Consider the following 126,551-nt stretch of genomic DNA (forward strand, 5'->3'; position numbering starts at 1 on the left):
CACCCTGAATAAGCCCCCAGATCCTTTAAAAAACATTTAGCCCCGCTCTTCCTGATCAGCTCAATAGAATCCTTGAAAAAAACAAAAAACAAACTAGAAATTGCACAGATGTTTGCTGTTTTTTCTTCTTGCGTTTTATCAAACAGATTCAGATTTTTTTTTTGTTTTCAGACATTTGCTTTAATTGCATTATCTTCCGAAATGTTATAACATCCAGTCAGCAAATACATATTTTTTAATTCAGTTACAATTATTAACCTTTTCACCCTGAGATGTTTTTTTTTTTATTTTTATTTTTTTATTGAGAATACCTGGGAAAACACGGCATTGCCTTTTATATAAACATCCGTTAGGGAGTGAAAATATGTAGAAATGACGTTTATTGATGTCTAAACACGGGAGAAAGATGAAAAAAGCTACAAAGACTGTTTTTCTTCTTTTGCACATAAAATCAAATAAGCTGCAAAACATAAATGTGATCTGCCGCCTTTGCGTATCCGGCGATATATTACAGAACAGACAAATAAACGGGTATTATCTTCTGAATGTGTCGCTGAAAAGAAAGCTTGAAAAATCGTCGACTAAATATTGTGGGGTTAATCAAATAGGCCGAAAAATCCTTACTTTCATAGTCTTTGTTTTGTTTTTTGTTTTTTTGTTTTTTTAAAGAAAAAAAGTAAATAGGACAAATGGGGTAAAATGCAAAATTCGCATCATACATTTTGCAGCCTAAATATTAAAAATCACCGACCTACTTTAAATAGTCAGAACATAAGAAAGATGTGCATGAATGGTCTGTTTGGAGAGTTGTCCTTGAAATGGGTTCAAAATGTAAACAAGCAAAAGTAGCTATTGATTTCCAGATCGGATTCCTTGGCTTCGCAATTTATCACAATTATGAAACAATTAGCAGACAGTAAAACAGAGACTGGATGACACACATTTTACGTTTAAAACATATTTTCTTTTAATGTCACGAAATCACAGTCGTACTTATATCACCTGGAAAGGATGAACAAAACCACATCATAGAACATTCTTTATTGCAACATTAACATGGAATGAACGGAAAAGGAATGCTTAATTCCACAGTTTTAAAAAAACGTAATTATTCTTATTTAGGTATTTTTATTAATTAAAATGAATTGCATTCCACACATATAACATTGTTAATAATTATTTTTGCGTCTCATAACCTATTAAAATGTTCATTTTTTTGTCCAAATATGTTCCATAATAATTTTGAGAAGCTGCAATTGCGTAAAAAAAACAAGCCCCATCAGGCCTAAGTTCAAAATTAAAGGTCCCTAAATGAGTTAGTGGCATCTAGTCGTTCTCTGCTCCACGTCTTGTGTTTGTACACGTTCGTCCTAAAAAGGACTATTAGTTCATTAGTTTCAATGCATAATGCGGATAATATGGAGTCCTATAAACGTCATGCACGGTCAAATGTATTTTATCATCAAAATATCAGTTCATGATTCATGAATTTGACATTTTCTGTAGTTTTGCTTTTGCAGAATCGTTTGCACCAAAGATGACTTGCGTTGTTTAAAGGAAGAAACAAACAAACAAACAAACAAACAAACAAACAAACAGACAAAAGTATTTTGTTCAACTTTTTAGAAACATTCAGCGCGTCCAATCAAAACTACCAGCTGTGGAAAGACGTCAGTCACTCTAATGGCTAATTGTTGCTGCAATAACCAAGCTGTGAAAACGTCATAACGCCATGCATACCGCGGAAAAACGATTATGCTACTAATGCCAGCCCAAGTCACAATGTTTCTTTAAAGACGTGAGTTGTGCATGCTTCTATGGCATTTCATGAATTTTTTTCTTGCCCATGCAGACTGAAGACCTTGTGAGAGCCATACTCAATCTGTCACCATCATCTCAAAGCACTTCTCTGATAATCTAAATTTACTGTATACTGTCAACTTGATATATATGGCCTGACTCGACCTTCACTTCGCAGTGTGTATGCGCCCGGAAAGCCAACACCCTCGAACCCATTCGCTGTGAAAGCTGAAATTTCAACTCGAGCCTGTTGCGGTTTCAGGCGTGATTTTCAGTTTTAAATCTTGTGGAAAATTGCGCGGATAACGAGCGTGTTATCACACGCTCTCGTCGGATTTCATTGGGACTGGAAGCAGATTGGTTTTCTTTTCTTGCATTTTGGCACAAACGTCTCCAGGAGCCATTGCGCGGCAGGCCTGAAGTAGATAGCAGGAGTAATCTGAAACTGTTCATTCCAACGCTTTTTCTAATAATGACGTTTTAATAAAGGTGTCCGAGGTATATAACAGCAACAAGTAGAATCATCTGTAAAACTCGCAGTCGCTCCTATAGCCTTGTCGGCTTAATTTACTGTAAGTGGATAACGGCTTAGCTGACCAGCTCTATATTTATGCTGGACCCGTGTTAGAATAGAAAGCCAGCAGAGTGTGAATTTAGATATCATGTGTAGCCTTCTTACCCGCCGACATTATGTTGACACATTGCCTCTCAGGTGGTCTCTGCGGCCGTGTAGGACGCAGTGAATCTCCAGCATGCCATTTGCAATGAGTTAGGATGGATACTTAACCAGCTCTGGATCAGTGCGCACAGGCCTGGGTGTTCTCAGCGCGCTCTTTTCCAAAAATCTGCAACTTTTGTGAAGATAAGGACTCTGGAAAACATCAGCAAACCCTTCATTCACATGCAATTCATATCCTCACGTCTGAACGTATAAAGTATTTTTTGCAAACGTGTTACCAAGAAATCCCTTGAGGAACCTCCTTGTGTGTTGAAGCGCGCCCCCTGAAGAGCTATAAGAGAGCCTTGCAAAACTGAAGTCCAAGTCCGGGGTGAACCCCAGGTCACCGCGTCTAACAGATATGAAAATGTCGCCTCTTTGGGGAAAAAAGAGGGGGCAACGCCTTGTTGTTTAACAAAGACTGTCAATGGGCAAGATTAATCAGAAACAAAATGGAAACGGTGTCACCTCGGGGTCAGGCAGAAGTTATCTCTGTGTAGGAGAGCGTCAGAAAAAAAAAAGAATAGGAGAGAGGCTGAGCAGCAGCAGCAGAACAGAAAAAAAAATAGGGAGAGAAAAGGAGAAAAAAGAAAAGAAAGCTTTCAGTATTTCCGTAAGTTTTGTGGGCCCCTTCTGGTTCTCTCTTGCAGAGGCCTTGTCGAGGTGGACCAGATCCGAGAGGAGCTGCTGCTATGGTTGCATCCTCGAGGAACACGGATACAGAGGGTCATCTCGGATAAGGAGCGGAAACTGGACGTGAACATGATGGCTGATGGCGAACAGCACGGTCAGACATACTTTTCATTACGTCCTTGTAAACATGCAACATGTCTTTTATCTTCTGTTTTAATTTTATAAAATCAGATTTTTTTTATTATTATTTTTTGTATCGCAATGAAACATAAACGATTTAGAATTTCAAAGTAGATTTCTGTAAATTCTTCTTCTCATTATTATTATTATTATTATTATTATTATTATTATTATTATTATTATTATTATTATTATTATTATTATTATTATTATTATTATTATTATTGCCATTGTTGTTAACAGCAACAACCGCAACAATACTAAACTAACTAAATAAAAAAAAAATAAAAAAAAATATTGCAGTACTTTATGAAACTAAGAACAGAGAAAACTATTTGAGTTTTTGTAGTAGAAATTTTGAAGGCTGTGTTTGCACTTCTTAAATGACTTTCCATGATGTATAAGTTTATTCAGGGGCATTATTGCAAGTAAAATATGTGGTCGTCCTCACTGCACGGACACTTTCAGCTCTGACGTGCAGCTCTCCGTAAATGCTTCTGCAGGATATTTGCTTTGGCGTCCGGCTGTATTACACATGCAAATCAAATGTTTTAAGTGTTAGACAAATTTATTTGCCTTTTAATAGAACTCGACACACGGCATTGCACGCTTTCAGCACAAGCCAAGCTTACTCTGTAAAAATATGGCTATGCAGACTCTCCATCATGTTGTCAAACAAATAATACAAAACAGAACAAAAAGCCGTTTTCTTGTTTTTTTAAGCAAACTATTGAGGTGAAACATTGGGGTCGGCAGATTAGAGGTTTTTTATTTTTTTATTTGAAGATCTTTTAAAGTAGAGTTTTGCAGGTTGTTTGCACGTGTTGTGCGTGAATCAGAAGACATGTGCCAGTTTTTTTTTTTTTTTTTTTTTGAAGGATGCGCAAACCCGTGAAGACTTTCGAGGCTTTTGACATCTTTTGTTTTCTTTTTCAACCATGATGATTTTTGATGTGCTCACATTTAAAATCTGTGTTGCATCTTTGGGATGCAACAGATTCCAGTTTCAAGCTTTGATGTTCACCAGGTTGCAGGACTAGACTCATTCTGCTTTAGCTGAGATGCTGAACCTCACCCACCAAAGTTCGGACTCACGCAGTAAACAACTTAGCAGATTACTTTCTTTTGCTTTATATGCTGTGATTTAATAAGGAAAACACCAACGTAAGTCAGTCCGAGCGCTGCTGCTGGTACCAGTGCCATGCTTTTCCATTGGTTCCTGTTTACATGATGCCCACAGGACAGGCGGTGATTGGTGGCCTCCTCGCACGTGACCAGACAACTTTGTACATTTGACAGGGGGGAGTAGGAGGGTTTTGTGGAGATCAGAAAAACGACAGCGCGATAAAAATTAGTATTGTTGCACTTCACAAATTAATGACCATGAGTTCCTACTTGATAAACTCCAACTACATCGAGCCTTCCTTCCCACCATGCGACGAGTACCAGCAGAGCGGATATATCCCCAGCCACGGCGACTACTACGAGCGGCCAAAGGATACGGGCTTCCCCCATCACGACGAGCAATCCTATCCGAGGTCAGGCTACGCGGAGACGGGCTATGACTACGGAACCGTCCCCTCAGCTGCCGCCGCTGCAGGACTCGACGATTTCGGCGACGGGCACCACGCACAGCCGCAGCCGGTCCCACAGAGCCACGGCGCTCGCCTCTCCGCGGCGCCAGACGGTGGCGCAGGGGCAAACGGGAGCAAAGACTGCAGCCTCGCCGGTGAAGTGTACCCCGGCGTGGCGAAGGGCAAGGAGCCGGTTGTCTACCCGTGGATGAAAAAGGTCCACGTTAGCAGCGGTGAGTTCCCAGCCACGGGAAACACAAGCATGAGCCCACTGAGGCAGCACTAGTAGCAGCCCTTACAGCAGCAATTTACGACTATCGAGCAGCAGGGTCGGTAATTAAGGACCCTCGTAAATTTTATTGCCTGTGTTCGTCTGTCTGGGGCCGTGCGCCTTTGTTGCTTTTTAACCCAAACTACCTTCTAGCACTGGAGGCGAGCCAAAGTGTTATATTCCGCCCTGCTGTTTTTGTTAATCATTCCTAAGCTTTGATGTGTCCCTGGATGCGAGTGCTTGTACACATTCTCTTCCGTTAAGGAGAAGAGAGTTTAGAAACCGGCTGCAGAAAACGTGGTGCACGAATTATGCAATATGGGCACACATAAAAAAATAAATAAAAAAAAAGCAAATAATGCCTTCTTAAACCTGCATGTAACACCTGCCTCCCACTCCCCCCCCCACCCCCCAACTCCCTTTCCCGTCTCCCAGTCAATGCCAGTTACAATGGAGGGGTGCCCAAGAGGTCCCGCACTGCCTACACCCGCCAGCAGGCTCTAGAGCTGGAGAAGGAGTTCCACTTCAACCGCTACCTGACCCGGCGCAGGCGGGTGGAAATCGCGCACACCATGTGCCTGTCCGAGCGCCAGGTCAAGATCTGGTTCCAGAACCGTAGGATGAAGTGGAAGAAGGAGCACAAGCTTCCCAACACAAAGATCCGCTCATCATCCGGGTCGGCCTCTTCCTCAGCCTCCGGGGCCCAGCAGCAGCAGCAGCACCAACAGCAGCAGATCAAAACAGGCCAGCAGCTTGTCCCAACGCCGTGCACAGTTGGTCTATAGTGCCCAGAGTAACAGACCCCACATAATCCAGACTGAGATGGCGAACAACACATGTGGAATTCGATGGACCGATTTTCAGTATTTTACACTCATGGTGTTATATATCTGTAAGCTTGCACATTGGGCCTGTGCCACGTCCTTTGTACACCATTTCGTCCTCACTTCCCCCCACCCCCCTCTTCATATAAGCTTGAAAAATCACCTTTAATTGCCACGGTGGCAACTGAAGTGTTTGGTTTCTGATGGAAAAGACGGAAGGAAGGAAGGAAAAAAAATAAACAAACAGGAAAAAAAAAATCCAATGCACATTCAGACGTGTAGGACTTGGATCACAAAGTGTGTATCATTGCAGTTAAAACTGAGTCAGGTGAAAAGTAAGTTTGTGGTCATTTTTTTCTATATGTTCTCTACGATTACTATTGTTTTTATGACCATTGCTCATGGAAAGTTCTAATATACTTGAAAGATATTTAGGAGACTCTGTAGATGCCTGTTTATTTAGGGTGGTGAGGTGTGTGTGTGTGGGGGGGGGGCTGTGTTAGGTAGGGTGGGGGGTGGGGAGGGGGGTTGGCATCAGTCAGAGGAGCAGCAGTGTAGTTCGTGTGTTTGACTGGGTTGGTTCTTACTGTTGAATGTATAGTCCAGGTGACGTTCACATCAAATGTACATAGACAAATCCTACCTAATGAAGGCACAATGAGGGAAAAGGGCGATTTTTTTTTGTTCGTGTCAAGTTCTGTCGGTGTTGTACACAGAGTCCGTATAGATTCATTTGTGCTCCCGTGCGTCCTTATGCTGTGTTGTGTTCTAAACTGTGAATATTTGTATGTGCTGTCTCAGTAATGACCAATGTAATGTAGGCTATATAGTGTAGGTTAAACCTGTCCTTGTGAAATAAAATATGTGCTCCACTTACGAGGCTTGACGCGGTTGTGGATGTTTTTGTCATCGCCAGTATTGATTTCACTTGAGCGCAACAGCCTGTTTTCAAAGCCGTTCTTTGGTTTACGCGCGGTTTTACGCAAACTCGTAAAGATCCTTTTTTTTTTGTTTTAAGTAATCGTTATTAATTATTAAAGATAGACATTAGGAGACGGAATTTAGATATTAATTTTTTCCTCATTCTACGCTCAAATATTGCGATCTATCCAGGAACTGGACGTCCGTGTGAATATTTTAATATTAATATTAAGATATGCCGTGGGCATCTGTTATGCCCCAAAAATGTTAAAAATTTGACTTTTGTTCGTCTTGCATGTCCGGTCCAAATAGAGCCTAAACAGAAACGCAGAACGTCAGGTTTTGTCAGCCAATTTAAAAAAAACTACACACACCTTGGAACAACAGTTTGACATCAACAGACTTTTATTATTACTATTATTTATTTATTTTACATTTCATCTATAGTTTCACGATATTAACACACAATTTGATGTTGTCATTTCTACATTTATTCAACAAAAATATGAACTTTACTGATTAGATTATTTGCCAATCGTCGCTTTTGAAAACCTTGCTGTGTGTGTTAAGACGCTATTCCTGCACGATCCTATTTATATAATTGTTTTCTTTTCAAACAGTTCATGGCATTTGCATTGAGGTTTAATTTGGAGATAAATGCGCAATGCTGTTTGCTTTTTGTTTTTGTTTTTGTTTTTGTTTTTCCTTTCAGAGTGCAACCGCTGGTGTTGTGAACGCTAATGTCCGTCTTGTTACTTTCGTCCAGACATGTGTTTGCATCTTCTTGTTGTGTTTTTCATCGCTCGCTTGTCTCAGATTCAAATCCGTGCACGTGCATGGCATGTTATGCGGATATTCTTGGATTAGGAAGATATGTGGCAGAAACACATGATCCGAGTCCACGCAGTATTAGCTGACAGCAAGTTTTCTTTTTCTTTTTTTTTCTTCATCAAATAGAAACAAAAAATGCCAGAATTGTCTTCCATCTAAAAGTTGATGTTGAAAAGTTCAAGCTGAAACGTGAGAGCAAATGTGTTTATAGACGTTTAAATGTGGTTTAAATGTGGTCGGGGTAGTTCAAGAAAGCTATCCATGCGTTATTTTTGAACGTTTTCATTTTTGGCTAAATATGGGGCAAAAACATTTTTCCAAGGTTAAAACAAAGACTAGAAAAGATATCATGGACTTACAATGTTTGGTAAAAACACCAAACCTGAACTGTTACGCATATCCTGCCACACATATTGTTCCAACTTTGCCACTCCAATGATAACTCAGCCGACGTTACAACACCAAGAGTGTGAGTGGTGGTCACTACCTGCCCCGTCCAAACAATAGAGAGTTCAGCCAGGGGACAGCGGCAGCCACTGGCCAATCACGGGCTCCGAGCACTTCTTCTGACCCCTGACCTTTCGACACACACAATGTTCAGACCATACATCAGCGCTGAGACCTCCGTCAGCCCATTTGAGATTTATCCAAAGACGGCGTGCCAAACAATAACCGTATTTAAGTGTGAAACTGAGCCATGAATTTTCCCAAAATTATTCCAAGAGACAGCACTTGTGCATGTGCAGATTATCACAGAGGGAGCGCTGGCAGGGCCCGGAGAAGAGGGCGCACATGAGGAGAAACATGCTGAGATTCTTCATGTTGGGGTGCATCAATTTGAGAATGTGTTGGCATGTGTTGGTTTAAAGCCCATAAATACGTCGGCACGTTTATTGGTTATGGGTTTACAGAGCATAAATTGTAAATTGCCGTTTAATTTAAACGTACAACGGACACAAACAAACTGCTTATTTTTTTCTCCTAACCACATTTATTGAGAGAGAGAAAGACAAAGAGAGAGACAGAGAGAGAGAGTGTGAGAGAGAGAGAGAGAGGGAGAGAGAGAGAGAGAGAGAGAGAGAGAGAGAGAGAGAGAAAACAAATCTGGAAAATATTAATACTTTTTTGCTGCAGAAGTTCTCTCCTAGACTGTGTGCTTGCAGAATGACGCTCGGCATGACTGGCACGTACTTTACGCACACGTCCAAATATATAGTTCAATTACGCATTTCAAGTCTTTGATTCTCGAATAGAGGTCACTTTCAGAGTGCTGAAATTTTAATCTGCTCTTGTTCACGTGACTTGCTGAATAATGGATGCCCCGGGGGGTCAGAAATAGATCTGAAAATCTGACTTAATTTCATTTGAAGTGATGCTCTGTAAGGTGCAAGTCAGATCTCTTCTCCTCTGACAGAACTTCAGGAGGCAGAATCATCATGACTTGTAAGTAGAATTGGTGTAGTTTTATTCTAGCGTTTTTTTTTTTTGTTTTGTTTTGTTTTTTTGAGGAGTTTTTTAATGCATAAAATATCCCAAAAACTGTAGATCGTTTTGGGAGTTTTATTGCTCTTATGTGTTAATGTACCAGTGTAGGTTAAAACGTGGCTAATTTTCAAACACTTGCATGTCGAGCCTATCAACAAATCTACATTCTGAGTAAGTTGCGGAGGTGATCAAGTAGATCCAGGTGTGGATCTCATTTCAATCTGACTGTTGCTCAAAGTTCTTAAATTATACTCAATAAAATGTTTACGTTTTGTAATATTACACTATTATTATTATTCCTCATAGTATGTGTTTTTTTGTGGTGAATGCTGACAAGCATGCAGCCATGTATCCACTGTTTGCATACATGCAAATCGCGAAGGAATATTAATCTGAAGGGATGATAGCGCTGGAAAACATTCTTGCTACGTGACCTTTTGTTGTTATTCATTCATGCAGGTATTTATTCATCTATTTCACAGTTTGGGTGAACACAAGCTGTGAAAATGTGGGTTTTGTTTTATGGTGGTATAGAGAATTAAAAATGTATATATATATTGTCTTTAACTGAGACTAAACCCAAAACTCATGCCACAGTTTCTATGTTGTTTTAAAAAAAAAAAAAAATAATAATAATAATGATTTTGGTTCTAATCATCTCATCTTATTCTCTCTGACTGTGATGGTGTATAACAATGCAATTAGGAAATTGCAAAGCAACTGCAAAGATAACAACTAAACTGAGTCAATTAAGCTGAGTCAATTATTATTATTATTATTATTATTATTATTATTATTATTATTATTATTATTATTATTATTATTATAACTTAAATCTGAGTGCTTCTGCTCAAAAGAACGGTGACTAACACATTTTTCTGGGATAATAAAGAGCCACTTCTTACAAGAAAATCCAACTTGCTTTATTACAACCACATCCAAGCAAACACTTCTTCTGTCTTCGTTGGTCGCACTGTTTGTCTGGGGTTAATTAGAGATGGCTCCACTCAGCTCGAGGCGTTGAATTTCGCATTAGTCTTGATGTTGGCCGATGTAAACCTCTGTGCAGCAGTTATCTTCGGCTGAGAGGCTCGGTAACCCAAGCCTGGCTGTTAAGAGCTCCGAGTGTCAACATTGTGGGAAGATATGGCCAGTCGTCTGGCCGACATCCAGGGGGTCTCTGCGCCTGCAGCTCCTCTCCGTGCTGACAGAGATAAGGAGGCTTGATTTGTGAAAATACATCTGGGAACATTTGTGTTATTTTGATTTTTTTTAAAAAGTGATCAATTAAAGAGTTTCAGGAAATGGCAATGAGCTAGAATGTTTGTTGAATTAAGAAATTAAAGAGGAGTTTTTAAATGCTACCAAAGTCGGTGCTTGGATGTCTGACTTGCCACTCAACTCTGCACGGGTCAGGGGAAAGTTCAGGTGTGGTGGCGACAGGTAGGGTGGGATTATCCTGCAGGGCACGGTCATTCAGTTTCACAAGCCTTTACATCAGTCTGGGTCTGTAAAAAGACACACGTGAAAATTTTGGTCCTAAATCACATCATGAAACTTTTCGTCGCTCTCACAAACACGCGTCTACGTTCGCTGAGAATAGATTTTTTTTTTAACTAAAAGTGAAGAAACCGCATCTGACTCTGCTCTTGACTTGAAAGTTTGCCATTAGAGTTGGAGTCGGAGAGGACAAAAGCCTCAATGCAGGGAGTGGGACGGAGCCTCTGTCCGACTCGAGTGATTAATAGTTGTGGTGGGGATTTTTCCACGCCCGCTGCTCGGTGTTGACGGAAAACAAGCGCCAAACGGCGCCGAGAGGAGAGAATCTCTTCCGGGCTACGAGCTTTTGGCTACATACGCTCTGTGTATGTGAACCTCCCTCTTTAAAAAAAACAACAAAAAAAACTTTCTTTGATTTATTTATTAATCTCTAAAACTTTTTTACGCACAAGCTCGAGTGAATTGATCCATGTTAGTTTAATGGGGATCCATGTACTGACCAGCAGGGTCGAGCAGCCTCTCTTTGGTCACCTCACCTTTCCTTTCCGCCCACCGCTGACTGACAGGCGCCCCTCACGACCACCGGGACGCACATCCTCTCCGTGTGTGACAGGTAAATGTGGCAACGTTTGGTTTCTATTTACCCCTGCAGCGTGTGCGCCGCGCTGATTGAGGGGGGCTCAGAGGCTGACAAAGTGGTATATACTAATGTACAAGTGTCGCGATGAGAACAGGGGGGGCGGTGTTGAGTTGAGCGCCGTGGAATACACCCATGCAAAGCGAGGCGGTGGTAGAATGAAGAGGAAGCTAAAAGCGCGTTTTGTTTTGTTGCGCTCGGACAGCTTTACGCCGTGCAAAATGTGCTCGAATCTCTGCTGCTCTTTCGGCCGCTAACAGGCACGAAATATATGGCGCTCTAAAAGTGTCAGAAAAAAGCCCCATTTCTCCCCTCTGAATGGGGCGACACGTGGAAAAGCTGCTTCTCAGTGAGAGGCTCGCTCCTCAGCCAGATACATTGCACTATCACACAGCCCCTCTCTTTTTTTTCTTCTACCTCTTCTTCTTTCTCCCCCCTCTCTCTACAAGCCCGATCCGTTTCTCCTCAGGGGCAATGACTGCCTCCATTAATGATTCACGGGCTCAAATAAAAGGGGATTTAAGTTGACGTTGCGTCACGTGAGCAGGGCGCATAATACCGCGCGGTGTTATGGCACTGGGAAGAGAACCGGAGCCCCGGTCTGGCCATATGATGCAGATTATATGCTGGTTACCCCCACTTTTCGGGAGGGGAGTCCTGGCTTTGTAGTTTTTTTTTCTTTCTTTCTTTCTTTCTTTTTTTTTTTTTTTTTTTTTGAATATCCGGAAAAGAAAAAAAGCCGATTTGAGCAAACGAGAAGAGGAGAGAAGGATCTCTGGCTTTTGTGGATGTATTCTGTTGTACACGGACGGATATGTGTTTTTTTCCACGCGGACGGAGTCAGAGCCCCAGCTTTGGGAGGATGGATTTTATTTTGAGGTATTTCCGCCGATTGTTCATTACTGTCGTGAGTTATTGCTACGCCAGACAGAGGTCAGTCAGTGAAGGGGGTGTGGGGAGGGGGCTCCTTGTTATTTATTTTTATTTTTTGCAGCGCAAGAAATTTTAAGAAGTTGTCAGTATGCATAACATAAGTTAACCTAAATAAATGTCATATTTTTTGTCCAAATAACCTATTTTTTGTGTTCTTTATAATATAAAAAATGCACAACTAATTCCAGTGGAACAATTACACCGTAATAGCACAATAAATAACAGAAGAAGTCTTTTTTTGTTGGACAAATAAGCCACTGTGAGTAAATAAAGCCTCCATTTATCCCGACTTCTAGCAAACACCCAGACAGAAGAGCGCGCCGGCGGTTCAGGGTGTCAACCTGTCCCATAAAACTTAAACAGCCCCATCTCTTTAAGCTGGTTTATGTTCCGCGCCCGTGCGTAAACGATGCATCAAGACGATCTCCATAAAAAAAGAGAGAGAGAGAGAGAGGAAAGACGAAGAAGATTTAAGAAAAAAAAAAGAAGTAGCTGGTGGGGATCAGTTGGGGTAGTTGTTGTGTCGCTCCGCCGTGGGGAAATGAGGATATAATGGAAGACGGAGTGCCATCGAGGACCGCCGCGGCCGCGCTGAGGTCACGGCGCTCCGGCTTTGATTTATGGGCGCAGGGACTTTGGGAAGGTGGTGAGCGCCAGCTAATGACTGTTCGATCTGTTTGCGAGAGGAGATGCAACAAACACGTTATTTGCATACATGACGATTACTATTATTATTATTATTATTATTATTATTATTATTATTATTATTATTATTATTATTATTATTATTATTATTATTATTATTATTTTCCTATATGTGTTTTCGTAGCTATGCGCAGAATTGATCAGAGTTTTATAAAGAAGAATTTCTGGCTTTCATACATCCGTTATCTGAAGGAGTTCGTGTGTGTGTGTATATTTCATGAGAATTATAGGCTTCTGATTTTTGCAACCTTTTCTAATAGAGTTACTCAAAAAATAAATCAAAATATTTTTTTTCTTTTTGCATAATATTATAATAATATTCATCCAAGCATATGTTAAATCGTTTCCCCCCCAAACCTAAGATTGTAGGCCTAATTTGGGATCCATCAGTTCCTCTTTATATTTAAACCTTTTTTGTTGTTGTTTATTTAACATTTTATGGAATTTCTCAAACAGAATCCGACGTTAACCTATTTTAAGAAAAAAAGTTTGAATTTTGCTCCCGACTAATAGACAAAACATGACTACCCATTTCGCTGTTCTAACGAAAGAGTTACGCTGAATTATGCGCCCAAACATAAACGAATAATAAAACATAAACCCCGTCTTTCACATCTGTGCTTTAAATATAAATAAATAACATCAAAATCCACATTAATGTATTTTAAATGTGAGAACATTTCTGAATTAGTCTAAAAAAAAGAGAGAAGAAAATAAAACTCACAGAAGCCCGTTGAAGAAAATGTAAAGTTATGCCTTAAGTTACTAAAGAAAAGGGGGGGGAAATCCTTTTTGTCGTTGCAGAAATCCGGCCGAGTAACTTCAGGCCCGGTCTCGGAAACACCCTGAGCTGCCTTCGGTAAGTCCATACATCTTTATTGATTTATGTTATGAATGCTTGATGGTGATATCCTTATTCAATTTCTAATAAGTACCACACACGCGCGCGCGCGCCTTCCCAGTGCGCTCACAAGGCCAGAGAAGCAGAAGCAGTCTATGTATGGCTTGTTGTATATTTCCGTGTAGCAGCAATATGACCAACGCGAGAGCAATATTTCCTTCTCTTCCACTTGTCTTTGTGGTGTAATTTGTCACCATAAAAGTGACGGAGGGGAATCGCGGCTCTTGGAGAGCTGCCTTACTCGTTTTTTTTTTTTTGTGTTGTTTTTTTTAACTACTTTCTGCGAAAGCCATCTGCTTGGAGCGACTACAGCCTGATGCTAAGAGGTTTTTACGTTTTATTTTATTACAATTTTACGTTTTTGGGGTTTTTTTCCCCCCCGACCTTTCCCATGTAGCTTTTTGGTCTTATAACGCTCGACCTTTTAACCCTCTCCTCGGGCCAAATGGCGAAGGAAAAAAAAAGGACCAAATCAGCGTTTTAGCGTAGAACAAAGAAGTAAATAATTACACAAAGTGGCAGCAGTTGCTTTGTGAAAGAAAAAGGCGAAGTTAGCTTAAAAAAATCCTAATGTGTGATTTTTTTTTTCGCCCACTCAAGACTCCCACGCCGTCCTTGCGTGCGCTCTCTCTACCTTTCTAATGGTGTCACCGAAATGCTTCTGTCCCACAGCCTGAAAACCAGCGGAGAAGCTTTAGCTGCTGGCCGTGTTTACAGCTGAGAGGGGAGTCATAAATCTAATTCTATCAAGTCTTTCATTCTGGCTGCAAACATTACCATGCAGAGGGATTCCCCGGCTCCCTTCTTCTCCTCTGCTCCACGCTGCGTGTCCTCCCGCTTTGGCCTTTTTGGTGTTGAAACCTCTGCCCATTTTTCATCCCCGTGCGCGAGCTGCTGTGGGTTTCTTTTTTTTTTCCCTTTAATATTTAGGAGCTTTGGTCAGAACGTGCACTGACTGCCCTGCAGCTTTCCTTCATATTTAGCGGGTTCACGTTGAAATGAAAAAGAACTGTACGTCCTTGCGCTAAAACAGCAAATTCTGAGGGAGAAAAAAAAGAGAAGAAAAAGTAGGTTAATGATTAAGCCGCCTATAGAAGCGCTTTTATCTCCCATGGAAATGGAAAGGCAGCTCTCGGTATCCCTTTGTTATTCCGAAAATCTCCTTGTATTCATAACTTCTATCTAGGACCCGGGATAAATGATAAGAAAATGGCCTAGAACACCTTTTGGGACGGCGCATTAGTAACGAGGCATTATTAACGTTATTATTTTCTAGACGGACTACCTCATTTGGGATGTTGGGGGAGGAGGAGAGGCAACTACTTGATTTGGACTGGCTTTCCAAGGCGCTTGCTTCATTTGCATAATTTTTCTTGTCTACGGTGACGCTCTGGTTCGGGGCAGTTCACTGGTGTCTGCATGGTAACTGCTGAAGGATCTCATAGTCAAGCATAGCCTTGGCTGACGTTAATATTGCCATGAAGCCCTGTCCATTACCCTGCAAGCATGGGAGCAGATAACTCTTCTTATCGCGCTGACCCGACTGCTCACGCCTGCTTTCGCAATCTCGGCGAGTAAGGAGAGAAAAGGAAAGGGGGTCTTCTCTTGGCTCTTCCCTTTTTTTTTTTTTTTTTTTTTTTTTGCTCCTGTGTGTTGTGCCTGCTAATGCCTGCCTGCATGGCAGGGCGCAGTCTGCCGCTGCTCCTTCAACCCAGTCAGCCCCGCTGCCTTTAAAAACTTTTTTTTTTCTGCCCCCTCTTCCTCTGGATTACTGCCTTTGATCGATTTCGTCGCTGAATGAGAAAATATTGCCCGGCGCTCTGCATTCATCGTGAGAGGACAAGGTAAGCAGGGGCCAGAAATAGGCTCCCCTTTCGGTTGTAAATGGTGGAGTTTGTGTGTCGCGGCGGTGATTTATCACCGTACGACTTAAGATCTCGGTTCAGGAAGAGTTCACACGCACACACATAGTCAGGCGGACGGATTTTTTCCTGCAGCAGCACAGCTCAAGTCTGCCTTTTGTCTCTCTTTTCTCTGCCATTTATGACTGTCGCAATGGTTCGCAGGGAGATCCAGAGAGGAGAAGACTCCTTATGCCTTTTACCGGTCATTAGAGAGCGTCTTTCAATCCGCAGTTAGGCTGCGTTGAAAGCAAACATGGGGTCTCACTTTGGACTTATTTGTACTTTGGTATGCCAGGCTGCACGGGTCTTGCTTTTATTTTCATTTGTACTTTTTTGTTCAAGTTTTAACAAATGCATCCCAGACTAAGGACTGCTTTAGATAAAATAAAATAAAATAAAATACTGAGAAAATTAGTAGTTTATGGAACCCTGTCGTGATTTTGATAGTTACAGATTTACTGTTATTCATAAAAAAAGATAAATAGAATAAAATATAACTGGATATTTATGGGTAAAACTGAGCTGCATAAATTTAAATTTGATATTTAGATGTAAAAAAAAATCCCTAAAGGAGACGGGAGCGTGTCAATGTATGAATCAGACTAAACAGAAGCAAATCTATTTTAACATTATTATTATTATTATTATTATTATTATTATTATTATTATTATTATTATTATTATTATTATTATTATTATTATTATTATTATTATTATCTCAGTCTATAAAACAATACCAATGGAAAACTAGTAGCTCTATTATGGATAAACAGTCTATTATTCCTGTGTTATTACTGGATCCGCTCTTACAGCAGCAGGCTGTAGATGTGTCTTCCCTGGGTTTCTTCTCCGCTTTACAATCGGGCTTCTCCTTTGACCGGGCCCGGCGCTCCCGGCCACTCGTATATCAAAAAGACGGAGCCGGCAGGAAATTATTATGGGCCCTAAGAGGGAAGAAAAAAAAAAAGTTCCCACCTTGGTGTCACAAGAGCGCAGAGATGCCCGTCTGGTTTTTCAGGTTTTCCTCGGGCCCCCTTTTTCATTTATCTTGCAACAAGCAATACAAAAAAACAATAAAAAAAAATAGAAATATATATATCCGAATTTTCTCTCACTGTTCCAGAATGATTTTTTTTCTAGCTGGGAAAAAGAATTTTATAAAAAAAAGAGAAGAAAAAAAGTGAATGTCTTTTACCTGCTTACACAGGAAATTAGATATGCTGTTGACAGCCCGGTTGGTAGAATAATATTGTAACAGAAACATTATTTTCCTGTGTGGCAGCCCGCTAACAAGCCGTTTCCACAGCAGGCACTTTCCCCCCATAAACTCTACTGTAACTATATTCCCTTTATCCCTCTCGGCTCAGAGTTTTAAACTGTCGCCCTGATTCTTGTTAGGCTTTTTTAAAATGATTTGAATGCTTTGGAAAACGTGTTATGCTGTTTGGCACAGATGGTAATGCAAGGTTAGTGTGTGCTTTTGTGTAAGCCATAAGGTAAACGGTAATAGTCCACAGAACTGTTGGCCCTATCTTGCCTCCACAGTCTCCAGTGTCAGGTCTGTATTGAAAAGTAAGATGGATCGCCACCATTTCTCCTCCTCACAGTGCTTCTTGTAACCCTAGGTTCACCCGAGGAGGCCATTGGCGGAGAGGCGTCACGTGACCACGGGGTGCCAATGTTATTCTACGAGGGTGTCAAGACCCTGTCAGTTTCTGAAATAAATATTGGGAAACGGCGAGATGCAAAAGGCGACCTACTACGACAGCTCCGCAATTTACAGTGGCTACCCGTATCAAAGCGCAAATGGCTTCGGTTATGATGCCAATCAGGTCCAATATCCCAGGGCCTCTCATGTGGAAAGCGAGTACCATCGACCCGCCTGCTCCCTACAGTCTCCCGGCGGCGGCTCCGTTGCTCTGCAGAAGCCAGGGGAGATGGTGGCGGAGGGCTGCGACAGGGCCATTCAGGCGGCGCAGGCCAAGGTTCTCCCCGAAAGCAATCATCAAGCGCCGGTGCCGGTGTCAGGCCCACCGCCTCCCCCCTCGCTGTCCCCCGGCGGAGTCAGCCAAGACGCGAGCAATGGCTCCGGCCAGCCCGGCGCAGCCAAGAGCGGCTCCCCGACCTCCGGTACCCGCAACAAACAGATCTTCCCCTGGATGAAGGAGTCCCGTCAGAACACCAAGCAGAAACCCTCCAGTAGCTCCAGTTCAGGTACAAGCTGCCGCGGACACACAAACCCTGATACTTACGTTCAATACACGGGGGTGGTAGAGAGGGGTGGGCAGGTATAAAGGTTTGCAGGGAGGTGGGCAAACCGCAACAGAGCATTAGTTTGCTTCCTGTGAAGGTCACGTTGTTTAATTTTCTGAGCTGTGGCATTTTAGGTGAACCATTTGTTGTAACAAATCATTTGATGAAGCCGCATCCTGCGACGATTGGCCCACTTTTTTTTTTATTGATGTCGTTAATATCCCAACATCTTTCAGCATAAATGCAGGCGGCGGATGGCGGAGGGGAAAGCAGCAGATCCCTCCTTTTGTTTGTCCCCATGCCCTCCAGCTGACCTGTCCCTACTGTAAACACACATCTCCACTGATCACATAATGTTCCCGGAGAGACAGCAAACAAACACACACAACAGTTGTTTCAGTTTGTCCTGCTGTTTTGATTAGAGGGGAAACTCAGTGGGTCAGTGTTTGGGGGGTAAAGGGGCAGGCCTGAGGAGGGGTGGGGTATTTACTCAGAGCCAACCTAAAAACGTTAAAGATGCTCCTCTTCCCATGACCTGCTGTGCATATTGTGGCTGGTATGTTAAACATGTTTGCAGTTATTTGTTTTATTTTATTTTATTTTATTTTTTTTTTTCACAAAATGAAACGATTATAGTTATAGGTTTTATTTTTAGGCTTAATTAATGAAGCTTTTCCATGCACAGAGCGATGATCTTGATGAGATCTGTTCAGACTAAGGATGTGGTCTCTCAGGTTTAGTTAAAAACAAAGTCATATCTCAGCTTATTTGCCTATAGAAAACTGGTAATCTACTACATTTCAAACACATTTGATGCATTATTGACATTACTGAGCAAACAGAACACAGTGATTCACATCAGGCAATTCCTTATGTTCATATAACCTGTTTATGCATCCCAAGCCTCTGTGCTTAAATCTCTCTTTGGCTGATTTAAATCCTAAAAACTAAAAAAGTAATTTTTCTTTTTGAATTTAACAAATTATGAGCCGTGGAAGAAATTAATTAGACGTTCATGCCAGTTAATAAAGTGCAAACCAACATCGTACTTTCTTATGTTTTTTTCTAATAAATTTTAGAAGAATTTTACATAAATCTTAAGACAAATTTCCACTGATTTTGTAAAAGATGGGCTATGCACTTATGTGCTTTCAGTTTGAGTTTAAACATTTTGCACAAAACACAAAGGAGTTAGTTGTTTATGGATGTATGGATGTGTTGTCACATTATGTTGACAATACAATATGCATTGAGGCAACCTGAAAATTCTGGTGTAAGAATAAGTTAGCGATGGTCTTCAGAAACAGTTGAAACTCAAAATCCTATGTGGTTCCAGTGTGAGTTTGAAAATTGCACATCAAGAAAGTTGTCCTTTCAGCATATTGTAGGTAAAAGCATCAAAACTACAATGATCTGAGTGGCATTCAGAAATGGTAATGAGCCAAACTAAGCATTCAAGTGAACACCTTGCGTGACAATCTATACAAAATGGTTGAAATTCAAGCATTATGGTTTCACAGTCAGTTCGACATGTCTGGATATGGCATTAATGCATATTTTCTACAAGAACAATGAAGATACGATCTGAAGTCTCAAACGCTTGCAAATGTTTTCTTTTCACTGAGCAAAATTATATTTTCAGTTGTACAAATTTTGACTAAAATGGTCTTTAAAAGCACCTAAAGATCCAAAAGTAATTGTGGCTTCAAAGTGAGTTTGAAAAGTAACAAGACGAGGCGAACATCTATTAAGCACATATTACGCCCTCTATTCCAACGTCTAATGCTTGGGTATTAGACATTTGGGCTCCATATTTTTTTAAACAAATGTATATTTTGTAAATATTGTATTTTACAGTACTAGAGAAATTGTATGAACTAATATTTAAGTGACAATTTAATTTCTTGAATATCTGTTGAAAACGATGACGTCATAGCCCAAGCACAAACTTCATGGGGCTTTTTGATTGGTCTCAAAAGTTGATTCTGGTAAAGTTGACCAGAGTTGTGCATGTTCCAGATGTACATTTAATATTAATTGGGATTATTTTTAGCAAGTCAATGCTTATTAATATTAGCAACACAAGCAAAAACAGTAATGTATTTGTATGCACAGAAAATAAAAGGACGAGTCTCACAATCTAGATGTTGGACAGTGCTACATGATCTATATGAGTTACTGTAAAAAGTGCTAAAAATAGCTAAGCAACTTTGCTATGATTTTTTGAAAAAAAAAAAAAAAAAACTAAAGAAAAAACATAACATATTGGATAATAAATAACTAAGTGTTCCAGTCTAAGAACTAACTTCAGGGTTGTTCTCAGGGTTTGTTTTATATTCTTATTAGAATTCCAAAGTGCCCATTTCCAGGTATGACAAGAGCACACACCTTAACCGTCAACCACAAACACCTGAGGCTCAACAACACCAAGCCTTAAAGGCATATTCCAAGCCCCCCTTTTTGTTTTGGTAACTGCATTTTACTCCGCCACATACTAGGCACTGACTGTTACTATAACATTTGGGGTAAATATTTATGTGCAGATGAGGGAAGAAATTACGGGAAAGAATACTGTGTCTATATGAAACATTTTAGAAAGAATCCAAAACAAATCATTAAATAGTTCCAGAGAAACTAAGAACCTTGAAGTTAACAAGTACCTTGAATCGTTTTATTGTACTTTGCATCAAAGGAATCTGTGTGGTCAGGGCACCAAAACCATCTCTAGCCCAGGGACCAACTTCCTCCTAATGCCGGCCCTGCTTCCATTTTGTTTTACAGTGCTATTCTTTGTATAGATGAACAAATGATTATCATTATTAAACGTAACATATTAGAAATTAATTCATAAATATTTATAACTAATCAGCATTTTGTCTTCCATTCCACAGCCAACATTTACATATTGGTTCATATGGGTAGCAAATGGGCTGAAATATGGGATCCATAATTAATTGTTTTTAGTTTGGATAGTGACCTCACGTTTACTGCTTATATGACTTGGACAGAGGAAAAACTCTGGGATCTGCATGGATCATGTGCTGCTCAGTTTGTACTGATTTGCATCACATCTATTTTAGAACCAGCTGAGATATGATGTCTGAACTGTTTTGTACTTGTTTTTATATTGTATTCAAACCATATGGATCTCATATAATTTTTTTTTTCTTTTTTCGGAGCGCCCAGCCATTTAGAACCCATCCAAACTAAGCCAGATCCTAACAGGGCCTGCATGCACATATTGGCTGAGCCTAAGCTAACAGCCAATTTCTTCTTCTCATGTGTGCAGACTTCTCTTTCATCTGTGCAATATCATTACGCCTCAGGTTATGTCATGTTGCATTCCTCCTACCTCAGGTTTAGGAGACAGGTAGTGAAATTTATTAAGTGTTGGTCGGCTGCCACTGCAAGTGGATATGACCTTAGGATTCTGCAGGCAAGTGCTTGCCTCTTAAAGCTTATCAGCGAGGGCAAGATGAGCAGTTTTATACACCCTGAAGAATCTATAAATGCTTGTGCTTGCATTATGCGCGTGTTATGCGGTGTGACTTTCGGGGCAGCATGAGGGTCAAAATGTTTTTGTGTAGGAAACCAGGGTTACATATCAGATAGTGACCCAGTTTTCTGCCATTGCATTTCTGGTTAGTGATTGGACATGTAGGCACATTGATTGTTAATTGTCTTATGGTCCCCTGATGATAACCCCTGCGTTGGGGGTGGATTTATCAAAATGTTGAGATGTTTGCTCCACATTGGCTGCAGATCTTAGGAGATGAAAAACTGTACTTTAATGGGCATATTTATCTAGTAAAGAGCTCTATCACCACCACCACCGCCCCCCTCCTGATTGCAGGGTTTCACTATCAGTGTATGTGTTGTCACCCAGTTTCTGCTCCCACTCTCACTCTCCTGTGTCTTGCGTCTGTGTTTCTCTCTGTGTGCCTATAATGGATCACTGATTGACGCCCTCCTTCTCCTTCTCCCTGACAGTGGAGAGTTGCCCAGGAGACAAGAGTCCTCCGGGGTCAGCGGCGTCAAAGAGGGCCCGGACAGCTTACACCAGCGCGCAGCTCGTGGAGCTGGAGAAGGAGTTCCACTTCAACCGGTACCTGTGCAGGCCCAGGAGGGTGGAGATGGCCAACCTGCTTAACCTCACGGAGAGACAGATCAAAATCTGGTTCCAAAACCGACGGATGAAGTACAAAAAGGATCAGAAGGGCGTCGGGATGATGCCGTCTCCGGGCGGACAGTCTCCCCGGAGCCCAGTAGGCCCACCGTCCGGTGGGGGCGGCGGTGGAGGGAGCGGATACCTCAACTCTATGCATTCTCTCGTTAACAGTGTACCGTACGAGTCCCAGTCTGCAACCCCTTACAATAAGAATCATCAAACAGCGTACGGTATGGCTACGTCATATCCCCCTCCTCTGAGCAACTCCCTCAACAGCTGCCCACCCCCCCAGAAGAGGTACCCTGGGACGGACTCGGCCACGCCCGAGTATGACGCGCACCACCCCCTGCACGGCAACGGCAACTATGGCACACATATGCAGGGCAGCCCCGTCTACGTCGGCGGAGGCTACATCGACTCTGTGCCCAGCTCCGGGGCCTCAGTTTTCGGTCTCACCCACCTCCCTCACCCGCCTCCTCCGTCCGCGAGCATGGAGTACAACGGGGCGATTACGATGGGCAACAGCGGCGGTCAACATCACGGCGTGTGTGATGCGACGCCGACGTACACGGACCTAACGCCGCACTACTCTCAGGGAAGAATCCAGGAAGCACCCAAACTGACGCATCTGTAGCATGCGGCGCGAGACTGGATCACTCCGCCCCATTGTCTCATCCAAGCTCCAGACATACCCCCCCGCCCCCCTCCTGCTTTGTTTCTGCGCCTCCTCATGGCTCCCACCTTCTCCTTCTGCCTTTTATTGTTTGTTTGTTTGTGTTCTCTATAGTTTCATGTGTGAAGTAGCGTAGGACAAATAATCACGACTTGCTTGAATTTTCCTCTATTTGCTTGTCTCATTGTCTCACCAAGACCTTTATGTACCATAGAGTGTCTATAGAGCCGAACGGAGGGAAGGAAGAAGGGCATAGTATATCCATAGGATTATTTAATCTTTTCCTTTTTTAAAAAACGTCTTTTTAAAATCTCAAACAGGGTATTATGAACACATGTTATTCATTTTCAATGTGAAACTGTCCGTCTTTATTTATCCGCAATTGAAGAATGATGTTTTTTTTTTTTTTTTTTTTTTTTTTTTTTGCATTCTGTTGCACTTGTGTACAAAATGAACCTTAAGAGCCAGGAGCTGGGAATGTGAGGAGATTACATTTAAAACAAAGGGTCATGAACTTGCACAGACTCCCCTTTTGCTTCTGTTTTGTTCCATTGGTCTTTTAAAATGTTATTTATTCAGACTCCAATAGTATTATTTGACGCCCCTCCATCTCTGTCTGCAAGGGGAGAAGGTTGGTGGAGAAACTAGCGCCATGTTCGGCCCATATATGCAGCCATGTCACTTAGATTGCAGGTTTTCCAATTTGTTTCTTTCTTAGTATTATTGTTATTATTATTATTAATATTATTATTATTCGAGGAGGTGTTTCTATTTTGTCAGCGAATGAAAAAGAAACCAATCAGTCATGCAATAAGGGTGGAAAGAAGGACACACGTTTGCAGTTTCTTTATTGAATAAAAGACAAAACACATCATCATTTTTTTTCTTCTTCTCGATGTCAAACATTCCATGCTGCTCCAGTTCGAAGAAACAAATAAAGGCATTGAAGTGAAAAAAAAACAACAAAAAATAAAAAAATTAAAACAAAAACAGATCCACCCGTTTTAATTTTAAAATTCGCAAGCAGTTTCACATTTACATTATCACATAACGCTGTTTTATACATCTAAAAATAAAAGTGGGTTATCGGCGATGGTATGGAATCATCGGTAAAGCAGCATCAAATTAATGCTCTTTTAAAGCTACACATATCATATTCAAGAAGTAAATTTCATAAATTAAAGTCCTACCAGAAATTTTAAAAATAATTTAGAGTCAAAACTGCTCTGCATTAAATCTCATTAAAAAAAATAATAAAAAAAACCAAAACAAGAACAACTCGCAGATTAAAAAAAAAGAAAAAGAAAAAAAAAACATTTGATCTATTTACTCTCTCCTCCTTGAGGGTGGGCCCCCTTCTCTTTCCCGGCGCGTCTCTCTCATCTGCGTGGGCACATCCATAATAATAAAAATGTCACCCAGGTCTTCGTGGAAGGTTCTGCGGAGACAACAAGCCAAATGAGAAATCGTTTAAAAATAATCCCGCCTATGTGTAAAGCCAGTCAAACGCCGCTCACAGAGGACGCACTCTAAAGTACAATAATCAAGGACCTTATTTGTTCAATCAGACCCTGAAAATGTGCAGATTTTGATGCGTAAAAACCGGCCACACCACGACTGGAGGGAGCACGAGTGCTAAACATAGATGGCTGCAAATATTTTTATCTTCAAAATTAAATGCCAAACTAAAATATTACAAATAATTCTTTTTTTAATTGCTTGTAATAATTCTATTATATATATTTTTAATTACAATACAAAACGCAAGCCAGGAGCAAATGTGTTGAATGCAGTAGGCCATCGAAATAAATCTGTGTGCCAAGGTACTTATCCACAACAAACCTCTGACGGATTTTGTTTATTTCTCGCAATATTTGCTCACGTTAATGTATTTTTTCATCTGTCCCCTCCTCCCCCACAACTCTCATTTTCAACCTAGCATGATTGATATCAGAGGGCACGAACATTACCAGCCCTGACATATGGTTAGCAGGGAAACCTAGAACAATTGAAGCATGGTGTGTCACCGAGGGGGGAAAAAAGGGCCAATACTATGAGTATTTCTGTATCCAAGACAGAAACACACATGCACACGCGTTACGCAGCAGGACAGCGATTTGACCCACATGCGCCAAACGCAGGTAGCGCACAAATAAATTGTGTCTAAATTCAAAATTGAGCGCATACGGCGTTTTCTCTTTGCATTCGTAGGAAACTGCGCCCTAAATCACTCCTGCTCTAAAGATAAGTGTGTGGGACGCAACGGGCTCCCCTAAATGCCGCCACCCACTCCTGTCCGTGCACACAAAGCCTGCGCGCAATTCCAAAATAGCCATCAGTCTCTTCTCTTAGCAACTCGCTACTGGTCCATTCGCAGACATGCAAGTCTTAGGAAAGAAAAAAAAAGAAAAGAAAAACGATAACAACAAAGCAACAACAACAACAAAAATAGAAATTAAAGATAAAAGCCAGGTGGGGAAGCCAGCTTCACCACACACTCACCGATGGCTCTTAGAGAGGAAATGGTCGCATCTTGTGTGACCAGATTCCTTTTTTCCCCCTTGTTCTTTAAAAAAAATCCCTCCAGCGACAAACAGACTACCAGTGCGAGCAGAAACCGGTTCTAATCTGAGTGACCACTGTTTCTCGGCGCTTCCTGGCTGCATTTGATCCGGGGGAGAGTTAGAAGCCTTAAATGTGTTGTGAGGGCACCGAGCTGTCAGACCTTTTGGCGAGTAAGATTGATCGCGCACAGGCTTCCAGGACTCTTTGTTTGGTATATAAGCAACAAACTGAGAGAGAGGCCTTCCACTTCTTCTCCTTCTCCACTTCCCCTCTTCTCACTCAATAAACCACATACAGATATATATTTTGTGAACGAAAATACCCCACGTACTGCCGGACGAATAATAATAATAATAATAATAATAATAATAATAATAAAAAACAGGGAACAACTTCCTGAATGTGGCTTTTACAGATTCTTCTAGAAGAGCCATATGAAACTGAGCACGAGCAAGGGAAGAGAGCAGCTCAATAGCATTCCCATCAGCATAATAACGCTGGCAAATAGATTTCGTTGTAAAAAGGTCGATTGTAACAGTGTTTATGCTTGCTCCATGACCATTTCAGGTAGGAAGGATAATAGAAATACATTGAGAAGCTCATCCCCTCCTCCCCCACACAAGCAAGTGTGGCAATGTCCGTCCAATAAATCTTTGCTTTATGCAGCCTTGTGGCTTTGCGCTCCTGACATGAAAACAAACCTATTTCCAACGCTGCTTTTAAAGGAATGCAGTAATCGTGGCTGCTTTGAGTCATCAAAAGAGATTCTGTTTCATCACGGATTTATGAGCTCGACGTTTTAGTGGAATGAACGAAAAATGTGCCTTAATGCTACTGTCACATGGCTCCAAACACTACACTCCTATCAACGTCTTTTAAAGGTCTATTTAAGGTTTGTCCATTCTTGTTTTGGTTTAGCCCCTGATATACGCCGAAAACCGAAGTTATTTTTAAGGTATCGGTTCCGTCCAGATATTTTTTTACAAACAAATATTTTTGAAATTTAGGCTAAGTTAGCCCATTTGATCACCCCCACCTCCCCATCACATTTCAACCTCATTTAATTAAGCATCTTTGTCCATCTTTCACTTTTCAGAACATTGTCTTATTCTTCAGATGATTTCTTTGTCTATTCAAAAAAAAAAAAAAAAAAAGGTAATCAAAACCATTTTAACTGTAACAGGCGTCTTTTCACGTCTGACGTTTCAGCTGCATATTTATGCTGTTTAGATGGTAAACCATGGCATCTGTTATGTATTTGTCCACGAGTTTGACCATTTATAACCCAGAACCTTTCACTTCTCGACCACATTTCCACGTTGTTTAGATACAAGGTGACACATTCTTTATTTTAGCCATTTAACCATGTTTCCAATATAGTTTTGATTCTAAGTGTCATTGTGTAGGACTATCTAGAAGTGGAAGGCAGATATGTATTTTATTTTTCTGTGCAATGGTAATGTGCTCGGCGTAAAGGGTTGACTGTGTTAACAGAAGTGTACAACATAGTTTCGTCTTTTTTAAACACCACCGGGTCATTGTCCAAGAAAATAATCCGAAGTTAACAGAGCCCAGCAAGACGTCTTGGAGTGGGCGGTCTTTTCGTATTTCGTCTTGTTTAGACTGGAAGGCAACACGACCTGATGTCTAATAAACGAAGCTTTGCTCCGGAAAAAAAAAAGAAAAGAAAAAGTTGACTATTTGAACTAAATTTGGGTTATAGATTTGTCTTTGTATCAAACGACGGTGACAGATTGAGAAAAGTGAACGTCTTGTATCAGTGAGCATTCTTTGCCCCTCACCTGAACCAGTTTAAATCAACCACATTCTCATTTCGCTCAATTACAATTCAACGAAACTTTGCTTCGTGGAATAATTGGGACATTTCCTCATTTGCCAAAAAAAAAGAAAAGAAAAAGAAAGAAAGAACAAAAAGTTGACAAAGTTTAGATGTTCTCATAATAAATGGCCATATTTGTCATTTTTGTCAAATCATATGGATTATGATATGGTTAGTTTTACAGCTTTAATTAATGGTTAGCAACTTACATGCGTTCTAATTACAACACTCTTAAGTTTTGAAGTTTATTTTTCACCCCCAGAGCTTAAATATGAAGAGCTACTAGGGTGAAATGTGTGTGTGTGTGTGTGTGTGTGTGTGTGTGTGTGTGTGTGTGTGTGTGTGTGTGTGTGTGTGTGTGTGTGTGTGTGTGCTTTGTGTTGTATGCGTGTGTGTGAGTGGTGGGGGCGTTCTCGACTGACATCCTCAAACAATACGAGAAAGAGGAGTGCACGAATCCGCGCACCCTGAGCTGGTCTCCTTCCCTGTAATAGAGAGCGTCAGGCGCTTCTTAAAAAACACATTTTGTGGCTTAGTGGACTGGACTGGAGGAGCGAGGCGAGGACGAGCTGAGCGGACAGAGATGTAAATAAAAACAGTCGTGCATGGCCCAGCTGAGCGAGGACTTTTTTTTTTTTTTTTTTTTTCCTTTTGGATCAATCAGGCAGAGAGTGGCTTCTTTTGATTAAGCCCCAAATTGTCATTGGGCAGAGGTAATCATGTGACAGGCAATTCGGTCCAATTTCAACCTTGTCTCCATGAATTCTATAGTTTAATGGTAGCTCGGTCCCCATACGGCCGTAATCACTGAAATAGAAAAAAAAAACACATCAGGGGATTTTTCTTTTAAATATATATTTCTTTTTTTCTTCCTTCTTCATCGTCCTCACTGAGCCGCAACGTTTATAAAAATACGGCGCTGCAAACTTTCCTCGGCTCTCAGGGAGCGGAGATGAATTACGAATTCGAGCGAGAGAGCGGTTTTATCAATAGTCAGCCGTCGCTTGCTGAGTGCCTGACATCTTTCCCCCCTGTCGCTGATTCATTTCAAAGTTCATCAATCAAGAGCTCGACGCTTTCACGCCCGACACTGATTCCTCCTCCCTTCGAACAGACCATCCCCAGCCTGAACCCGGGCAGCCATCCGCGGCACGGTCGGCCCAGACACAGCCCCGATGGCTGCAGCCCGCTGCCTACCGCCTCCTTACCCCCGGAGTACCCGTGGATGCGGGAGAAGAAAGCCTCCAAGAGGAACCACCAGCTGCCGAACTCCACCACCGCCGCTACCACCGCCACCGCCATCTCCAACGGACCCGTGTGCTTCTCCCCGAAAGGTGGGTGAATCCTAAAACGACAATGCCTTCACTATCTGTTGCTGCATTTGGAGCCACCGGGCCCCCTTCTATGGAAGACATTAAATGCGGATAAAAAAATAAATAAATAAAAAAACAACATATGCCTGAGTATAGCTTTATTCTGGTGGATGAATATGAGTGTGAAGCGTGGGGGGTAAAGTTTGGGTAAAGTTTGGTGATGTAAGATGATTTATTCCCCTCGGCGAGGCAGAGTTTTGATGTGTGACAGTAATGAAGAGTGATGGAGTGCCTTTGCCGAGGAGGGCAGCTGGAGCATTCATTAGACTCCCACACCAGGATGGACCGCACTGTTTTAGAGAGCTTTACGCACATGAAGGCACCTATTTTATTCCCTAAAAGAATCAAGTGAGGAGTTTATATCAGTACAGACATTATGTTTGGGTAAAATGGGCAAGTTAACAACTCCAGCGGCCATTTTGCTTTATGTAAAACTCAAGAACGTTATATTTACTGGCAGCGGGGTTATGCAATTGTTGTGTCCTACTTCTTTTTTTCTTTTTGTTTTTTTTTTAAAGAATCCCCTTGCTGTTTATTTTTCAGGTTCGCCTGAGATCGTGGAGGGAGCGGGTGGAGGAGGGGGCTCCCGCAGGCTGAGGACCGCATACACCAACACACAGCTGCTGGAGCTGGAGAAGGAGTTCCACTTCAACAAGTATCTGTGTCGACCGAGGCGGGTGGAGATCGCGGCCCTGCTGGATCTAACCGAGAGACAGGTCAAGGTGTGGTTCCAGAACCGGCGCATGAAGCACAAGCGCCAGACTCAGACCAAGGAGAACCACGGAGGGGGAGACGCGAAGGGCCCTGGAGCCGACGACGGCATCCACAGCGAGGAGGACGAGGAAGGGAGCGGCCTGCTGTACGAGCAGAGTGGGCCCCTCCTGGAGAGAGATACCTGCTCCTTTCAGAACAACACACAGCAGCAGCCGCAGCAGCAGCAGCTTCACAATAATGGAGAGGCGGCAAGCTATGACAAAAATCTGAAACATTTTCCCAACCCGTCACCCACTGTTCCGGGCTGTATGTCAACAATGGGCCCCGGATCGGCATCTGGGCCGGACAATGGCGACAGCCCCTCAGCCCTGGATGTTTCTTTGCACGACTTTCAGCCTTTCTCCTCGGATTCCTGCCTGCAGCTCTCGGACACAGCCTCGCCGAGCTTGTCGGAGTCTCTGGATAGCCCCGTGGACATTTCCGCGGACACTTTCTATTTTTTCTCGGAGTCTCTGACCACAATCGACTTGCAGCATCTGAATTATTAACTCAGAAACAAACAAACAAAAAAAAAATCTTTCACATTTCCCCTGTATGTGTTTGTGTGTGTGTATGAGAAAGAGAGAGAGAGAGAGAGAGAGAGAGAGAGAATGTGTGTATGAAATCAGGCTACGAAGGCATTAATTCATATTGTTTGTGTGTGCGGCACATTTATTTTCTTGATATTTGACTTGACGATTAATACAAGGTAAGGACGGAACTAAATCACTGAAATAGCTCTGCTTATAGCTTAATTACCATAACAACTTGATCACTTGGAATAGAAATTACAAGTGTGTGGGTGTAAGAGGGAAAGTGTGTGTGCGTGTGTGTGTTTGTGTGTGTGTAAGAGAGAAAGTAATCTAACAGTGTTAGGCCAATACGGAACCGGGTCGTTTTTTATTTTTGTATAGTTTTCTTGGATATTTTTGTTAGAATACAAACTAACTTGCTACAATCCTTCTGCTTGTGTTTGACTCTTTTCTTTTTAACATTTATAGAGTGAACTTTATTTTATTTTTTTCGTTTCCTTTTTTCCTGTAAGAAACATTTAATCAGAAGCGAGAGTAAGAGGCCATGCAAATCAACAACAGGTTGGTAATGAATATAAATTATCGATTTGCATTCATTTCTCAACGGAACACTTGTTTGAAAACAAAGAATTTAGAAAAAAGTTTTTAGTCATCAATGGATAAATAAATCAATTCCACCCTCTAATCATTTATAGTAAAATGCAGTTATTTAAATAATTTTCAAACCAGACCTAGAATACAGATAACATATAAAACAAAATGAAGAATAAAACAACTACTAAAAATTGGTGCAAAACAGGTTTATTTATTTATTTCAAAATACCTAAATTGAAAGACATTTGAGAACTATAAGATCAATATTTACATTTCTAACTTCCAAACTAATTTCTTTTAAAGGGGAGGGGGGTGGACATCAAAATAACATTTCCTGCGGAGATCTTAGCTGTTAACACTGAGTGCAAGTTGCAGGCAAATAACCGGAGCCATGTTTGCCTTCAGGAGCTCATAAATCACCCCCGTGGCATGAAAGAGACGGACGTTAAGGAGAGCAATTGTCGCGTAATGTGAACAAATAATAAAAAACACCCACTTACGTTTTCATACGGGACTCCCCGACTCCTAAAACTAAAAAGGGGGCCGAGTCACTGCATGCGTTTGGCAATAATTCATTTTTATAGCTTGTTTGAACACGGCTCATGGCTCAGAGACAGCAGTAGCAGCAGCGGCAGTAGCAGCCGGTTCAGGATTAAGAGGCTGCGCTCAAACTTAAGCCAGACTCCTTTCGGAATATTGAACATTTATCAAATTCACTCCGAAGAAAAGCTTTCTCAAGTAGAGATTATTGTCTAAGCTTGTTTAACAGGAAATTAGGCGTGTTTGGGGGGATTTTACCACATTACTGGATGTTCGCATGTTTCAGCTGCGCCTTAAAGCCTCCTATTCAATGAAGGATTATTTCTAATCTTATTCAATGTGACTCCTCGTCAGGAATGGGGTTTTACTAGATATATAAAGTCAATACAACACATTTGAGCCAGATGTTAAAAGCCACGAGTTGCAATTGATCGATTTATAAAAACTTTGGCACATCAGCTGGAACTTTTCACTGAAAAATCTGAAAGCTAACCAACTCCTTCTGGTTATTTATTATTGGGCGAACAGTTGGGAAGAGTTATATGTATCTGCGTGTGTGCAGATGGGGTGTAGGATGAGGTCTGGGAGGGGGCACGAAGTGGGGCTAAAAAGTAAATTCAACTTTTTTCCTCCCCTCCCCTGTTTTTCCGACTAACCCTGGTGGAGGCCGTTTTAACCAAATCATTCCGAGACAGCGCGCCTTTTCTGTGCTCCTGCAGCTCACACAAAGAGCCGTGAAAAGCCTTCCGAGGTTCCTGCATGTGGCGACGCTGCTTCTTTCCATGAGCATAGTGAGGCAGGAGCCTTCGCCCACTCACTGCAGAGGCAGCTGGAGGAGCCAGAGAAAAGAGAGAGGGGGGCATGGTGGGAGTGGAGGGGAACTGAACCCAGTGCGCTTTTTCCACCCCTCCCCGCTGATGGGAAGTTTCAAACAAATTTCACTTTATTTTCACTTTTATTTTATGGTGATGTCACATTTCCCCTATCGGAATCTAAACTCTTAAAAACTTAAAAAGGTAACATTCAACAGAGAGTAGCTGAAGCAATAATACTAATAATAAAAAACCGCAAAGGAAAATAAGAGATTTAAAATGTTGGTCTCATTACAAATAACTTGATGCACTTTGCGCATACTGAATCAAAACCCACAACAGATGTTTATTGACACCTTGATGTGTTCAAGCAGTTCAAGCCTGACTCTTTTACATAAGACTATATTTGAAGCGACGGCCTAAAAAAGATCATTTGAACATATTTTCCACGATGACGTAATAGGTTAGCCAAGCTCGACTTCTTTTGATAGGGCTCAATTTGAAGCTGAGGCCTTTAAAAAAAGGCACTTTTTAAACATATTTTCCAAACTGAATAAAGAAGGCGACCTACAGTCATGAAAATACGTCAACGTGCTGTTCAGTGGTCCGAGGGGAACTCTATCTGCATCATTGTGGGTGTTTAGCTTCTCTTGGCCTCTGGGGGCGCTCGCTTCTCCACGAGATCCTGTACTTCTCCCTCCCCTTTCTTTTCCTTCCTCGGTGAGAGGTTATGCATCTGCCGCAAGTCTCCCACGCATACTTCCCTCTTGCCCCTCCCCCCCCCCTCTCTCTCTCTCCCTCTTTCTTTCTGCTCTCCAGGCTCTCTCTCACTCCTCTTCTTTTCTGCGGCCATTCATTTCTCCGGCAGCTTTATTTGATGATCTTAACAGTATAATCAGCCCACACTCACACCTCAGGCTACATAGGCGCATTTAAGACCTCCTCTCATTATTATATCATTTGATCACCGTACATGCGTAATGAATACATGTGGGAGTGAAACCACAGTAGATGGCAGACCCTCTGACCTGGTAGAGATGAAAAAATTAATACCCCATCATCCTAATGGTAAATGTGTTGTCTTGCCTCTTCATCACCTGTGACAACCCAAACACGAGGCGGAATTTACGTCGTTCTAATTCAGTTGCGGTTTGTATGTTTTTTGTTTGTTTGTTTGTTTGTGCGTTATTTTATGAATGAAATGAGATCAAAACCCAACCACCAGTTTAGTGCAAAGAGTTTGTTTTGTGTGTGTGTGTGTGTGTGTGTGTGTGTGTGTGTGTGTGTGTGTAGGTGTGTGTGTGTGCGTGTGCGCGCGCGCGCGTGTGTGTCATGTGGCGTGAAACTACATGTACAGGACAGGAGATTTAAGAAAACGCCATGACAGGGGCGTCTTTAAAAGGTTTTGTACGGGGGCAGGGGCCACTATTAACTTCGAACCAAGACAAAAGCCTTAGAAGAATTGCCAGAGTTTGTATTTTGGTATTTTTGTTACAATTAAATTTGAAGTTAAGTTAAAATAATAATAATAAATCAATATTCTTGTGTACAATATAGAAATCATAAAATTGAATCTGTTGTTTTTGTTAAGTGCCAGCTTACACTTTAAATGGATTTAAATGTTCCAAAGGAGTATATTTTTTTTTTTTGAAAAAGTAAGTTGTTTAAGTTTAAAATTTGAATCTAATCAGTATACTAAAAATGGACACGTATGTAAAATATTTGTCATTTGTAGTCATAGTTCAGTGTTGCTAATTTAACCATATCTGCTTCCTCTGTCTGTCCTTGGAGCGACAATTTATATGAAACGTAAACAAGCAAGATTTGTTGGCGCTTCTTCCCTGACATTTGAACACCCAATTTAATAAGTCAGAGAAAAAAGATGGTCTCCACAATATATTCATTATTATTTATTGATTATTACCCAGATGTGATGTGAAATGCACTTTGTGTGCATGCTCTTCTTTATAGGTTAGTGTTGAGAAGCTTGCCTAACTCTGAAGCATACAGATTGTTGTCTTGCATCAATAAGTAAAACTACATGCACAGAATGGAGAATGTTATGTGATAGTGGGTGGCGTGTGGTTGGTCACTCCTGTAAATCTGCTCCCATCCCCCTCCACCAACCAGGGCTGAAAGTCTCAAATACACTCTATATTAAGAGAAAACAAGCCTCTGTGAGTTGTAACATTTTTTAAAAATTATTATTTATACATTTGGAGTTTGCACAGTGGCATGGTTGGCATTGTGACGTTGCAGTAAGAAGGTTTTGGGTTCAAATCGCAGCCTAGGCTCTTTGTGGATGAAGTTTTCATGTTCACAGTGTGGATGTGTGGGTTTTTTATGAGTGCTAAGGATTCCTCCGGAGTCCAAGCAGGTGACTCTTAGGTCAATTGGTATTTTAAGTGCATCTGTATGGCTGTTTGCCCTGTGTGTCTCTGTGTTGCCCTGTGATGGACCAGAAACCCTGTTCCTCACCCAATGACCGCTGGCACCAGTTTCCCCCTGATCCCCTCCCTGCAAAAATAAGCGGGTAGACAATAGATGTATCAATAGATGTATTTATTTATTTATTTATTTATTTGAGCCTCTTACTGAAGGTTCTCTGCCTTCCTTTCCTCACTACTTCACTAAAAATAAAGATATGGATAAAACGATAACATTGTCTTGATATGACTTCTGGTTTTTGCTTCCTCACACTAATATCCTCATTGGTTCCTATCTGGTCTGAGGAAGTTCTGGAGACGCCCCTGCTGCCACATGAGGTGGAGTGTACAACAGGCAAACACAGATTCCTTGACAGTGATGCTCCCATTTTGTACCAATGCAAGGCCATTTCATTCCAACATACTTTTGGTCTGTACCGTAAACAAACCAGGCTACATCTGTCTATTACTCAAGTGTTTTTTTTAATTATTGAGAAAAACAGATATAAAATGTTCAACTTTCCACTTTTTCATAAAATGTGCCACATAGCCTGATATTTGATGATTTCATATCCCATCCTGTTCTCTCCTCCTGCTAATAGAAGGTACTTAGGGACAAGTGCTGCGAGTTAGCTGTTGCTATTGCACCATGATGCAAACATGGGACTGCTGTTTTATTCAGTTTGTCTATGTCGATGTGTGTCTGTCCCTATCAAATAAACTTCATAACAATGGAAGTAGTTGTAAACGCATGACGTTTCAGCAGAGATGACTGAGTGATTAAAAAAATTACTAATGATTGGTTGTCAGAGATGGTACGAAGCAAGGGGTCACGAACTGATACATGGACCAGTTCCAGCTCCTTTACATACCTGCAAAGAAAAAAAAAAAAAAAAAAAAAAACTGCAAATGACGGGTAAAGGCGAAAGTAATTGCCCCTCTAAATCTTCTACTGCTACATTTAACAGTTCATAACAAAAGAAGAAAAGAAACGAAAAATAAAATAAAATAAAACATATAGAAAGGGAAATGTCGCTCATTTCAGTCTGTAATGGGAGGGCAATGTTCTTGCCTCTTCCTTACTGTCACACTGTGACAATATTTGCAGAGTAAAATCCCATAATGTTCAAGCGTGAAACATTTCGCATCGGAATGAGACATTAATAGCCCACATATACCCCGCGGCAACGTTACGCACACGCACACACACAGAGGGACACGCACACTTGGCCATCTATCCAAGAGCGACTGACGGCATGTGACAACGCCGCTGTTACACTCGAGCATGACACACGCACATCCTCACTCGCTCTAATCCAAAAATAGGCTACCTGGGGGGTCAGAGTGCAGGGCCGTCCTCACGGTGAGGTAGCAGAGGATGAAAAGTTAATCTCTCCACCGGTGCAGGAGCGCGCAGCGGGGTTGCTTGCAGCAGCCCTGCTCCCCGCATGCGACCCCGGGACTGTCCACCTCCGTCTGCCTCCTGGCTCATTGTTTGCTCGGCCAATACATTAGCGGCGTCGCGCGTCACCTTGATCGACGAGCTCTCGGAATTTAAATAGCCCCTCAAACACCAATCTGTCACCGTCCTATAGGGGATAAGGACAAGTGCCTCACTGGCTGACCTGTAGCCACGTGACGGCAGCCGTTCATTGATATCGGTCAATGCGCGCCCCCTCCTTCCAACACTGATAAGGATAGAGTATAGGTAAAGGTTGGCACGGTCACTTTGGGCAAGGGTGGGTTAGAGGGCGTTTGTTGGAGAGGACGGTCCCTCAGCCCCTCGGAGAGCGATGCCACAATGAGCAGCTTCTTAGACTACTCGGTGATGAGCGGAGAAGGTAGCTCATGCTCCATCAGGGCTTTCCACTCGGACCACGGGATTACAGCTTTCCAGTCCTGCGGGGCTGCTGTCAACAGCTGTGGGGCGGATGAGCACTTCATGGCAAACAGGACTTCTCCTGACAGCCTCCCCCATCAGCCGGCGTCTTACCAGTCCTCTGCAAACACTTTGGGTCTCTCCTACGGAGCCCACCCGGCCTGCAGCACCAGCTATGGGCCCCAAAGTTTCTGCGCAACATATAACCACTACACGCTGAACCAGGAAGTGGACTCTGGAGCTGCGTTTCCCCAGTGCGGTCCATTGATGTTTTCGGGTAACTTACCCTCCTCCATGGTTCCTCAGCACCGCCACGGTTACAGTGCCACCCCACTGGGCCAGCTGCAGTATAGCCACGCCGCCTACGGAGGCGGACACGAGCAAGCGCCCCCTTACCCTGGTGGCTCAAACCCCATGTCACCTCTGCACGCAGCTCACCTGGAGGCTTGTTGCTCACCTCTGTCGGAGGGCGCCTCCTCTGCGCAGACTTTCGACTGGATGAAGGTTAAGAGGAATCCACCGAAAACAGGTGAGTGGGCAAAAATGTACCTTAAGAACAGAAAGGATACATAACGACATTTAATCAGACCTAGAAACGATGACATCGCTTTCCCTCTAAACTTTGTCAACATATAGTTGAAAAACGAAAATGAAGACTTAAAGAGAAAGATTCATGTATTGGTATTTTACACAGTTCTGTAAAAGGGCCTGAGATGTTCAAAAGTCAAAAGATGTTCCAAATCCTGTTACAATGGCGAGCATTTTCTCACTACATAAGTGAAACGACTCTATGGATGTCTATTGATGTTTATTGATCGAATATGGTAATTAAGCTTGACATTTTTGTAATTTTGGACGGGACGCGTTGGCTAAAAATCTAAAAAAAAAATTCTTGCAGCATGTTTTTGGGCTAAATGAAGTCAAGGACTAGCTAAACTTAAACGTACATCAAAAGACGTCCATAAATATCGATGTTTGAAGGAAACTGCCAACAAGATTGCTTGGTCTAAGCTGCTTAAGCATAAGGTTGTAGGTCAACATTGACATCTACGTGTTCTTCCCAGGGCCCAGATAACTAAATGTCAAAGGAATTTTTATCACTTTCAAATTTGCAACTTTAAATCTTTAATGAGGACACAATGGCATACATTGATTAGAATACCAGAGCTCCTTTTTTCTTTTCTTTTTTTTTTTGCAAGAGAAGCCATCAATTTTCTGGTGCGTACAAGTGGTTCCAGATGCGTAAAACAAGACCGGTTTTATTGAGGGGGCATTTTAACTGTTTTATGGTACTAACAAAAAAAAAACAGGATAAAGCTTTCACTTCTGTCTGCAGGACGATCCGGGGAATACGGTTACGCAGGACAGCCGAACACAGTCCGGACCAACTTCACCACCAAGCAGCTTACAGAACTGGAAAAGGAGTTTCACTTCAACAAGTATCTGACGCGGGCGCGCCGCGTAGAGATCGCGGCCGCGCTTCAGCTGAACGAGACTCAGGTAAAAATCTGGTTCCAGAACCGGAGGATGAAGCAGAAAAAGCGTGAGAAGGAGGGGCTGCTGCCGACCAAAGCTCCCCCCGCAGAACGGGAGGAGATCATCCCGGAGAAAATGGACGATGCAGCATCTGAGAGGTCGACCTCATCATCCCCCTCGACTCCCTCCCCCTCATCCTCCACCGTGTCTTCCACGGGCACTGACACTTACGCCTCCAACTGAGGACCAACTCTTTACCTCTTTAGGCCACGTGAGGAGCCTGACCACCAAAGTTAAAGATTGCTGTGAATGATATTCGCGGGTACATTTGTAGACGTTTGGGACATTTTCCCCAATAACACGGACAATGGCTTAAAGGTTTTAGAGTTGTTGCATAATCACTAACGTGTCTGCACGAAGCACTATTGTCCAGTCATGATTTGAAATGTGTTTATTTGCTGAAAATGTGGCTTCCCATTTACAAAACTAAGTGCAAAGACTGCCACCCCTATGCCCTATACCCTGACCCAGTGCTGCTTTATATAAAAATAAAGAGACAAATCTGCACACACAAGCAAATACCTCAAAAAAGAAAAAAAGAAATAAAAGTGCGCCACCGGCCACAGGCGACGCTGTTAATGAGGCATCACGCAATCAACGAGATGACCTCGTTTATTTATCGTTAGTGAATGAATAGTTACAGTAGCTGTTTAATCGCTGTCACCTCTGTCTTTTATTTTGTCTGTGCGCGGGAGCGTGTGTGTGTGTGTGTGTGTGTGTGTGTGTGTGTGTGTGTGTGTGTGTGTGTGTGTGTGTGTGTGTGTGTGTGTGTGTGTGTGTGTGTGTGTGTATGGGATTTGCATGGTATGTAAAGCCTTCATATATCACCAGTGGGGCGCTGAGTTTTATCAGTTGCGGAGCCGGTCCTTCAGGGCTGTGAAAGGCTTTTATCTGCTATTCCATTTAATCAAGTGGGACGAATGTAAAGTGTTTTGTCCAGAGAGGCGTTTACGGGTCAATCATGTGTATTAAAGTATGTTTAAATATAAATCTTTTCCTCTGTTTCACTTTGTTTGTCTCCTGCGGGGTAGATATTGGGAATGATGTAGCGTAATATGGGTGACTTAAAGCTATCTAAGCAGTCTATCGAATCTAAATCTGACTGACATATATTTAAAAGCAATAAGTCACAAAAAAAGGATAGAAGAGAAATTACAGAAACTCCACGTGTCCATTCACCCGTCCAGTCCTGTCAATGTATGCGGCCTGGCGCGCTCCCGTCCCTGGAGTAAACGGTTATTGGCATAATAAAGGCATGTTTATCCGAGAGCGAGGATGTCAGCGTCTTCTATGATGGCAACCTTATCGAGCTTCCGGCTTACTGAGGGGACAAAAATATATTGATTGAAACATCGAGGTTACGGCTATTGACTGATGTCACAGTGTCAGTTCAGCTTCTTAAGTTCACCAAGTTACAAGGGGGTGTCATCATGCCAACCTAACGACAAGATAAACTGTGAAAACTTACACCTATACCAAAAAAAAATGAAAGAAAGAGTGCGAACTTCGTTTAACAATAGTCATTCTCTCGGGTTTACAACATAATTTTCAAGGAGATGACCTGTGAGAAAAGAAAAAAAAGTCGGCATATTCGACACCCTGTGAAAAAGAACAACTTCGCGGCTTTGTGTTGTTGTTTTAATTCCTGGTGTGCAGGATGCGCGTCCATTTTGCCTTAAAAGGACACAAAGCCCATGAAAGAAGCGTGATTAATGAGCGCAGTTCACCTTTACCTTGGATCCACCTGCAGAAGCGGCTGTATTTGAGCTGCAGAGAGTCTCTGGCACAGGCAGCCTCAGTCCAATTCAACTCCACACATGGGTAAGTCGAGTAAATTAAGCCGCTCTTTTTTTCTTTTTTTTCTTTCTTTTTTTTGCGCTTTTAATTGATCAAACGCACGCCTAGTTATGTCAGAGCGCGTTTATTATATTGGGAATAACGTGTGTCGTTTTGGACGATGGCAAGGTTATTTGATAACTACAGACGCCCTTATTTTTATTTGTTTTATATAAATAGCTTAGTGTACACACACTTGTTGCTCAAGGTGAGAGTCCGTTTTGTTTGCAAGGCCTTTTTGAATACTGCGATTAACTGAGAACGTGCAACATACAGCGGGTTTACTGTCTGTTCTGTTTCTCAAAAGAAACCAAATATGCAATTTTTAAACATAGTATTACCCTGAAAGAATTATACATGCATAGACGCAAACTATTAGACCTATGCAGCTCGTGGCTAAATCTGAGCACAATTTCAGATTTCAAAATAAATATTTTAATAAATACTATGAAGAAGAAATTAAGCAATTACTAATTGAGGTTTGGTTTAAAAAGCTATTATACTCATAACCAAATTCATCGATTCAGTCTATCTTTTTTTTTGCCGTTTAAAAATGTGACGTTTTTGAAAATTATTTAATTGAATTCGTTGTAAAGGTCCCGTAAATATACAAATTTGCTAATATTTATCGAAAATGACATATTTACAATTTTAAACAGGAATATTTAAGTAGGTCAAATTATTATTATTATTATTATTATTATTATTATTATTATTATTATTATTACTAGTAGTAGTAGTAGTACACCAATTTATCCTAAATTCAATTTAAGTTCATTTAAATGACACCATATTACACCACTTAAATGCAACAAGATGTAATTACGGGTCAGTTTCACGGCAGATGTGCAACTTTGTCTGGTATAAATGAAATGGAAAAAGACTCTACATGTGATTTTTAACAATCTCCATTCCCTCTATGGGACCTTGCGCACCCTGCTTTATGAGTTGCAGCCACTCTTATGTCCCCCCCCCCCCCCCTCTGCAGCTGGTGTGCGCTACAGGATCCCCTCAGAGTGAAACCCAGCTGATTCTCAAATGAAAAGGCCGTGCATTCAGGGTCATCCTCGGTCACGGCTTCAGTTTGTTGTCACAGCACCATCCTAACCCCCTCAAACCCAAACTAGAGTTTATACACCCCGCACAGGGCAAACAAACCTGGCTTGGACGGGCCGGTTTTAAACGAATCTCCGAAGTAAAAATAATTAGCAAACCAATACAAATGACAGAAAAAGGAAAGGCGTCGGGAGAGGACTTCCCGACGATCCTGATGGTTTCTATTAAGGCCCAGAGATAAACATATGGACGATGACAGATGCTTAACTCAAACCATTTAGACGCTGGTACAGAGCAGTAAATGTTTAAAGCATTACGATGGAATACGAAATATTAAGTTTCACACGATCTGGCAAAGTTTAGGCTCGTCGGGTTTCAGGAATTTGAGTTAGGAAACACCCCGAAATAATAATAATAATAATAATAATAATAATAATAATAATAATAATAATAATAATAATAATATTACATTTTATTTAATTTTTTGCAATGAAGTATATTTTCCGACAAAGCCGCTCATGAATATGCTTCCAGTCAGCATATTAACATCGGATTATTGTATCAATCGATAGATTAATGATAACTGCTTCTGAAAGAGATACTTATTTTTATATGCATTCATAGTTTTATTTTACAAATGTTAAAGTATATTCTTCCAATCGAATAATTCATAATCTTATTTTAAAAAATGTTAAAATATCTATCTATCTATCTATCTATCTATCTATCTATCTATCTATCTATCTATCTATCTATCTATCTATCTATCTATCTATCTATCTATCTATCTATCTATCTATCTATCTATCTATCTATCTATCTATGTAATGTGTCTATTTAGCAGTAATTAACCTGTTGTAAAAACAAAGTTTTACTTTTATTTGCATTTCCTTGTATGTTCCAGAAATATGGAAGTAATTGTATTTGCTTTAAAAGTGTCCAAGCAAAACGTTTCTCAGTTTAGCTATGGACCAAAAAAAGGGCACCTTCTTCACAAGAATGACATCAAGCTTCCTTTTAGATTGAAGTTAAATAAAAAGTCTCATTAAAAACTGGACACATTATAATAATTGGATTTGTCTCTTCCTTCAAACGTATGACATGGAAAGAGCCATTAATGAAAAAGAACCTGAGCAAACAGCTATTTAAACCAGAGCCCACACACTAAGGCAGGCAGTAACATGTGCAAAATATTTTTTCGATGAAGTAGTAGAAACAGTTGGAAGTAGAAGAGGATGATGACTTTTATGTCCACACACATACAGTGAATGTTGTAGAAAAAAAATGTCAAAGGGCTTTCTTATTTTGTGGAATCAGATGTTTCAAGCTTTGAATCCCAGGTTTGTTTGTTTTTTTCTGTAATTCTGTGTCTGTATGTGTTGTACTAATTATACAGAAGACTGACAAAGTAAGACCATGAACCGTATGTTCTGTCTTAAAAATTGGATTTGGATTGAATTTTTCACATGAATCCCATCTTACCTCTATGTCAATTACGTTTATATAATAGTTGAAGAGGAATAGTCCGATTTCTTCATTGTCAGTCTGAAATATTGCGTGGTAAATAAGCAGCAAGAAAAATTTTTGTGGTTCCGCGTACAGGTTAGAACTCGGTTTGCAAATAAGGTTTATTTTCCGCACATATACAGCTCTGTAAAAAGAGTCTAAGGGTCAAACACTTTCTTCTCTCAGAAATCCCTTTCTGAGTCTTTTACTGACTGCTCAGTTCAAACAGAGAGAGGTGGGAACCCAGCGAGGCAGTGATGTGGACAGACAGAAGCCACTCATCATGCTGGTCCAGGTATTGGCACATCTGCTCAAACTGACCACTCCCTTGGCGTGATTGGCAGACAAAATGAATTCCTCCATCGACAGATGTGCGACAGAGGCAAATGGATGGATTGACAGAGTGATGGGGGGAGGGGGAGAGAGAGGGAGATGACATCATGAAATCAGTTGCTGTGTGCTACTATGGCAGGATAAGCATGCCGGCTAAAATGGCAGACAGAGAAGAAGGGAAGAGGGATGTGGTTGAGTGGATGGAGGAAAAGCAGAAAGTCCGCATCTTGACATCAGCACTCACCTCCAGGAGTTGTCTGCGGTTTTCTTTGTGCTGCGCTCCGCTCGGCTCAGTGAGGCACTCCGACTCGGGGTGCCAAACGGAGGCACACAGAGAAATGTGAAAACAGGAGAGCACAGCCAGGGGACTTTGATGGGTTAGAGGCCCACAGGAGGAGCCAAGACTAAGAGCATGTAGGCTGGATAGTGGTCTACAGACACAAGGTCCATCCATCACACATGTCCTGACCTCCAGTTGACCCTGGTGTTGGAGCCAATGAGGTGCCCTCAAACCCTAAAGAAAGAACCCCTCCACCCCCCAACTACACGCGCACACACACTTATCTAGCCATACATACACGTCCAAACACACAAGAGATCGAGTGACACTGAAAGGAGCCTGGATGCTCTTTGTGTAGGCCTCCCCAGTTTCCAAGAATCCTTTGTTGATATTTTTTCTAACTAATGTGAGTACCAACACCTGAGAGACAGACAGATGTACACTGGCACACGCATTCAGGTAACTACTCGCATAGTGTAGTCTGAGCAGAAAGAGCCACTGAGCAACGTCCTAGCAGTAGCTAGTAAGTAAAACTTTCAGTAATAAAAGTGACCTGTGGGACAGAAAAAGAACTACAGCAAACTAAAGATTCGTCATGTAAGGTTAGTGTCACGATATATATTTTTGATCAGGAATGTGTGTTGGTAATTCCGTCTCTATCATTTCGCACCTTTTGCTCTTATGGTTGTTTTGTTCTTAAAACAGTCAGACCCATATATCATAGTCACACAGCATGCTAATTTTGGGACTGTAATGAGTCGCTAACTCAAAGAACAAACAAACAAAAAAAAAATCTGCATTTCATTCATGTACAAATTCAACAATACAACTCAGAATTCATAATAGTTTGTCTCCTATCAATAATAGCTTATCCATGTACATCTCCACTAACAGTTGGATGACTGTCTTTGGACCACTTGATGATTCTGGCTGAACATTAGATCTCTTGGTAAGGTTCATTTAAAAAGTGAGTTGTTTCCTTGCACCAACCTGACTTTTAGGCATAGTCCCCGGATATTTGTTAGTGTTGAGGTCATTTGGTGCTTTGCTCATCCCAAAACAAGTTCCGATGTACACTTGACATACGTTTGGAGCACCGTGTCCAAGTTTGACCTATTCAGCACTTGATTTGAGGTAACGATATTCGATCCACTCCATGCGATACAGCTTTCCCTCTGGATGCTGCCACCATCATGTTTAAAAATTATGTACAGCATTCTTTCAGCTCGCCTCTTGAATAGATCAGCCAACAAGCCAAAATGACTGTCTCTGATGGGAACTTTGTCTTATCTGAGCATAACACCTTTCACCAGAAGACATCTGGCTTGTCTATGTGAGCAGATGTAAATTTCAGGGTGAGAGTTTGTGTCAGATGGTAGGAAGTTAGGAACTTAGACAAGAATTTCTAAACAACAGCGATCTAACCACATATAAAATCTCAACCCTGTTGAAACTGTATGGAGTACATTTGAACGATTATGTAAATCAACTTTTGGACAATGATTCATGTAAAGATGGGTGGTAAAATATCTAACGAGAATTATGCCAGAAATATATTAACATATAAAATAATAAATAAATTAAAGAGTACTGTCAATTTGCAACTTACTATTTAAATTATGATATTCTGTAAAATCAATTCCCCACTTAAAAAAAATATATATATTTTTTTTTAATAACTCATTGAAAGTTCAAAATTATGACCACATTCATGCTCATAAAGGGTGCAGTAAACTCTGCCCAGAACCCCAACTGCATTTTTGGAAGATACTGGTTTGCCCAGTGTTTGACGTGTCACTCTTCAACCTCTGTACTAACATGTTGGTGCAGCATTCCAGAGGAAGAACAGCAGCTGCATGCACGTAAAAAGTAAAAGATCTGATGAAAATGTGGTAATTTGAGTAGCCACATTTCCTGGGAATGAAATCCTATTCCAAGAAAAATGTAGGAACTTTCAAAATTGCATCAGAAACCTTAATGTGTAAATTGTCGAACTTTGTCTTACGGACACATCCAAACGAACGTGATTTAAATTTTGTTCTGAGTTATGGAGAAAGATAAAATTTTAAGCAAAGCGGCATTATTTGACCAACCAACTTTAAGATATATGTACTAATAGTAATGACCTGGTAGCGATTTGTGTTTTGTATTTAAAGAAGTCTTGGCAACCAACAACTAAAGCAAAAGTGGTAAAACTTAAGAAAACAAAAATATTTATTTTCCCTGTACACAAGACATAAATTCTACCGAATCTACTATTTATTCGATAAATTCTAAACCACCCCAATAGTTTAACAGCTAAGGGGTAATAATCAGGTAATAAAATTTTATTACCAACGCTATGAAGCTTTCATTCATTGAACAAAAATAAAAGGGCAAACACCAATGGAATGTGAATAATTATACAATAATTAGATTATACATTACGAGGCTAATCATTTTGAGCAACGAGAAGTGAGTATTGCATTATCCGTGCTGTTAGTGTCACATCATAGGATACGATATGTAGCTATATTTAAACATGCTTTTATTTCAAGAAACTGATTAAGAACCTGGATATAGCATGAATTTTCTGTGATGAGAGGGCACCAGTGTTCCAACATAATGAATCAGACTTTCCTTTATACTCTGTATTATTATTATGAAAACAAATCGTAAAGAAACAAACTCAATAACCAATAGGACAATCTTTAGAACCATTAAAGTAACACAATTCTTGCATTTGCTCATCGACCTTTGGCATGTCTTCACTGGTATTTTAAGCATTTATCTTTAGTGATAAGCTCCAAGGATTTGAGTCTGGATGGCATTCTGGCTATCTTCCCAATTTTTAGCTGCCTTCAGATCCCCATGTTTAAGTTGGGACTGTGATTGGACTACACCAAAGCATTCACATAACTTGCAGTCAGAAGAAACGATTGGTGAAATTGAACGTTTACAACAAAGGAATGCCAGGTGTACGAATATCCATGGTATTAACTGAAAAAGTGACAAAGAATCGATTTTGGCAATTTCCTGCAAAAGCCACAACTGAAGGCTTTTACAGCCATAATTTGCCAAATTTATTGTTTTACATACTTTTTAACAAAAGTAGTAAATAATAATATGATATGATGAGTACATGCATGCTACGAATAAAAATCCTTAGATCCTTGTTCTACTGTTGTCCAATTCAGTTCATAGTAGGACTTGTCCAAAATGTTTTCTCTACACTTCTTTTTGAAAGTTTCTTACAAACCCTAGCTAAAACTGCCTGAACAGGTTATTATTTCAGCTGTTGGTGGTCCTAAGACCCACATTTCAGCTAATGTGATCAAATTCACTTTGCAAATAATACCAAAGCATTTCCTGAGTACCTCTAATAGCAGGCCAATTACCACCAGTCATTTGAGAACCATGAAAGTAATGATTCCATGGTAACTCTGTATATTTAGGGTCAGTGACCAACCGCCTCAGTCTGGTGTTTGATGGTGATGCTGCTCACTGCTTTTGCATCTTATGATATTTTATTTAGCTTTGGCTTTTGATAACCGTGCTGTAATTTTCTAACTGGACAAAACAGATGGGGTTAAGATGGAGAGTAAAAACGTAATCCGAAAGCCTAAGCCACAAAGTCACCAGTCGTTGCCAATTAGGAAATGGAGCCTGGACCAGGCTGTTGATATCAAAGACCTGAGCCCGTCAGTAGAAGGACAGGTTAAACAGTACATATTAAAACAGCCCCAAGGAGATAGTTGCTGGCACATCACAGAGAGAAAAAGCCACAGTAACCACTTTCACACACAGATATACACCTACACGGCTTGAGGGCACAAGACGGGTTTCAGCACTTTGAGTCAAACACCTTCGTGTCGGGTGGAGTTTGCAGACGATGCGAGCTGTGGATTCTGCTCGCGGGGACCAGCGACCATTGTTCTGTGGCGTTTGATCTCGCCTGACACCATTATTACCTGAGAACCACCTGCCAGTAACTCTCATAAGAAGAGAAATGACGCTCACGTGTGCTGTGACAGGAGGAGCGTTGGAAACAAAATCTGCAGGGATTAGGGAGCAATTTGTGTGTTAGCTGACAAGCCGGAGTGCTCAGGTCTGTTTGATGGTTTCTGACACGTGAAAGCAGATCGGATCCCATCGAGGGTTTAGACATCTTGAGTAACATCACCCAAAAACCCGGCACTTGCCGGATGATATTTTAAGATATAGCGTGAAGTAAAATTTGTGTTTTTTTGCGGTTTAAACATTATGAGGCAGACCGCCTTGCTGCAGTGTAAAAACAGCTGCTTGTTGTAGAGTGGAAAATGAAAGAGATGTTTTAGTGACAGATGTTTAGCATATTGTAACTCAAAGCCTCTGGTTTGTACAGAGCCTGCAGCACATTACACAGTGGGAGTCAGAGAGCTGGAGTGAAACTATGCACTGATGTGCTCTCTGTCCCCTTAGGGCAAAGAGCAGTTTAGATCCAAATCTGCAGCACTCAAAACATGGAGCTTAGCCCGACAAATTGATCTGAAGTTACAGTGTATGATTTACTGTATTTGGATGGCTGCTTGTTTATCTTGAGCTTTATGCAGAGGGATTTGTGTCGTATTAATGAGAATATATGTCAAAGGAATTGAGCTGAGATTAAATTTTTCAAGTCCTTATTATTCTCACTACTTTTGAAAACACTGAATAATTTGATGTCAACTTTGGCTTATTATTTAATGCACTTTTCACAACTTTATTTGAACATCAGTGTCTCACTGTGGGGAAAAAAGGTGAGCAATCCAAAGAACTTTAACTTTCAGAGAACACTCCCTCTTTACTGGTGGCTGTTTGTACATGAACATAATCGTGGAAGAGTGCCTCCTTCTGCAGCTGTTCTGCAAAAATCTGTAACCTTTTATAGTGTAGCTTATCAGAATATGATGCACTGAAAGAGCATTTGCTCCTCCATCCAAATCATTTAATTCAGGTCTTCCAATCACTTAAATGGTATCTAATGTTACAAATTCAGCACATAGGTGCATTGGTGGCATGAAACCATGATAGGATACCTAATCCAAATACCTAGCTGGTATGAAAATTTCTGTATTTTCTTGCAGTATTATTTGATTACTTAGGTAAAAAAAAAAATACAGGCAACTCAAAAGATTACTAAATAATTATTTCACATAACCATGGATAAAAAAGGAATGAAAGTGTTCTCTTAAATTACTCCCGTTCAGTCTTTCATTATCAAAGTAGCTTCCCGTCTGCATGTTTAACCATCTGTTCTCGTGAAGACTCATTTGGAGTTTTGATATATGATCTTTCTAAATAGTGTTCGTAAAAATCACTTCACATTAGAGTTACGTGTTGTGTACACAAAAAAAAGTCCTTTGATTCTGTTTAAGGGAGGCAGTTCTCTCAGAGACAGTTGACCCACAAAGAGGGAATGTGGTTTTATTGGGTCACCTGTTTAAGGGCTCTTACAGTGAGATGACCTCTCCAACACCACCGGCTCTCCCAGCAGACAGCTGGCAAGTCACCCTTCTTTGCATCCCCTTTTGCTCATCCTCCCCCTCCACTCGTTATCATTTGCGCTCCACAGAGGCTCCTCTAATGACAGCCCTTGTCTATATCGCCGTTGTCACAGCTCGTGTCTGTGTGTGTGTGTGTGTGTGTGTTACCCCGTGGGTGTGTTTACATTTGTGCTCTCAAACTAGTGCATGTTTGGCCTGTAATGACAGCGGCTGTCTATAATGCCTCACCCTGGCAGGGATCATTCGGTCCAACCTCTCTCTCGTCCGCTGTCCGGTGTCACCTACGCCCGGCTGGACGATGATGTGATCTTTAGTCCCCTCAGCGATCTATAGACTGGCATTTGGCTCAGAAAGCATTCCCTGGCCCTGACATGCATGCTAAAGCTCGTCGCTTTTTTGCAGATACACCCTCCCCCTCCCCACACACCCAGTGCGGCTGCCTAACCTCCCCCAAAAGGTGAGTTAACGCAAGTCAGAGCAATATTCCAGCAGACAGTTTTAGATACTGGAATGGCATTTAGCTGTTGAAGTGTATTTGTGTATGCATGACTGTGAGGTGCAGTTTCAGTGTTGCTGTTGCGCAGTCTGCTGTCAAGAAGTCAAACGGCTGAAACTATTTGGATTTCTATTGTGCCACCCGTCTCGACTGGGCAGCATTCAGAACTTTGATCTGGGAATCAACCCAAATTTACTTACGTTCAAATTCCATTGTGAAACCCAGCGGAAGTTGCTATTTGATATGAGTTATATTCCCTTTTAAAAAATAAAAAAGATTGTTAGGCTCCAGTGGTTTTTACTGAACAGTGATCAGACAGGAAGACATGCAGCAAATGGCCCAAGACTGGGAATTGAACCCAGGACATCTGTGTCGAGACTAGCCTCTGAGCATGATGCACATGCTCCACCACCTGACCCACCCAGCCAGCGCCACTAAAAGTGTTCAGTTTCACACATACTATGAACTGGGGTATTGGTGGAATGAAAGGATTATTTTAAACCTATCAATAGTTTGGGGCTTAGCGGTCACGTTATCATTGTATTAAAGCATCAAGTAAGTTTATGAGACTTAATTTGTTGTGACTTAATTTAGCTTTTTGTTAAAATGGATTCTGAAGCTTCCAGAAAATCATTAATGAGTACGAGTGAGTGTGATTCTGTCAGAAAAAAAATGATGAAAAATTCTGATTAGGACAACCCTACCTGTACTGACACCTATTGAGAGATCTGCTGAAGTGATTTTTTTTAATTTTTTTTTAGCATAAAGCAATGTCCCGTGTCTGCTAAAATAAATGAATTCTCCTCTTTAAAGTGAATTGTATTAATTTAGAATTATCCCAGGAAGCCGAGTGTGTTCTGCCAAATCTTACAATTTTCCAGCTTATGAAGCAAAAATCTTTTGCATACTGAGAGATGCTTGGAAAAAAAAAAAAGCAGCTCCGGTTTAAGACTGATTATTTTCATCCGGCAGTTTAGCTGAAGCATGAAAGAATGATGAGTGACTAAGAGTGTGGTCTCCCATCAGGAATGGCTTGTGTTACAGCATTAAGCTACTTATCTTTTATGGAAATGATAACTTTTGTGACATCTACCTCTGACAGCATACATTATAAATTCAAACCCGTCCCCAGGTGATGAAACAGTTCCCATTATGTCTTGTGTTTGTGGTATCTTCAGGATATATTCACTAGCAGACTGGAAGCAATGTATTTTGCATTTCCAGCATCATTAACAGTCTGTGGGGGTGGAAAAATTCAGCAGTTAGCGAAGACCAAGAGTTCAAACTGAACATCAAACAGCAACAGAAATAAGAAAAAAACAAAAAAAAAACACACACACCAGAGACTTAAAATTGAAACAATAGACATTACATCAGCTTTGATTTAAAAGGAATTTCAATAAGTTTTAGTCTGTCCATTTATCTTGCAGTTCAGGGTCATAAAATGTGAAGCTAGAGCCTGCAGCATAGCAGTAAGACAATGAAGATTTAATGATAGAGAAAATCATAAAGTTGGATTTTATGGGCTATGGGCCATCTTTTCATAGCAGATGGGTTTACATAAATACTCATTCCAGTTATGCTTGAGGTAGATATAAAGTATTTCCGTGTAAAAGAACGTGAAAAACTTGCAAAATCCGAAATCTAAGGTATTTTACGTTTTGAAATAAAAGGCTTGAAGGGCATTTTTCGCTTAGAAAGTTAAGCTACCATTTAAAACAGCACCTTGTATTTACTCAGGTTATCTTTGTCTTATATTAGAATTTGTTTTAATGATCTGAAACATTCAAGTGTGACAAAACGGCAAAGACGTACATCTGCACAGTGAAAAATACATTGGCAAAACTCTGCCACCCTTTTGCAACATGCTTCTTCACACAACTGGAAGCTCTTAAAGTGATTGTGTTTTGTTTTTTTTTGTTTTTTTAAATCATGTTATTGAAAAAATTTGAGAATATTAAATAGTCTCCCAGCAGCTGTCCAAGCAATCTTAGCTTGGAGGCTCGTGGAAAAGTAGTTTCGGTCGAGTTGAACTAAGAATCATTCAAAACAACTATCAGTCATGGGTAAATTTCCACCCGCTGCAAAAAAAAAAAAAAAATAATCCAAACTTTCCTAGAAATTTGAATGAACAATGTTTGGCATTTGTACACCTCATTACTTTTGAATAAGACAGCTGTTTACATTGTCACAGTTTTCTCAATGGAGCACTCTCTATGGTGCCATTGCTTGGGCCAAAGCAGTAGAGCGTTTCTTCTTAATGAGAAGAGAAAGTGCTGTTAGTCAGACAGATCTGGTAGACAAAAGTGATATTTTAGCTATCAGTTGTAGGCTCAGTGGTTGCAAACTATACAATCCGGTTGATTTGTTCAATCAAGAGTATGTTTAAAATGACCTTATCCTCCCTTGATGGCCATGTTCACTTTGTTGTCTATATTTCACTAAATCACAAGTGATGTAACTCTAGCTTACATGTCCTGCAGAGCAGGTCCATGCCTTGTCCTTTTTGTCAAACTAAAAGCCTAATGGCTAATGTACACTATGATGCAAGCGTAGAATGCACATCTGCACACACACAAACACACACACACAAACACACATGTTTGTGTTGCTATCTTTGTGGGGACTTTCCATTGACTTCCATTCATTTCTACAGTCTAAACCTTACCTTTACCCTTTTTCTAACCCTAACCCTAACCAAAACTCAATTCATACCTTAGCCCTAACTCTGACCCCTGACCCAAAAACAGGGTTTCCCTTCGTGGGGACCAGGCTCCGGTCCCCACAAGGAGCAATTGGTCCCCACAACGTAGTATATGTCAGGAAAATCGTCCCCACAAGGTATTACAAACAAACGCGCACACACACACACACACACACACACACGCACACACACCCATACACACACACACACACACGCACACACACACACACACACACACACACACGTACACTTTAGGCTTTACAGTTACGTTCTAAGGTACCGCATAATTTTACAAAGTTAGGGTTTCTAAAGGGACTTTGCATAATAATGGTGTGATGTATAACTATATGTTTTGAAAGTCCCTTTAATAAGATCCTAGAGAAAGTTTAGAAGGTAGTTGCTTTGTTTTTTTTCTGGAGCAGAGTGTTTCGGTGCTCTCCCACTGGAGAACACCCATGATGAATAACAAAACAAGAACAGGATGATGCAATTTTGTTTTTGCAACCCTGGGAGAGAGATCAAAACTCTCTGTTTATGCAGAGTATGCACAGGCCAAGAAAGTATAGCTGCAGATTAAGGTTCACCAGGTTGAACCACTGGTAACTTAAATTTTCGAATATTTTTGTTGAAAAAGAGTTACTCACCCACCAGCCTTATGCCTTTGGTTATGTGCTCAACCCAGGTACGCTCAAACCAGAATCAGCTGGGGGAGGGAGGGGGGTTTCTCCAGTGCGCTTTGTAATAGGTGCCACCTGTTTTCATGGTCCGCTTACTCCGGTTAGTGAAAATTAGACAAAATCAGGTAGTTTCTTTAAAAACCTTCTTGGCAGCTTTGATCAGCGTTAGATTAAGAAAATTAAAGCACAATGACAGGATGACAAAAAAAAAAAATAAGAACTGATGATGGTTTATTGTGTATTTGTTGGGGAAACTAATGAGAATTTGGTAGATAAAACTATCCCTATGGGCCAATTAATAAAACACTCGGAGGTTCTACAGGGACAGCTTCGAATATAATTTGTGCTCGTTTTAAAAAATGGATGACCTCCAGCATATTATGTATGTGACCACTGGAAGTCTCCATCTCTAATTTTATCTGCTCCTTCTGTTATCAGACGCTCCCTGCCGCCTTTGTTTTCTGTCTCTAATCACAGTCTGCATGCTTTATGTGTGCGCTGATGTCGTCTTGCCCTCATCTGCGTACCTGACAGCACAGAGCTTTCTTTCATCTGCGCTTCCTCCGATGCATCCTTCCTTTGTCGTTTTGTACTTCCGTTTTCCTTCCTCTGATCTCTCTTTGTTCACCTTTCTTTGCGGCCCACGCAAACATTTTCTTTTGTATTGTCACCGTCTTGCTGCTCTTGCCCCCTCAGGTCACAAGTGTGTGTTGAGGTTTCAGAGGTTGCAATTTTCTATAGATAAACACCCTGTTTAGGAGGATTATCTGTGTTGTGCTAACAGTGTAAACCCAGGATTAGAGCTTGCTCTCCAGGGACACATAAGCATGGCTGAATATGTGTATCTGTTTATTTATGGCGTAGTCATATGTCAGCTTATCGGTTTGGGTCAGATCCTATTAATTCACCACACGGATTTCCTACACACCAAAGTCCTCCTTTGACCACGGTCTAGACCTCGTCAGCTGACTCCACCTTCTCAGTTGAAGAAATCTAAACACCACATTACACAAAGACTGGCGGTTCATTATCTAATTATTACATTGATCGAGCACATACATGAGAAAATGCATGCTGAAGTAATCAAATTTGGCCATTCATAGAAAGGCCTCACACGCAAAGACAAATAATGCCAGTGGACCTTAAGATAGACTTCATTAAAAAAATGAAGCAGGTGCTAAACTGAGCTGTCAAAAGTGTATACATACCTCTTGAACATTTCAAATCTGTCACATTATGACCAGAAACATCAATTTATTTTATTGGGACACATCAACATATCCGTACATTTATGAATAAAATACATCAGTGTGTTTTTATTGAGATTTTATCAGATAGAACAAAATCCACATGGTCAGTTTTCTGGTTTCTGGAGTTCAGAACTAATAGATGTCCACCTGAACGTTTCTCCCAACAAAGCTGTGTATCTTTGGAGTCACCATGGGTCTCTTAGCTGTTCCTGCAGTTCATACTCTCCTGCGTACCCATATTTTCATTTTTAGATGATGTGTTGACCAACGCTCGTGCTTAAAGCTTGTAATATTATTTTAAAATCTAATCCTGCTTCAAACTTCTCCACACTTGGTCTTCATGATGCTGCTTGCTCACTAATATGCTCTAACAAACTCTTATGGCTTTACATAACATCCGGATGATTCTTTTTACTTATTATTTGGTAACTCATGATTGCCATTAGTTGGAGTAGCTGGATTTTCTTTAGGGGTGACAGATAAATGGGGGCTGAATAATATGCAATTTCTGAATTTTTGTGTGGAAAACAAAGCATTATTTTTATTCTACTTCATAACCAAGTTGTATTTTCTGTTAGTTTATGACACAGAATCTCTCTGGAACGCATCTGTTTGTGGTTGTAGCCTGGCTGAATGGGTATAACTACTGCTGCGAGGAGGCTGAGGTGCGAACCCTAAACTTTAGGAAGAGTTAATAAATCTGTAAAGCTCCAGCGACTGCTTAGCCAAACTGCAGGTAGGGTTGGAGGTGAAAAACCTTTAAAGAAATGAAAGCAGGGAAGGGAGTAAAGAGATGCTTCAGACGGCAAAGTGAGGACTTGAGGAGGTCAAGGGTCATCCCCCCCCAATGATACCTCCTGTGCCAGAGAGGTAGTCACGACCCGGTCAGCGGAGGTTCAGGTGTCAGTGAGAGACGACTGACTGACAAGCCGAGGCGGGAAGCCTCCTGTGTTCCATCCCGATTGGACCTTTCATCCTTCCTTCCCTCGCTCTCCCTGTCACTCCTCTATGACCCAAACCCTCCCTCGCTTCAGCTGCAGTGCTCTTCACTCTCCTTCGCTAATGCTCTTCACCAGCCCTGTCATCCCCTCATCCTTCCCCCTGTCCTTTCTCCACTCACCCTCTTTTTCACCCCAAAAGCTAAACATTACCACAGGGTTTCACTCAGCAGGCCGGGCTGAGAAGGAGAGCTCTCTGTGGGAGTGGAATTAGGCTTCACTTCACCGTCATACACTCACGGAAAAGCACACGTAGAAACTGGCGAATGCAGGAGCACGGGTCGTGGCCAGACAAACATGTAGCCAATCCTTCATAATGCCTGAACGTAAGAATGAAAATTTAAAGGAATGGTTTGTTTTCAACTCAAGCTATTTCTTTATAATTAACTGTGTATTAATTACAAAGAATTTAGTGGTTTAGTGATTTAGTGATGTGAAAAGGGATTTCCCCCTTACATATTTATTCTGTTTTTAGATTTGGTTGAATGCATTTTGTTAGAGAAATAGTTTTTGATTGTTTTCAGTTGAGATTAGTTGCAGTTACTGCTAGTCATAATTCCTCTATGTTGGAAAGATGACATTGCAGTAAGATTGCAAAAAAAAAAAAAAAAAAAAAAAAACAAAGTGATGGGAAGCTAATAGCATTTTTTACATGTGAATTAAATATTTTAATTATTTATTTTTTAAATTTTATTTATAGTTCAAAATGAGCATGTCACATATGATTACGAGCAAAATAAAAGGAGTAGAAGGAAGGGGAAAAAAACCTAAAGCAAATACAGCTTTTCAATTATTGACGCTTTAACATGAATATATATTTTTTTAATTTAACCAAGAACTTCCAAATAAGAAAATAATTCTCGCATCAATAACTGTTTCAGGTTAAAAACAATTTCAACATAAAAAAACACAACATATCAGCAAATCTATGTTTCCAAGTCAACATGCTTTATTCAAAGCAAAAAATGAGATGTCATAAGAGTCTGCACCAAGGAGTTATTGGTTCTCTCTGAACAGGGTGCTGACCAGAGCTGATAGATAATTCACAGCTGACCGCAGATCTCAGTAATGGTGTCACCTTATCAACCTCTGCTGATGGATGGGCAAAATGTGCCTATTACTTCTTTACATGGACAGCATGATTAATACAGCCTGTTTCAAAGTGAAAACTGAATAATATTCGAAAGTTTCTTCTAATGTAACAGCATCTTTAGGAAAGAAAACAGTTAAAATGTGCATAGTTCTCAATGCTAATTGCTAATGCTAATGACACGAGTCCATTGAAAAGGTTTTCCTGAAAGAAAAGCAAATCAATGCACTCGCTGAACAGAAATCAGAAGGCTTTGGCTCAGTTTAGCACAGTTGAGCGTGGAGGCAGTAGATTCAAAATGGGACGCTTTTTTATACATGTTTAGAGAAATAAACATGCATAAAACAAACTCTTTCAGTAAAATCTATAGATGCATTCAAGTACCCAGGTGCTCACACCCCGACTCGTTCAGTTTGAATAGCTAACAAACTCCCAGTAATGTCATCGGTCAAGATCTGTGTAATTCATCTCTTCAGCGATTCCTATATATTCCCATTGTGTCATAAACTGTCTCTATTCAATGGAGGTGCATTTCATTCACCCTAGAAAAAATAAATAGGCACCTTATCTTGTAATTATGAAATCTGGATTTTTATTTATTTATTTATTTATTTTTTCAAAAAAAAAAAAAAATTATCTCATGAGCACTGTCGACTTGGCGATGTTAGCCCACTTCTATAAAAGGATGTAACAGTTCAGCACTTCTGTTTAAGTTGTGTTTCACTCCCAGACAAACCAGGCTTCGACTGCCAGTAATTCTGCATGGGAGGTTACGCTTTCCCTATAGAAAGTAGCCCTGACCCAATGCTACTGGGATTGGTTTCTGAACTGAAGCTGGTTGCATTGCATTATAAGTAGGATCAAACTGGGATATATGCAATGCAACTGAATTTGAATCTGTCCTTATGATTGCGTTGCATTTCTCCTGATACGATTTATCTCTAGATATCTTGTAAAGTGCCTTAAAAATGACATTCGTTGTCTATTTGCACCAGACAGACTGCTCGAACCATCCATCTAGTAAGAGTATTTAAAAAAAACATAATTTGGATGGCAACTCTTTATTTTTCCTTGAGTAGAATTTTTGGGGAATTCTACCAATCTCTGTTCCTGACACAACATGTTGACCATGTACATTTTCCACATTCTGCTGTGCCGCACAAGCGATGCCTTACCTAACTTTCTCTCTTCACCTCATGTGGGAAAAAGACGTTTATATTCATAACCGTTTTCCAGTTTGCAGAGCGGAGCCCACCTCGGAGGCATACAGACGAGCTTCTCATCACTCCTAATGTCTCATCACCGTGTTGACTGGCGTGCCTGAGGACAGAAGACAGCGTGACATAGACACTGGCGGGTATGCATACGCAGACATACACTCTGACAGGTGCAGGCTGCCAGTCGGCTCTTCTTTGTTGCTTTTCATTAACTTGTCTAATAGAATCAAAGACTGTCAGCAGACGAGAATGACAGAAAAAGAAGGGAAGAGGGGAAACGGAAGAGGGAAAGATTGGTTACTTCTGTTTTTCTTTTCTTTTCCTTTTTTTTACAGTATATGACTGTTTCTGCAGCTGTCTAAATTAAACTCCTCTTTTCCATATCATGTTGCATCTGTTATTGCTCCGAGATATCCTCAGGCTTTTCAGGCATGCACAGGTATGCAAAAAAAAAAATATCAGGAGATAGAAAGTAGGAGGTATAGCAATAAAGGTACAAGTGCTTTGGGCAGCATACGCCTCTCACACTGTCAGCTCATCATCAGGAAGCACTCTACATGAAAAAGTCATCAGGACTTTCAGTGAAATAAAATGTCAACAGAATGCTTTTATCTCTCAGTATAAACACCTATTTTATTTCTTTGCTATCCAGAGATGCGTCACTCTACTAAAGGTTAAAGGGAAGATATTCTAATCAGGGACTCTTTGCACAACAGCAGCTCAATAAGGTCAACTGGTGTCACAACATTCAGCGCGGAGGGAGGGATGTGTGTAAATACAAGTGCGTGTAGGGTTACTTTTTAGTCATCCTCTTGTTTGTTTTTCTGTTGCCGTAGCGGCCGATCCAAACGGCATCACCTTTAAGTCCTTACCTGCCTTTCCTCCCTGCAAGGTCTTATAATGAAATTGCCGTCGCTGTGTCATGAGGTCACGTACGCATAAGCACGCATGTTGAGACACGCAGACTTAACTCTGAGTTGCATGTAAAGCTCCGGTGCCTGACGGGGCGATCCGCCAGCCAATTGGCTGTATTGATTATTGGGTCAGAGGAGGCCGGTGGAGCGGCAGCAGTAATTAGGGCTTTTTGGTGTGGATTAGCCGAGAGAAAAGGTCACCCACTCAACAACGGTGGCAGGACCACAGGCAGGGAAGGGTGGGGGGGGGGAGGACGATGGGCGCTGTCCCCAAACATGACGACCACAACTTGTGATTGATAGGGAAGGAACAGTTTACATGTATATTTTGCCTCGCTAAAGTTCTAACATTTGAACATCCCTCACACTTTTTTTAAATTTTGGTCAAGTCACATATGTGATAATGTTAAATGTTGCAGTGCCATTATTATTATTATTATTGGAAAGAAATAAGCAAATGCTGAAGCAGGCAATGTTAACATCTTTCTGCTTTGGTTCACTGCAAACAGTTCCCAGATACAAAGACACTGAAAATAAATGAATAAACAGAACCTGTATGAGATTCTTTAAACTAAAATGCATAATGTGATCTAATGTGAGGCTGCACAGTGGAAAAGTTGGTAGCTTTGCAGTGAAAAAAAAAAAAAAGTCCTGGAGAGTCTCTCTCTTCGTAAGTCAGCTTCCTTTGATGATCCGAACACACGACCATTAAATAGTCTCTCTAAATTGCCCTCGGGTGTGAGTGTGTCTGCATGGTTGCTTGATTTATTGATTTATACAGCGCAACCAACGAAGGTGACGGAAGCACTTTACAGTGAAAACCACAGTACAAATCACATCACAAGAAAAGAACAATAGGACCCAAAGCTGAAGTAGAGGTAGACAGTAGGTCAACCACAAGGGCGCCATCTTGGACTGGCAACTTGAGGTAGAGGGCAATCCAGGAAATCAAAACAATGACATAAAGTGTTTAACCTTTTTTTTTTATTATTATTTTTCTTTAAATTTGCGATTTTGACTAAAAATTAAAAGAAACAAAATGTGGAGTGGCTATGTTGTGATTTTAAGTTTCCAGTTTTGGTTCTCATACTCTCCGTAGAGAGTCTAGCCAGATTTACTGTAAAATTAAGCACAAGTTACACATTCGTCTCCAGAAGACCATGTCCTGGTCAGTTCTTTTACTATCTCTTGATTTGTTGCAGTGGTGTTTGCTCTATGCCTGATTTCATTTAAAGAATTCTAAAATATGTTCTCACGGAGCTGCTTCGTCCATATAGAAATCAGACAAATGAGACAATAAGTCAACCCTGCAATGAGTTAGCTGGGAGGTCGAAGGTAGAGCAAAGTGTTGTTTCCACACAGAGCACAACTCATCCAATTTCCATAGTTTAGATTGACCTTTTTTTGTTTTTTAGCAAAGAAAATATTTTTTAAAAGGAAACAAAATAACATAAACTTGAATTTTGAGATTTTTATCTGCTTCTTGAGATGTTTTATATGTTTCATACCTTTGCTTCTTTTGTCTTCAGACCCTCAAGTTGACCTCCCAGTGGTATGGCAGGTCTGAGTGCATCTTCGAAGGTCATGACCCCTCCACACCATGAGCAGCACAAACAGAACCGAGGAGCTCCAACAACACATGGAATGTTCCCTTTGTTTTGTTTCTGCTACGCTAAACTTGCGAAAGAAATCAAGAAAATCCCCCTACTACTTTAATAAAATGTCTATATATGTGTGTTAGAATTTAGAATTTTTTGTGTTGTAAGAAATGGTAAAAAATCTCAGAAAAATTGTTTTCTTTAAACTCAGCGTGTACTGCTGTTTGTCTCTGCAGTCGCTGTTTCACAAAGTGCTGGAAATGTGATTTATTTTTAAGATCTCGCTTGAACATATATTTGTTTTGTCATCCGCAATCACTTTGTCTGCATTATCTGTCCGTCCCTCACAATATATTATCACCCCGCAACTGGTTCAATGTGGAACCGATTGTTTCTGTAAAGCACAAACATAATAAAGTGTATGATTAAGAGGGTGTCTGCTTGTGAGCTTTTATTGGGTGTCAGCTCCCCTTCCTCCTCTGCTCCTCATGGCTCACGGTGAGAGAAGCAGCAGTGCTGGGGGAATTGGGAGGACTGGTTTTTGTGCAAAGCTGCAGCACTCCTAGTGGTGGAAACGCAGAAGAGATGCCTCATTTCTGCAAGGGCATCACAGATGCAGCACGAAAAAGCCTTCAAATAAATTCATCTTTATTGGAGTAGCATAATCTTTATATTTAATTAAAAAAAATGTAGTTGGGGGACAAAATAAGAAGAAATTGATGGTTCTGTTCAATTGTGTGAAACACATTTTGGAGGTCCTACAACAGCACAGCACTTCTTCATTAACTTTATATAGTTTCACAAGGTTGGGAAATTCAAAAAAGAGTAACTTTTCTGTGGGATTTAGGTCTATGGAGCCTGTGGTGTTGATTGATGCTGATGTCTGTGGTGACTTGGTTATTTGTTGTGGGTCAGTGTCAGGTCAAAGACCCAACAATGACAGCTTTTCCAAATTTTGGGAGAAGCCATTATATTCTTTTGGAAAATATATTAGTACTTTAAAGAGTTAATGATACCATGCACTCTGTTAATGATCCTATTAGCTTTCGAAAAAGAACAGATCGTCAGATTCACAGATCCTCCACCGTGCTTAACACTGGGTGGGCATGAGATGTTTTTTTTTTTTTTTTTAACCTTTCGACACATGCCAAACAAATCCAGAGTGCTCTAATCTTGGTCTGATCTGAACCAAAAGCATTTAAACTCCAAGCTCAGTTTAGGTAACCTGTGTTCAGGTTTTTTCCTGGCATGCCTCCCAGACACCTGGAGATAAAATCTAATGCAGGTTATGGACACTTGGTGAACCTAAAATAACATTCTTTTCTGCACTACCCTGCTCACTACTCGTGATTTTTTTTTTTGGCACTTATGGAGTAAATTCTTCAATTAAATATTGGATTCTTTACTTTTTATTTTATTTGAGCTGGGTTGTGCTGCTACTATGAAAGATTAATTTAATTATTATTATTATTTTTTACATATTTACCTGGGGTTCCTCTATGTGTCCAGCACAGCAGGAAGCCATGACCTTTGACTGAACTTCAGAAGTCGTAAATTACATATTTTTTTTGTGTGTGCTAAGTTTCTGTATTGACAGTGACACTTACATGTTTATGTCACAATGATGGAGTCAGAGACACTGGAGGTATACGTGACTGTCTCTTCACACAACAACTTTGGTTAGTCACTCTGTATGTAAACCTCCGGAGAAATCTAAACGTGTTTTCACTTGCATATCCGGGCCCGGGTTTTGTTTGCTTGACCCTTTTTTATGTATGAAACAAAGTGCGTGATTTGTAAATGTCAGTGGAAAATGCGTGCCCACAGAGGCTCTGCAGAATTGTTGTGTGACAATAAGGAACATACATATCTGGAACCAGGCCGGAAACAAACACGTGAGGGCCAAACAAACAGTGAAGCCTACCAGTCACCAAACCAGACCACGGCTGTCTTCCATCTTTAAAATGCGGTCAAGGTGGGCAGCAATTGGTATCAATGAGATGCTTGCATGCGTTTATGATAGTTATAAAAGTCCTGCTTACTTTGGGCAGGTGGAGCGATACAAAATAAACTGCAATATTGCTTCAAAACTAGAGTGCACAGGTGTGAATCTAAGGTTGGCTGCTTCTTGTGGCGATCAACAAACTTCGGTCATAATTCGGGCTATTAATTTGAAGATTTTTCTCGTTAGAATTGGTTGGGTTTCTTTAAGTTGGTTGGTTTTCAAACACAGACCTAAATGTCAAGCCATAATATTTTAGTAGGGTTGAGGTCAGCGCCATTCCAGAAGCTTACCTTAAGTCCACTTCATCCATTCCAAAACCAGTTTGAATGTGTGCTTGGGGTCATTTTCACCATTAGAGTTAGAACACTATGTCCTACATTTTTGCTACCCTCTTCAAATGAAATAACTTCTTGCCATTTATCAGTCCCTGACAAACATTGCCCCGCTGCACATACAGCCCATTTCTAGTCACGCAGCAAAGCAGTAAGATCAACTGGGCGTTGACTCAGTCCAGGCTTTTTCATTTCCTAACTTTCAGTCAGTTGTTGGTGGGCTTACTGTGTTTCCATGTTTCAGGGTCCAATTATGTTATATATATATATAAAAAAATTCCCCTCTCACCCTCCGTGGGTGGTCTCTTTCATCCTCTGAGCTCGGGTCCTCTACCAGAGGCCTGGGAGCTTGAGGGTTCTGCGCAGTATCTTGGCTGTGCCTAGAACTGCACATTTCTGGACTGAGATGTCTGATGTTGTTCCTGGGATCTGTTTGAGCCACTGCTCCAGTTTGGGGGTGACTGCCCCGAGGGCCCCGATGACCACAGGCACCACTGTGGTCTTCACCTTCCAGGCCTTCTCCAGTTCCTCTCTGAGGCCCTGGTATTTCTCCAGTTTCTCATGCTCCTTTTTCCTGATGTTGTGGTCACTTGGTATTGCTACATCCACCACAACGGCTTTCCTCTGTTCTTTATCCACCACCACAATGTCCGGTTGGTTCGACATTACCATCTTGTCTGTCTGGATCTGGAAGTCCCACAGGATCTTAGCTCGGTCATTCTCCACCACCTTTGGGGGTGTCCCCCATTTTGACCTCGGGGCTTCCAGTCCATATTCTGCACAGATGTTCCTGTACACTATGCCCGCCACTTGGTTATGTCGTTCCATGTACGCTTTCCCTGCCAGCATCTTGCACCCTGCTGTTATGTGCTGGACTGTCTCAGAGGCCTCCTTGCACAACCTACACCTTGGGTCTTGTCTGGTGTGGTAGATCTGAGCTTCTATTGCTCTGGTGTTTAGGGCCTGTTCCTGGGCGGCCAGGATGAGGGCCTCCGTGCTGTCCTTGAGTCCAGCTTTCTCCAGCCATTGGTAGGATTTCCTGATATCAGCCACTTCAGTTATTTGTCGGTGGTACATCCCATGTAGGGGCTTGTCTTCCCATGATGGTTCCTCCAGCACCTCGTCCTCTGTTCCCCATTGCCTGAGACATTCGCTGAGCACCTCGTCCGTTGAGGCTTTGTCCTTGATGTATTTATGGATCTTAGATGTTTCATCCTGGACAGTGGCTCTCACACTCACTAGTCCTCTGCCTCCTTCCTTACGGCTTGTGTACAGTCTCAGGGTGCTGGATTTGGGGTGGAACCCTCCATGCATGGTTAGTAGCTTCCGAGTCTTAACATCCGTGGCCTTCATCTCTTCCATTGGCCAGCTAATTATTCCGGCAGGGTATCTGATTACTGGTAAGGCATAGCTGTTTATTGCACGGATCTTGTTCTTGCCATTGAGCTGGCTTCTCAGGACTTGCCTTATTCGTTGGAGGTATTTGGCTGTGGCTCCTTTCCTTGTGACCTCATCGAGGTTGCCATTTGCTTGTGGTATTCCCAGGTACTTGTAGCTGTGCTCTATGTCTGCTATCGTTCCCTCTGGGAGTGAGACCCCTTCTGTGCGGACGACCTTCCCTCTCTTTGTAACCATCCGGCCACACTTCTCTAGTCCGAATGACATCCCAATGTCAGTGCTGTAGATCCTGGTGGTGTGGATCAGTGAGTCAATGTCTCGCTCGCTCTTGGCGTACAGCTTGATGTCATCCATGTAGAGGAGGTGACTGATTGTGGCCCCATTCTTAAGTCGGTATCCGTAGCCAGTCTTGTTGATGATTTGGCTGAGGGGGTTCAGGCCTATGCAGAACAGCAGTGGGGACAGAGCATCTCCTTGGTATATGCCACATTTGATGGACACTTGTGCAAGCGGTTTGCAGTTGGCTTCAAGGGTGGTTTTCCACAGCCCCATCGAGTTTGCAATGAAGGCTCTTAGAGTCCTATTGATGTTGTACATCTCTAAGCATTCAATGATCCAGGTGTGTGGCATTGAGTCATAGGCTTTCTTGTAATCAATCCAAGCGGTGCACAGGTTGGTGTGTCGGGTTTTGCAGTCTCGGGCGACTGTGTGGTCTACAAGGAGTTGGTGTTTGGCTCCTCTACTATTTATGCCGATGCCCTTCTGTGCCGTGCTCATGTATTTATCCATGTGTCCGCTTATCTTAGCCGCTATGATGCCTGACATGAGCTTCCATGTTGTAGAGAGACAGGTTATTGGCCGATAGTTGGATGGGATTGAACCCTTTGAGGGATATATATATATATATATATATATATATATATATATATATATATATATATATATATATATATATATATATATATATATATGGTGTCACATTTCCACTGAATACCCCTCTGTTACATGGTGGAATTCATGGTAGATGATGTGATGGTGAGCTGCCCGGCTTCCCTGCATTAAAGCATCCCCTTTCCATGACCTCCATGTTCCTGGAAAACCACTTCCTGGAATACAGTAGTTGGTTTCTGCAAACCATGTCCTCTGTTGTAGTTTACGAAATATTCAATCTTAAACTAATCTCTGTCAAGAACATTACTCCAGAAGTCGTGTTCTTTGTGTCAGTTCTCTCTCTCTGACTTTTATATTTTGCTAAAAAAAAAGCAAAAATTCCCTTCTGGCACACCCTCCAGAAAGTGAAACTTCCACACTCTCTTTTTTTTTTTTTATTGTACAGGCATGGACTTTCATACCAACGGTATTATGTTTCAGCTATACGTCACGTGATGAAGGTTTTTAGAGATTTTTTTTTCTTGCGGTCTGCTGGTACGATTAGTGCTAGGGAATTTGTTTGGACAGCCAGACCAAGGCGTGACGGCAGCGGTTTTGAATGTTCTCCACGACTATGTTCTGTACAGTGGAACGGCTACTTTAAATTATTTCTAATTTAAAGTGCTTGGAGTAAACCTCTTACCAGACTCAGAAAATACTCCAATTACCTTTCCAAAGGCCTCCTTCAATCGTAACACGATGCTCTGTTTAATTTGTGACAATCAGAATTCCAATAAACTAAATGAATGAGGTTTAATGAAGTCTAGCCTCCTTCAAAATGTGACTTAACGATGGTCTAGTCATGTCTGCCTGAAGCGATAAGCCTGTCTGTGATTTTCACCATTTTAAGGCAAATTTATTTCTCACAATTCTTAAAGTTTGTGATAAAATTTTTATAGGATTTTAAAAATTATAGCAATTAACAGTACTTTTTTTTTTTTATTTATTGGTGATCCATCCAGGACGTACTCTACCTTTGCCCAATGACAACTAAAGACATTGGTCACAGTGATGGGTGGATATATATATTTTTTTTACATCCAAATATGACTAAAACCTTCAGGCTGTCGTTTTATGCACTAGTTTTTTTTTACTCTTTTGGTATAATTTTGATTCAAAATGGACCTTAAAAAAGTGGTTTCATTATAAGTGCAGGGCAAGGGGGTGTGAAGCTCAAATACATCTTCAAAACCATCAAAAGATATCCGCATCTGAATTATTTCTGGTGTACTTTTGATGTATACTTGGCAAAAATTGGCAATAAATCACAGTGACTGATAAATGACCAACAACATGTCATATTTTAAAACATTTCATTTATGGTTTCCACGATAAGGGTAGCATATTTTTTCTTCCTCATGCAGGAAGCAAACTCTGTAGCAGACCGTGACCCTTGTATATATCGTTAGCTCAAGCCATACGCAACAAATAGCAGGGGGGCTGAGGGGGGGGGGATAGTCTCCCTGCAATATAGAGTTCACCACAGGGTTAAAAGTGTCACCACATACATCACAGATGTAGCAGAATGGCACACAGTTCCCGTGGAGATCAGCCATGTTGTCCCCCTGCTGTGCGAAGCCAAAGAGAACTGGGTGGGTGCCAACATGCACGAAAAGGCAAAAAAGGATTGTAAGCCCAGCCTTGTGTACGTTTATTTGACCAGGGGTGCACCCATTAATGGATGCATGTGTGCCTTCCTTGTTTGATCTGACTATCTGCGGTCCCAGCTGTGGTCTCATCAGGAACGCTGTGCAACAATGGCTTGGCTGGCCGCTGTGAGAGCCGCGAAGTGTGATAAAACAGGCAAGATGACGGTGTCAGAAGCTCCATTGAGCATAATCAGGCGGTGGTGGATGGGCCGGGGCTCTTGGGCTTCGGGGGCCATAAGTCTGGCGATTAAACATGCATGTGGAAAATCCTTCATCTCGGGAGCGAAACAAAAGCCGCCCTGCCCTTCCCACGTGTTCTAACATCGCCGTGGAAAAAGCCTGTTTCCTTGGCAACCAAACTGGCTCTCTTTGTCACAGGAATGGGGAAGGAGGAGGTGAGAAGAAACGAGGAGGAGGAAGAAGAAACGGGAGGGGTGGCGGGATCGGAGCAGAGACATGACACTACACTCGCTGACCTCTAGCTAACCTCTAGGTGAACATACCCTACTGGTTTCTTGGTTTCCAACTGTGATGCGTTGTTGAATCAACAAAGATCATTTCTATTGCCTAAAATAAAAGAAAAATGTGCAGGTGCATTTTTCTTAGTAAAGTTTCAAAACATAGTTTATGAAAGCAAATCTTTAAGGCTCATTAGGGATCACAAACTGTGCTGGAAACCAAATAAATTATATTAGGACAAATATGTCAAACTTTGTTGCAATAGCACATAGAGTCAAAAACATTGTCAACATAAGGTCATAATACACACTGTTTGCAATAGTTATCGTTCCAATTTTGACAAGCTATTTGAAACTTTGGTTCTCAAAATATTTACAGTGCCATGAAAGCCCTTTCCTCCTTTTTGTTGAAAAATAACATTTCAAGTCATCAAACAAATGTTAATGTTAGACGAAGACGATCAGAGGAAATACAAAATATTAATAGAAAAAGCTAAACCAACCTGACCCAAAGCTAAAAATAAATTGGTCCCTGAACCTAAAAATACATTTTTAAAATGGTTTTAAAAAGTAAAATGACTGAACAGTGTCATTGATGGCCACTATTGCCGTCCTGGGTGTGAATTCTGGCTTAGGGTCTTTCTACAAAGAGTCTGCATATTATTCCTGTGCATGTGTGGGTTCCTGCGACAGACTGGCGACCTGTCCAGGGTGTACCCCGCCTCTCGCCCGGAACGTTAGCTGGAGATAGGCATTAGCACCCCTCAGGACCCCACTAAGGGACAAGGGTGTAAAGAAAATGGATGGATGGATGGATGGATGGATGGATGGATGGATGGATGGATGGATGGATGGATGGATGGATGGATGGATGGATGGATGGATGGATGGATGGATGGATGGATGGATGGGTTCTTCTTGGGTACTAAGGCTTCCTCCCACAATCCAAACACAGTCATGTTTTTAGACTGTGCTTATTTGGTCCACAGTAGTTTGTCTTGTGTGTCTGTGTTGCCTTGCAATGGCCTGGCAACCTGTCCAGGGTGCAACCACCGGCCTCTCACCCAATGGACCCTGCAGACAGGCTTATCTCGCAAGGATAAGTGTATATAAATTAAAAACTAAAAGAAATGTGCCCTAGTTACAGGGGGGTTCGTTACTGCAATGCATTTGAAAATCTGGTGAGATATAAAAATCATACTGAAGACAGACAATTCCCAGGATGAATGAGGGGTACATTTCAAGAGTTGATGTTTTGTTTCTCATTTGTTTATGTCCTCATATGAATTACTTTATGAAATGGAGACAAAATGGAAACTTTTTATCTTTTTTGTTCTGTAAAAGACAGGTTTGGAATTTTTTTTAAAAAATTTGTGTCACTTTAGGTTATTGCATGCTATTTGGATTCTATTTTCTTTCTAAATACTATAAAATAATATCAAAAATAAACATAAAAAAGCTAAACTAAATAAATCTAAGAACAAAAAAGATGGTGATATAAATAAAACCGGAACAATTTCTCGGAATGTCAGAGTTCCTTCACTGGTCGTATTATCCCAAGAACCCAAAGCCCCTTTCTTCTACTGCCCCCAGTGGCAGAGCGTAGCGCCTGTGAAGGTGAGATAGACAGGCAGCGGGGGGTGGAGGGAGGGCAAAGTGAAAGAGAAATGACTCAAAGCGGGGAAATGGAGGATGCAGTTCCGAAAAGCATGGTGGTGGGAAAGAAAGACAATGGCTTGTTAAGGCAGGCAGCCAGACAAAGAGAGGAAGGGGAGACAAAGTGAGACGGCGCTTTTATGTCGACCCACAGCGGCTCACATTCAACCAGGCTGGCGCTGTAGCTTTAACGTTAACGCAGCGTTTCCCTAATGGCCTTAATGACATATGGAGCACAGATTGCAGCAGAAGCTGGTTCACTTTGAAAACCGCTGTCGCCTCCCTCAGGGCGTCACTGGCAGAACATTAAGAAGACGTTGCGACCGAGTGTACGGGTCATGTTTGGTAATGGTTTCTAAATTATAATTGAAGGATGTCTTAATGACATGGAAGAGTTTTTTTGTTTTTTTTATAATGTGGCAGGAAGGGGTTTCTCAACAGGTGTATTGCTTTCCTTCTTTGATCCCTAAGAGAACAAAAATAAACTTCCTGGATGATCTTTATCTCTCAAACACTTGATTGGCGTTCTTCCGTGAATTCTCGTCACTGGCCCGTACAACATAACTCCTTGTGCCACGTCACCCGCCATTTTGTTTCAATCTGTTCCCATCATATCTCCTTCGGCTTATCATCTGGCCGTCATCTTCTCCCTGATTGTTACCGATTATGTCAGGGCACCTTTAAGGTGTTTTGCACAGGTGGAGGATGCCGCTGATGGGCCGCAAAGCACCACGTCTTAAATGCTCGCCGTCACAAGAGATGGGATCGGATTTGATCGTCGGAGGCAGCAGCAAATGAAATGTGTTTAAAAAAGAGTGGGAAGTTTGTTCTCCTGCGTGTCTTTGTGGGAGGGCAAAACAAAAACCGCATTAAGCATTTGCGTTATCATTTACAGTTCGGTCCCAGGCCGTATCAGATGCCGCTGGATTATTATTAATTTCTGAACCTTTCATCCTTGCCGCCACTCTGCTTTTCAATTTCGGTTTCCCCATATGCGTCTCTCTGCGACACAAGAGAAGGCAACACTGCCTCTTTTGGCAAAATGAGGCAAATGTGTTCATCTCTGGCAGATGAATGATGTCAAAGAGACATATTTATATTCATTTAGGAGCGAGGAGGAGGAGAACCCATCTGTAACGGATGTGAAAGGAGCCGCTACACGTGAGCGTGCGCGCCGAGGTACGTGTCTACGTGGGAGTGTACGAGGGCGCGTGCTGGAGCATGTGTTCCAAGGTATCCATCGTTTGTGATAAATGAATCATGCTTTTGTGTGGGATGATTCCAAGTTTGCCAGTGTGTGTGTATGTGTGTGAGCGTCTGCGTGCGAGCGAGGTCATTCCCCGGTCACTTGTTCAGGCTGTGTGATGAATGAAGAGGAGAGGTGCCTGCGAAGCCGGGGAGATTTCGGAGAAACATTGTTCTGCCGGGTTAAAAATGGTTTTGTGTTGTGCCAGAGGCTGAGGGAACGTTGCTAAAAAAAAAAAAATGTAAGACTGCCATTTAAGTGGATGTTCATTATAACCGGGGTTTAATATCAATCTCGCCAAAGTAATAAAGTGGTGAAATATGACGATTTGTCATCGGGCGGCACGGAGTTGCTCAATTAGAGGTTCCCCATGTAAATAAGTATCTAAAAGTTGTCCCTTGCTTCTTTCCTGCAGGAAAAACAAACAGTGGGGGCGTCTGTGTTTGGTTTGCATCGGAGGCAACGAGCATGAAAGACATGTGCCTGAACTGGGAAGTATCAGGTTGTAGTTGACAGGAAGTATGGGGTCCAAACAGGAAGGACTTTAGACAGATTAAACCACTGAAAGCTAGCAGCATTCACAGTCATTGGCGTCTATCAACACAGGCAAAAAAAAAAAAAGATGCAGATGTTACCTGAGTCTTCATGTAATCATCCATATAATTTGATTAGTATATGAAACTCTCTAAAAAGCACTAGTGGTAAAATTCAGTTAAATGTAGATATACATAAATGATCAAATAACTAAGAAAATAAATCGCTAGCTTCAATGAGTGCTGGTCATTTTGTCTCTTCGTCTTAGTTTTCCGTTGAATTTTGAAGAACTGACTAATCCTTTGTCAATTCATAATTAATTCAAAAATTGATACATTTATACAGTCTTGCTTATGCCATTCTATAGTGTGGAGATGTGGCTCTGATAAATAATATCTAGCAATAGGAAGACTGTTATTTTGGTATGATCATGCATTTTTAATCTGTTGTACTCCATTAGCACTACCTGGTCTATTTAGGGAACCACAATTAATGAACATAGGATATAATAAGTAAGTCTTCAGGAAGTAATATAGAATTAATTTGCATGTGAGGTTTAGCTTTTTTAGAACTACAAGGTGCTGTGTGGATCGGTGGTAGAAGGAATAAAGGCCACTTGTGACATTAAAACAGTAAAACATATACACATATACACTACGAAAACACTCAAGACAGCTTTAAATTCACTTTGAATTAGATCTGTGGTTCTTAACCTGGGTCTAGTTGAAATTATAAACAATAGGACCAAACCTGATATATTTGCTTTTTTTTTTAATTCCTCAATGAGTCAAAAGTACCAGTGTTGTATGATACTCTATTGCTTACTTATTTAAGTCATTAAAAGCCCCAAAGGTTCCTGAGTTTGAAATACAGAGCACTTTTTTTTTCGAGCCACTTATTGATTTATAAAGGTAAAAGCACATTAGTCTTACTTAAAACCCATGTTCTTTGGTTTTGGGCCTCTGTGTCATGGATCAGAAATTTAGCTTGAAATTGCTCTACTCAAAATTTTCTTCTAGGAAATTTTCAAAATTGAAAAACAAAGAAAGCATAAACTTTTCGTTATATTGATTTCTCCCCATGGAATAAATGTACTGACTTTAAAAGTAAAAATGTCTTTAATTTTATCAATGTAAGATCATCCACTACAGTGAAATATAGAGATATTTTATTATTTTTATACACCTTTGCCACTAAATAAGAAGGGTGCTGTTTGATAAGCATGCCAGAAGTGCACATTAACGCCAGAGTAAAGCTGGAGATAATGGCGTTTTAACTGTGTTGTAGCCAAAATAATGGCTGTAAGATGGCAATCATTTGCTACTATGTAGGTTTGATGGAGGTCAGCTCTTATCTGTGGTGATTTAAGTGCGTCTGCCTCTGTGAGAGTCTGTGCACGGGTCAGTGTGATCAGGCCAAAGTGAATTGTGGGATCGATGTCCACACACCTCGTCCTAAATTATTCATCCTGTCAGCTACCCTGTCCGGTGCTGCCGTGGAAACCGCTGACCAAGAGCTTTACCCTCATCCCCATGGATTCACCTCTTCATCCCAGCCTCAGCTCCTCACTTCCTTCTGGAGCTCATGGAGCTCATTCGCTCATTATCTCTTCCCTGATTCGTTCATTTACAGGCCTCTTTCTCTGGACTCCGATCTTTTCATCCGTCTTTCTTCTACTCCCATTATTCAGTATATCAGTCTTCCTCATTAGTCCCAAATTCCCTCTGACTCACCTTAGTTTTTTTCTCAGCTCCCACTCTTTTTCTCCGGGTCTTTCTGTTTCCTCGCGCTGTGCTGCTGACTAAGATTTTAATGTGTTGGGTTTTGTACGATGTTTATGTTTGCGCCTTTGAAGTCTGCCCCAGTGGCCTTTGGAAGACAGCCATAATCCCGGTGAGCCGCCAGAGGTTGTTCTGGGTGCCGCGTGCGTCTGTTCGTCCTCATACGTTTGTGACTGCACGTGTGCATGTGATGAACTGTGAATGCAGCATGTGTGTGTGTGTGTCTCTGCGTGTGTGTGTGTGTGTGTTAGTCAGTAACTGTGACATGGCTCATACATCATGGCCAGAGCCCGTTTGATTACAAGCGGAGGGGCCTGGTGATTAATCGGTGGATTCAGCTTCCTGGCCCGAGCTGTGACACCCGGTCACAGAGCATCTGTACTGACACACACCCCCAGCCCCGCTGCCCGGCACCAATATACCCATATACCTCCTGCTTCCTTACACCTACACCCACACATACAGAAATACCCCATGCCTTCTTCTCATTTTCAACCCTGCATTCTGTTACATCCACATGCACCCTTTTACTTCCCCGCCTACTTTTTTGTCTTACACTCTGCCATCCATATTCCACCTCTACCACCTTGCACTTTCCTCTTCATCATGATGCTCTTCAATCAGCTTTTCTTTCAAAAGTCAGTTGCTTCAACCCACAAATCCAGCCATCCGTCGTCTATACCTGCTTTTTTATGCAGGGTTGCCGGGGCCGGTGTCACAACTCCAGCGTTCATTTGGCCTAAAGTGGAGCACACCCTGCACAACTCGCTAGTCCATCACAGGGTAACAGTGCAAATAATGATGCACGGATACACTCACATCTAAAGACAAGTTATTAAAGAGATGAAAGGGGGAATATCCAAACTCTGTGTAGAAAGATGCCAATCTGGGATTCTAACTCAATAACTTCTTTTGGAAAGGCAACGTTGCTAACAAATGTGCCACTGTGCAGAAACCCACAAATACGATTTCCCCTAATACGAGGCTAGTCTTCTTTGACACAGTCCACAACATTGGACTGCAGAATCAACATTATGCAAACTCACTTATTACTATGTCAAAAGTCTCCTCTGCATTCAATTCCAGCTTCCTATGTTCTCTCCAAAATGTCAGAAAGGTCCTTAAGTTACCTCGAATCCAAGAAACGAGCACCAATAAGGGCCAACGATAAGGCCTCATGGCGCCCAAATCCAAACAGCTTCAAAGCAAGGGTTGCGCTTACAGATTCATCCAAAAACACTACACATAAACATCACTCACTGCAGCATGATGCTAGAAAAAAATGCAGCTTGCAATATTATTATTATTATTATCAAATATCACAGTGACAATATGTATTGCGATAAATCCACTTTCCTCACTACAAACTCTGCAGACAGACTTCTTCAGCAAGCTAAATATATTACTGTTATGCAAAATTTAAATTCATGACATCTGAATGCTGTCACACAATGTTTTCATGTTTCCATGTATGTTGGCTTGTTAGGAATCACACAAATCTACATCCGGTCAAATTTATAGATTTAGATTTATAGATTTTATAAAACATCAATTGTTGCCACATCTATGGAGTATGTGTTTGTGTTTCATTTTAGTAGCACCCAGCATGAATAATGCATTTGTGTTGGGATCAAGAGTGTGGAATTCAGTGTTTAGCTGCATGAAAACACGGTACATTAGTATTGTCTAGTTGAATTTGTTTTTTCTATATTTAGGAATCAACTTAATATCAGATAGAGGTTGCAGGTTGTAGTGATTTTTAATTGTCATTACAGTCTCAGTGATTGTCTCAGTTGCAAGAGGATTGTTTGAATGGAATATTTGGTAGGATACTTTGCTTTATTTATTTCATCAATGGACTCTAACTGTTCTTCATGAACTCCATTTTTAATATATTTTCCAGAATCCAAGTTCCTGTTTATTTTTACCTAGAACATTAATGTTATTCATAAGAAGCAAAATCTGACTAGATCGGGCTATACATTCAGCTGGTGTTAATTACAGCATATCTCTGTTTGACTCTCTGCGTTACAATCAACAATATATAAATAGAAATAACAATATTACAACTAATAATCTACATGTTGGATTATTTCAGCAGTAGTAGGAATAATGATTGATTTTATGTGTCACATATAAAATTGGTCAAAACTCTAAAGAACCTCCTAACCCACTCACTGGTAAACAGATTGTACTTGGTGCATTTTTTTTTTTTTAAGAATTAAAGCTCTACACCAACCCCGTACCTTCAGCTCCAGCAGTCTGGGGACATCTGTTAGATTCAGTCACCACTTCATAAAGCCCCAAAACCTCAATAGGTTGTGACGGGAAATATTTCTTGTGTGTCTTAACCTGAGGGTCCAATAAATGCTCTTCTAAGGGAAACATTTTAGATAGTTCTGATACCTATTCGGTGCTGAAGCATTGTTACTTAAGTAAAAAAAAAAAAAAATCATAATGGGCAAGCAATTTTTATTTTTGTTTTAGCTGGAAGGGTGCTAATAAAAACAATAGGAGCAAAAAACGTAGCTCAAGAGAAATGGGGAGACAGCTTATAAGGTAGCAAGAGACATAAAATGCAAGAACTAATAGGAAACAAAGGAAAAGAAACAGAGATCACAGTAGCTGGTGAGAGGCAAAGGCTGCAGGTGTGTGTGCGCATGTGTGCGTGTGTGTGTGTGTGTGTGTATGTGTTCCCCTGGCTCTCACCTCCATGCGGTATCAAGATGAGGAATGGTCCTGCCAGCGATCAGCCTGGGCCTGGACTAAAGCTCGGCACAAGGATTCCCTGCTGAAACCATTAGTCTGGGCATTAAACACCATTAGAGCACGCACATACAAACACACACTCACGCACAGTTGTGTTTCCATGACTTAAGAGGATTTTACACTGACTTACACACATTAATCTATCTTTATACAGAAAAAGAGCCTGCCTAACAGTAAAATGAAAGGACGTTTTGCCATAAAAAAATAATGATTGACATCACGAGAACTTGCTTTTGACACAATTCCCCATTATGCAACTATGCAGACACATCTGTGTCCCCATAATATCAGAAATATGTTATCCTGGCACACAAACACCCGCATATTTAGCTGCTTTACTGCAATTATGGATGCAAATATTTAATCAGTGATACATGTTTGTTCATACACGTTTAAAAACGCAAAAAAGACACTGAGACAGACATAATAAAGGCGAGAGAACAGTAAAAAAAAGGAAAGATGGGAATTACAGCATAAAATTAAAATAAGAATTTTCTTTTAATGTGTCTTTTCTCTTGCTTTCGTCCACTCTGTGGTTTTACTAATGTTCGATTAATTAGCAGACTTAGAAATAACTTCCTGTCTTCTCTTTTTTCTTTAGTTAAAACTTGAGTTTACCCCCATCTTCTCCCTTAAACACGTCTTTGATATCTCCATGTATTAAAACTGCCTGTACATAAATGTGTGCCTGTGCTTTCGTACCTCATAGTGGAGCGAGCTTGTCCCCAGTGGTCCAGGTGTAATTGGGTTAGTGACAACCAGGACAATGTGACACCTGCAGGTCTCAGCTGTGCCTCTCCCCGCTGAACTGGCCTGGAGTCAGCTGGAGCTCTGTCATCTGGACTGGGCTCCGCTGCGACGGGCTACACCGGGACCAGCTCCAGGGTTAGAGGCACGGCTGGGCACAAAACAAATATCAGACTAAATCCTGACCTTTTATCTCAGCAGCACACAGTCGGGGCAGACTGCGTCTCTTAAGAAAGAGAAACAACATGTGGACGGAGAGAAGGTACAGACATCCTCAAGTTTTATTTTTCTTCCACAAATAAATAAAGTGGGTCATTTATAAAGAGAATGATGAAGTGCAAGACTTCAGTTTATACAGTTGTCTGTAAATCAGTGACCTTTTAAAGAAATAGAAAATCAAATCTAAAAAGATTTGTTGGATAAGTTAAATCGATTGTATAAAAACCAGGACTGAAAGAAATGTTGGTCTCTAAAATTTATTGTCAGTTTATCAAGTTGCCGATGTTAGTGGTCACCATGAGAAAACAACATAGTTTTATCTGTCCTAGGTTAACGACAATATAGAAAATTAAAAGTAAAGGTGTAATGCGAGTGAATGTAAATCTAGAAAGTGTGGCATGGATTTGTACATTTTTGCCCATTCTTCCTTGAATGGATGAAGAGCATCTGTGAACATCAATTTGTCCCGTCAGACCATAATTTTCCAAAAACGAATGAAATTTTTGCCATTGTAGATTTCAACCCAGATGGTTTATAGTTATATATAAAATTGTACACATTGTTTCTTTTTTTTGTTTAATAAATCTATTTTAAAATTACTTTAGCAACGTGCCATTGCTATTTTCCTCTGCTTCTTAAAATGTACCTATTGTAAGAGACGTAGAAAAGACGACACAAAATGATCGTGAAAACGAGCTTAATTGGGAGATTAAAATAAATTCTTTACCAACCAGAAAAGCAAACATTCTGAAAAAGAGAAACATTTTTCTTATCTTAATCATTACATGCTTTACACTGGTTTTGCATGCACTGCAACTACATTTGAGGTGAGGATGTATATTTCATGCTATCCCTCTCAACAGGCATCCACATGTGTTTTGCACATTGGTCAGTGGCTGCACATGCACAGCTTGTTTCGTCCAAGGAATCATTATATTTAATAAATCACCTTCTTGCTTTTCATCAAGGTGACTGACTACACAGGAAGAACTGTGGCTTCTGCAGCTTCTGAATCGAAGTTGAGAAAACTGTCCATAACTGTGATAAATAAAAGAAAACCAATAATTTAATTGCAAATTGTTAGCTGTTTCAGCAGCTTCAGAAGGATGCAGCCAATGTGGAGTAAAGCAAAGATAGGCATCCTGTATGAATGCATTAGTTTTAAAATCGCACACAATTATATATACTATATATAATGCAAAGGCTGATTTTTAACAGCTTTATGAGTTCCCTCCGCCCTCTCACACACACACACACACACACACACACACACACACACACATAAAAAAAAAGACATACTTCACCCTTCAGTGGATGGGGAGAACAAGCCAACTGTGCTTTCTTCCTAAAGGCTCTCTGTGGCCTCCGTGTTCCTTCCTCGTGTCATGCAGGGATGCGTCAGACAAACACCACTGGCCTGTGACAGTTCCCTCGTGCCCCCTTCCTCTCATCAGGTAAAATTTGTGATCACAAACTGATATCAAACCAACATCTCCCTGTCACATCACATTTCTGCTGCTTATGTCGGGGAACTGTCTCTCTAGGCCAGAGTGGCGGCAGACCATGCTAACCAGCACGACGCCGTCGGAAGCTAATAAATCATCTGTGGTTTTATTTCAGATTTATTTGGACCGTAATGAAGACGCGACGGGCCCCGGGCTGTAACCGACGGCGACAGGGTGACACTGATGAATGGCTGAAGGTGCGTTCTCTACAGCTGGAAGGAAAGGGAGGACTGTCATTTCTGCAATACTGCACTCGGAGTGTCTGTGCGAGTCTGCCTCGCAGACCTGTTAGATCAAACAGTGGGAGAGTAAACAGGATATTTATGGAACATGTGTAACTATTACTCACACAAAGGTTGCTACCGCTGCTTTGTTATCACCTTGATCTTTATCATCATTACGAAAATAATGGGGCTGCATCAACAAATCTCAGAACAAAACGTCCTCGCATTAATAATTACAAGTAACGACTTTATCATCGTTACAGTCCGACACAATTATTAGATAATCATCACCCCCCTCAGCATTTACATTTAGAATTATCAACACTAATTTACAACGGTATTGGCGTTATCATATGTATTTTATCATCTAGATGTCAACATAATGTGCTGCGCTGTCCCCATAGCATTTACTTTTGTATTTATATTCATCAATCTCAGTTTGATTGGCAGGATTTTAGCAAACATAATTAAGCTATAACAATTTGTTTACCTTTAGCATTAGCACTAGCATTGGTATGATAAGCATTCCAGCCTCCATCAATCAAATGACCTCTTTTTTGAGCACTTAATCATCACCATACCTTCAAAATTCAAAATTAGTTACATGATGCTTCCACTCTATTTGTTAAGATAACTCAAGGTTCAAAGTTCAAGGTTTCTTATTTGTGCATGATTCCTACAATCCAGGCTCATGGGCATTTTTGAGCAGGGTTCTCTCAGTCAACAGTTAAGGGACAAAATTGACACAATGTCAAAAATATATAAGATATGAATAAGTACTAGACAAGATGGTGGAATATAAACACAAACTTAATTCTTGAAGTAGAAAAGTGGATTCAGAAATTTATATTGAAGAGATAGCTAAATAGCTAGCTAGCAAGATAGCGTGTCTTTCTTGCAGTTCAAAACATTGAATAGGTCGAGGTCCCGATTAAAGTATTTGTTGATATCTGGGACTCGTTGCTGTAGTCAACTCCTGATGCCTGTTGCTGGTCTACTTTCTGTGATTTTATGTTGCCACGTTCCCTCACAATCCATGCAGTCGATTTTAGCACTGAAAACGTTGGCGCATTAGTTTGTAAACTTATCAAATCTGGATTTTTCAGTGATATTTGTTTTTAGCTGTTTAGCATTGTGCTAACAGTGGCATCTGTTCCAACAGATACCAACGTACTGCTGAGATGTACACTTCAAACCAAAACGTTTGTTTAAGCTGTTTTCAATGTCACAAGCCAAATGATCAACTAGTCCTATCAAAAACAAATTAAACATCCAAATGTTAGGATAGGACTTTAGGAAACTGCTTCCTAACTGCAGTTAGGAAGCAGTTAGGAAGCACATCAAAATATGAAAATCTGAAATTTTGTTATTGGACTGCACTTTAAAGCTTCTCCATCAAACACACAGCACTGATCATATTAACTTTATCGTAGAATTATTATAAACAAACACCTCATCTGAACTCACAGTCGGTACAGAGCAAAAAAATAAATTTAATTAGAAACACCCCTTTTTAACAAAAATAAATAAATAAATAAATTGTGAGCAAAGTAAAAAGGTTTTAATTTTGTTGTCTTCTGTTTGTAAGACTTCTAGCAAAAACCATATTCAAACCTTAATTTTAATATAGCTCTTCTGGGAACATTGAGATGTGGAGTATTTGAAGTCATAATATGAAGCTATTAAAATGTTAATAAGCTATTAGTTCAACACATATTTCATATTATATTTCCTGCACTGTTGAGTAAATGTTACATTTTGTCTGTTTTTATTTCAAACTTTTGTTCACTTTGTCATAAATAACTACTTTGTACCATCTGTATGTTTCTTTTAAGTACCCTAAGTCTCGACAAACACACAAAATTTCCATTTTGTCACATAAAAGGGTCAGTGTAACTGTACTGAAACCTGCTGTACAATAAAACATTGCTTTAACCATTTAATAAAAGTTGATCCTTTTCATTCAGTTAATCTTCGTTATCATCACTTTCATCAAACCTTTGGCCTCTTTTCCTTCTGATCGCTTTTAGTGCTGTCCTTGCATTGCTGTTCTCTGTAACACTGACTCTCTGAATTAATAGTTTGCTCTTTCTGTGTGTCATCACACTTCTCTCTCTGTCAGCCAAGGACAAATCGACTGAGCCGACTCAATGCTTCAAGCCTGGCAGCTTCCAGTCATCCTGTCAATCAATGAATCCATACAAAGTCTGTCTCATGCAGGGCTGACAGAGTGTGGCGCAGCACTTTGTGAACAGCGCAGAAAGACATGTACACATCATAAACAACACAGAGGAAGAAATCTGACAGCTGGCTTGACGAACTTCTCACTCAACAACAGCTACTCTGAAAACACATGAAGTTGTTTTTTGTGTGGAAATGCAGAATAACAAAAAAATAAAATAAAACATCTGCCTTTATTACACAGAGGAATCTGTAACTTTCAGACCACAGGGAATGTTAATGAGGTAAATATGTTCTAAGAAAACTTTAAAGTCTGCATGTCTGCCTATAATCTGCGAGATTTGCTGTTATAAAGTCAAAACATGTTTTCTCTGTTTCACAGAATTGCGCTATGCTCGATTAGTGGTACAAAACTAAACAAAATCCATTTGTCAACTCAGCTGCCAAAAAACTAAGAAGTAACTATTTAAAAAATAGAAAGTCTTTACCTACACAGTAAGATAATAATGTCAACATTCAACTTGACAATATATTATTGTAACTACAGAGTCTCTAATTAGTTTTACCATATATTATTATGGAGTGATATTATGTATTTTCCAGCCACTTAGTGCCCTTTTGTACGACAATCAAATTACTTAACTTGGTTGTTTTTCACAGAAAGTCAGTGTGTACAGCACCTATGAACGTCTTGGATTATAGCTGGGAAGAGATTTTAGCATAGGAAACATGTTACATTAATGAACATCAGTCAAAGGTTTTACTTTGATAGAATAGTAAATGTCAATACGTAGTGACATAATAAATAATCACAAGGTCATTGAGAAGATATCCGGAGAAAAAATGAATGTTTGTTCTATAAATGGTGGTTTTGTCTCATTCCTCAAAGTTTTGTTAGTGAACAGACAATTCAAACATGTGTAGTTTATCCAGACACAGCGAGCTTCCCCAGGGTTAATTTTCAAAGGCTTTCCACCTATGATTGTTTGACAGGTACCTACGAAAGCTATCTTGATATCAAAATACAATAACTAGCTGATTATTCAATCAAACGTGGTCCAGACATAAACGTGATGGCTGGATTTGTAACTTTGACACGTTTCTTAGTCTGGAAGTGAGATGAAGTGAAACTGAAGAACAAATTTGCCCTGCAGACCCATCAAATATTGCTGCGCGCGTCCAAAACATTATAGCAATTTAAAGAACCTTTTTACAACGCATAAATCTTCTATACAACATGACGGGAATATGTTAAAAACACATTTGCTTTAACCTCAAAGGATTTGCAGCACATTGGAAAGATTTTCACATTTTGCTATGTTACAACAAACAGAATGGTTTTTGGTTTTATGTGACAAACCAACACAACTTGTGTATTTGGGGGCAAATGTTACATCACTCTCAGTTTATTTTTCCAGATGAAACTGTTAAAGCGTCTGGTTTAGATTTGCATTGCACATCAATGAGTCAATACTTTGCATAAACACGTTACTCTGCTGTTACAGCTGTGAGTCTTTGGAGGGCATTTCTCTGCCAGTGTTGCAGATCTAGAGACCTGCTCCAAATTAGCTCCAGCTTGGTCAAGTTCAGTGGATGTTGTGTCTGCAAACATCACATTTTAAATCGTTCTGCAAATTCTTAATCAGATCTAGGCCCATGCTTTTATCGGACCATCTTAACTACATTAATATGTTTTGATCTGCGCTGTTTTATAGAGGCTCTGAATGTATTTCAGTATTTAACTTTATCCATCTTCCCATTGACTATGAGCAGCTGCCCTTGTCCTTGTTGAAGTAATCATATCACAAATTAATATAATATACTAAAACTTATAGACATGTTTTGTTGTAACTTCATGTTTCAAAAGGTCTGAGTAGTCAAGCAGGGCACTGCATAAAAACATTAAGACGTGGAAGCGTTTTATTTTATTTAAGAGGAATCAATCCAATGTACCTGTATATCAAATAATGTCTAACTTTAAAGTGACATTTGCTGATTAGTGACGTAACAAGTGTGAGCAAATCACATTCTCCTGTAAAAGATGAGAAGCAAGAGTTTATGAAACATCTGGTATTAATTAGTGCAATTAATCAAAGCGTTTTAGAGCATTGTGTTGTGGGTTGTTACACGTGGTTCTGTTGTAGATAGGTTTCTGGGCAGCATCACCAGAGAGGTGAGCTTACTGTTAGGTGTAGGGATCAAAAAGAAGCACTCCGCCTGACAAGATCCTAACTCTGAGAAGATGGATGGGAATCCTCCTTCTTCCTGAAGGGACCACAGCCTGAAGAAGGATGCTGTGCAGCCACAGAACTGGGGACCGGGGTGCTGTAACTCTAATACCGTCTCTCTGTATCTCTGTAGCGGTCCCTTAAGATTGCAAAACGCACAGTTCCAATCTTATGCTTGAAAGACAACACAGTGAACATCTAAAGATAGGTGTATGTGCATATTTCATTTCTCTGTGTATGGACACTGGGATTATGACCCAGGAATGTAGATCAAAGAAATTGCTCTTTTGGGAAAGTCCCCTGCAAAATGTTTTCAGATTGCAAAGATTTGTTGTTGCCATTTTTATTAACTGAATCCAGGGAATATATAGTTTCCACCATGATGCTGATACTTTTCATTCATTTATATGATAATTCATAAAACACTCAAGAGAAACTTTTAACTTTGATTTTCCACATGCTGCACAAAAACAACCGATTAAAGTGTTAGATGTAATTTTTTATTATTCAATACTTTCATTGTACAGCTAAACTGACATGAAACACAGAACAGTGATACAACAGCAACTTTTTTATAATTGCTGAATAAAAAAAAAAGTGACAAAAGTCTGTTGAAGAAGATTTTAAGTTATAGTATATTTTTGGGAAATATCTCTGGCTCAATCTTCTTACGGATCCCAGGTTCTCCCGGCGGACCGCATGTAGCCACACAGAAAACAACGAGTGTTGACGTCACAGAATTACAGAGTTTAATCCAATAGAAGACAACGTATGAAATTACAACAGAAACTGCAGAACAACAGAGACATACATTCATTTACCTGAGACAAATAGAAAAGAAGAAGGAAAGAAAGAAAAGCAAAGACGTGCGAAGACGTCTTTGGAGAATTGCAAGAGCAAATCTAGTTTGTTCATCACGTGAACAAATTTATATAGTAAAGGCGTATTCTTGTCTTTTAATTTATTCAAATAAGGTGTATCTTTGCTCATCCAACCAGGAGCTGTCTCTGACCCTCTCTAAAGTTAGAAACTCCCTGCAATTTGTTTCCAAGATCAAAAGCCATTTGTCCCCTTTGTCTAAACAGAGTGGAAGCAGATACTCTCCTGTACTGGCCTGGACTCCTGTTGTTTTATGGCTTTTCACAGATGAGTGTGAAAAGCTGGAACTTCTGATTGTTTCCCAGACAGACAAAAGGCACTTTCAAAAAGATCTTAGCAAACAATCTGCTGTAACTACAGGTAACATAAAGGTCAATAGGGCAGAATAAGTTATTAATCTGAAAACTATAATTAGGCTATTTCAATCAAGACATGTTAAGTTTTAAAACTAGCATATTCTAAATTTATTTTCTTAACAAGTCTTAACAGATTTTGACGTTTTCCAGATTCAAGCTGTAAAAAGTAAACAGAAAGTTTCAATTTAAAGTTGGATCATTTAGAATTTTCTCAATAGTCCCAACATGGTTGCATTGCATGCAAAGGTTTGTATACATGTTGTTGCACATTTGCCAATTTTTGTTTTTTTATCTCTTTAAATCTTTCATACGTGGTTTATTAAAACCTCCTTTTGTTCATACACTTCCTCAGTAACTGATAAAATAAAATGAAGATAAAAGCATTATTGTTAGCTTGCACTGCTAACAGTAGTTGTCGCTTACTGCCATCCACTTCAGCTTGTGAATAAAGTATCTTTCTCCACTGCATTTCATTTCGCAGTTTTTGATTAAATAAAAGTTTATGAGCTGGAGCAACTCATCTTTATCACTGCTGTTACTTGTTAGCTTGATATGAACACAAATTTATTCAAATTTACTTTGCAAAAACTGATAATAAAATATTTTCTTTGACAGCCAAAGTGCCACCACTGGTACTTCTGCCACAGTTTGAAAACATAAAAATGTAAAACACCACTGTGCTTAGCTTATTCAGTTTAAACTAGCAGTATCAGGAAATTCCCATATATATCCTAGACATTGACAAGAGGTCACAACTCTAATAGTTATCAGTGGATAACTAAAATAATACTATACTGTCACTACTTTTCACAAAATCCCAGATTGCCATACAAGCCACACATAAAAAAAAAAGACATAGTGGCCTGCAATGCGCTTGTGATTTATGCAATGAGTAAAACGAGCCTGAATGCAAACAGCAAATTATCAAGTGACGGAAAAAGTTGTTGTTGCCTAAGCTCAACCCAGTAGAAATGACAGCCTCATAAAAGACAGCATCTGCCCTTGTGGGAACCTCACTACACGGTGCATTAACAAACCCTATTACACAAAATTCAATGCTCCGTGACATGAACTTGCCATTTTCTGTTCACCCAATAGCTCTGCTAATTTTGTGCCGTCTCATCTTCCATTTAAAAGTAATAACCATATGGGCTTTGGAGAAATTCACCCCTATGCGGACAAACTCTGTCGGCTTCACATTTGTACCGTAAACGTGCGCTTTGATCTTCACTGCAACTTCAGAAGATGTCAAGCCATTTATTTTTTTATTTTTTTTTTTTTTTGGCTTACCCCTCCACCACGTTTCATGAAACCCTAATTGACTGAACGATCTTGCTGACAGATAGTTGGTGAGGCCTAAACATGACTTCATCTCATCCTTAAAACAGGACTCTTGGCGTGGTAAGTGTCATAGCATTACTTGAATTTGGCAGTAGTTAAAATACAGTGTGGTGCAAAAGTATCCATATGTTCTGAGTTCTTAAACATTTTATTATGGCACAACAACATTTTTTCAAGGAGTAAAAACATTTCTGCAAAGCACTGTTCATTTTGCCAAAGACATGAACGAAAATCTAGAAAACACCTTTCAGAGGGCAGACGAACTACTTTTAGCCTAAAATGCACATGCTACACGGAGTATATGTTTGCTCTTCTTTTCTTTCATCCTGTCTATCCATGTTTTGTATTTTCCACGTTGAGGGACAATGCCAAGACATTTAGGATCCACTACGGACAACTGCGAGAAAAGACAGATAACAGCGAGGTTTACACAAAGCTGGCATTGTCTTCCTCCTTCCATCTTCATCCATCTGTTTGACACACTTGGCTCCACTTGTCACTCTACATTTCTCTCCTTTTTCTACTTCTAGAAAACCCTCACCCACTCTTATTAAGTGGTCTATTTACTTTTATTTATTTCTTTTTGCTTTCTCTCTTGCCCTTGTTTTCTGTTAAATCTGCAACACAGTTTTGCGAGTTTGCAAGAGTTTCCCCTTTGGACTCTAAATTTCTCGTTTTCGTACGGGTGGAAAAACATGCCTTCATACACATTATTACAAGGGCATATATGCCTATAAACGCACACACCTGCAAGTGCACATAGCCAGTTAATTAGAGCTTGAAGCTCCTCTTTCCTAATGAATCTGGGGGTAATTAAAGAGCCCCAGGACACGGCTGTGTCTGCGAGCTGGTTCTAATTAAGCCCAAGCGAGCTGATTTAGCTAATTAGCTAACGGCTCGGTGTCGTACGCCGAAGCATTCCAGCCTTTCGAGCCCCAGCAGAACACAGGAAGTTACGATGTTCCCAAATTGTCCCTGGCAACACCTTCATTTCCTGGGGCATTAATCACCAGAGTTACAACTGTCTCCAAGGTGAGTGCCAAGTATAGGAATGGGAAAACAGCTATCGGTTTAGATTAGAAAAGAAAAAATTCAGCTTTCAGCTTGTAAATAAATGCAGTTGTGTTTCTCAATTCTTTGACGTGTATACAATGGTTTTGCAGCTAGAGTGCATAAAAAATATATTTTTAAGAAAAACAGTTTGAAAGAGAAAGACAAGCATCTTAAGAACGTGTTTGTCATTGTCGATACCAGTAGCAGTATCGCATCACTTAGTAATAAGATCCCAATTTTATGTTTTCTTGACATTGCATTGTTCTATATTCTCCCTATAGTTACGACCTAAATGAGCGACAGAAATGGCTCAAAGTATATCAATTTCCTTTGGAAATATCTTCTTACACCTGTTGCGCTTCCTCTGACTAATTCTTAGTCATGGACGTCTGGTTGTGTTGTAATATTGCGGAGCGAATTTAGAAAAAATACAGAGTCTGCAAAAGTTCTGCTGACTCCCACAGGAAACCGAAAATTGTGTCTGATGCATTTGCTGAGGTCATGTATAAAGTACATAGCTCTTGAAATCTAAGGGATGGAGCTAACCGTCAATGTATAGCCTGGTAAAATGTGGAGTGAATTGGATTAGATGTGCATAAGCTTCTTTTTGTGCTGAAGATCCCCGGCTTGAATTTTTGGTATTTTTTATTCAAAAACTTCAAACACTTAGTCTGAAATATCACTGTTTCTAAAGTGGCAAGGTTTGAACCTCCAATTTTAAAAATGAGGGAGCAGCTGCTCCACGTGCATCATCCTTTAATCTTACAGATTCTGAAAATAACTTCAGATGTCTTCTTACTGCAAATAACTCCGCACTGAAGAGTGTTGCCCTGGGCTCAACCTGCTGTCAAGCCAAATATCATCCAATTGTTGTCACCATCCAATGTTTTTGGGTACACCTCCACTTGTTTCACCAAAACTCAGTCTACTTCCTGCTCACCTCCCCGACTCCTCCTCGTGATTTCCAATATCACCAATAATTCAGCTTCCTACTTCTCAGTTAAAGTGCATCTGATCACAATTCATTTCAGGGGGATGGGGGAGTTGGAGGAGGAGAGCTGGTGTTGACCACTCAGGCCATGATCAATCATGATGTAGTAAGACAACTTGTATTAGAGATGGAAAGATACTGATAGAAAAGACAGAAGGGGATGTGAGATATTCAGACATGGATATTTCACTTTTAAATATACACCCGATTTGTCGACATTAGCAGATATGATCAGAGGATGGCAAGAGAGAAAAGGATCGAGCGAGAGGGGATGAGGGGGGAGGGGGATGTGGAAGGGGAAAAAACATCTCAGCTCAGTGCGTTATTAAGAGATTAAATCCCATTTCTGACAGGCTTGTCAGAGCAGGAGACAGAGTCGAGCACGGCCGGTAATTCGACTAGTTCGCAATCTCCTCAAAGCTCAGTTGGCCAATGACAGCCGGGCGACAGAGCGTTGAATATGCAAGATGTCTCTACCTCCATCCCTCTTAACTCTACCATCTAACTGTCATATCACCCATCCCCCTAAAAAAAAAAAAAAAAAAAAAGAAAAACTCATAAGTTCATACCAAACATATCGACCCACCAACTTATTGACCGCTTAAGGCTTGCAGGTTCTCACAAATGTTAATAAAGGAATCTGCTCCTTATTATCAAGCATAAGATCCAGCTCTCCCCTGTGTTTCCACTCACTGAGTCTGCAAGAGCATCTCCACCGACAATTGCTGTGAGATGCTTCCAGCACACCCACAGTGAATCCAGTCAGGCCAGGTGTTATTTTAACACACACTTTCGGAAGATGAACGAGGGACGTTTTCCTCCTCCTCCTCTCATCCCACACTTTTCCCCGCACTCTGTCTATCCACTACGAGCCCCCGCCTTTCTCATCCCTTCGTTCGGAAAAAGAAAAAAAAAAAAGCCTGACCCAGTATTACATTGACATTATGGGGCCACTTACCGCCCCGCTAAAATAAAACCCCCGTGAAGGAGGCGTGTGACAGAACGGGGTTACGGCACGCCGTCGCGCAAATTAATCAAACAAATAAGCGAGGAATTTAGACTAAAAACAGGGAAGACGTCTTCATACCTGGTTTTCGTACTTGTCACCCAGCTGCTGTGTTTGTGCCCCCTGTCTGCTCTCCAAGGCGCTCAAATAAAAAGCTCAAGGATTGCAAAAGTGAACACGTGCTTACAGTGAGCACAGCGACAAACCTGCGCAGTCATGAGTGTTGAAGCAAAGACCAGCGAAGCTTCAGTGAGACCTATTACAGAGCTGTATATTTGTCACCAACAGGCCTTTCTATTTTATCCTCCGGACCAGGAGCCTCTGCGCGCCCAGACTAAAAATAAAAGCCCCAAAATCTATTTCAACGTTTAAATGTTTATGCCAAATTGTTAGTGAAGCGATTTATTTCCCATAAGTCCTGTCAAACGTGACACAGATACGAGGCTACTCTCTCAGCAGATTTCACTTGTAATAACAGTTGCAACTTTGAAATATTAACCAGCTTGAAAATCGTAGCATGACTGATGAGCTTTCGGTTTATGTTGTGTTCGGCTCAGTGCTGCAAAGACCATTACTGCTCATTGCTGCAAAGATCCACTTTTCAACCAGCTAATATGTCAAGTAGCACCAGCCTCCCAGCCAAGGAGGGGAGGATCACTCTTTAAATTCATATACATACACCCGTAACTTATAAATAGGTGTTTAAAAACTGGGTTCACTGGTTTGTTTTAAATTTAATTTCTGTGCTTTTGCACTTCTGGCCTGTTCTTGTACAATTAAACAGCCTAGCTACTTGCTGTATTATTCATATATCTCTGTAAAGCGAGTTTTAAGAAATCAATTTACCCTTTCAGTCTTTCTTGTTTTTACATTTTTTGCCTATGATGACCATGTACAGTTTCATTTGCAAGTTTACATGCAATCATTATGAAGAAAACCACCATATTAATTTCAAGGTTCAAGGCACATGTTTGGTTTTGATGAGGAACTTTGCTAATCCGCACAGGGTCTGAATTATGTATATGGTCTGAATTATATATATTTATATTTATATATATGTATACACACCGACTATCTGGTTAATGTCTCATTAACAAGCTGCATCTCAACCACACGTTTTTTAACCATCTGAAAGGTCTGATCCTGATCTAATGTTCATTTAAAGTGGTTTTCTCATTTGGAAAACACCTAGTACCTTGCATATCAATTCTCAAGCCACTTTGACGTAATTGTGCTGTTTCAACCCAGAGTTATGTCCAAGCATCAACAGTCTGGACATTCCTGTCACCCTCAGATGAAAGGAAATTGGTCAGGTGTGTTGAAGAAAAACCAAGTAATCATCAAGGCTCAAAGCGTTCTATGGACTGGAAGATGAAGTAACTCCTGAAAACACAGTGAAGTGTGCTTGACATCGAGGTGCTTATATGGTACCAACCAAAACAGAACTGAGCCAAATAACATCTGGCAAATTCTTTTATGTTTACACTAGACTGAGATTGCGCCATTTGCCCGAAATGACAAGAATAATGTTTAAAGAAATGAAGCTGAGGATTTCAAACCTTTCAAACCACTGTACACATGTTCAAGCTCGGTGGTGGTAGCATCATAATGTTGGGTTGTTTTACTCACTGAGGTAGTTGGGCTTTGCAAAATCAGACAAAATAATGAGGAGAAATGACTGTCTCGAAATTTCTGTACAAAATAAGATCATGCTAAATGATCTGTTCATTTAGCATGTACATTTTCCACATTCTTTTCAATGCCTTGTAATGGAAATCCCTGGATTCTGTTTTTTTTTTTTTTTAAAGAACATTCTTTTATGGTGAAAGGAAATGTGAATTTGTTGTGCTGAAAAACCTTTTGCCATTGCATCATCTTACGGCACTTTTTTATTTGCGTCCAGCGCTACACACTGGTTACTACGGAAATGTCTTGAAGGTGCATTCTGCATGCAGGCGGATTAATCTCCATGATGACAGCGCGGCTCTTGATGGGGACAGCTCCACATTGATCCGTAATGAAGCCATTGAGCCGGATGACGAATGGAGGCAAAAGGGAAATTTGTGAGCTTGTGATTAAAGAAAAATGTATTAAGCAATTTGGTTGCCTTAATTATGTATTTCTTAATCGTCCAATTATTGGGAAAGCTCATGTTGCATATTCAAGTCGGGGTGCAATGAGGTGGGATACGTTTTGATTCTAAGTTTGGGCAAATATGTACATTTTCACATATTTTGAAGTTGAACATGTTTCACCTTCTGAAGCATTTTCTAGCCTTTCTAGATCTGTTTTTCCTATAAAATAATAATAAAAAAAAACAAGTCCCAACTTAGATTTGCAATATAAGAAAATATATACGTATACACATATGATTCTCCTTTCTTGACCGACAGTCTGAAACTTCAAGTTAGCCAGTGCCTTCATTTCAATCTAAACTTCTCAGATAAATAAGTACATAATGCAACATTACCATTGGGTCTGCTGAAATTGAATAATAAGTGCATATATGAAAATATTTATCTTCATGTCTGCAAGCAGCAGGTTGCTGCAAAAATATTTCAGATGAAATATTGACATTTATCCAAACATTTTAATGCAAACTCTAAGCATGATTTAACATTATTTTTCTTCACCAGTGGAGTATGGCGCAGTGTCACTTTTTGTTTTCATTGGGAAACTGTACTGCTTTTTCCAGGACTTTTAAACACTTTGTATGTCTCAGTTTAGTAACTCTTTATTAAATTTGACTTATATCTCAGAAATCAGGTGTGTGGCTGGTATATTTTCAAATGATGTTCATTCCACTTCTAGACTATTGGTCAATCTGTGTTCAATGGAACATTAAGAAGTTTAAAAATGCAGCTGTTACTATTGCCATATCAGTAAGACTTTTTGTGAATGTCTCCTTGTTTTTAGGGATAAAACGTGCTACATTTGGTAAGAAGAATTCTCTCATGAGTCATCGGTAAATTATAAACCAGCTGATACTGATGCACAAACACGACAGACGTTTTGCTTCTTCCTTGGCTTTTTATGCCGTTTTGTTCATCCATTTCTTTGTGTTCAATACTCTTCCCTTTCTCATTTCAGCTTCTTAATCATAACTTTATCTGGGGAGTAATCTGCTTTGATTTCTTTTCATGAGTAGAGAGATGTTGCCAACATTTGATGTTGATTACATGTCAATGGCCACTTTAGAAATATTTAAACTGAGAAAAACAATGTGCAAAACGCTTATTTTAATCTGTGCGTTACCATCTATGACAATTACTAAATAATTTCAGTCATTTTTAAACATTTTTGAGAAGTTTTTTTTTTTTTATATATATATACATCTTTTTTCTTTGATTTTGTTTTCTATGGCAACATTAGAAAGAGGGTTGCATGCCAGCAGACAAAAATACATACCTTATCTAGCAGTTCTGCTCTCAAACTTCCTGATTTCTGCAGTCAGTGGGCAGTTTGAGTTAGGTTTTGTTTTGGAATAACCACGGAGACCTCACACTGCACCGATGTTACTAAAAGACCACATGCAGCTGGCTGCTACCAGCTACTCTCCTGACAGCTGAAGTGTCTGAAGCTGATAGGAAATGTGAAGTGGAGAAGAGTGCTTATCATGAAAAGTTAGCAGGGTGAAGAAACCCAGGGCCTCGCGTTCTGGAAAGATTGGACAGTTTAAGCTCCACATCAGGCCAGCCTCAGATAACTTCCTGCAATTTTTACTAATTATAATTTACATAGCATTCGATCAGTCTTTCACTTTGTAGCCTTGTAAATATCCCAGTAGGTACTCAACTTGCATGACACTAGTTGAAGCATGATTCCCGTCACACTGATCCCGAGGCAGCCTCCCTCCAGATGACTCTTCAGGTTTGTCTTGTTTTTGTCAGTTACTAGTGCTTCACATTGCAAAATTCTCCGAAATGTCTTCTCTTTCTGTTCTGTGTCAACTTTTCTGCAAAGCTCCGAGAACGTTCCTCTGTAAACTGTGGGAATGCACGTGACCCACACGAACACACGCAACCTCAGGCTGGACGGAACCCGAACTGGTGAACTGATGAAATGTTTTTGACAGATTTACTCAGCAAAAATTAACACTTGTTTGAAGCAGGAAGACTCCTACAGACAGTAGGAGGAGCAACAGCCTCAGCACCGGTGGAGTAATGTACGTACAAGACACGGAATAGCAAAGAAAGAAAACAAACAGCTCAGGAAAGATCAAGGTTTCAGGGAAATTGAGTTTCAGCGGATGAAGGTTCAAGGTAGCGCAGTCAAAACACACTTTTAAACATTTGGAAAAATAAAGTCAAATATTCCTTTTCGCTTTTCTAAAATGTTTCCAAGGTGACGGATAGCAGCTTTCATCAGAGGATGAAATGTGGCGCCATGATTTTCTCCTACATTTAATGTTCATGTACATGAGAACATAATTTTAAACCCAATAAGTTTCTTTATGTTAACAACATAAATTATAATTGCAAGCTGTCCTACTATGGAGAAAATCCTAGATCCTATTTCCACATATGCACAGTACATCTGGAAATAAATGTTGTGATTCCACTTGGTATTTTCCATCTGCCGCCTGCTGTTGAGGGTGTGTGTGTGTGTTTGCGTGCGTGCGTGCTTGTGTGTGTGGGAGCTATTTCCTTGGACATGCTGTGAGGACTGTGAGCTTTTCCAGGGAAGTCATGCAGTGCTTTTGGATCTTCTTTTAAAAAGCTGGCACTGTCTGTCTCCGCAAGCTTCAGCATGTGTCATGCCTGGCATCAGAACTTTAACTAAAAAGTGGCGCCAATGGAAAAACCAACTCAAATGTACCATAAATTGCATTACAAAAGAATGATAGGCCGGTTCTGTTCTTGGCCAACTCTAGCAAACCTTAGCCTTACATCTGCTTAATGTCAGATGGCAGCTGGATTTTGCTAACGACATACAACACCAATGACAACATGTCTGCGAGCTGAAAACCAACGCTCTTCTCCTGCATCTATTAACAATTTCCCAGCCTCTGCCCTGACATTTAAGTTCTAAACAACTGACGTCATAAAATCTTTTTTGTTTGTTTTCATTACATCTGCTCTTTCTTTTAAACGCGGATGGTACTTTGCTGAGTTTGCATGTTCTTTTTTCAGCTACGTCCTGCAACACCAACACGCCTGCCACTACCACTCAACAACAGATCTCACAGAATTACACCAAAAGCAATTATAGCCAGTAGAAAAAAATGCTTAAAAAATAACACTGGCACAAAACAGCTCCATTAAGCGTTTGGAAGAATCCAACCTTTCCACTGAGTGATCTGTTATATTAGAAAGCAGGACATTTCTGTAAGTTTCTTCAAGATTAGGATTTATTTAGACACACAAAAGATAATCACTCTTCAACTAAAAATTATTAGATAAATACAAGGTAGTAATCAACATACTAATTCACCACTGATTAAAGCTGTACTATGTAACATTTATAAACAATCTGACTTTTTTTTTTTTTTTACATATTTGATGAAACTGTCACTCTTTCGTGACTATGAGACTCCAAAAAATTATCGAGCTCCTCTGCCTCCTCCCAGTGCTCCCACTGGCATCTGTAGAAATGCGCCACTCCCATTCAGAAACAACTAGTCAGAGCCAGGAGGGTGTTAGTGCTGTCAATCATGCCTGTGTATGTCCTTAAAATGCGCTAATGCCGTCGTCTGTGGCTATGCTTACTAGGCTGCTCATTCACGGCAGCAAGAAGGACGACGTGAGCGGTGCATACACAAGCTTGATTGACAGTGCTCAGACCCTCCTCCTGGCTCTGGTTGGTTGTGTCTGACTGAACAGTGTATTTCTGCAGATGACAACAGAACCACAGGGAGGAACCAAAGGAGCTCTTTTTTTTCAGCAGATTATCTGTCTCATGTTATTCTGTTATGATATGGTGACAGTTTTAACCAATATGTTAAAAAATATATTGTTTCTAAAAATTACATACTGCAGTTTTGATTAAAAATAACAAAGAAAAGGGATAACCAACAGCAATGAACCATCTTAAGTCCCCTCAACAAACTGAATAAAACAGAAATGTTTACATATGTACGGACATTTACACCAATTTCACCATCCCATAAACAAAAACATCTTGTGGTTGCATTAAAAACACTTTTCTGTTTCAGATTAGTTAAATTATTGGTATGTATTGAGTTAAGCAACTAAGGAGACCACTGAAACTGTTTAATTTAACAGAAGGTTAAGAACTCTCTGAGGTTTTATGGAAATGAGTGTTGAACTCATCTTTGTTGAACAAGAAATCTGATTAGCACTTCATCTGCATTGTTTATTTTCAGGCATGAGTTAAATGCTTGGTAAAAATCCAGCTAAAAATGAAATCCATTACCGCGCCATAATGAAAGCAAGAGAACCTTTAAACTTCTGATCTGAAGAGAGCTCAAGGGATGGCGGTGGTGTATTAAGAAAACCACTCATCAGTGAGGCTATTAAAAACAAAAAGAAAGGGTGCATTTGTGAGTGAGTTAATAGATTGGATTCTATAACAATCTATTAATGGCAATGGTAATGTGGTCTGCTGAATCCATATTTTCGCTGTTCCAGAGTTAAGAGTAGTTCATCAGGACAAAGAGAAAATGAAAAAGATGTGAGCTTGTAAATTCATAGTGCCTACAAGCCGACACATGGCAGTATTATGATATGGGCTTGGTTCAGTTTGTCGGGTAAAAGTTAAGTAGAGCCATGTGGCCAATGAACTGTGACTCGACAGAATGATCATTATGAAAATGTGACATTATTTCTTCTCGACTTAAATGCACAAAAACCGTGTTTTAGAACTTTTTTTTTTTTCAATAAAACAGATCAAAGTTCATTCGATTTGCTTTGAGAGGACAACCGACTCTGATAAGAGTCAGATATGGAACCAGATGGGTGGTTGGAGGCAGAACAAGAGGGAAGGGCAACTGAGACAAATGGCAAATGATATCATACATTTAGGTCTTCCCTAAAGAGGATTTATGTTTTTCTTTTTTGTATTTGAACACTGGCAAATGTTTAGCCTTACACAATTTTACATGGTTTGGTTGGATTCTTATATTACCTACCTCTTAATATTACTTAAAATTTTTTGGAAATTAAATCACAATACAGTGATGAGAGTAAGAGTCTTGATGGTTATTCCATAAAATAATAGGCTTAATGTGCAGCTTAATGTAAAGTAAGGAAAACATAGTAAAATGAAAGAAACTGAATGCAAATTTTCAAGTTATGGGCTTAAGACTTCAATTTTTAACACAAGATCATATAATTATTTCATAATCAGCAGAATGTTTCTCAGTCAGTCTTCCTGAATTGTTACATCCAGTTCAGTCATATTGTTTCCCAAACACCAATTTTGTCCTCACCAGACCCGTTAACATACCTGTAACGACGTGGGCCCGCTTGATCCCTGTGCTCTTGTGAGGTTTTGACTGTGCTCCTCTGTCTTTGTGTGTGCAGCTCTCCCAGTTGTGTCGTATCGGAGATCATTGTGCATCCATCAGTACGCCGTTAAGCAGCGGCCAGTAAGGGTATGAAATGGCTTGCACGTTTGGGGATATCGCTGATCAATGCTCATGAACGTTTAATGTCATAATCAGCCATCAAGCAGCGGCTGCACCAGCACATCAGCGCTAACAGCTCGGGGCGCAGACAGCAAGGTGCCGGGACACATGTTGGAGCGCAGATGCAAGAAGGGGAGTAACGTTCTGTGGCACTGCATCCCCGCCACGTTGACTGTGTTTGTGTAAGTCGGTCACGTGTGTGGAGAAAGCCTCGGCTCTACACACACGGTAAATGTCTTCCCTCACACACCATTAAACAAACACACACCATCGACCATTTAGGCAGTGAAATAATGTTGTGTGCTCAGACTGTGTATGATGTTATGCTAAGGTCCGAGTGAGGAATGAAAGAAAAGGGGAGACGGATAGAGAGCAAGAGAGAGGTGTGGTGTGTGGGGGGGGGGGTATTATCTGGGGAGGGCTTTACAAAGTAAGCCAATTTATACAAGGTATCCCAGCACGAATTAGCGGCTAATGACTCTATTAGCTTTCATTTTTGCACCGAGGAGATTTGCCTGCATAAATTAGAAGCCGATCATTGGCAAAGTGTCACGGCCAAAGGACAGTTTATAAATACAACAGCCAGGCCCTGTCAGCTGGACCAAGCGCTGATATAGACGTCTCTGCAGACTTTGTCGTTGAGCGCAACAGACTTGTGCCAGTCAGGTGGCGACAGGGGACCGTGGAGGTCTCGGGGGGAGGTCTCTCACCATCGTCCCTGAAAAGGTCAACTTGACGTGGGCACAGCCCATTGACCTACCCCTCTGTCGGCTCTGCTGATAAAAATCAGATAAACTTAAGACCACTTATCGATCCGGGCTGCAGAGCCTTAGGCAAATGTTGGCCAAGCTTTCCTCATCCTCTCCCTTCTGCTTGTCCTTCTCGCATACGATTAAAAACGTGGGGAGGAACGAGGGGCTGAGGCAGAGCGCGGAGGACGCCGCTAGTAGTGGAGGAGGAAACAGAAAAAAGTACCCAGCCAGGAAAACCTCGTTTCTCTGCAGAGATGAGGGGAGGGAGGCGTTATTAAGAGGTGAGAGGAAGAAAAGTGGGAGAGGAGACAGTAAGATTAATCGCAGAAATTTGAGCAAAGACAGGGAAATTTCATTAACCATTGAGAGCACTTGTTAGAGCTAAATGGTCAGAGAGAAAGTGGGAGGTGGAGGGCCAGCTCTAAGGAGATGAAAGACAAAGATCTGCATTGTACATGCTCGGGCGACTCATAACTTCCCCAAACCAGCCTGAGGTAGCGGCAAAACATAAAGGATGAAGATGCATAAAGCTCCATTTTTCTGCTTCTGCTTATAAAAGGAAAAAAAAAGAAAGCCTGGTTTAAGGCGGTGCTGCCTCGTTTCATTGTCCCAGTTGTGCTAATGCAGATGTATGTTGATACGGCATGTTCTGAACATCATTAACAGCTCGCCTGTGTTACTGTCACAGTGAATGAACACACTTGCTCCTTCATTCAACTTGAACCAAACAAAACAGAAAAACAAAGAAGAGCATAAGAGTTTGCCACAAGTCTGCTCTAAGTTCTTCTTACATATCAAAATCCTTTAATAATATAAAGCATTAGGCTGAAACTGAATCCAAGAGGATGCTTGTGATGGTGCATTGTCCTTCTTTTTGTCTTCTTCCTGTTCCACTTCTTGAAGAAAGTGTCTTCTAGAAACTGGCCGTAGGTTCGGGAGTTGGTTTTGAGCTCATCTTCAATCCGAAAATATCCGGCCAGCTGATTTTTAGTAACACCAGCCTATACCAGCAACCTGATGTCATCCGACTCTAAAGTGAGAGGTGAACATCTTGCACTTTTGTGTGCTCCAGGTAGGTTGAGGTTATGGAAAATGACAGAACTGAAAGACAACGTAGATTTCTTGACAGTTAGTTTGTGTCTTTTTTTCCCCCCCTCAACAGATTTCTTGAGTAAGAAAATATGCACAAAAATGATGATACGGTGTAGATAGAACTACGCACATCGACTGCAGCAGAGGTTGACCCCACTAGCAGAACAAAAACCCTAGATATACAGTCAGCTACAATGGGATGGTTTAGATTAAAGAATATTCTTGTTAGAATGGCCCAGGCAAAGTCTAAACTTGAGAACTGATGTTTGCTCCTGCTCCAATCCTGGATATTTTTTAATTAATTAATTAATTAATTAAGTTTTACAAATAAGTTGAGTCTCTATAAGTCCAAATGCTCAGAGGAGTAATTGCTGTACATGGCGGTTCTACAAATTATTGATTCAAGGAGGCTATACATAGGCACATGCCACAAATTTCAGATTTTTAGTTGCAAAAAGGGAGGAGAGAGGAGTGAAGAAATGGAGGGGACCCGTAGCAGGAAGGACACAGTCGAGCAAAGGGCCAGGAGTCAGAGCGGGTGGGAAAACAGACTGCTGCAGGGAGACACAATTAGAGCAGGAGGAGTGAGGGAAAGGTAGGGAGGTGCAGCACATGTGGCTGGCAACACTTTCACCTCAGCAGTCACACCGCACATCCTCTGCAGTTTCACTCAGCGTCCCCGTGCCAGGCTGTGTGTCTGCCGGCTGCCCTCTGCACCCGCGCCATCTCCACACACTTCCTCCCTCGGTCTCTTCTCCAGGCACACACTCGCACACACACATACTGGAGACGTTTAAGCTGTCTCACTAGTCCCTTCGTCCCTCTGAGGAGGGAGAACATTACAGCTCAGGGCAGAGAGGCACTGATAAGGTGACAGGGGTGTGACGTGAGCCGAGGGTGCGATGACCGCAGATAGCACGCACTCCACCAGAGAGTGTGTGTCCTCGTGTGTGTGTGTGTGTGTGTGTGTGTGTGTGTGTGTGTGTGTATGAGAGAGAGTTGCGGCTGTTAGGGTGTAAAGTGGGAATGATGAGGGTAACCCCGTTATCGGCTCAGTCTGTGTCAGCACCTCCATCTGGTGTCGGCTCTCCTACCACAGTCCCTCTGTGTGTGGGTGCGTGTGTGTGTGTGTGTCACAATAGTTGTCTGGTGAGCAGGAAGTGCAGTCTGGGTCATACTGGTGACACATACAGCACAGCCTTTCTCAAATGCTCTTTATGAAACAAAAAAAAAAATCACATTTTAACAACAAAATTTTTTTTTTCTTTTTTCAAATATTTCATTTCTAACCTGCTGACAGTACAATGTTTTAGCCACCATCATTGTCGCTGCCTCTTCTGTTTAATTCGTTGAGTTAACTTTACCACAACTATTTTTAATTCAAGACTCCAGTATGGAATATCTGGAGAGAACAAGCGAGTCTCAGCAGCTTTAGTCCTCTACTGCCAACTACTGTTGAAACACATGAACTGCAGAAACTTGCAATAACTTGGAGAAGATGACCCTCTTCTCACACACCACTCACATCATGTGCTGTAGATACAAAAGATGCTGAATTTCTTGAAATTTGTGACTAAATCAATTTATATTTTGCATTTTATAAAAAAATGGTTAGATTAGTTCTTAGAAAAATGAGGGTTTGCAGTTTCCTTTTGCTGTGTGTGCTGGAAATAAATGTTTCCACAGGACAGTAAAAGAGATAAATCAGTTTATATGGTGTCTTTTTTTTTCTATATGTTCTGAAACAAGTTTTCTTCCAGGATAGCCATGTATTTAGCTGCATTCATCTTCTTTTGTCAATGCTGACCAGCTTGTCAGTTCAATTCAAATCTAAAAATACTTCCACTCCCAAGGGAAAGTTCTCCAAAACTCATTATTGACGCTGAAGGCCTACAGCGTCATTCTATCCCCATGTTTCACTGTGTTAGTTTATCTCCGCGCATACAATAATTTGCATGCGGACAAAGAAGTTTATTTGGTCTTATCTGACCCAACCATCTTGTTACACATATTTCCTGTGTCACCTGCGTGGCTTTAAACCACGGGTGTACCAATTGCGGTTTTCTGACAGATCACCGATCTTCAAAAAGCCTGACCTGCCGATTCCAATTTATCTTTTGAGCTAAATATAGCCACAAAGTTGCTAAGCTGGCAGCAGTGGGGTGACTATTGTTAACCTGGTGGGCGGGTCAATCAGTTGCTAGTCCTCTCTCACAGCAACAGAGCAAAAGGTGACAGTGGCTGATTTTCAGACTTCTGTGGAGGTAGATGAGATCTGCTGATAAGGTCGGTTTCTCCAGTATCGGATGATCTGCGATCACACAAAATTAAGGTAATCGGGCACCACTGCTTTAAGCTGAAGTTGTTATTACTTTCTTTTAGCACAGACTTGCACATTGCATGTTTAACAGTTGTCCAGTCAAACAACTTCTTCTACCTCAACTGTGGGGAGAAGAAGTTACCATGGTTCTCCTGGCAGCTTCTCCAATCAGCACTCTCCTCGCCTTCCATTTTAGCTAAAGTGCTCAGTCTTATTTTGGAAGGTTTGCAGCCGTACCATACTCTTTACGTTTTGGGATGACGAACTGAGCAGTCCTCCAACAGATGTTTTAAGCTTGGGCTATTGCTTTTCCATCGCTTGTGTTCCTTTGTCTTCATGACAGTCGCTGCTAATTAATGTTGTCTAACAAACCCGAGGCAAACGCAGACCAGACGTCTACCGCTGAATTTTATTTAAGGGTATTTGAAAAAGGTTACGTACTTACGTACAAATGTACACCCTGGTTTTTTGGATTTCTACATCTTCTCAGAAATGTTTTTTGTTTTATTTTGTTTTGTATACTGTATCCCGGTGTGGCTCTTGGCCAGTTCGTCCTCAAAACATAGATTTTATCTCCAGGGACTTACTGGTAAAATAGGGGTTAAATAATAACAAATAGAAACCATTTATCGTTTTCATGCCACTTCACATCTATTGTGTTGGTCTGTTGCTTCAAATCCAACTGATACCCAACTAATGCTGGTGTGTGGTTCCAACACATCAAAATGTAAAAAGAGAAAAAAATCAAATTTTTTGATTTCCTCTGCAAAGCACTGCAACTAACGACACTTTATCATTAAACATACACATCGTCGAGAACAAGGTACACGAAAAAGATCTGTAACATATGGGTAGATTTCCTCTAATAAAATGATTACAAATGATAAATATGGACAAATATGGATATAACTCATTGTGAAAAAAAAAAAACATCACTTTGATTGCAAGGGGAGATCTCTGCAGAGCCATTATCATTCAAGTGCATCTTCACACCGAAGGACACGGCAGAGCTGTGGAACTATTTGTGGCTTGGAGTGTGTGTCAGTGTGTGAGTAAAACAGAGATATAGTACAGCGTTTTTAACTGGAAGACTCGGAGAACAGGTGCACAGCTGTCTGCGTGGTGTCATATAAACAGAGCAGATAAGGCGGCGTTGTCTATGTAGGTGTGTATTTGTGTGCGTTTTTGTGGATGAGAGCAAAGTAAGTCAATTTTATCAAAAGCTGCAGCAGGCAGTAAAAGATGCAAATAGGCTCAATAAAATATCTGTTGGGTTTTTTTAAAATCTAATAGTGATGATGCAGTGTCTCTCCTCTCAATAAACCACAGCAGTAAATGGGTGGTGGATTTATACATAACCATATTCTGACCAGAAGGTTAAGTGTTCCTAATAGTTATAAATGAGAAGAGGGACATTACTTTTGTTTATTGGCATGCTTCTCCTTAGGTCCTCCCTCCGCCTTCACTGATTCCAGTAATATAACACTCACCGCGCTGTACAATGAGATTAGGCTGTGACACGGGCTCAGCACCATTCACCGACAAGTCCGCGCCGTGAACTCTTCACCCGGGCACGACAGTGACGGCACCGCGTCGAGACGCCGCGCGGAGGCGGGGTTTATCCACAAACAGGAAGGAGCTAACTCAGTGCAGCTGTGCGCGTTCTCCGAAGCCACAGGAGCGCGCGTCTGCCTCGGAAAGCATTACACGTTCAAGGCTGCCATCTACCGACGGAAACACGCAACGACGCCTCGAAAACTGGGACTGTGCTGCATCACTGAACAGAACCAGCTTTGAATTTAAATACCCTATATAATGTTTAGATGTTTTTTTATGTTGCTATAGGAGTTACAGTAATATTCAAAGAAACAGCAAAACAGTACTGTATATTTAAAGCACTGACTAGAAACTGCTTTAAACTTAAATACTCTACTGTTTAGATTTTTTTTGTCCTGTAAGCAATTACAGTAATATTAAAAAAATAATAATTATTATTATTTTGGGTTTAGCAAAACGGTACATTTAAAGCACTAAAAATTTTGTTAAATTGTCCCAGAATATTGTTGCATTGCATCAAAAGAACAAATGGAGCATACACAGAATGGACACAGAAGCATTTTTATTGAACTGTCTTTCAATAAAAAAAGACAGTTTATCTCATTCAAGATTTCAATTTGGAAATATATCAAAGCCCAACTCTAGTTGGAAATCTGACTAAATAATACAAACCTGAGCCCAGTATTACTTAAACTGAACCAAACTAAGTTTAATGTTTATAAAACCCTTTTTTTTTCTTTTTTTTTTATTATCTTGAAGGCACAAAAATCTGTATTTTGGGTGCCCTCTATCAATATGACCCCTTTGGAGCTTAATCAAATATGAAAATCACAACACATAGACTTGGGAAACTAGAATTTAATTATTCTAAACTGTTGTAGTGTGAAATCCTTATTCTTTCAAAAAAACAAAGCGTTCATCTGGGGCACCGCGTATGTGAGCTGCCGCTGTTGTTGCTTTGATTAGTTTGAACATATTTTTCACAGGGAAGAACTGCAATTTTATTTATTTTACTTTTTACACATCTGTGACGGCACAGTGCTTCCCTGGGTGGCCTCAGCTACATCTGACATTCAATTATTAATTAATTATTTGTATCTCTTGTTCGTAGAGAAGTAAACAAAAATGTCCCCACGTGAGATGAGAAGTTTTGTTGTCATCTCACTGACAACAAAACTTTGACGAAAGACGAATAAATAAATAAATAAATAAATTAATAAATAAATAAATAAATAACTAAATAAATAAATGCATTGTTCAGTAATGATGTATTTATGCAGTAAAGTTGGTCTGGATGGTAGCATAGTGTGTGGTCGGTGTGAACTTAAGAGTCCACAATGCAGTCTGAATAACGACTGATCAACTGTACCTTGCATTAAAAACAAAAATCGAAACACTGTGAAATCCTGGAAGGGGACCTGTTACTTCAGAGTGTCACAGAACAACCCAAATGATACGGCTAGGGCTACAAATGAATGGCTTAGATCATAACTTATCCATGTGTTGATCTAGTCTATTTGCAACCTAAATGCATTCATGAATCCAACGCAGGAGAATTGCTGTTCACGCACACATTACGTCCAGTCGCACTGAACTTGAAAAATTGCAGCCTATAGGAAAGCAAAGTTTGCAGAGACAAAGAAAATCCCAAAAGCCTTCCACATCGCATAAAACCATGACCAAATCCAGTAACGTTTGTAGCTATGTGCAAAATGTGAAAAATTTAAGGGGTCTCAATACTTTAGCAAAGCACTCTTTGGCTTTATGCTTCTGAAAATGTACACTTGGATTTTATTATTGCTATTATTATTATTATTATTTTTATCTGAATATTGCTGCCCACATTCGGGTCAGTTTTTCTACAAACTGCCAGGCTTCAATATTATGTCAGAAAATAACACCTTATTTTTCCTTATAGTTTTTTATGAACCGTAGAACCAGCTAATCATCAGCTATTTTGCAGAAGAAAAACATAACGGAAACAAGGATGTTTCACTGTTTGGTTCTCAGAGCAGGAACTGTGTTGCTCTCACACGGCAGTTTACATGAAGAGTAAACATCCGTGTCAACGCCCTGGAAACAGAAGTGTGATTCATTTCCACAGCGCATTTCTCATGGGTGGGAATATAAAACGTTTACCAGCGTCATTTTATATGAACCTCATTCAGGAGCTTCCTTTTAAAATGAGTTGTCATTAATTTCAATGGGAATTTACAACGTTTTCTTCTCTTAAATCACAATGAAGGTAGGGACATTTCATAACTACCTGCTTGTTTTCTTCCCTTTTCCGCATCTTTATCAGTTTTGTTTCTGTAATCTAAATTGTTGTGGGAGTAATACTAAAATAAAAGTTTACTGGCAATTACTGAAAATCCATTAACCCAATTAAAGGGGTGGGGATATTTGTAAATGGTAAATTGTTGTCAGACGTTAGATGAAAATAGCAGGGGAAGTTCTGTTAGATTTAAAACGAGAAACAAAACAAAGAGAATAAAAGTGGTGACAAAGACCTAACAAAAGCTCGCATGGGCTAACCTGTAGGCGCTATTCTGCATTTTGACCTCTAGGTGGCAGTAGAAGACAAAGAGTGGCTGCAGCACTCAGCCATCTGGCAAATTGGTGTCTGTTACAAAGTGACTGTTACTTTGGGTTTCTAACACACTAACCGGGTGCTGACATTTGGGAAAGTTTCACTTTCAGTGAACATGTCATGTTGTAACAGTATGTTTGGATAGCCCGAATACGATGCTGATTATGAATCCCAAATAATCATTTACATGAAAAAACCCGCATTTAGTTATTCAATAGTAAAACTAAGATTTTTATTTTTTTATTTTTTTTTTTCTGAGGTGTGCAGGGCTATTAAGAATCAGGTATGTAAATTTAACCCTCTGGCTTATCATTAAATTACATGGGCTCGTCTGTATATCAATTCATATCTGTCTCCCTCCGCCGCCTCAAATTGATTTCCATCTAATTCCATTACAAGCAGCTAAACCTGCATCCGTGATCATCTGCACATAAAACTATAATTGACAATCTTCTCGACTGTCGTCAAATTAGTGCAGATTAAATGCAACGTGCAGGCGCGTATCGGGCAGACCATAATTATGAACTGTTTACAGCGCCGAGAGGAGAGAGAGGAGGGGTGAAGGAGGTGGGGAAGCACGAGGCGGGGAGGGGGAAGAAGGGGCTTCGTGGGGGGAGCACATTGGTTAATGGTGTTGTTTATTGTGTTGCAGGAGCCCCGCGTTTCCGGTGCATCAATCCTCGTGTCAGTGCCTGGGCCCCGGTGTCGCCCAGGAGTGATGGCCGTGCGGTGATTATAACGGAATAAAAGGGACGTAATGAAGTGCTTTCCGCCCCGTTATTCTCATATATGCCCGACTGCTGTCAGCCTTGACGCTCCACTCCTCCCCCCACTCGTCTCTCCAGCTCCTTCTCTAGAACTGTGTTCTCCCTTTTTTGTGTGTGTGTGTTTCCTCTTCATTAGGTTAACATAAAAATAGTCTTATTTTTTTAAACTGAAAACAATCCCCCCCACCCACCAAAAAAAACAAAAAAAACAAAAACAAAAACAGCCAAGTCAGTACTGCCTCTCCTGCCTCTGTAATGCATTAATATGTGTGGTATTCGCCATTTTTCAACATTTGATTTGTGGCTGTGATATGTGTAAGCTAAAGAGGGTGAGAGAGAGAGACTAATGGAACAGGTTGGTCGTGATTAATTTTAGAAATAGAGAGTAGATTGTAGTAATTAAACAAAACAAGGTAAAGCAAACGACTGGGATGCCATCTGGGCCCCGCAGGCTGAGAGCGCATGCATTTACCCACTGCCAAGCCCACCATTTATTTACCCTTATAAAGATGCTAGGGGACCGGCTGAGGCTCACCGCCTTGTTTGTGTATGGATCTGTGTGCCTTAGAGTTTATGCCACAGAGAGAGAGAAAAAAACAAAACATCACAACAGATGTCATTGGATGGTTCCTGAAAAGGTTGGTCAGGTGGTTATTCAGTAAATGCGTAAACACTAATTACCCGCTGTCACACAACTGTGTCCCTCTCTTTAGTTTCAACAAGATAGGAAAATAACGCTCCGGCATCACTTTGCTGCACATTTGACATGGTAGCATGCTGTCATACTGCATATCGCACATCATGGATGCTGCACATCAAAATTAATGCAACGGTGACTTGGATACTGGAGCATTGAACCAATTTTATCATTTGGTAATCTCACATTACGCTACTCAATCTGTAAAAGTTAACTCAGTTCGGCATGCAGGTTGCTTGAAACTGAAAGTGTTACTGACAGTCTGACCTACATTCTGATTATTTTAGCTAATGTGTAAGTGATCACCACCAGAGGGGGTTAATGGAGCATTGACATTTCTTTCTCAGATGGTCAGTTGATCCTTAAATATTTATATATAGGAAGTAAACACTGAATTCCACACCTTGGGTGCCTGTACACATGCGCTATTCAGAAGAGTAGCACCTCAAAAGTAAGAGACATAGTTCAAACCCTTATGTTTTCTCTCTTCTCACAGTTAGAACCATATAAGACCTTGTTCATACGCCAGCACACATTGCAGATAGAAAACACTGTGACTGCAGCGTGAGAACTCCCATCATTTTGGTCTATAATTGCGTCGATTAACAGCATGTGTCTGTGATTTAATGACAATAAAAATCTGATAAATTGCATGTGCTTTGATGCATAAATGGGGATAATCTTGTAATTGTTTTTTTGTTTTTTGTTTTTCACGTAGTATTGAGCACATTTGCGTGTTGTGATCCCAATAAAAAGATAATTGGTCAAAGTCAGAACTGGTGGTGGGCCCAGACCTCAAAAGAAAGTCAGTATTGGCCGAGCACTTCTGAGGAAAATCTTGGTGTGCCACGTATTTGTATTTGCGTTTGCGTTGGTAGAGCCATCCGTTCCGTGTCACCCCTGCTGATGATCTTTTCCACTTTGCTGGATAAACACCACACCAGGCGATGGAGAGCGAATGTTCAGAGTTGCAGAACAGAGACACTGATGGGACCAGATTAATTAACACACACACACACACGCACGTACACAGAAACAAAATACACACACACACACGTATATAGAAGTTTAGATGTTTTCCTTCAGCTTCACACCAGTGGACATCTCCCCACCCTGTTCAGGCTCGGTGTTATTTTTGAAGTCAGTCAACCATCATCTTAATCTGGTCTCTTCATTTCGCCCGGTGCTTCGGAGAGGAAAGCTGTGTGGGAGCTGGGTGCGCATATGAAATTGCTTACATTATATGCTGCAATGTTTTTCCAATGGGCTGGAACATATTAAGCTGAAAATGAATAGCGGGTCTTCTCAACACCATGTTGCGCGGTGCCTAAGCCTTCACTTCCCCTTCTCCGGGTGCTCCATCATGACGACAGCTGTCACTTTTATTGCCTGTGTATGTCTCTGCCTGTGTGCATATACTGTGTTTGGCCCATATGCTTGAGAGTATCTGTATTTATGCGACTGTGCTCGCCCGCTATCGCACAGCCGTGTGCGGCGGCCCTCTGTAAAAGGTCATGTGTTGAGACAAAAGATCACATCTGTCTGACTCCTGCTGGAAGGGAAGTCATGCACATCTATTTGTTTTAGTATGCTCCTACAAATCAGCAAGATGTATAAATGATGCTCACACAGCTGATTTCCATAAATATGACATCTTTTATATAGCCCAGAAGGTGAACTTTGTGTGCAAGTGAGCGTGTGCATGTGTTCACATATGCATATTTATGCTTGTGCATGCTTGTATGGAAAAGTGCATGCGTATATGTGTGTGTGTGCGCGTGTGCGTGCGTGCGTGTGTGTGTGTGTGTGTGTCAGACGGTGGCTCATTGGTATGCTGAGCATCTCCGGTTCCCCTGTGGTGCTGGGTGGGATAGGAAGCATCTGTCACCTCTGCAGAGATCCAGCATGCTGCCGACTTAACCCTTAAAGTGCTGCATCACCTGAGGGCTGCTAACAGAGAGAGAGAGAGGTGGAGGGGAAAGCATAAGAGAGAGAGAGAGCTTCCCATTGGTGGACTCAGCTAGAGTGGGAGGGTCTCCTGTCCAGAGTTTTGGCTCAATTGATAAATTAAAGGGGCGGAACAGATGAAGGCGGTCATGGCCCATCCCAAATGGAGGTGGAGCCACGTTGCTGCAGCAACCTAACACCTTGACAAGCGATTGAACAATCAAGAATATTGCTGACAAATTGCTCTCTCACTTTCTCTCCCCCCCCATCTCTCTCTCCTCCTCTCTTTTTGCCTTTACTCGACTTTTTTTTACGGCACACAACTGTAGGTTTTTCTTATGTTAAGATCTATAAAAAAAATATAAAATAAAGCTGTGAAATGAAAAATCATTTAAAATTATGCTTTTCATAGTTTGAAGACCTGCTGTGCAGAACGGAGACTGGAAATCGTAATATGGATGAAACCCATGGCGCAGAAGATGCGACTGTCCAATGTAAATCAAAATATGATATAATGTGCCACACATTACTGTAGCTAAAAAAAATACTAATCCATGAAACTTTCTTGTTATAAGATTTTCGTTCGATCAGGTCCCCAAACTGCTTCATTTGATGAGGAAGAGCAGCCATCCAACTCCTCACTCTGTCTCTGAGGTTGAACTCAGTCACTCTACTACTGAAGCATGTTTCAGCCTTAAGATATTAAGTAAGCCACAGAGCCAAAGAGTCACTTACGGCTCCGGAAACGCATTACTTCTCTGGCTCTGATCTAACATGATGAAAACTATGACCCTATCTCAATATGGCCCAAGCTAAAAGTGCAACAGATTAAGTTTCCATTCACTGTTAAAGTAAAACGGTGAGGGTAAAAATGAGATTGGTCCAAGGGACCAGTTAGTTACAGTTTCTGTCCCAGGCCATTTATTATTATTATTATTATTATTATAAATGCGTTTAGTATTATCTCTTCATTACAGAGGCAATGACATGGAGCAGGACCAGCTCAGGTTACATCAGCGTTAATTTACATGTAGTTAGTTGTTTACTATAGAAGATAACAGTTCTTCCCTCTTAGCATGGACAATATTGAACCACGTAATCTTGGCTGTTATTGCTCCTGGTTGCATGCAGCAGACTTATTGGAAGTAGCTTTTGCAAACTTTCCAGCTTAAAATAGTTTACTGTCAAACTGAACATAATTAAAAAAGTAAACTGCAAAACTTTGTTTATGTTCACAAAAATATGCGGGGACATCGATGAGCTATAGTCAAACCAGGGCAGGTGAGAATGACTGCTTTAAACTGTTTATTTTTAAAGTTGGTCTTTGGACTTTTGTGCCATTCAGCATCTGGATAATGTTAATAGAATAAAAGAAAAATGAAGTATGCATTTTTAATTCCTACAAGTGCGTGTGTGTGAAAGAGAGAGAGTGATTCTGTCCTCTGGGTGTCATTGAACTCTAATATAAATCAGCTGGGTGTGTGAGCGTCGAGCTGCAGTAAATTAGCTGGATTTTAATTGTGTCTGTAATAGATGACTATAATTAGTCAAGGCTCTTCTTTAACCTTTACTGCCCTGATATAATCATCTTCCATCCAAACTATACATCCTTTTTGCATCTCCATCTCTCCATTCTTCATCCCCCCCGTACCCTGAAGGGACAGAAGAGATCTTCTCCCCCTCCTCAAAGGATCCCCCAACCCAAGAAAGTCCCTCTCATCTATCTCAGGAAATCCTGAAACCACACAAGGAGTTGAGTCATCTTCAGGGTCGTTCACCCTGTACAGGAGCTTATAAGTACGTTTTAAAATTAGGAATTTCTTCTTCACATCAGGTCACTTTAACACAGGCCCTCCTGCCAACTTTCTTAACATTATATTGAGATAAGAGTCCATTCTCTGAACTTAAAGTTAAGCTATGACTAGGAAAGTGCTATTTAGATCAATTCTATTGTGTGACTTAAATAGAGGACAGCGTAAGAGAGGACCAAGGACTCTAGACAATATAGAGATGATATGTGAAAAGGAATGGTCAAATAACCATCTGTTGGCTCCAACCTTGAGGGATGTTATAAGAAACTAAATGCTGTCCCATTCACAAAAAGACAGTTTCACAATATAATTGCATTAAAAGTGTTAAATATCGAGTCACAGAGAGCTTGCAATAGTTAGTTATTTTAACTAACTCTGTTAGTGCACTAAATAATGAATTTCCAATAAAACATGCCTCTCATCATCTTTACCAGATTCCTCTAGCCCCTCTAGACTCAGGGGCTAGAGATTTGTCCTGTAACTGCTTGGTGTTTCCAGTTCAATCTCCCACTCTGTCTGTCTCTGTCATGTTGCAAGACACTTCACTCTCCTTGTCTGTTGGTGGTGGTCAGAGGGCCAGTGGAGCCAATCGAACGACAGCCTCTCTTCTCTCTGTCTGCCCCAGGACAGTAATGGCTACGGTGTAGCTTACCACCATGCGGCTGCTAATGTGTGAATGAATGGGTGAATGACTGATTGTAGTGTAAAGCACTTTGGAGTCCTTGGATTTGATAAAGTGCTATACAAATGCACACCATTTACCATTTCCCTTTCATTCTCAAGGAACTAGGCTTCTGGAAAGTACTTTAATACAGTTAATAAATGAGAATGTGAATGAAAATATGATTTTACTCTGTATATGATATCAGCGCACCCCTGAACGTCAGCAATTTATTTGAGAAAAGTACTGGTCGTGCAGAGTTGGACCTGTAAGTACAAGGAAGACTATCTGAGAATTCAAAGTCTTCCTCTGATAACTCTGCAAAGTACCTAATCTCTAACAAGTGTGAGTGACAGAGGGGTGGGAGAAATGGGATCTGACGTTCCTGATGGCCTTCACCCGATAAGGCAAGACAAAACTGAAAAATGTTGCTGCAGAGAGATCCATGCACTGATTAGGCCCGTGTTCGATTCCTCCGACCGCCGATTCATCAGTGTCCACCAGCACCTGTTTAGCGGGTTCTCCGGTGTCAGCGTGGTCACATTGCTGTCGGGACCTCGCCAATCTCTGTCGCGCAGTATCAACGTCCGAGGGAGCGGGAGTTCACCCTTGCCCCTTTCAAGACGCAAACACACAAGTGCAACAGAGGCCTGCAACCCAATCACAGCAGCAAATCTGATAAAGTGCGTGTCCTAACCCTTCCTGATACATACAGACCACACATAAGTTCAAATGAAACTAAACACACACCAATAACCCCATGCTAGTCCATTCTGAGATATGACCCCCCCCTCCATGGAGTTCCTTGGTCACCAATCAGGACCACTTTGTCAAGGCACAGGTAACCGTGACGACTCTAATCCCTGGGCAATCGGCTGGTCATTCATCACCGCCTTGGGAGGAGAACAAGAGGAGGGGTAGAGCAAGAGAAGCAGAGAAAGGAGTGGGGCAGGGGGGCGGTTTGACACAGACAGGGGCAGCGGTGCAGACAAATGGCCACCAAAATTCCGTATTAATCAGCAACTGATTTGCTGCCCCTTTAAAGCCAATACCACTTAAAGACTTGAGAGATAGAGGATAGGGAGGAGGGTGCAGAATGGAAGGATGGTAGAAGGTTGGCTCCAAAGACCAGACAAAACAAGGACACAAAAAAAAACAAATAAAGGAGAGAACAAAAAGGGGAACAAAAAAAACCAGGAAAGTACAATACCAGAGTCTACTGTTGCATTAGGAGTTCAAGTTGTGACATAGTAAAACGCTGTGTAAGATGCTCTCTGCACACATACAGAAACACACACTAGTAACCCCCCCTGTTGATTTGTCACTGGAGTTGATCAATAGCTGTGATGGAAACAGAATCAGCTCAGATGGATTAAACGTCCCAGTGGCTCTGACGTTATTTTCCCATTAAGAGAAGGCTAATCATTACCTCGCGCACACACCAACTGCATGAATTCATACACACACCCAAGTACAGAGCAGTGCACACATCCCTGCTGCGCAACGCACTTTCATATCAGCCCAAGCGCCCTTATCAGCATGAGCATGACTTTACGGACATGACGGACCTAACAACACACAGACGCACAGATGCACACTACACACCCCCCATTAAGGAAAGGCACGACCAAAGTGCTAACAGTGTGACTGTATCGATCCGAGGCGGCTTCCCTCAACAACAACACGGCGTGCTCTGAAAGAAAACACCACACTTATCACTTTAATTGACAAGAAAGTAGCGCTTTACATGTTGTTCACTTTTCATCAGTTTGCTTTGGAAATCCTGTAAAAATCAAACACACGGTGATCGATGTGAATAAGTGCCAATGCAGTCGTGTCATTTGTTCAATTTACTGAAAAAGAAAACATAAAAATCTGCTTCATAGACAATATTTTCATAAAACAATGTCTGATGTTGTTTAAAGGACCGGATCTAAAGACGGTTTACTGACATTGAAAAAACAAACAAACAATAATGACGATTTTATTAGAATGATACAAAAATGGCAGAGATTTGTGGAAAGCATTCCATAAAGACGACCGTTGTAAAAAGCTCAAGTACAGGGATGGAACCTAATGTAACCCAACTTAACCAGATACTTCCTGTGAGGCAAAAGGGCAAAAAATATCACTGGTGCCTCACTTATCAGCATCGCTAACTATATCCGATTGGACGCTTTTGTTATTTATACAGAGGCCCTCCAACTTCTCCCAGTTCCGTATTTACGGATTCACATATTTGCTGAATTTTTTTTTTTTTTTTTGGAATGTAATTCTGCAGATTTTTCTCCAGAGCGTATCTTGAATATTTCAAAGACAATTCAGATTGCTAGGCTGAAATACTTCAGCGCAAAGCTACCTGACACACCACTGACTGGCAATTGGAAAAGCAGCCAATCCAGGCGCGCCATTTATTTCCCTTGGTGCTTCCTGGTTGTACACTCAAGAGCGGAGGTAAGAAAGACTTATGTTAGCTTCTGCGGTAGTGCTAAGACGGTTTCCGCTGTGCATTTAAGGAGTATTTTGTGTCTGAACTGTTTGAACAGGGAGATAAACATGATTTTAGAGGAGATGTCGAATATTCATAGCCTTCAATTATTGTGGTCCGTAACCCTGCAAATACCACAAATTTACAGTTTCTTTTTTAATTAATCAGTGTCTAGGAACTTTTCATCAGTAATTCCTAACTTCCTGTTAGGAATTACTAATTAATTATTCCTGTGGTATAAATAAAATATGACACAAAGGGTCATTTCAATGGCCCACAGTTTTAAATTTGTAAATAGAAGAGAACATGCCACTTAAAGTAAGGTAAAATGTGTGTTGACCTCCATAAGTCAAAGGATAGCTGCGAGACTTAATTGCCAAAAGTAGTTACTCACCAATTCGTATCATCGAAGTAAGTCGTTTCAGTCACTTTCAATGCTACATGCACACTTCTGCTATAAATATTTGTGAAAGAATGGGTCACTTTGAGGAACTCAGTGAAACTGTAGTCATAAAATTTCTTCCAACTGGGTTTATGTTGTGAAACTGTTTGTCAAGGATTTAGACTTAGTCTCTTAATTCCACTGAAAGGAACTCTCAATGCTTCAGCATACCAAGATTTATTAATTAATTAATTAATTTATTTATTTTTGACAACTTCACGCATCCAACTGTTTGCCAACTAAAGGGGAAGCTTCTCTTAATTTGAGAACATGTGGTTCTGCTGGAGTGGAATCCAAAACCTGATGTGGAATCCACATCTTGATGAGTCAGGGAATTTTCTTTTAGCTGCAAAAGGCAAACAAATGCACTATCGATGAGTGATCGTAATGTTAGGTCCGATCAGTGCAAATGAAATGCCAGAGTCGCAGCAATGAAAGAGTAAAAATGAGTCCTGCCTGCCCCACCGTGTGAGAACTACTGTACAATAACTGCGTGACAGCGCAGCACAACCAAGCAGGGACTCTTTGCATTTAAATAGCTTGTTCAACGTAATGAGAACACAGTTTCATTACAGGTACAAAACCCCAATAAAATTCTTATTTTAAATGGAGCTCCATACTTAAAAAAAAATAAAAATACACAGCAGTGAAATCATTACAGCATTACAGTCATCAGAGCACTTGACCTACTAGAACTTTTTTTTCCGGTACACCAACGATCCATGGTGCCGGAGGAAAAGTAAGAGCAGGTTCTGTAGGCAAAATTCTCTTTATTTATTTTAATCGGATACTATATTGAGTAAAAATGCAGGCTTTTGTTTATTATCCTAGGACACCATTCCTGTACCAATTAACCATAAACCTTAGCGACAGAAGGCTGTTTAGCAATGTGGTAAGCGCAAGACAGTAAATACTGTGCGTGACCAAGGACGCCGAGGTGAAATGATACATTATACGACATGTGATGCAGGAAACGGCACAAGCCAGAAGAGCAGAGAGAAGGAGAAGGAGAGTGATAGCTCTGTAGGGAGGAAGCGAGAGACCATCTGCTGTTGGCTACCTGCTGTTCCCCCCTGCCCCTCTCTCTTTCTGCACCTACTTTCCTTTTCTTTCTTTACCCCCCCACCCCCCGCCTCCCCATTTCTCCTGCAGTGTATAAAGATACTCAGTCAGTTAGAAGCAGAGACCCTGTGCATGCACACTTGGGACTCAACACACACGCACGCACACACGCACACACACACACACAATATAGGGGCAAGGAAGCAAGACATTTCCAGATAATTTGCGACTTTGAATTTCATATATATTTTTTCCGTCAACCGGCATTGTTCCACTTCTTCTGTTATCCCTCAAGATGCTTGCCGCTTTTCATCCGCGTCTCTTTGTCACTAAACGCGCCGACGTGCGGCATACACAAAGACGCAACAGACACACAAAACACGTACACACCTACTGTGAGAGGGCCTCTCTAATGGATTCTGAAGATTCCAATTTCCCCTCTGCCACCAAAGACAGAAAACCCTCTGAGCTCAATTACCCCTGTCTTACACTCACCAGACGAGACCAGACGTGAACACACGCGCACACACACACACACACACGCGCACATGCAACTTGGACGTATCGTAGGTTGTAATCACGCACGTACACACACACACACACACACACACACACGCACACACACACACACACACACGCACACACACACACAACGGTTCTTGCACACCTTAAACCACTGTGACATGTCGAGAATCACACAATCAGCGGCACGCAGTCAGACTGAGAGGAGTATTAGTCTAAGGTAGATTTCACGTGATAGAAGCTAACCGGGGGAGGGAGGGAGAGAACAATTGACGTGGAGGTCAGGAGGATACAAAAAAAAGGAGAAGAAGAAGAAGAAGAGAAGGTGGAACAAAAGAAGGTAAGATGGGAGGACAGGACAAGGTGGAGAAATATGAGAGCAAAGCTGGAGTGCTGAAAGAAGATGTGAAGGAGATAGGAGGGCAGAGCAGCACGAAGGCGCAAGCCTTTGGGCTTTTACACAATCCACTCTTCCAGAAACCTTATTAAATTCTACAATTAGCTGTGCGTCTCAGGCTATAAATAGGCTCACTTTTTCCATTCCGCCGTGTCAGTCAGGGAGCCGGGCTTCGACTGCAGGGGGAAACAAAACAATTTAAATTATAGCGAGGCTCCCTCTTTGTCTGGCCACCCTTTTAACGGGATAATTACTAGTCTATTCATTCGCGCTCGGCCAGGGCGATATATCACCTCAGCGCGCCGCGGCCCAGCTCTCTGTGATAAACGTCTCCTACCGGGGAGGAGGGGGGGAAGGGGCGGCTGCTGAGGGTTAACGTGTGCCCGTTGATATCAGTTTACTGTCTGCTGCTGGCGTACACCGAAAACCCTGTCTGCGTTATTAAATAGCCTCCTGCCAGATTCCGGAGAGCACGAGAGGCAACGCAAACTTGGGTTGCCAGAGTGGCACCGACTCTTTCCCCCGGGGCCCCTTGCTACGAAGAAACGAACGAGGAGAAGGAGAGACGGGGAGGTTGAGGGGATGAAAGGGAGCGATAGGAAGCGAAAGACATCTATTATTCAGCACGGCCCCGATGCCTGCATACGCACGCCATTAAAAATAGGAAATCCATAGCGGAGACAAATGGCTTCTAAATGAAGCGCTACAGGAGGAGAGCGGAGATAGGGACCCCTGTCACATGCGCTTTAATTGTCTCCCGGGGCGATAAGGGGATTTATCAAATTCATCGTGGCAGTGTAAGGGCTTTTAGGAACTACGACGATGAGTGGCTGGAGAAACAACGCAGCACGTGTTTGTTCGTTCAAACAAACGCCGGCGCACGATGGGAGCGGAGGGCTGTTAGACAAGCACAAATATTCCAAATCTGGGCCAATTTAGTCTTGACAGAATAAAACTCAATGCATGTAATGGGTTGTAAACAAAAGATGATTATGCAGTTTAAGGGCATGTTTATGATTAAAATTAGAGTTGCATCGATGAAGATGTATCTCTAGGTTTTATTGACTTTTGCTGATACCAATTCCCAATTCTGGCCAGTTTTTTTTTTAAAAACCCGATGAGGTTAAAATCAAATCAGAATAAACCAAAGTCTACAAGCGCAAGTAGTAGGATTTTTTCTCCAACTCAGAAATGTATGTTCTGTGTAAAATCTGTATTTTAACAAGTTAAGTTTAACAAGTGCATTTAACCTTAGGAGGCTGCCAGTTTTCGTGGTGCAGAGAATAAGATTTCAAGTCCCTGATTTGAAGGCTTGTGTCTTCTGCAGCTAATTCAAGCAAATACAAAAGTTGGTGATGTTTGTTAATTAAATTGCTGAAGTTTTGCCCGAAGTTCATGAAAGCAAACTTTAAATTTTCTATTTCGTGCATCCATGTTCTTGACGGGAAATGGCATCTACCATCCAATCAAGTGGTATATATTCCTTTTCATTAAAAATGTTGCACTTCATCATTATTTTTATTACCACTCAAAAGAAGCTTGTAAATACTTTATAATTTCAATTCTGACTCTATTCAGTTTCGTTATATAGCACCAATTTGCAACAAGTGTCATCTCAAGAAAAGAAACAAACAGATCCAGTCTATATACACAGATCTAAAGTCAATTATTTTCCCTTATATAAACTCTTTTGAAATCAGTTGCATATGGTCAAATTCAATCCAAGTTATAAAATGTTTTTCTTTCTGAGGAAGCCCAGTCAATACCCCGACTTTAAGCAACATCTCTTTGTGAACACGTATTTTGGAACAGACCACATTTGACTGCATTAAGTCATTAATTTCACAGTGATTGCTCATACTGAGAATGCATGTGGTGATGGTGGAAAGGAAATCTCAATTTATCAGGAAGAAAAAGTGGCAGAACCTGGTGTTTGCTTTCTACCTACTTAAGCTATATCTGTTTAGTAATCTAGGAGAGAAACACATCTGAACAGTAAATGTCTGAACAAGTTATGGGATGAAATATACTGACTTTATATGGGTTTTACCACAAACAAATAAAAAGTCATAAATAAAAAATAAATAAATAAATTCACTGAGTGTCCTGTTGCTGATGTGAACTGTCAAGGAAACGGATGGAGATATAAGAAAAACAGGTAAGAAAAGTTCCAAAAATTAAAGCCAGGGGGGAAAACAGGAAAAACCGTCAGCAGTCCATTTACAAGAGCAAACAAAAAAGGTAGGCACACAAACAAGTCCTGAGTTTCCATGACTTGACAGTAACAGGAGGTGGAAAGAAGATTCCTACTGTCACCATAGGAACAAAATAAACTGTTAAAGACATCCACAAAGAAACAAAGTGCCAAGCTAATGCATGAAGGAGGAAGACGGTGTTTTACACCTGGAATGTCTCATTTTTTAAAGGAAGCGTGAAGAGTAGCATAAAAACTTAGACTGATTTGTTCACCAAATTATATTACATGCTATGGCTGCAATGGCTACTGCACAGAAGACACACAGGTATTAAAGAAGTGAAAGCTGAAAAAACGCAGCTGAAAAGATCATTAATTGATTAACTTAATGTTATTTGGAAAGCCAATTTATTTGAGGAAGCTCATGATAGCTTGGGCGAGTTAAAAAGAGACGCCATCTCCAAACCTTTATTAGCTCTTTATGTTTTGCTCATAATTTCGGGTTGTTAGTTGTCGACGTTAATGTAGTTCAGTTTCAAGACATGCACCGTAACCTCTGTGCAGCTCGGATATTATCAATGATATTTTTCAATGCTATGGGCTATGGTAATATACCATTTATAAATTGAGGCAGCACAGGGAAGTACCGACAGGTTTATTTGCCAGTATTTATTTTCTCGTGTAAAAGTTGTTTGTAGATTTCAGGCAGCACAAAGTGAGCCGTGCTGAAAGCTGGATCTTTGGGTCTCCTTCCTTCCTTCCTTCCCTCCCAAGCTGTCTCCTCCAGCTCAACGGTGGTGGTGGGTGGGGGGTCTTCAGAGGGGGTAAAGGAATGACGCATGGCGGTGCTTTTCTTCAAGATGCACATGGGTGCTGGAAACCTACACCTGACAGGGGGAACAGAGGGAGGTAAAGAGAGGTTGTCCTGGAGCGAAACCTGTTAAAGGCTGTGAAGCACTCCAGGCTGTTGCGAAAGTTTATCTCTCAGGAACCCTAAATAAGCAGAATATAGTTAATCCGTTTTTTTTTCTTTTTAATAAAGGATTTATTTATTTATTTTTTTAGTAAATCAGTCGCTCTTTAAAGCAAATTTAGGAAGCTGCTCTAGAAGGCAGGGATATTTCTTAATTAAGAAACTCTCCCGTAAATGTTTGCTATAGGCTGCCGTGTTTGTGCAGAGAGCCCATTTAGATGAATCGCCATTTCCCCTGCCACCGCGTCTAAGGGATACACCAGTTACCCGCAATTCTAATTTGAGTCATGCTGTTTTTATTTGCGCTGTGGCTAAATACACACAAACACGGCTGTCACGTGAGCTCTGTTTTTCCAAAGCTCACGGAGGCATGCAGCACGCCTGCTTTTGTTGTTGAGACATTACAAATGACCCCATTAAAGTTGATGACAAAAGTAATTAGCATTTAATTAGAAAATGAGCGCTTTTTATTATTGTTATAATTAACCTCCACTGATGTTACAACTGACCCTCGTTGAGGGAGCAGATTACGGCAATGTGGAAAAGTGCTTCAGATAACATTTTGGTTTTATTCTGATTTCATGCAGGATGCCTCAAGTTGGACAGTTCTGACATATAGTTTGGGGCAAATTCGAAACGGACTAGATGTGATTTATCGTGTTGATTAGATGTTTTACGGGCGAAGGGGCTGGGGCAGATGGCATCACAAAGAAAGAAACTTTTGCTGAAATGTTAAAGCGGCATCTCAAGACATCTGCCTGGAAGTTATACCTTAAAACACAAGTGGGTCTTCTACATTGGTCTACATTGTTGAAATGACAAGAAATGTTGCTGAGGACATCACAAAGCCGTGGCGTGGAGAAAATTTGTAGGCAGATCTGAAAAGCTGTGTGTAAAGTGAACAACAAATCAGACAAAGTCGATGCAGTTTTGCGTGGAGAAATTGGTCAAAATTGCAGCAAACTGCTGTCAGGAGCTCGTTGAACAATGATGAAAGTGCATGACCCGACATAAGATGGTAGGGAATAGATGTGAACTTTTGAACTTAAAAATAAAGAAAAAGTTAAAATTCTCCCATTGTTCTGGTATCTAAAAATCATTCTGGTAATTCTGTCTAAAACAGGAAAAGTTAAGTTTGATTTAACTTAGAAAGAAAAAGTCATGTATTTTTTTGTATGTTGGATGTAAACTTCTAGCTTAAACTATAAAATGGTCATTTTGGGCTGGCCTTTTCTTTTTGTATTCAGATATTGTGCCCCAGAGTGGCTTGGTTTAATTTGTGACAGCGCCCCTGCTAAAAGCCTCTTTTGCCTATTAAGGGCATGAATCGAGGCAAATGAGTCATTAAGAGAGAAAAATGTATCTGCAGAGACCACAAAGATGTTTTGCCTAAGTGGAAATGTAGATGGGGGCAAAATAAGTGGCTCTGTTTTCCAGAAAGATTGCGACTGTGTGTTTGCGTGAACCTGTGAAAGTGCGTGTGTGTGTGTGTGTGTGTGTGTGCGTGTATGTGTGTGTGTGCTGTCTTTTGTGATGGATGAACGACAGTCGGCATGGCAGCTCATCTCCTCTCAGGCGGCTGGGTGACAGAGAGAGATGTTACAGCGTACAGACTGTACAACTGCCACACAGCCAGGGAGGCAGGTGTCTCACTCACTCACACACACACACACACACACACACACACACACACACACACACACACACACACACACAGCCACACAAACCCCTACACGCGAACCATTCACCTGTATGTGGCATCAAGGAACCCCAACCCCACCTCCTCGGCTCTCTCCTGCCCCCATTTCACAACCCTGCCACCTCTGTCTACCTGTCTCTCGTCCTCCTCCCCGTCTCGACTCGGCCCATGTTCCCTGTAAGTGAGCTGTCTCTTTGTGGGCGGCGGCCTCCTTGTCTCGTTCGATGCCTCAGACCTGAGCCTGTCAAATGATCCCCCCCGAACCCTCTACCCCACTTTTTTTTTTTTTTGCCTCCTCCCAATATTTCCCATCCCAATCAATAGGAGTGTCATGAATATTTCACACACCTTAAGCAGAAACGAGGGAAGTGGGGGGAGGAGGTGTGTCCTGGTTCCTGGGGTAGAGTGTGTGTGTGTGTGTGTGCATGTGTGTGTGTGTGTGCGGGGTGGGGGGCAGGTAGTTGAAGAATAGGATAGAGGGGGAATGGAGGGGATTATCGCTGTCAGGGCGCCAGTGTGGTGGAGAGATGGGGCTTCTCTTCCTGAGTCCGACAGGGCCAATAACTCATTAGAGGGAGAGAAATGTAGAGGTTAGGATGTGACAGGAGGTGAGGGAGATGTGAGGAGAGCTTCCCCTCGTCTTTTCCTACTTTCTGCTCCTCTTTCCCCCCCTCTCTGTCTTCTTTTTCTTTTCCCTATCCTCCTCATATCTCTTTTTTAATAACAAACCACCCCTCACGCACACACCGATACACCCCCTCCATCCCCTCTTTCCCTCAGCAGCTCCCTATAACCCTCTTCTCTTCCACTCCCTTCCCCACCACCACCACCACCACCACCGCTACCTCCTCCTCCTCCTCTCCTCCCTCCTTCCATCTGTCTTTCTTGCTGCAGTGCCCATGCTGCCAGCCAGTATAAATCACATCTCCGGGCTTGGCTGCAATGGGCCTGAAAATAAAAAGGCATAAAAGTGTCGGGATGAGCTACGGGCTGGAGGGAGGGGAGGGGGGAGAATTCCTTTATGATGGGTCTAAATCCTCCTCCCACACTGCTTCGTGCACACACACACGGACACACAAACTGCTTGTGGACACTTGCACAGTGTGGAGCCCCTCTTCCCCTCCCTCCACTCCAACAGCATTGGTTTGGATATCTCTCTCTCTCTCTCTCTCTCTCTCTCTTTCCCCCCCCACGGACACCTGTACACTCCTCCTAACGCACATCCCCTCTCAGCCACATATCATGTTAAGCTCTTTGTTGGCTGTGATCAGAATTGAGACGTCTCCTTTCTGTGTTTGGTCTTTAAAGGGAGAGGGAGAGGCCAGACTAAAACTGTAGCCCCGCTTCTGTCGTCCGTCCCATCATTCTTTCATCAGTTTTACAAACCGAAAGACTGAAAGAAATGTAGCGCCTCAAGAAAATATTCATACCACTTTGACTTTGTCACATGTTTTCATGTAGACGGTGCGCCCTATCAGAATTTCATGTGATTTCCTGATAAAAATTAGAAAATTCTACAAATGCAAATAGAGTATGCATTTGTGTTGAGGCCCCCACACCAAGCACCCTTTGCCCAAGTCAATACTTTAGGGAACCAGCATTCTCTGCAATTATAGTTACAAGTTTTTCGGGGCGAGTGTGTACCTGTTTTTCAGATAATGCTGCCCATTCGTTCTCTGGAAAATCTGGACACATCGTATCTGTCGAGCCTTGCAGCACAGAGACTCGATAGGATCTTGGTCTGGACTTTGACTGGGCCATTCTGATGTGCCTTGAACAGACTCTAGCTGTAGAGACATATTCATTAAATTACAAGCTACATCCCGATGAGTCTCGTTTGTCAGAATAAAAGTACCTTTTGAAAATAACATCAGCTAAGCAGCTATTAAACATTATTTTCAATAAACATGCTTTTCATTAAACCCACATTTATGTTTTTAAAAATTGTTCTTTTATTGGTCTGTTGTAATATCACTAAATTAGGAGCTGCATCCTGATGAGTCGCATTAGGCAGATTAACAGTACCTTTTGAAAATAACGCTGTGAAGCAGGTATTAAACATACTTTTCATTAAACCCACATTTCTGTTTTTTAAAAATTGTTCTTTTATTGGTCTGATGTAATATTCTGATTTTATATGTTGTGTTTTCATTAAGTGTTGGCACAAAATCATGGCAGTTAATGGATTCAAAACATCCATCTGTGTGTAATTAATGTACATAATGTGTTTTATTTAGTGATAAAGTTCCTAAATAAATTGGTTTTTCAATAATGTTCTATATTATTGAATGGGTCTGTATGTCCGCTGCTGGATGGTGAACCTCTGCATCAGACTTAACTCCTTTGCCACCTCTAAGCGTTTTATTTTTCATCCATTTTTCCGTCAATTCTGACAATCTATGCTGAATAAAATCCCTTCCACAGCATGATACCGTTGCCTCTATGTTTAACTGTAGGGGTGGTGTGTTCAGGGTGATGGATGGTGTTGTTTTCCTGTTATACATGTCATATTGCATACAGGCTAAAAAAAAAACTCAGTTTGGGTTTTATGATAGGAGCACTTTTAAACTTTAAACTGAATGTTATTATTATATAGTTTTCTCTTCATAATGACGCCATTTTTGTTCTTTCCACAGGGACCAAATTTGTTGAGTGCTCAAGTAGTAGTTGCCCTGACAACAGATTCTCCTACCTGATCTCTGCCAGGCCTATATGTTTAGGTGGGCATCCATGTCTTGGGAGGTTTGTTGTTGTACTGCAAACACTCTTTCAGTCTGTATGATAGAGGGAACAGTGTTCAGTGAAGAGTCTGCGATATTGTTTTATATTTTATAACCCAAACTTGCTTTCAGCTTCACAACTTCATCCTCTGACCTGTCTGCTTCATTTTTCTGTCTCGATGATTGTTCACTAATGCTCTTTCACAAAACTTCATAGATCTACTCAGAAGTTTCGTATTTATATTGAGGTTAAATTGCACACAGGTTGTTAGCTACACGTTTTCTTAAGGTAATTATGAGTTACTTTGTGCTAATCTGTCTCCTACAATTCCACAAAAAAAAAAAAAACCCTGAAAGTTTCAATATAGCAAAATATGAAAAAGTTCAAGGATTACAAATCCTTTAACAGGGAGATAAAGTATACATAATAACTGGAATGTCACATGGAACCTTGCGCTAATTCATTACATCTTGGTTTAATGTGGATAAGCAACAAGGGAAAAACAAAAAAAAGAAAAAAAAGAATAACCTATGAAATGGACATCGTTACCCCCGATAGATTTATTGCGGGGATGAAGATCAAAAATGGAACATCAGTCTTAGAGTGAGCCTTCACCAAGTACCTAAAAGCTTTCTTTACTGTCTAAGATGGATTTTACAAAGATCTTAACCCTGGATCGTAGCACAAAAGGAGAGCCACTTCTGTGTGCATAATGGCAATTGTGGGCAATTTATGATCACTCTGGCCCCCATCCATGTATCGTTCTGAGTAAATAAACCAATAAAAAATGATTGAGGTGGCCTACAACATATTGAAATGAGCCTCACACTGGCAGAGATGCATCGTTAAAGTTGTTCCAAATGATTATGGTGAACGAAGATGGAGGTGAGGGAGAGCGCCGCGGATGGGGGAACTCCATCACCTGCTAAAATTAACCTATGGCTCAGAGTTCTACTTTAATCTACGTCCTGATGCGCACTTTGTCAATTCTATTAGATCACACTGAGCGTGGGGAATGAGCGCACATGCACGCGCGGATCCACGGGGCGATGATGATAATGGTGAGCGCCTCCCCAGGTGGAGGCCGTTCAGTCACGGCGGGAGCCATCTCAGGCCTAATTATGCTAGCTTTGGCGTTTTTAGCTGTATTGATCAAAACGCTGAAACAAACAAGAAATGCTTATCAAGCTGGAAAAGAAGAGCCCTCCGGAGTTGTGTGTTTGTTTACGTCTTGTGTGTGCGTGTGTGTGTGTGTGTGTGTGTGTGTGTGTGTATATGTTCTCCACGGTAGTGAGTGAGAGTTATGTCGGAGGGCTGAGAGGTTGTGAGATATTGGCGGTTGTAAAAAAGTGCAATTCTGAGGTTTTGAGTTATTAATTACAGCCACCCTTGCCCCTATGTCTTCTTTAACAGCCACAGCCACACAATTTTCCTTCTTTCTTTCTTTCTGTTTTTTTTTTTTTTTTCACGCAGAGGCACACTCCTGCAGGCCTCGAGATATAGACAAACACATGTACACACGAGGAGAATCATGCACACACACTTTTACAGAAATTAGCTCGCCCGTACCAACACTGAGCCCGACAAAACCCTGCTCTGATGAGCAAGCTCCCGTTGACCTTGGAACTCTCTGGAAAGACAATGCAAGGGGAGGCATGCTGCGCAAGGGAGGAGGCCGGGGGAGGTGGTGGTGGGAGTTGATAAGATGGAAGGGAAGGGAGGGAGACAATAGATGAGAGGAGCAAGGGATGGAGAGGGGAAAAAGGGGGGGGAAAGGTAGAGCGTAAGAGGAGCCGTTTGGTGTGGGCCAGGAGGGCAGCACGCCCTCCCCTTCTCTCCATCTCGGCTCATCTCGAATGCAAATGTGGTTTTCTATACAGTTCCTTTGTGTCGCTTCTAACTGCTCCAGAGAGAAGCAATTACAACTGCTCCATTCACTCAGAGAGAGAAAGACACGCATGGCTGGAGAGGGGTAATTAATAAAGAGATGGAAGGGGCGGTGGAGGGAGGGGGGGTGAAGTATCAGAGGGCAATCGCGTACCTGTGGAGGATCTTCGAGTCGAGGTTGAAGAGGGGGATATTGATTTTAAAGCAAGTCTTGCCACCGACTCAGTCGGCAACAGTAAAGCCAGCCCGGCTAGTAATTTCTGGGTGAAGAGTCAAAAGTGAGAGGTTACTGGGATTACGCCGAGAGTTTTATATGGAAAATGTGTAATACAACGTGAAAGTGGGAGCCCTCAAGTAAATATGTCACATCCATCTCCCAGTCACAGGGCCTCGCAGCCAAACCCCACACAATTTATTGAATCAAAAGATCCAGATATGAGATCACCCTCCACTCCGAACAGACCGCTGCTGCGTCTGACTGCCGTCACAGTGGCCAGGCACAGCCGCGAGGTATGGAGGGCGCTTCTTTTTATGGCAGTCATTTGGGCTGCTAATATGTCATCTCCATTAGCCGACTTTTAACACTCTCAGATAGATGGCCCGCTGACATTTATCTGTGCACGGGTCATATTTTAGCTGTTAAACGGTCTGTGATGTGCGGAGTGAGTGCGAAACCTTGGCATGTGTATGTTTTAGGCATGCGGTGGCGGGGTTTGTGGAGGGAGACCCATTGACTTTAAATGACAGCTTGTGCAATTACACTTAAGACGGAATTATCCAAAAGACAACAGATGTGCTGACTTTTGACCCCAGAACAACACATAACTGCACAGTTCACACACACGCGTGCCTTTCTCTTGATTTGAACTTTACCTTGCAAAACTGTTTTTTTGTTTGTTTGTTTGTTTTTGTTTTTTTCCAAGGCCCTCTAGAACTTGACAAAACAAAACCTTAGTCTGGTAGGTGGCACACTAGAAAGTCCAAAATATGAGAAACACATTACTTTTCCCTTATTTTGGTATCTTATTGGAAGTTTTAGGATAAATTATGACTAGATTTAGCTTTAAATATTGATCATTGCTAATGTAGCAAACCTTGAACGATATGTTTTAGACAAACAGGTAAAATGACCTCCATTGTCAGGTAGCAATAAAGTGCATCTGGAGGGTATTTACAGCAGTTCATTTTTTCCACATTTTGCTATGTTCCAGCCTTATTCCAAATTGGATTGAATTCATTTCTTTCCTCAAATACACTATTCACCATTGTGACAATGTGGAGAAAAAAAAAAGTTTCTGTTTTGCACATCAATCCAAAAATAGAAAACCAAGACATCACATTTAAGCAAGTATTCACAGCCTTTGCTTGGTGCTGTGTTGATACGCATTTGGCAGTTTTTACAACGTCAAGTCTTTTTGAATGTGATGTCACAGGCTTTGCTCACCAATCTCTAGGCAGCTTGGCCCACTCTTTGCAGTACTTCTCAAGCCCCATCAGGTTGGATGGGAGACATCCACGCAGCCATTTTCAGATTTCTCCAGAGATGTTCACCAGTATTCAAGTCTGGACTCTGGCTGCCATGTGTCTTTTATTAAGGAGTGGCTTTCGTCTTGTCACTTTCCTATAGAGGCCTGATTGGTGGATTGCTGCAGAAATAGTTGGCCCTCTGAAAGGTTCTCCTGTTGTATTAAGTGGAATACATTTTATTTTTTTTCAAACTGTACTAGGTTTTCAGGGTAAGGCCATTCCAAAACGTTTGATAATATGTTTTTTGTATGGAAGAAGCAGTCAGTCTCTCCACAGAGGCTCGCTGGGAGCTTAGGGAGAAGACTGAACTCTTGATGGGCCACCTTCAATACATCACCTCTGAACCACAATAAAAGTGCTGACATTCCTTGCACTAATTCCATCGTGTGTCTCTGGGAACCAAACATTGAGTTCAGCACATGTACCGGTAATTCTCACACTCTAAAGGGAACATCTTATTACCCAGCTGTTGTTCAGCTGGGGAAGTCATCAGCAGATTTAAACTTATGCTTAAGTAGAAAAAACTAAATTCTGTCACACCGATAAATAAACAAAATGCTGGGTCTTTAAGAAATAAGATGGGATTTCGATTTCAGAGGTGGGAGGAGACACACAAGTGGCTCCTTTTTTTGGTTTAAAAACTTTCTTTTGTGCTGATTTTACAGACACAAGGTACCTTTCACCTTGTGTGTGTGTGTGTGTGTGTGTGTGTGTGTGTGTGTGTGTGTGTGTGTGTGTGTGTGTGTGTGTGTGTGTGTGTGAGTACTGCTCTTACGAATGAAGATTTATTGACTGACTGATTCTGAGTGTTTCTTAATTTTGCCAGTTCATCACAGAAATCTCTATATACTGTGGTCATCATACACTGGTCAGCAAGTTGCTTGCTGAATTAGATCATTAGTAAGTGCAATACATTTAATGTTTCCAAACTATTATAGGTTACAAAATATTAGATAATATATGTTTTTGTATGAAAGCAGCAGTCAGTTTAAGGATCTTTAAAAAAAATTTTCTGATAATAGAAAAGATTGTAAAGAGGAAAAAATAGATTTTAGATTGATAATAATACATTGTAGTTTTTTTTTTTTTTACAATCTTTCTCAAATTCTAATATCCAGACACTAAACCTAATTTTGTTTTATTGTACCTAAGTATAAGTTTAAATATGATGATGACTTCCCCAGCTGAACAACAGCTGGGTAATACGATACTCCCTTTAGAGTGTGAGATTCATCCTTCAGATTGTTTATGATAAATTATGGAGGATCGCTTCTTTGGCCATACAAAAAAAAAAAAGCCCATAGAAAGCTACAAGCTCTAGACTGTGGCCTACGTACTTTCTCAACAGTTCAACATCTGAGGCACAGGGAGTCAGGGTGTGCAGCATCAGCAGAAAAAAGGCAAAAAAAAAAAAAAAAAAAATAGCCTCCCAACTACAAAAGAGTACAGGTAATTAACTTGTAGCCTACAGGGAGATGATGAGGAGAACAGAGGGGAAAAGTGAGAGAAGTAGAAAAATGGGTGTGGAAGTGAGCGCAGGGGCAGGGTGAGAGCTACGCAGGCTAATTGCTGGTATGGATTTTACCATTGTTGGCTTTTGTACGGTCAAGGAGGTGAATCCATTCCCCTGTGGTGGCATCAGGTGAGAGACTAAATGAGCTAATAATTTACACTCATAATCTTAAACCAGTATTGACGGTCACCCACGTATATTGAAAAGCGTTAAGAAGATTGTGACCGTAAAGCAGCTGTAAATATGATATACCAGTCGTGTCATTTAACTCTGCGCATACATCACCTTTCCCCTCCTACGTACAAAAGTATCCCCCCCCACCCCCCATTAAAAAGCATTACGTTACGTAAAAGACTCTTGGTCACCTGTCCAAAAGCACTGAAGTTGACTAATGTGATAGAAAATTAACAATTAAATATCACACGGGCCCAGAGCCATCGCAACGTGGACCGTTCACAACCCAGTGGACACCCTAATTGCTTTCAAATACAATTGGGTTTGGGCTTTGTTTGGTGTTTTTGAGGTATGAAGCGCATCAATGCACACTGGAAATTGAGTTATAAATTACCAAGCTGAAATAGACATGTACCGTGAATACTCAATATCCAAATGCTGGTTGGTTCCCCCCCCCCCCC

General features: G+C 41.0%; 4 protein-coding genes, 1 long non-coding RNA gene and 1 pseudogene across 12 annotated transcripts; 4 read left to right on the forward strand and 2 right to left on the reverse strand.

Annotated features, from left to right (window-relative positions):
• Positions 1 to 2,262: 2,262 nt before the first annotated feature.
• Positions 2,263 to 6,876, forward strand: hoxa4a (homeobox A4a). The gene is made up of 2 exons (XM_014982999.2): positions 2,263 to 5,138; positions 5,612 to 6,876. Exons 1-2 carry the CDS (start codon positions 4,709 to 4,711, stop codon positions 5,959 to 5,961), a joined length of 780 nt encoding a protein of 259 aa, XP_014838485.1. The 5' UTR covers positions 2,263 to 4,708; the 3' UTR covers positions 5,962 to 6,876.
• Positions 6,877 to 10,135: 3,259 nt separating this feature from the next.
• LOC106915410 (uncharacterized) lies at positions 10,136 to 14,791 on the reverse strand (annotated as a pseudogene).
• hoxa3a (homeobox A3a) lies at positions 11,247 to 23,782 on the forward strand. 6 transcript variants are annotated; one of them, XM_088010142.1, is made up of 4 exons: positions 11,247 to 11,350; positions 13,817 to 15,757; positions 17,443 to 18,031; positions 22,061 to 23,782. In XM_088010142.1, exons 3-4 carry the CDS (start codon positions 17,560 to 17,562, stop codon positions 22,870 to 22,872), a joined length of 1,284 nt encoding a protein of 427 aa, XP_087866268.1. In that variant the 5' UTR covers positions 11,247 to 11,350; positions 13,817 to 15,757; positions 17,443 to 17,559; the 3' UTR covers positions 22,873 to 23,782. The 6 variants fall into 6 exon arrangements, with proteins under 6 accessions (XP_087866268.1, XP_014838479.1, XP_087866266.1 ...); XM_014982993.2 differs by having other exon boundaries at positions 13,817 to 13,871; XM_088010140.1 differs by lacking the exon at positions 11,247 to 11,350 and adding an exon at positions 11,575 to 12,953.
• LOC148156405 (uncharacterized) lies at positions 23,743 to 25,556 on the reverse strand. The gene is made up of 2 exons (XR_015764619.1): positions 25,414 to 25,556; positions 23,743 to 24,349 (listed from the first exon to the last, which is right to left on the reverse strand). It is a non-coding gene; the product is annotated as an uncharacterized LOC148156405 (long non-coding RNA).
• LOC106915405 (homeobox protein Hox-A2a) lies at positions 25,554 to 30,660 on the forward strand. 3 transcript variants are annotated; one of them, XM_088010144.1, is made up of 3 exons: positions 25,554 to 28,029; positions 28,431 to 28,650; positions 29,233 to 30,402. In XM_088010144.1, exons 2-3 carry the CDS (start codon positions 28,542 to 28,544, stop codon positions 29,949 to 29,951), a joined length of 828 nt encoding a protein of 275 aa, XP_087866270.1. In that variant the 5' UTR covers positions 25,554 to 28,029; positions 28,431 to 28,541; the 3' UTR covers positions 29,952 to 30,402. The 3 variants fall into 3 exon arrangements, with proteins under 3 accessions (XP_087866270.1, XP_087866271.1, XP_014838482.1); XM_088010145.1 differs by having other exon boundaries at positions 25,554 to 27,901; XM_014982996.2 differs by having other exon boundaries at positions 25,554 to 28,650; positions 29,233 to 30,660.
• An 870-nt stretch (positions 30,661 to 31,530) lies between these two features.
• On the forward strand, positions 31,531 to 59,655 carry hoxa1a (homeobox A1a). Its single transcript, XM_088010147.1, has 4 exons — positions 31,531 to 36,755; positions 37,563 to 39,583; positions 56,729 to 56,849; positions 59,153 to 59,655. The coding sequence occupies exons 1-2, from the start codon at positions 36,149 to 36,151 to the stop codon at positions 37,943 to 37,945; spliced, it is 990 nt and encodes a 329-aa protein (XP_087866273.1). The 5' UTR covers positions 31,531 to 36,148; the 3' UTR covers positions 37,946 to 39,583; positions 56,729 to 56,849; positions 59,153 to 59,655.
• Positions 59,656 to 126,551: the final 66,896 nt, after the last annotated feature.

The sequence above is a fragment of the Poecilia mexicana genome, unplaced genomic scaffold (genome assembly GCF_051168715.1).
Source record: "Poecilia mexicana isolate PSO_F unplaced genomic scaffold, ASM5116871v1 scaffold_11, whole genome shotgun sequence".
In the NCBI taxonomy this organism is placed as follows: domain Eukaryota; kingdom Metazoa; phylum Chordata; class Actinopteri; order Cyprinodontiformes; family Poeciliidae; genus Poecilia; species Poecilia mexicana.

Bases quoted from the DNA above. Each gene is read 5' to 3' on its own strand.
- LOC106915405 (XM_014982996.2), top strand. From the start codon at position 28,269: ATGAATTACGAATTCGAGCGAGAGAGCGGTTTTATCAATAGTCAGCCG. The intron at 28,651-29,232 runs GTGGGTGAATCC...TTTATTTTTCAG, and splicing joins CGTGTGCTTCTCCCCGAAAG to GTTCGCCTGAGATCGTGGAG.
- hoxa4a (XM_014982999.2), top strand. From the start codon at position 4,709: ATGACCATGAGTTCCTACTTGATAAACTCCAACTACATCGAGCCTTCC. The intron at 5,139-5,611 runs GTGAGTTCCCAG...CCCGTCTCCCAG, and splicing joins AAAGGTCCACGTTAGCAGCG to TCAATGCCAGTTACAATGGA.
- hoxa3a (XM_088010142.1), top strand. From the start codon at position 17,560: ATGCAAAAGGCGACCTACTACGACAGCTCCGCAATTTACAGTGGCTAC. The intron at 18,032-22,060 runs GTACAAGCTGCC...TCTCCCTGACAG, and splicing joins CTCCAGTAGCTCCAGTTCAG to TGGAGAGTTGCCCAGGAGAC.
- hoxa1a (XM_088010147.1), top strand. From the start codon at position 36,149: ATGAGCAGCTTCTTAGACTACTCGGTGATGAGCGGAGAAGGTAGCTCA. The intron at 36,756-37,562 runs GTGAGTGGGCAA...TTCTGTCTGCAG, and splicing joins GAGGAATCCACCGAAAACAG to GACGATCCGGGGAATACGGT.